Here is a 120,016-nt window from a genome sequence, read left to right as displayed (position 1 = left end):
CATTTCTCATAATTATGACTTTATTAATACTTTGACTTCATTCTAGTAGCATAACGTTTAGTGCAACCTAATTTTCCAAAAATTACAACTTTAAAATTTCACGCTTAAAAATATAACTCTTTTTATTTTTAATCTTTCAACTTTATGCCACTAAAATGATGTTATTTTATACATCTGGGAGTCTACACAATACGTGTGGAGTACCACAGGGGTCCATACTGGGACCAAAACTGTTTAACTTGTACATTAACGACATTTGCAAAGTAACTAACAACTTAAAATTGGTCTTATTCGCCGATGATACCACTGCTTTCTGTTCTGGTGAAAGCACACAAGAACTCATTAAAAAGGTCAAGGATGAAATGGTCATATTAAAGTCATGGTTTGACAAGAATAGATTATCTCTGAATTTAAGTAAAACTAAAATAATGCTATTTGGTAATAGTAGAAAGGACACGTACGACCAAATACAAATTAATGGAACGGATATTGAAAAAGTGGAAGAATATAAATTCCTTGGGGTTATAATAGATGAAAAAATGAGTTGGAAATCTCATATTAAATATATACAGCAAAAGGTGGCGAGAAATATCTCTATATTGAATAAAGCAAAATATCTTCTTGATCAAAAATCACTCCACACTCTGTACTGTTCCTTAGTATTTCCATATCTAACGTATTGTGTGGAGATATGGGGAAATAATTACAAAAGCAATCTTCACTCACTCACTGTACTGCAAAAAAGATCTGTGAGGATAATTCATAATGCCAAGTATAGACAACATACAAACCCTTTATTTTTAAAATCACAGATATTAAAATTCGCAGATTTAGTACACTTTCAAACCGCTAGAATAATGTATAAAGTTAATAATAACTCGTTACCCAAAAATCTAATCAAGTATTTCTCAATCAGAGAGGAGAAATATGATCTTAGAGGAAAATTAAACCTAAAACATTTATATGCGAGAACAACGCTGAAAACCCATAGCATTTCCGTGTGTGGAATTAAATTATGGAACGGATTGAGTAAAGAACTCAAACAATGTACAGAGATGAGCAAATTCAAAAAACAATACAAGCAGTTGATGTTTGCCAAATACAAGGCAGAAGAGTCCTGACTGTTCTGTCAGGTTTGTTATTTTATTTTATTTATTTATTTATTTATTTTCTATTTTATTTTATTTTATTTTATTTTTTATTTATTTAATTAAATTTTATTTGTTATTTATTTATTTCTATTTATTTATTTATTTATTTTTTTATATAATTTTCTTTGTTGTGTTTAAAAAAAAAAAAAAAAAAAAGCTTTGTTCTTATTTATTTATTTATTTATTTAGTATTGTCATCATATTATCATTATTATGAATGTTCTCTCTTTTTTTGGGGGGACGGTTATCTCACCGTTATCTATTATGTGTTATCCTGACTATCACTGAAAACATGACATGGAATCCAGGAAGTGAACTACATGTACTGTACTAGATGTAGAATGGATGGGGGGTAGGATTAAATAAGCTTTGCTTCTTCCTACTCCTTTTGGACATGTGGAACTGTCAAAAAATGATTCACGAGATGTATTCCATTGTAACCTTCATGTTCAAATAAACTAAACCAAACCAAACCAAACCAAACCAATTTTTCCTCACAACGATTACAACATTTTCTCTTAATATTTTGACTTTATTCTTGTAAAATTACTGCTGATTTTTCCATTATTGCTGTTGTTGGGTTTTGTTTTTTTTTTAGTTTTCTTGTTGAATTATATTTTTAGAATGTTCCGCGGGCCAATTAAAAAACAACCATGGGGCACAAATGGCCCCCGGGGCTGCACAGGATTAAAACGTGCACAACATGACTTGCTGTTCAGTGCAAACTACGCTTCAAAACAAAAAGCAAGGCGGTGTTAACCTGGATTCTACCACAGCAACTAACAAAGCGCGCAGATTCATTTTGTATTTTTTAGATTGTTAGCCACCATAAAAAATATTTGCACGTCCAACAGCTTTTTTTTTCCATTGCCGTCAAGACATACAACGAAATAACCGCAGCAGCTCTGTCACATAAGAGTATGAAATATCATATGGAGCCCTGCGATTGGCTGGCGACCAGTCCAGGGTTTACCCCGCCTGTCGCCTGAAGTCAGCTGGGATAGGCTTCAGCATGCCCCCGCGACCCTAATGAGGAAGAAGCGGTATAGAAAATGGATGGATGGATGGATATCATATGGAAATTAGGGCTGTCAAATGATTAGAAATTTTTATCCGATTAATCACTGTTTCAAAATGAATTAATCATGATTAATCACCATTAGCAACTGTGTCTGGATTATGCCCTTTCTTACTGTATTTAATTAACAGCAAGATAAATGACAGGACAGGATTGTATACGATATATTTGTATGTATTAACTGCTCCAAATGAACTGAACATGTCAATCAAGCTAAAAGATGCCACACAAGTGTAAAAATCTGAACACCGGTCTCTTGAATAGTAGCAGAACATTTGAATCACAGTTTAAAGCGCGTTATTATGTGCAATGAGGAGTTGCGTTCAAAGACATCACGTAATTTAAGGTAAATGTACTTGTTTTCTGTGTATTTTCCAGCAGATTTTACATCCGAATTGAGAGTTATGATGCGAGTGATAAGAATATCCACTTCATGTTTTTCTTTATCGTCCTGTTTATTTACACACACACAAACGCACATACAGGCATTATAAAGCTGTTTTTGTGATGTTCGGAGTGTCCCTGAACGCATCTCTTCTTGTAATGACAATGAGGAAGGTCATAACAAGACGGGCGTGCTTGCTCTGGTGCGCATGTGTCAAAAAATTGTACGTAATTAATTAAAGAAAGGAGTTACCGCCATTAACACGTTATTTTTGACAGCCCTAATGAAAACAGAAGACTCCATATAAAAATCTGTACAAATGGAGGAAAACCATGCAACAAACTGCCATCGGTTTAAAAATATTCACCCATTCTCCTTGTATATGCAAGCAATGGCTAGTTTTGGTTTTGATTTCATGACACGTAGACGTCAGTCAGCCAGTCCGAGGCCGTCAACATAAATGGGTTGGTTCCACTTTAACAAGTAATGGCTCCAGGATAGAGCCTTGAGGGACACCATCATGAATGAGAACACAGACCATGGTGAGTTGTCTACTGTTTGCACAGCAGCAATTTCAAGCCCAGCTAAACTAAAAACTAAACTTAAAACACTCGCATGCGAGAACGACACTAAAAACCCACGGCATTTCAGTATGTGGAATCAAATTACCGAACGGATTGAGGAAGGAACTCAAGCCAGGCACCAAGATGAGCGATTTCAAGAAACAATACAAACAGTTGTTTGCAAAATGTTGTCAGCACTAAGTTCAGTTAGGTCTATTTTAACTCATTATTAGTTATTTATTATTATACTAATTATGTGATTGTTATTATGATTGAGGAAAAACTTTGACAATTTTGTTCCCTTGTCATTTTCCATCGTATCATTTTCCCATGTGTCATCTGGTAAAGACTACATCGGAATACAGGAAGTGAAGAAATGCATTGCAAGCGATGTGAAATGGACGAGGGGTAGGATTTCTTCCTACTCCTTTTGGACATGCGGAACTGCGAATCGAACGATGTGATGTGTTCCGCTGTAACGCGTATGCGTGTTCAAATAAAATGAAACCGTTAGCATATATTATTATTTCCCACACCAAATCCAAACATAATAAACCACAACATTCGGTCCTGTTAAAGCATAATCCTGTTTATTTTTCATTGTGGTCACGTAATCATCTTTTTGCACCACAGAAATCAAGCATTCATTTTTCAGTGCGACAGCCACTCTTGTTCAATAAGACTCCTACAGAATGTGAAGTGAGCTACAAATAAAACAGACACTAAGACATTTTTGAGTGGCATCAGTAAGACAGTATGACGAAAAAAAGTGCGAGAGAAATGTATCAATTTATGGAACATATCATTCAAAAAGGACCAAACTCTGGAAAAGACAGTTTTCTCAGTAAAATGCTGCAGCTCGAGCCTTCAACAACTGAGAAGAAATGCCTATTCATGCTGCGCCGCTCATTGCTATTTGCCAAGCAGCTATAAAGCCATCCTAATCAGCCAGCTGTCCTTTTGAACCAGCCTGCAGCCACGCATTTTTCAACAAGTTGCGTCGTTATCAGCAGTTCCCCCCCCAAAAAAACCACCCAACAACTAAAAATATTTAAAAAAAGAGAAAAATAAGCATTTTTAAAAGCAAAACGTCTTCATCATCCAGAGTCTCCTTTGGAAAGCGTTAATTGTTCTCCTTTGTTGCTCCTCTGGTCTAAAATGAAAAGACACAACAGTTAAGACTCATTCATGAAAATAAGTATTTTAAATGATATTTGCATAATAACTCATCTTTTAAAATAAGACTTTCAAAAAGCGAGGGGCGTGGTGTGGTTCACCGTGTACTGCCTTGTTCTCCCGCTATCTTATCTCGTCTATTTGGTGTTGCAATCTAAAGCACTAACTCTACAATGTTGTGGTCACATATACTTGTATACTTTAACAGCTTGTGGATTTAAGATAGAGCTGTTGCTGCCATGTGTCTCACATTAAAGATTGATTGAGCATGTTTTGTTTTCAAATAAAGCCTCTGAGCACATGCCTGACCGTAAATTAGCTACATTTCTGGCCTTCAAGCAGCGTAAAATGTAAATGGCTTTGATGTGTAGGGTGCAGTTTTGATGGTGGTGGTGTAAAGCTGTGTTATATACAAAAGCACCCCTTAAAAATGGGCTTGAACCTTGAGAAAACAGTTTAAGTAGAGCAGGCGGTGTTGGTAGTATGCAAGCATACTAATACTTATTGCAATAACTTCAAAAATGATGCAGTTCTACTGCATCAAAGTGAGTCATCCAAAGTATGTTTCGTACATTTTTAGATTAATATTATAACAACGTATCAAAGCAACACAACTCTTTTTGCAGTGTGTTTTTATTATTTGTGTTTTCCTTTGGTTATCGGCTGGGTGACATGAAATAAAGAGTTGTGTAGTGTCCGTTTTGTACTTTTTGAGATTATTATTATTATTATCATCATTATCAGTATTTTGACAGTATATCAATACAATATAATTATTTTTGAAAATCTATTTTTATTATTTGTTTTATTATTAGCATGCTATCATTGCATTATTGATTTTTTTTAATTATATTATTATATATTATATTATTTATTATTAGATATAGTTTTATTTTATAAGGATCCATAATGGTATTAATGACGGGAGAAACGGTGTGGTTCTACTGCATCACAGGGAGGAGTTTTTACTATTTTATTTGATTATAATCTATCATTCCACTGTCGTTATTTTTTTAATATATCTTTACTTTATTATTATTATTGCTCTATTGTTTTCCTTTGCTTATAGCTGGAGAAAATGATGCAGTTCTAATGTGTCATAGGGCGTCTCATTCGTTTTATTTGATTATTGTTATTTCTAAAAATATATATCTGAATTTATTATGGCTGGGAGAGATAATGTGGTTCTACTGCCACTCTCAGTAACCAAATATGTGCCACTCGTATTATTTTTACCTATCACGGGATTAGCGTAAGTGAATTGCACAAGTGCACAATGATATAAAGTGACTTACGAGTGGAGTCCTCTCTCCATATTTGCTCCAGAAGGTCATTTGGGCTGTGCTTTTGTGGCTGGTGCGCTGGTCAAAGACCTGACAGGTCTGGAAGGGGGGGCTGTACAGGTGCAAACTGACTGAGCCCTCGGTGTGGCTGACATTCTCCACACGGTGCAGTCCGATGGAGTCTAAAACACACGCACAGTGTAAACAGAATGTTGTGAAATGAGGTCTGTGGCATGGGACCAGCCACTAATGCATCACTACCAAGGAGGAGTGAAGTCACAGTTGACATAACTGCAAAAAGTGGTGGACAATCGTTTTTTTCCAGTTTGTTTTGTCCACGCCCTGTAGAAGAATGCACACACCTCGCCAAAACCGATGTCTTCTTACCATTTATGTAAGCGACTTTGTTTTCCTCCAGGATGCTGTGTGACCTCTCGGTCATCTGGCCTCCTTCTTCTTTGGGCCAGTCGAAGAGCGTCTCCTTGAGCTCGCCTTGCAGCATCTTCATGAAGCAGTGGGAGTTGGAGTGGTCGTGGATACTACTGCAAAGCGGTCACAGCACACAGGCATGCAGGGTGTGTCGGTGGGCCGAAATTGGTTGTACAGTTGGTGCACATGTAATCATGGTATCATAAAGCTACCGGCATTAAGGTGGATTGTGCTCATCTGGATGAAGAAGATGGCAAACATTAACACCGGTGGTGGTAACTACATCTGTAGTCACAGCTGCCCCGGGTTAGTCTGACGGAAACGTGGCTGCCAATTCGTGCCTACAGCCTCTCCGACCGTCACCAAACATTCATTGGCATTCATACACCAGTGTGGGCAGCACTGGAGGAAAGGTAGGTGAAGCGTCTTGCCCTGTGACTGGAGGGAACGAGGATCATCTACTGTACCTCCTGAGCCACGTCACTATTAATCGTGTTTGTAGCAGTTATTCTTGTAGTTAGGAGATTAGGAATCTTCTTATTTCACATAAAAACAATCAATTGTATTTGTCTAGCACATTTCAGTCTCTCAGTCTGGCATTTACAGTATTATTTTATTATTATTATCATGAGTTATAGTATTTCCCTCATTAACTAGCCAGACAATTCGAGATTTTATTTTAATATTTCAATATATTTTTACTAATGATTTTAGATGGTGAAACATTTTTTTTCAATCATCTCTATTATTACTAGTATAATTGTTATTATTATTTTATACTTATACTCATTTTAGACACATAAATACAAATTGTGTTCATCTGTTTATTTTTTCATTTCAAGGCTAACATTTCTTAAATTGAATTAAAGAAAAAAAAAGCTGCCATGTCGGTCTTTGTGCTGCAGACTAGTTTAGACTGAATCAACAGCGCCTCTGCTGGTTGCTGCGAGCAGTGCACTTCATCGTCCCTGTATTGCTAATGATCCATTCATCGATCGATTATTTCACGCATCGCTAGGATGCCTCTGCCAACCTTATCATCACAAATAAATAGCTAAATAACCGTTGTTATTGTTTACATTTCAGCTAGATAATTATTATGTCCAAATATATCAGTCATAAATAATGACGGTTATATAAATGTATTTACCGAAAGCACTGAACCATCAAAAGCAACACTACTAACTTTTACTGGAGCAACATTAATAGAATATACTGTACTTTTCTTTTAATGTGATTAACTCTAATATTATTATTATCAACTACATTGAGTGTATGGTTAGCCAATATGTTGTTTGTGGGCCCTACAGGGTTTCGTCTTACCTGCCATGGCCTTCTCCCCAGCACAAGATGATCAGGTTGAACTTCCCGTTGCCTTCATCAACCAAGTTCCTTGTGTATCTGCAAAACAACCACGAAATCAAGCGTAAGAACACAGCGTCTCAACTCTGTATTATATATATATATATATATATATATGTGTGTGTATATACTGTAAATAGCTCAAATGTAAAGCTGCATTTCCAGTGTTGTGACTGTTAAACTGCACACCGGGAGCAACGTTGTAATGACAGCCGTCCCTAAAATATTTTCCAGACTTGGAGCGAGGGTGGGCAACGAGTTTGGTGTGCAAATACTGCAGATTTGTTTTTTTTCACCCCCCCCCCCCCCTTGCCCTGGCATTCCGTCAGTCTTCAAATATTTTGGAGGCAGCTGCTGCGACTCCCTAGTGATCTTCACACCACCAGAGGAACAACCTCTGCACATACAGTATGAGCGGGTGTGTATTCTTTCCTTGGTGTTGATTGGTTAACTAGACAAACACCCCCCCCCCCCCCCCCCCCCCTTCCACCCACACCAGACCAACCTCCCCTGCTTCACCCTCCCTCCGCTGACCATCAAAACACGGGCATTTGCTGTAGAACACGTGTAGGTTGGGATATAGGTCATTGCAGTCAATAATATTAAACATATGTTGACTTGTACTTAAAAAGCCATTGTGCAAATAAGTGGACTTTATTTATTAAAACATCATATTCAGATGAGCTGTGATGAAAGCTGATGCTTGGTACGGAAACAGTTCTGAAGTTATTTTTCTTTTTTTTATGAATACAGGGGGGAAAAAATAAGACTTTGACAATAAAGTTTCACACAATTGAAATTTTGCTACTGTAAAAAAAAAAACTACCAATACAATTTTGTTTAATAACTTGTAATAAAAAAAAACAATGTATTAAATTATTAACTTTGGAAAAATATACATTTTAAAAGGCTGTATGTATGTGTGTATATGAAAGTTTGTTTCCATGCCAACCATCAGCTTTCACGCCAAGGACATCATAGCCAGCGTGCAAAGTGTATCATTCCTCTAGAAATGTGCATTATCTACTCATAACGTATTGATAATATCAGGAGGATGCGTGTTACCTGAGTTTGTCAAACTTGGCAAATTTCTCCCAGTCCTGACGGGTGCTCTTGTACGACTCCATGACCTCCTTCACCTCCTCCACATTGATGTCGTTACTCTCGAATATTTCATGCAGCCTTCTGGTGAGCTCCTCCAGAGATTGTGGCTTGCCTCTATCCATCGTTCCTTGTTGCAGAAGCAGCAGCGGCAGTGTGGAGACGTTATTAAGATGATATTAAGAGTGTATGCGCACCTCTCCCAACTTCAATGCAATGCGCTTTTATAGCAGTAGACCGTACCATTATGTGGAGGAGGGAGGGCGCACACAGCATTCATTTCAATGAAGTGTGCTGGGGTCTCGAAAATGATTGCTTTCACTTTCATTATAACTACCCCACGGGTCGTGTTTATGGTGTGTACTTTTAGTTATTGACGTGGGGATCAAACCCTAAATTGATCTGACACAGAAAGTGGACCGATCCTTTTCTACCACGTTGTCACAAACACAAGCTCCCCTGTCTCCCCTTTCTCCCCGTCTCTCTCATTCATCCATTCTTCTCACAAAAGCTCCGCTGCATGTTTGTGGCCCCCACTCAACTACACCTAACCCCCTCTTCGCTGCAACAACAACTGAAGTACACGAGGAATCGCGTGATTCATAACATCTACGGGACCCTGTGTTTAATAGATCAGCTCACATTCAATCGGATTGTAAATGATTATTCCTTGTACACACAATAATCATTTTATCATTCGTTAAAAGCACTCTACTAATATGATTAGGGTGTTAGACTTGGGAAGCAGATGTGAAAGAAAGAGATCGTGATGCCGCCTGACTCGCCCTCCTGTGAAGGTCTTTAATGATGGCAGCCTTTGTGGGCAGCAAGTACGCGTGTCGTTTTTGTATCATGTATGACTGTATATTTTTTTAATTGTTGCCAATGTTCATTATTTATTATTTATAACAATATGTATTATATGTATTTGTTATTTAAATCATTATAATTGGTTCTGTATCACCAGGTATTTTTTATATATACTTTTAAAGACTCTATTTATTAATGGAATGTGTACTATTATTTATTACACATATTTTATGTATTTATTATTTTTATTTTAAATGTAACTGACAATGTTTGCAGAAAAAAAATTGTCATTATTTATAGAAATATTTATTATAGTTAAAACATTTTTTTTAATGTAATAGGTAAACACACTCAGATCATGCCAATACAATCAATAATTAGCCATGAGTCACTGGGTGTTTTTACATTATTTTTTCCAATTATTCTTATTCATGAATTTTATTTATTGCGTGTATTTTTTCTATGTAACTGACAACATTTGTGGAAAATGCACCCAGACGATTGTAATATAATTTTGAATTTGATCATGTATGACTGGATTTTTTTTTTTTACATTATTTGTAAAAAATGCTGGATTATTTTTTCTTTTGCAGTATGATTCTTATTGTTCATTATTTATACTATTATTATTTGTTTCATTTATTAAATTACTTTTTCCTCTGGTTACTTGTGGCAAAAAATACCCAGATAAGGTTTATATAATCTATGATTTCATCATGTATCATTGGATATTTTAAATTACTATATATATATATATATTTTTTTTTTTACAAGTTTTGTTAATTATTTAAAGCATTGTTTATTTTATTTACATTTTATGACAACATTTGTGGAAGTATCCAGGTAATACAAATATAATGTATATTTATCTGGTTATTTGCATTATTTATTAGTTATGTAATGACTTATTACAGTTATTCTTAATTTTATTTACTTATTTTTTTAATTATATTTTTGTAATAGAATGAAGTTCCTCCTTTTTTAACATAAAACCCACCTATCCCATTTATTGGTAAATGAATTCTATTAAACAATGCAAAAAAAATATTTACTTCCTATCACATAATTTTGAGAAAATTATGAGCTTCATCACTTTCGTTATTGCACAGCATAGGAAGGAAATGCATTGCGACTCACAGATATGAATGGCCGCAGGGTTAACGCCACCCTTTTGTGGTCTGATGTGTGCATGTGGCTTTTAGTTTATAACTCTTTATAATTGTGAATTGAATGAATTGACTTTACCATTTAAATTCTTTATCAGTTTTATTTATTTTCAGTATATATGTTTTTGTGGGGAAACTGAGTCATACTCCCCTTCTGTGCATCCTCAGAAAGTAAAAGCAAAACCAGTTTCAGTTTCTTTCTGACTGGTGAATGCAAGCAGGCGACCTTTCAGTAAGTTACAGCTTTACGGGAATGCCTTTTCCCATCAGACCTGCAAGTATGATGTTCCAAGTCCTAAAGTGGACAATCGTGGCATGCTAAAAAGAGAATATCTTAGATATCATGGCATGCTAAAATAGAAAATATCTTAGATATCATGGCATGCTAAAAAGAGAATATCTTAGATATCAGATCCAATTCTCTTACTTGCTGTACTCTGCATTTTAACATGATGTTCTCAGGAGTTGTGTATGACAGAGACCACAGCTATCACACACAATTTAATCTTTATAACTGGGGGGAATTCATCATTGCATTGACTGTTTCTCCACAAACATACTGGTTTCTGTTATTTTGTTTAAATGTGATGCAGTGTATTCTCTGAAACACAACATCATTAATGCAGCATAGTTGAGGCCCAGCTTTTATTGTGTAAAGTGTTATCAAACATGAGCACATCTGCAAAACTTCACTATTCAGAATTTGTGCTCACTGCATCAACCATGTTTTTCCCCACATTGACCCTCTGAGGCGCCACATCATCAACCATCTACTGTACTTTTACTCCACCTTGTGGTTGACTACACTCAGTTCACACTCATAGGCCTTAATGCAGGCTCTAGTGATATTTTACAGACAAATTTGGCCAAAAAGTGCTGTAGGAATTTTTATATAATGTATGTTTTTCTGCATACCTGTAGTGTATCATCACACTGGCAGGACACTTTTAGGTGCACTTGCACAATATCATCTCAAACAAGCCACACATTGCAAACTGGTCTCCCCACAGCCTGGCCTACACCAATAACATTACAGTACACGCTTGTGCAGTGCCAAACGTGAGCCGAGGCTAGTTTTCAAATGCGTCTTCGCTGGCTCCTACACGGTGTTGTCACTCTATTAAGGATGAAAACACTTACAACAAAAAAGTGGCTACATATTTTCTATAGTGATTCACCGAAGCCTTGTATAGAGGTTACACTACGCTTTTAAGCGCCCTAAAGCACGAAAGCCAATTATCGCTGGTGTGAGCCGCCATTATTGTTTTGATTGTATTTGTGCGTGCTCAGACTCAACACTTAACACGCATGCGTAGTCAGACGTCAGTCGAGGCTCCTTCTGAAACGTATGACGTTTCACTCCTAAGCGCCATTGTCAGTAACATAACACGAAACAACGCCATATTAACAAAAACATTTTTGCTATACATGGGCCTTCACCAATATCCTGTGTGCATATGTGTGCTTTAAAAGCCCTGTGCTGTGTTGACGCTACAGAGTGGCGGATGGCAGAAGTTTACCCCATCTCGGCCGCCGTATTGAGCAAGTAGGGGCGGTAGGGAGCGCGGTTCCTTGACGTGGACGATCATTTCCGTAAGAGACGATGGAGCGTTAGCGGCGTGTCATCCACTCCAAGCTATCCCGCATTAACCTTAAATCGAGACGGGATCTGGCCGTGAATCCCCGGCGGGGTTTTGGGTTCACGGTAGTCTCACACCTACTAATCCCTTTCTGCTTCCCCTCCTTCCCCCCTCCCCCCTCTACACAATTCATCATGATAAAAGCTATTTTAATATTCAACAACCACGGCAAGCCGAGGCTGTCTAAATTCTACGAGCATTATGTGAGTAACATTTGAATTATATACACGTATTTTTACACATCCCCTACATATGCTCATCGATAGTATGCTAGGCTATTTTCATTTGATGGCACCTGAGTGAAGAAAAAAAGAAGAGTTAGGTTCAATACATAATTGTCATTGGTTTGTTCCTGATGTCCCTTCTTGGCAACGTGAATTATTGAACATGTGCAAGCCGAAACTAGGCTATCTTGTTGCTGATGAACACACAATTGACTTCACTGTGTTTGTGTCACATGACATGGATGACGCCCTTGTGAGGGACTCATGCCTTCAGCATGCAAACATCCTGTTCCCCCTTTTTGTAGCTTTACGTGAGTATGACTGGACAGGAAAGGGAAAGTGCTTGTTGCAGCTGATTGTCAGTGAAATGTCAGACATATCTGAATTTATATCTGAATGTTGCAAGGTGACCTGTGCTGTAAAACGGTGTTTTCTTTTGTGTATCCATCCCGCCATCGTCTTGCATCACATATTACAAAGTAGGGCTCTTTCCCCTACAGAGATGCATTTACTGCATTGAAAGTTTGGAGAAGACTGGAAGAAAATTCCCGCTGGTATAAAAATGGCAAGAACAAATGTGCACTTATTTGACTTCACTGCCCTATTGGGTTCTTAACATTCAAAATGAATAAAGTTTTTGCAAGATGAATTATCTGCAATCAAGGTCAAGGTCAATACTTTCTAGTGGTTGTTATCCAGATTTAATTCATTTATTATGATTTAATAATTGCAATTGTAATTTTCAATTAATTGAATTCATTAGTTTTGATTTTATGTATTCATTTTTGTCTATATCCTGAATTTATTTTTATATCATACAATGTTTCTGTCACTTTTTACTCCTGTATTTATTTTTTTGTTTATATTTATGTTTTCAATTTTATTTGAAATTTATTTGATTTTTTTTTTACACGTCCTTTTTCTTTTCAACTTTTTTCCCCCCTTTTCTTTCATCACTATAGTAAGCTATCTATTATTACATACACATCTTAAGTCTTTTCGCTTCCTATTAAAAAATCTTATGTTTAAATTTGACCATTTTACACACAGGAAGTAATTTCCGCTTTTTCGTCATGTGCTCAGACATACTGTATGATAATTATAAGGGGTGCCACAAGACACCCCACTCACGAGACGGTACATGAGATTGGGTCCACTAGACGAGATTTTAACATTCATTTTAAGAAAAGTACAATGAAAAATATGACTGGCCAAACAGATTTTTTTATTTAACAGAGTCACAGAACAATGCAGGTGCATTTTGAAATGTTTATTGTCCTATGAATTAATGCTCAAAGATATTATTGTCAACACTTTTTGAGACCATATAAACCACTGTTATAATTATATACTGTTTAATAATAATCATAATAATAATAATAATAGTAATACAGCTCACTGGTTTTCTCATATCTACTTGTCTTATCTACTTGCCTTGTCTATCCATGTCCTTTGATTTTTATAATGAAAAGAAAACTATTTATAAGAAAAAAAACAACATATACATACATATACATTTAAAGACAAATCGTTGTGTTTTTATTATTAGTATCAACATTTTTGCTTTTTCTAGTTGCATTATGCCTTTTTGCTGTATTTTCCATTGTTATTGGGTTTATTTTATTTCTGCAGTGAGCCACGTTCCAAAAATGGCCCCTGCGCCACACTTTGGACACTCATGTGTGTTTTTCTAGGAAGGTGTGGTGCAGCGAGGTGACGGACGATTGTGTCCAAGCTCTGCCTTCTTGGCTATGTTGGTCAAGGGCTGGGTTGCATTGTGGAGGGATTTTTACAGCTTTCAGACGTATATTGCACGGCGTTACGGGGATGTAGCTCACTACCGCTTGCCTGCTCGCTGGCTTCTTCGCCTTTGTTGATAGCTTGTATTACCGAATAAATTCATGACGCAAGAAACACTTATATGTGCACCCTTACTTGCTAAATATAGTGACAGTGTCGCTACATTGTCAGATAGGATCTCTGCTACAGTACGTATAAGGTATGTAATGAAACGAAATCGTTGATCGCCGGTACTTGAGCCAAATGCAGTGAGCGTCAATAAAATGAAGGGTGCAGACAAATCCGAACTTCTACGTGGGTTAATCTGGCAAATCTTTAGGTAAAGTTGATCAAATGTAGAATTACTACATGTTCTGCTTGGGTATCTACAAGTAGCAAGCAGCTGATTTCGATGGAAAAAAGCAGCCACACATCATTTGCTAATGCTGACGCTATGAACATCAAGGTAGGCTGGATTGCAAGATGTGCCTTAACTACTTAATGTGCGCTTCCAGTAATCATCGCTCAATTTTTGCTGGAAGATCTGTTGAAAATGGCGAGTGTCCACAAGGAAGTTACACCTACCAACCTTTTTTGTTTACTCAGCTGCAGAGAGTATCAGGAGTTCACTCGAAACAAGGCGTCTGTCTGTTTGAGAGGAGCCCTTGCTTGCGTATGGGTGGAGCGGGACATGTTGTTGTTCCTATAATTGGTTGACGGAGAGTTATTACGTCTGTGTTACAATGTGAACGGAATGTGTAACTGCCTGATTGTGTTCTTTCAGTAGTTGTAGGAGTTCCTACCAGTAATGCAGTGCAATCAGAGGCAAAACACTGTTACCCACTTATAAATGTCATATATAGACATCATCTGTTAGAACAAGCGTTAAGGTTCAGTTTGCATTTGCCTCACGGTTGTAAGTCCATGTAGATCTGACCACTCTCGGACACTATGAGGATTTTGTTCCCTGCGTGACTTGTGATATATGATTAAAAGGCGTATAAAGCGTATAAAGACATCGTCAAGTGAAGATAACAGAGTGGTATCTGTGGTGTAGCTTCTACAGGAAGATTAAATCCTAGCGTATGTAGCCTTGGGGCAGCAGTGTTTGGTTCAATATGACAAAGCAAACAGTGACTCGCCCGCTTTGTTTTAAGTGCCTTAAGAAGACAAATGAAATCACATGCTAGTTGTCTTAAAACTCCTGACTGGGAGAAGACAAGTAATGTGTAAAATGGACTGTTCTTTATTCCTCCATCAGAGTGAAGACACAGAGCAACAGATCATCAGGGAAACCTTCCACTTGGTGTCCAAAAGAGATGAGAATGTCTGCAATTTTCTAGAAGGCGGAATGTAAGTGTCATGCTTATCCTGCCAGGTTATAACGGGTCACTGATGTCTCCATGCGTACTGTGTGTCAGGTTGATCGGGGGGTCCGACTACAAGCTAATCTACAGACACTACGCCACGTTGTACTTTGTGTTTTGTGTAGACTCCTCGGAGAGCGAACTAGGAATTTTAGACTTAATCCAGGTAAGAAAAATAATACATTGCTATCTTGTCATTGGTTTTCCTGTTGTGATCAAACACTTTTCCATTCTCTTTCAGGTATTTGTGGAAACGCTGGACAAATGCTTTGAAAATGTCTGTGAACTTGATCTCATTTTCCATGTAGATAAGGTATGGAAATGTCATCCATTTGTTTGTGTTTGTGTTGTATTCATGCATCATTTCAACACATTTCATTTCAACATGTGTGGAATTGATCACATTGCAGTTGAGGCTAAATGGAGTTCAGTACTTGGTAGTAACCATTGTTGATTCAGTCTTAACTAGTTTGTGGTCACACCTCTCAGACCTTGAAGAGTTGAGTGGATGAGGAACTTTGAATCACCGTGAGGCATATGGGTCTCGAGGGCGGGACCTCGGCCGGGCAGTACGTCCAACGCCTCACCGCCTTGAGTCGTTTGCTCGCTCATTCATTCATTCCTCGGAGACAGAGCGGAGTCAGCGGCTTCACGGCTTCTCCTCTGCCCAGCTGAGTGGTTGGTTCACCGTGATTAGTTTGTTCAGCCGAGATCCCGCCCTCGAGAGCCATATACCTCACCGTGATTGGTTCGTTCAGCTCCACACACGACAAGTGTCATTCATATCAAACTTGCGGGCCACACGAATAATAACCTTTCATATTAAGACGGGGGCTGCAAACTATCGTCCCGGGGGCCGCGAGTCTGAGAGTCTGGTATAGGCTGCATACGCTACCACTCATGGATTTGTGACTCGCTAAGGCATTAATAAAGTTGATAGAAAATCAAAAAAAGTTGGTTCCATTCCCAGTGTCGCAGTGCCCTCTACTGGTCAAGCTGCAAACATACCTGCAAATGCAAACATGACAGCCTCCATCTCCTCTCCCCTCGCCAAGAAGACAGTTCTGTCTCAAGGTATGTTGACGTATTACGACTTGTACGTAACTTACAAATAACGTGTGTGAACGGGCGTCAACGATCGCATAACCTATTGCCTGCGGATGTGGGACGTATGAATCATACGTTGACACATGTGGAAGAGTTTTATGCATGCACAAAATTTTTGGACGACTTAGACGTACTACGACGTACGCCAGCGTATTGGCCAAATTTTTCATACGTTGGCGTAAGCTGGCTAAATCGTCAAGGTGTGACGGGCGTTGGGCATAAATTGTGAACACCGGCAACACGCTACGCATTCGTTGATATAAGTTGTCTATAAGTCAGAGAAACGTTCTATATAAGTTACATGTTTACGTCGAACTCGTTACGAATACGCTATGTATACGCCCAAATTGAAAAAAAAAAACGTTGGCAGTTCAACGTATGCCTTAAAAATGATCACGTCAGGCATGCGCTTCCTAAATTGTCAAGGTGTGACAGGGCCCTAAGGTCAGTGTTCATGACTCCACCATAAGAAAGACACTAGAGAAGATGAAAGAAGAAGAAGATGAAAACCACTGCTGAACAAAAAGAACATTAAGGCTCATCTCAATTTTGCCAGAAAACATCTTGATACCCCCAAGTCCTTTGGGAAAATACTCTGTGGTCTGAAGAGACAGAAGCTGTACTTTGTGGAAGATGCGTGTCCCGTGATGCGTAAAAGTAACGCCGCATTTCAGAAAAAGAACATCATACCAACATTAAAATATCGTGGTGGTAGTGTGATGGTCTGGGGATGTTTTGCTGCTTCAAGACCTGGAAGACTTGCTTCCATAAATCAAACCATGAATTCTGCTGTCTTACCAAAAAATCCTGAAGGATAATTGTCCGGCCATGTGTTCGTGACCTGAAGCTGAAGCGAACTTGGGTTCTGCAGCAGGACAATGATGTAAAACACTTCTGAATGGCTGAAGAAAACAAAATGAAGCCTTTGGAGTGGCCCAGTCAACGTCCTGAACTGAATCCTATGATCTTAAAAAGGGAGTTCATGCTCGAAAACCCTCCAATGTGGCTGAATTGAAGATGAGTAGGCCAAAATTCCTCCACAGCACTGTAAGAGACTCATTGAAAGTTATCGCAAATGCTTGATTGCAGTTGTCGCTGCTAAGGGTGACCCAAGCAGTTATTACATTTACGTGGCTTTTTCACACCACTGTATACAACGAATATGGCATCCATTTGAAGTACATTTGTAGGATGAAATAATGCCAGAACAGGCTGCTGCAAAAGAGAAATAAGGAACAAATAAGGAAATTCAAGTGTACATAATTAACAAACTAAATGGTAAACAATAAAGTAGGGGTTTTCTACACGATTCAGATGGTTAATTGTATGAGATAGTTCCATGGCTTGCTTTTTCTCACATTGACAATAAAGAAAGCTACATTGTGAAATACATCTTGCCGTGTGTTTGAACCCACACATACCTTGTATACAAAATACCACAGAATGGAAGTTGGTCTACCTCACTTCTCAGGTTTTCAAGTGCAATACTACAGTGTGCACATCTGATGGTGCTCACAGAGGTCCAAGGAATGCTCACGTCGTTTGTGTGTATGCTCAGGCACTTGAAAAACGAGGGAGAACATTTGAACCAGGAGCAAGTTTCCCTTTGAAAAGGAGGCATTTACTTGAGGTCAGGTGTTTATTTAATCGGGTTATGGTGTCTATTATAGCTGACACCACTATTTGAGGAAATACAGTAGCTTCCTTTTGTACTGAATAGGGAGGCGTTCAAATGGACAACACACCTAGCACCTATTTGAGGCATGGCGTCCATAAGAGCAGAGTTTAATTGAGATGAGATGTTTATTTGTTGCTTTAAGTGTGTGACCCGCACTACTTGAAGCATGGGATTTCTTACAGCGGACTATTTGAGGAATATGCTGATGTTAAGTCTCCCATTCAGGTTCACAACATTCTGGCGGAGATGGTGATGGGGGGGATGGTGCTGGAGACCAACATGAACGAAATCATCACACAGGTGGATGCCCAGAACAAGATGGAGAAATCTGAGGTAAGTGCTGTCCTGCCCATCTTACTCTTTAAAAGGGGATGGTCCAGAGTATGCAGGCATGTGTGTATGCTGCACCCTGCATGCGACTCTCCAGTGACCTTGTGATGCCTTTGACATGATTCTGAGTGTTTGCTCTCTCTCTCTCTCTCTCTCTCTCGCTCTCTCTCAGCCAACCTTTTCTTTCGCTGCCGCACTGCTTTGAACACAGATCAACACGCTGCCATTTAAATGGAGAATTAAATGTTCCATCTTTCCAGATGATCACTGATTGTGTAAATCATCCTGTTTTATTTTGAAGGAGCACACAAATTAAATAGGGTGTTTAGTGCTGTCAGTCCTGGATTTGATCATGCCTGGTGGGTGGGGTGTCTTTGTGTGGGTTCTGTTCCACAGACAGGACAGGTGATATAGCAGCTGGATGGATGGACAATTAAACATGGCGTCCATGTTGCAGTTAATGGTCTTTAAAGGTCCCATATTATAGTATTTTTCAACCACTTTAAATCAGTCCTAGAGATTCCACAATAGTGTATTTGGAGTGTGTTGGCCAAAATTTAGCTTTGGTGCTTTTAGTAAGTCCTAGTGGGAACACGCAATTTTGTGTGCCTGTAGCTTTTAATGCTAATGAGCTGTGTTTGTCCACACCTGTCTCCGAAACTCGCTTCCATAACGTCACTGTTGCTGACGTTACCGGTAATGCGAAAAGAAAAAAAGCTATCAGTGCCTCATTTTGGTGCTAAATTACTGGACCACGATAAGTGAATTTCCGCGAAGTAGGATTCAATATTAATAACCTGAGCCAGTACAGAAAACAGAAAACCTGTTTGACTTTCTAAATACGGTTTATACCATTATTAGAGCCCTGTACACGTGAAATAACACCCCTATAGTCACCTTTACACTCCTATTATTCTTTGTTTACATCACATTGCCTAACACCAATTAGCAGGCTACAGGATCACTGCAGGGACATAAGAGACGGCCGGAATTCATGGCATACAGCAAGCTACCGAGCAACTAGTTAGCCTCCAATTTATTTGTGCTAAACTTACGAAAGTGTTTCAAACGGAGTGGGGAAGAAGGACAAAGTAAGAAGCCAAAAACTTACCACTTCCACACGGAATGGGAGGAGAACTTTATTTTATTATGTCATGTTGAAATTTTGCATTTCTTATGCAATGTAGCAAGCGACACTGACTGACTGTTCGGACTATTGCTCCTTTCCACCTCCGTTTTAGGTGTGGATACAAGTTGGTCCTATTCCCCCGCTTCCTCGTCACTATTTTCCAACAAATGCGACATCTCAGTACGTCAGTGTTCATGTGCTCGCCTTGTTCATTCTGTTCAAAACCAAAATATTCCCACACTGAGGATGTGGCATTCACCTTAGAAACTATCGCTTTTGTGCCATAATTCATGTTAGCGTATGCTGGTTCACGAGGCTAATTTGCTGCGAGCCAAGGTAGCTGCGCGACTCAGGCTCTATGAGTGTGTTTACACTACAAATGTTTTACAATGCCCGCTGACTTTCTGAGTGAAGTAAGGATGAGAGGCAAGTTTATTCTTGCTTCCAGCTCATCTTGACCATTAACAGACATTCTCAACAGGCACAACACACTTCTGGCCTTCAAAATAAGAACGCTTTTCGCCACATACTGTCTAATTTTGTGAACAAAATAAGGGTGTCATAAAAACCCCCATCTCATATTAACTAATTCAATCCCAGCCATTTTTCAAAAGACAAACCCCTTCAGTACCGGCCATTTTAGATGATTTTTACTGATTTTCCAAGGCACACAGAATATACTGTAGTGTTCTATGGGTATATAAACTTGGAACCTACAAAAAGGAAGATTAGACTCTCGTCCTCTCATCAGAAAAATAAGTTTGTTTTCTATCCGTTTTCCGTTCCTTAGCCATCAGCAGTAGAACATATGTACGTTTCAGGAAAATATCAGTTCCCAAGAAGAAAAGTGAGGAAACAGCTTTTTGAGAAAAGATACATTTCAAGCATAACTTTCACTTTGGCACAAATTTTTTGCTTTTGTGACCGCTCAAATATCTAAACAATACCACAACATAAACAACACACAAAGGGGTTGTTTTACATCAAAATATCAATTTCTTTACAAATATAACACCATGAACTATTTACAATTTTTACATTTGGAACTAAACTGTGTGTGTGTGCGCACACGGGCCCGCTTGTGCATGTGTTCAAATATCCCTATAATGCGTAACCACCCGCAAGCTACACTCCTCCATGCTCTTCCACTTCCTCCTTGCTGTCGAGTGTGTTTTTGACATGCAAAAGACCCGTTCCGAGCACTTATCAAATTTTCTTTTCATTGATATTTGAGAGCACTATGTCATGTGCAGTTAAAACAGCAAGTTTATATTGTTTCACGGGTATTGTTTAGTATTTTTTTCAACAAAATAAGATTGAAAAATTGAAGATGTATGCTGGCAATTATTTTTAAAAAATTGGTATCGGCCAAATTTGGAATCGGCAGGTCAGGCTTTTAAAAGATCGTTTGGAACCGGTGCACCCCGAGATGTTCTCATGATTGGTGCTCATAAACACTTATTGCTGTTGTAACACTATTAAAAGTCAATTTTGCATAATAGGGGACCTTTAAATATGTTTTGTAAGTAAAGTATCTGCTGCTTTGCATTTCATGCAATGTTACATAATGGAGAAGTGAGCTCAGACAGCCAGAGGCAATTTTATGAACTCATTTTTTTCTCAGGCCTTTCCGATGCAGGCAACAACTTTAACTATACTTGTAGGACATTTTATTGAAATGCCAGCAGTTAGCATTAACGTAGCCCCCTTTTTCTAATTGGCTGACGTCTGGTGTGTGCTCCAACTTGTAGCAATAATAATCAAACTTGTATTTGTTTTATTTTTTTATTTTAATCCAACAGGTTCTTCTGTTTTCACGATTGCTGTTCTGTAAGCAGAGTCTCATCAGAGCTGCTCTCGTCTCTCTTTCTCTCTCTCTCTCTCTCTCCCCCTCCCCTCATGGACCTACCCTCGACCACACTGTGCCTCTCACTCGCACGCTAATTTAAAATGACACGCTCCATTTATAGGCAGGTATCAGGAGAATAAGGAATGAGCTGCTCTCCATTTAGCCTGACAAAGACTGGTAGCTTCACACGACTGCTCAATAAGGAAATACGTGTTTGATCTGTCGTATCAAACTTGTGGTCGATGATAGGTCCTATCACCTTTTTCCGGTGGAGATAAAGTGTTAATTACTTTAACCTGCTTTAACATTCCTCATTCCTCTTTTTCCCTGACCCTGTCCAGTTCTTTCCATTCTTCTCTCTCTCTTTACAGACGTTTATCTTTCAGTCTACCAGGCAGGACAGGTAGACGCAGGTACTGCTAAAATCTACAACCAAGTACTGTACAACCCTAACTGAAGTTTACTACTCCCCCTGTCCTTCCCTATCCCTCCCGAGTCTCTCCATACGGACCCCCAACCCCATGAAAAAAGTCAAATGACTTCACTAACATGCACCAGGAATCTTTCATGACAGACCCAAATAATGTCGCAAGTCTACCGTAACTGTTTTCTCTCCCCCGGAAATAATGGAAATAGAAATAATCTGTTCCAGACACACAAAAACTGTCATCATATTAAAACCTTTATTACAATACAGGCAATTTTTAAGTAGCATTTGCACCATAGTGAGCTGTCATACAAGTGGCAAAAAAATCAGCTGTTGTTAATGTCATGTATTATTACTTGAAAACCAAAAAATCCCCTGTCTTCACAGACAGATGTAATGCAAAGTTGCGTTGTGATGCCGACGTCCCTCACACATCTCACTTTTTATCATTCTTCCGTCTCACAAAAGTGTAAAAATAAGTATATTCTTCCTCTTTACTTAAAAGAACTGAGTGCAACTACTGTAGCTCCCAAATTACAGCTTTTGAAACCAAAAAATATAACACCACCACCACCACCACCGCCAAGCATGTTACCAAGAGTGGTTTAAAAGAATAGATTATACAAAATATGCCTATTTTTCACAATTATGACGCAAACTGCCGAGGAGTTGTCGCAAATTGTTGTTCAGCCCGAATAAAATAACGGCCGTTCATAGCTGTCACTCACCGGTGTCTCGTCTTCACGTACATGTTCGTAGCGCAAACACACAACACACAAAAGAAAGTAAAACATTTGTTTTTTTCCCCAAATAGTTCAACTTTCTTCTCGTACCTTTTATTTTGCAGTATTATGACTTTATTCTCAACCTAATTTTCCTAAAGTTGCAGTTTTTTTAAATGACATTTTAGGCTGTAATTTCAACTTTATGCTATTTTTTTTCTAATATTATGACTTTATGCTGCTAATATTTTGTCTTTATTCACATAAAAATTACTGCTTTTTCCCCATTTTGCTGTTTTTTTCTTGTTTAACTGTGTTTTACAATGTGCTGGGGGCGGATAAAAAATAATAATAAAAAAAAACAAAACAGCTGTAAATGCTGCAAAGGTGGCTCCAGACACTTTTTATCCAAGTGCTAAAAGTGAAGGTTACATTGACAGTTATAGTTGATGCCATTTTTTTGTCAAACCTATTAAAGCACAAGAAAGTACACTCTTCAATCACGTGTTGATGGTTTTATTTCCATTGAGGTGGTGTGTAGAAAGACAAAATCATTAAAACTAACAGTGTCCAAATGCTTCTTGCCCCAAATATTGAGGCTGTTTGCCCCGTGGTCAGCATTCCGCGGTCAGCCCTGTGTTTAACGCTGAGTTACAGTGTACACATGATAAGTGAACCATGGGAAACGTCAGCTTGAGTTGAGCATTCCTAACCATGCCATGAATGTACAGCTTTGTTCACTAGACCAGTGGCCCTCGACTGGTTTGGTTGCGGGACCCAAATGGCGGAATTTTTTTCAACTCAAACTCAAATATCTCATGTTAAATGGATTGTTAGCCGTGAGATGCCGTCCTCTCTTTATGACGTGCTGTTCTCTAGCAGATATCTGTAGCTGTGTGTCGCACAGACAGCACGTTAAATCCACACCCAATTTCCTTCCCCTCCCGCTCAAGCTAGACAAAGTCGGCCATAAACATGGCACGGACCCCGTGGCGGCGTAGCAAACGAATAGCACAGGCAAGAACGCGAGGTGCATTCACAGACATCGGTTCGTTATACAATCGTCCCTCGCTATATCGCTGTTTTTCAAACATTAATTAATAAATGGTTGGTGTTTTGTGGTTGACTATGGCTTATTCTTCTGTGTGGAAGTGGTACGTTTTCGCCTTTTTATTTTGTCCTTTTTAAGTTTAGTATAAATAAATTGGAGGCTGTCTAGTTAGCTCGGTACACAGTATTGCTATATTTGAAGCGGCGGGCGTCCCTTGTGTCACTTCAGAGATGCCGTAGCCTGCGCACAGGTGGTGTGCAATGTGCTGTAAACAAAGCTAGCAGTACTGTCGGAGTGTACGTCTGTGTATGGCAGATGCATGGAAGACTGACATGGATGGATGATGGACGATGGATGATGATGGCGAGGTTTTTTTTTTTTTTGCCATGCACGATCGACCCACATTACATTTGAGATACTTATTGATATTTATGTCTTATTATTGCCTATCATGTTTATTATCTAAGGTAATACAAGTATAAAGTATGGGGTGTTATTTCATGTTTACAGGGCTTGAATAATGTAAAAAAAAGCGTTTTTAGAAGGTCATAAACAGGTTTTCTATGCCGTAACTAAGAAAATATTCTGTTTATTAATATTGAATCTTGCTTTGCGTAAATTCATTTTTGGCGGTCGCGTTTGGAACACATTAACCGCGACATATGGGATGACTGTATGTACAGTATATATTTTTTGATAGACCCGCGACCATTGAAAACGGCTCCGCTACCTACTTTTGGGTCCCGATCTACCAGCACTAGACCACTGGTCATTTTTGGGTCTGCCTGCTTCAAAGATTCACATGTTGGGGGAGTGGGGGATCTCTAACAACAGTGACTCTCAAATGTCACCTGGAACTATTTACAAAAGCATTCTAAGAGATGAATTCATTGTTGCATTGAGACATTTAACTTCCACTTGAGACTCATTGTGTTAGAGTGAATTGCCTCCTCTGTCCAGAGAGCAGATCTCCCAGTCTAGTTGAGTACTAGCTTTACAACCCCTTCCCATGTCACCAGTAGTTACCCCCCCACTGACCTGCTAACAGTATTTTTGTTCCCCCATTCACAAAACTGCAGTTAGCCCAGACAAATAAACACCTATTTTTAGCAAGAGGTGCAGTATGACCTCCAATGTAGTCCTGTATAATGTTTTTCTTCCATTCAAAAACACACCTCCCATCATCATCGTATCCAAATCCATTTGTATTCTGATTTATGCAATTCTCTTCTTGCATTTTTATTTCATTGTGTTTTTTAAAGCCCACTGGGGTCACTCTCAGCAATGCTGCCTCTGCCCTCTCGATGAATGCCCCAGTACATCCAAACATAGTGACTGACCTAGCACAGTATGTCTTCACTGTGGATTCATAATTGGCTCTGGTTGTGCCCACATATTGCATGTTGCATCTGACAGCATCTGAATGTACACAATGCACACACGTGTGTCATAGTAGCTGTCAGTGCTTTTGCATCGTGTCAGCAGTTGATGTCGAGTCCCGTGTAGTGGATGTGTCTGTCCACTGTTTACTATGTCCTGATGATGATTGCTTTATGATGTGTGTCTTATAATCATATTGTGTGTGTGTGTGTGTGTGTGTGTGTGTAGGCTGGTATTGCAGGAGCGCCCGCTCGTGCCGTATCAGCTGTGAAGAACATGAACCTCCCGGAAATGCCCAGAAACATCAACATTGGCGACATCAGCATAAAAGTGCCAAATCTGCCGTCCTTCAAATAGCGGCACGGAGATCCGCTTGCCAGATGTCAGCCGAGTGTTTAACATGATGCAATCTGTTTACCAAAACCTCTACTAACTCTTTTTGTTTTATCAAAGGATGGAAGTACTGTGTGATTTAAAACTTCTCTGCTTTTTGGCTCTTTTGTTTGATTTATAGAAAAAAAAGTTTTTATTATGTGTTCTGTTTGAAAAATGAAGTATTTATTTGTCTACGGTACATTCCTACGCTCCCCTCATGATGTACAGCTGCTACTGTTCACAACCATCTGAGTCTTAACGAAGTCATTTCACCAACTGAAGTGTTTACTTAATTTCAAAGAAGACGAGTTGGCATATTGTGGGGAAGACCAACGTGACCAATCACTTGCAGAACAGCCAACATATGGGACCAGTTGGAATGAATACAGTATTGGAGTACAGTATGTTTAAAACCAAATAAATCATTGAAGAATAGAATTAGATTGTTGCTATGCTGTGTGACAGAATTATGATTCTATTTCCTGAAATTATATTTTGTATCTGTTCAAAACATTATGTTTCTATTCATTTTATTCTGTGCATGACTATAACCCCTTCCTGACCCCTTTTACTACATAATAAACAGTTGAAGATTACATTTCTGAATTTTTTTTTAGGACTTATGCTATACTCTATGGGCTACACAGGTTTGAACAGTACATTGATTGCTAAATAATTTCATTAGAAGATGCGACTGATCAGCCCTGCGATTGCCTGGCAACCAGTCCAGTGTGCACCCCGCCTCTCGCCCAAAAATGTCAGCTGGGATAGGCTCCAGCATAGCCCCGCAACCCTACTGAGTACAAGTTTACATTTCATTCAATTGAAACATTAAACATGCTTAATTGGTTAATTAATTTTATAGTAAGTAATTCTGGGTGAAAAATTTGTATTTGGTCAAATTTTGATAAACTCTCTCATCCTGACCCGCACATCCCTCACAGTGCAGAGATCGGAACAACAATAAAAGTTAAACCTCCAAGATTAAGCACTCTTAATACACAACATAATCATCAAACTTACTCACTTATTCATATAACTCACGCAGAGAAATGGAGAACTTCATGCATTCAGGTGCGCTCGTAATTGTGAGGGTTAGCCGCTAATTGTTTTTCTTTTTTATTCACGTACCCCCAATGACAATTGTATCCCTATGGGTATACGCGTAATCCACTTTGGGAACTAGGCAGTAGTCCATTACTTAAAAGGTTAAAACCAGCTACTGTCATATTGTTATTATTATGCAGTTGTTGCAAAGTTTTTGTAATGTATATATTTTATAATACATATTTTAGTAAACACCACAGTACAGTATGTGATTTGTCACCGGCTCTGTCCATAGCCCTTTCCGTAGTTAACGTTTCCCTTCTTTTAGAGCGTCATACTGCGTACATTTACGCCAGCTGTTTTTTTATTCCGCAAGTCCAACTATGTCTACAAAGAATGCTTTTTTTTAGTTATGATCAGGGATGTGCATCATCAAATTACAATCTTTGTTTTTAAGTACTTTAAGTACAAAAATGTAGGAATTTATTACTGTCGTAGTTAGTGTGGGTACCGACCTGCGGGTCCTGTGCGCATTTTTACGCAGCTTTGACTATTTCAATAGACGTCTTGTGACAGCAGGAAGAGACAACTTGAGGATGCTGGGACTACTCTCACTCTTTATTTTTCTTTAATTGCAACATTTCTCGATCCGCAATGGCTTCAGTTATCAAAGAAACACAGAGGTATATTGTTGTTTTTCTTAAGAATCCATGACTTTAAAGCAATGCTAGTTGGCGCTAGTGTCAAGCTAACTGTAGCCTGACGTTAAATAGCTTGAAAGTTATCAGTAGGAAGACGCAATAATGACATAGTGACTTGTGATTATTCATATCTTGATGTGCAAATGACAGAAACCTTTGCAGTTAACCTTTCGCAGTGCTGTTAGCCGTTGCGTGATAAAGTCAGTGTGCAATTACAGCATTGCTCATTTGAACGTTGTACACATTTGCGACAATGTATTAAACATGTGCAATGCCTTTCTAATCACGTACACTCACCAGCCTCAACATAAGCCACACATCTGCAACAATGAGATCCGATGCAAGAGCTGAATGGAGCATTTTTTTTTAATCTTCCATCTTTTCACATTTAACGCCTTTTGTGCACCAGTGCCTCTAATATTAATGCTTCATCCCCTTGTGACAGTATAAAGGAAGCAGTGACTCTCATCAATGGCGTAGACGTGAACAAGTTCTCCAGATTGATCTCCCGCATCATACAAAAGCTTCATCTCAAGGTATGAACACTGTAGTCAGGGCCAATCCATCCAGCTATTACATTACAGGGTGGGCCAAAAGGAGTTACCCATCGCATATCTCTATCGTGTTCGCTTAGGTTTTGTCCTAGAAGCTTAAAATTTTGGATAGTTTCTCTCAAAAGGTATAGCTTTTGATGTACCAAAGTTCAGTTGTTTACTCCTAATGAGTGTCGAGTATGGCATCGAAGGGTAAGCGTGACCAGATTGTGGCCTTGAAGGAGGCTGGACTGACAACAAAGGAAATCATGAAAAAGGTGAATGTTTGTCGTAAGACTGGCTACAATGTCATGAAACGATACAAGGAGACTGGCGAGACCACCAGCAAGCCAATCCCTGGAAGAAAACGTTCAGTCCGAAGCAAAAGGGTTGTTGAGATGGTGAGGAAGAGAGTCCAAAGGAATCCTCGCAGGAGCATGAGGGCAACAGCAAAGGAAGTGAACCTCTCAAGAACTTCATTGAGAAGAATTGTCAAACAGGATCTTAGACTGAAAGCACTAAAAATGCAACACAGACAACTAATTTCAGCCGCTTCAAAGAAAAAACGGCTTCACAGGGGGAAAATGATGCTGCAGGAGATCCAGAGTGCCGCAAACAAAGTCCTGGTTTGGTCTGACGAGAAGATCTTCACCGTTCAGGCAGTGGTCAATTCCCAGAATGACAGGGTTTATGCACATAGTACACAGCACCTACCAGAAGGCTGCAGAACTCATTTCCGTCGTCAGAAGCCAGCTGGAGTCATGGTGTGGGCTGCTGTTGCATCTGATGGCTCAAAATCTCCTTTGGTCTTCATTCAGGAGGGTGTGAAAGTGAACAGCCAGGTCTACATTCAAATGCTTGAAGAAAACGTGTTGCCATGGTGTACCAATGCGTTTGGAAACCAGTATATTTTCACACAAGATGGTGCACCCGCTCACACATCCAATGTCACACAAACCTGGTGCAAGGAGCACTTTCCTGGCTTCTGGGACAAGAACATGTGGCCTCCATCAAGTCCGGACATCAACCCAATGGACTTTGCGATCTGGTCTATCCTGGAGAGGGAGGTCTCAAGAGTATATCACAGCAGTGTCACCGCTTTGAAGAAAGCTTTGATGACATCATGGTCAAAACTTGATGCAGAGATAGTGCGGCGCTCATGCCAGGCAGTGCCAGGTCGTCTCCAGGCTATGATAAAGGCAAAGGGTGGCCATATTGAGATGTAAATCTTTTTGGTGGTTGACAATAAAGTATGGAAACTGTGTTCAATGTGTGTCATGTTTGTCTGCAAGCATTTTTGAATAGTGCAGAAAAAACGATGGGTAACTCCTTTTGGCCCACCCTGTACTATGATTTTAATTCAATGTCATCAAATCTTATTGTCTGATTATTATCTGATTTTGCCATTTGTGTATTTTAAAGGATTTTGTATGTTGTCTTTTAAAAAAAACTTGACCAGACTTAGATTGAATGTAGTCGTCATTATATTTAACTAAAATTAAACATTATTTATTGTGATAATGTATTAAAATGTATGTTTGTTGCAGTAAAATAATTTCTGTTGCATTATCACTATTTTATAGGTTGATTGTTTGTAAATGTTATGATATTTTTGATGTATTTATTGATGTATATAGTTTTCTCTCATGGTGAATGGACATTTGGTGTATTTTTTTTAAACTCTTATTGGGCATTTAAATTAATATCTTAAAATTAATTATATTTCCTTGGAATGATATATTTACTGTGTCATCATTTTTGGATTCATGGTAGTTTATATGTCAAATTTATATGTAAACATGTTATTTATTGACATATATTGGGTTGTCTTTGCAGGGTGAAAAGACATTCAGTAAAGAGGAGGAGCAAAAGCTTCAGACTGCTCTTTCACTGGACAAACCGTCCCTTAACTTAGTCCTGGAAACGTCTGCTTTCATTCTTGAGCAGGTGAGATGATGGGTGTGTCATGCGTCATTTGAATAAATTAGTCATTGTAGCATGATGCATGAATAAATTGTTGGTTGTCGTAGAATACTGATTTAAGAACGTATGACTTTGTCAGCGCAAGGTATGTGACAGATAGGAGGATTGTAAATAGATAAAATACCTTGTTTGATTATTTTCTTGTATGGATGAATAAAAAAAAGGAACAAATAGCCATTTTATGTATGGTAGTTTAAAAAAGAGGACATTTTAGTGTGTGTGGAGTGTATTAATCATGATGATATAGTGTATTTAGAGATACTGATGGCAGATTGTTTTTTTTTTTACTTCAAGCCCACGTGAGCCTATGTAATGCGCACATGTCTCCAGCCGGTGTCACTGTTGCACTATGAGTGTCACTCCAGTCACACTCGTCTCCATCCCATTCAGGCGGTGTATCATAATATAAAACCAGCATCTCTGCAGCAGCAGCTTCAGGCAATTCATGTGAATCCAGACAAGGCTGATGTATTTTCTCAAACGTGGTCCACCGCTGGCCCTGAGCTGGTGGATCGACTAAAGCGAAATATCTTTGCCCCCAAGAAGGTAAGACTTGATAGCAACTCAGATTTTTGGGGGGGATTTGGAACATCAGAGTTTATAAATGTATCACGCATTTTAGCCACATTTTCAAAGGACTACCTACAAATGCCAATAGAAGAACTCTCCTAGCATAGTGGTTTCAGGTTGTTTATTTACTCAACTCGAGAGGCATTTATTAGGGGTAAGGAATGTATTGAGAGGACGCCTTAATTTTTGTAATAATATTAAATCTTAGGAGTCTTTGACCTTGCAGTTGTGGAAAATGCACTCGCAGCATAATAGGCTCGCAGCTGTTCGGCTGTTGCCTTTTTGTATCCTTGTTAAAACATTTTGCTCCTGTTGTCGTCATCCTCCTCGTCCTACTCTTGAACTGAGATTGATTTAGCTGGTTAGCTTCTTCTTCTTAGTCTGTTGTTTATTGGCGGTTAGCAAGCAGCTCACACAGTTGGCTAGTTTGCCAGCGACTATTAACCACAACAGAAAACTGCACATAGGAGATTGATTGACAGTGGTCTACAGCCAATCAGGACGCAGAACACAACAGGCAGGTTCTCACTTAGCCAATAGGAACTGTTGTGGCCCAATATTTAGCCCGCTATTGTCCACTGTGGGTTCCTAATATGCTTGTACAGGCATGTAAACACATCCTGGGGCAAGTGGAGCCTCACACGTCTTCAACGTGAGTATACAACACCCAGTAGTACACTGCTGCCAGGTGCATACAACAGCACCGATAGAACCCAATGCGCGATCATATGCTTTTTAAAAAAATATTCAAAATTGCACTTAAAAAAATCAGCGAAACAGCAAATCCACGAAAGGTGAACCGCGATGTAGCGAGGGAACACTGCATTACTATTGTGCCTATTGCGTGATGATTGAAACGTGCAATAAAAGCCTGTTGTTTCGGTCATCAAGTCTGGTGTTTGTCTCACTGAACAATTACCGACAGCTAGTGACCACTGAAGAATACTGCATTCACGATTTGAATGCGTCTCCTTCATGGCTTGTATTTGTATTTTAGTCCATTTGGACATTTTTATGCTTGAAAATATTGAATTTAGGCAAAAAATACCATCGTATATTCTGGTCAATATGGTATTTATAATTTTTTCAAAAATAATAACATAACACAGTAATATACTGGGCCGCACGGTGGTCTAGTGGTTAGCATGTTGGCCAACACAGTAACAGCCTGGAGATCGGGAAGATCTGGGTTCGATTCTCCCTTGGGGCATTTCTGTGTGGAGTTTGCATGTTCTCCCCGTGTGCGCGTGGGTTTTCTCCGGGTACTCCGGTTTCCTCCCACATTCCAAAAACATGCAGGTGAGGTTAATTGGTGACTCTAAATAGTCCATAGGTATGAATGTGAGAGTGAATGGTTGTTTGTCTATATGTGCCCTGCGATTGGCTGGCGACCAGTCCAGGGTGTACCCCGCCTGTCGCCCGAAGTCAGCTGGGATAGTCAGCAGTATAGAAAATGGATGGATAGTAATATATTACAAAGCATCCATCCATCCTTTTTCTATGCCGCTTATCCTCATTAGGGTCATGGGGGTATGTCGGAGCCTATCCAAGCTGACTTTGGGCGACAGGCGGGGTACACCCTGGACTGGTCGCCAGCCAATCGCAGGGCACATATAGACAAACGTCGCCAGCCAATCTCAGTATTACAAAGCATCCATTTTCCATGTGGTTACTGATCACTTCATATCTATAAAGAATCTTTTGGCCATTTGCCTTTTCCATGAACCTTTTATAAAAAACATACTTCATCAAATATTTTCATAGTTTGCATTAATTTAGGAACCATCCATCCATTTTCTATGCTGCTTATTCTAATTAGGGTCACGGGGGCATGCTGGAGCCTATCCCAGCTGACTTTGGGCGAGAGGCGGGGTACACCCTGGACTGGTCGCCAGCCAATCGCAGGGCAGCATTCACTCTCACATTTAGGAACCAATCGTTCTCTAAGCATGATTCATCATAATCTATTGAATGTTGAATTCACATCTTTGATGAGATGCAATATATATCCTCACATTTTATTCTTTTACAGTATTTGTTTCACTACATTTATCCTATTACACCTTAGTCCCCCGTACCGATACCACCTTTCTTTCTTGCAAATTGTCACATACATATATTTAAAAAAACCCTGCCCCTGTGCTACCCTGACAATTCAAACAGCGTTTTCGTCAAAGTCAACGCGTCGAGATCTGAGTCACAATAAAGAGGCTGCATGTCAGCATCAGTCACGTCACGCTTGGAGTTGTTGTTGCTCTTGCTGTCATGCATTTATCGTGCATTCAGACGTCTCACCTACTTGTTTCTCGCTTGTCATCTTTCAAATGCTTCCCTGCTGGATTTCATTCGCACTGTGAGGACCAGCCAGTCAAGTCACTTCTTACAGATTATGTTCCCTTTACTGCCTAGATCAGTGGTCGGCAACCCGCACTCTGGAGTCGCATACGGCTCTTCAGCCTCTTTGTTGCGGCTCCCACGCTGAGCTCTGTGATTTTTTATTTTTTTTTAACACAGAAGCAGAGGGAATGTGCATTTTCAAAAAGAGTTTGAAATATCTGACTCACCGCTAGTCCGTGAATGCATTTACGCTGCGTTCTGACTGCTGATTGGATGAGCAAGGGACGCGAAAAGGCGTCAGTTTGTCCAGCCAGTGAGACACAAAAACAATGTTGTACCGCTGCGGTAATCTATATATAACCATGAATACGTGCTTGACACACTGCGGTTGTTGACTGAAGTAGTACTACTGTAGATGTCAAATCAGTACGCCCAGGAAAGAAGTTCCGGTAGTGTTTAAAATGATCAAAATAGGGCAAAATACTCCAAGTATTGCATGTTATAATGAATGTACCAGTTACTGCATGATCACAGCATTTATATTACATTTTTTAAAGGGCTTTATAGCCAAATGGTGTTTCCCATGACGTGCATGCTAACTGTTTTTCTCTCTTTAGAACGCACAGAAAAGGGAAAAAGATGTGTGCTCATCTTTCACATAAGGATTGTGGATGATGGGCAAAAAAAAGTGCAGTTTTTCTTTAAGATCCAACAATGCAAAATGTAAATTTGTGCAATTTTTCAACTGGTCTTAACATTTTGCTCAGGAGTGTGTAAGATTCGACTTACACCAAAACTGAACTTACATCACAAATCTAGGAACGAAACTTGCACATAACTCGAGGGCCGCCTCTAATAAATAAATACATTGAATCAGAAATAAAAATAGTTATCTTTATAAAGTCGGAATCTTTGATTCAGCTCTTGTGTTGATTGTGCAGGTGTATGCCACGTTGTGGTTCGTTCACCCCAGAAAGTAGACCACAAAACATTGATGATATATGACTGTGATCTTTATGCATTTGTCAGTAATGTGTTTATTCATGACCCACCGTGTTTAAAATTCAGAAGGGTCTCATTTGAATTATGGTAATTTATTTAGAAATCAATTCACGGATGCATGTACAACATGTAGCCACTGAAGGTAATAAACACATTGTAGAGTTTAGCTGATCAATCATGCTAATGCGGATCCCGTCGTGAATAATGAGCTGACACAGCTCTTTCGCCACCTCACGCCCCCCCGGTCCTGTGACACTGCACAAGCAACCAGAACCAATAAGTCACACGCAGTTTATCATTACGGCCTCTGGCTGCATCATAAACCGCTTAACTGCCGTGCCTTGACTCAGTCCCGTGGCTCTTGCACGCTGTAGCTGCGTGATGAGGAGCGGGACAATGGGAGCGTTAGGAATGGTTTTAGCACACATGTCAAAGCGTCGGGCCAATCATAATATTATTAACCATTCACTTTAGAGCATTCTTGTATATTCATGAGTGTGACTTCATCCTTTGGTAAGCAATGGGAGCTTTTGGCTATGTGAATGTTCAGCATTGCGTTGATTTTGCCCAGGGTTTCCTTGTATAGAAGGCTCATATTGTTATTTGTGTGTTTAATGGTTTAATTCATCCTGAACATGCATACGAGGCCCACTGGAGAACATCACATAGTCCAATTCACAATTCTGCATGTCCAAAAAGGAGTCGTAAGAAGCAAGGCTTACTTAATCCTACCCTTCATCAGTTTCACATCAGCTGCAATACATTTATTCACCTCTTGTTTGCCAGGTGTACTTTGTAAGGCCACATGACAACATAGTGCAATCATAGTTAAGGTTTATACTTACTGAAAGGAAGCTACAGACTTGATGATAATAACTGATAAAATGGTTGACAGAATCGTAGGTTGATAATGAGTGAGTACAGACCATGTACTCACCACAATGAAGAGTTAGTAGTCAGTGTAGTAGTGGTTAGATACTGTATAGTATTGTATGTACAGTACACAGTGGTTCAGGCCTCTTCTTCTTTGAATTTTGTGAACATCAACTGCTTGTACTTTGTGTGTTTGCAGCTGGATTTTGTCGGCTGGCAGTTGAACCTGCAGATGGCCCAGTCCAGCCAGGCCAGGCTCAAGTCCCCCAGTGCTGTGCTCCAACTGGGCCTCCACAATGAAGATTCTGAGGTGAGAAAAAAAACAAAAAGTACTTCACGCGACACACAAGTGTACCAAATCGTACGTCACTTTCCATGATCTCTTTGCCACACCTGCTTTGCTAATTGATGTTAATTCCACCTGTGTTTATTTTGACTCGTAGTAACTGTTGTATAAAGGTCAGAGGTCAAGAGGGGGTTGTCCTCTGAAACTCAGCGGTTGTCACTGTTTTCCCTCTTAAGGCACATGTGTGTTTTATTCAGTCTATAATGGAGGTATATTCGTATCCACTCTTAGATACACTTGCATGTTAATAAGAGTTATTTCTTAGCCTTTTTCTCCTACGTTTGAGTATATTTTTGCATACTATAGCAGCACTTACTCTATTTCCTCATAGTGTTCAGGGCCATGTACTGTATTTACGCAACTGCAGAACGTGCCTGGCTTCTTGGGGTAAGGTAATTATTCAATACAATTATACAGTTGCACTGAGACGTATATTATTATGTACTGTATAATTGTCTTTATTTGTGACGGGACACTGGGTTTGAATAATTTTCACTGCAGCTATATATTTGTAAATTATATATAGTATGATATTTCCACAAACAAATAATTATACAAATTAAAATTATTACGGATAAGACAGAAAACGATGTATTTTATAATGAACAAAAAAGCAATCAGTTATTCCATCCATACATTTTCTATGCTGCTTATCCTCATGAGGCTCGCGGGGAATCAGAGTTATTATTCTATGATTTATTGTCGCATCTGCAACTCAATCACTGTCACTTTCTTGGGCCACTGCTGTGTTTTGTGCTCATTCATCGTGGAATGAAGATCCTTTAACATGCTCAAAGATATTGCAGACACCTGTGTGTGTGTGTGTGTGTGTGTGTGGGAGGATCTGTGCCGACATTACAGTTGAATCTGCTGATATTGTTTTGACGTGCTTGCGGCCTACAGTAGCCTGTTTTGTTTCTGCAATAAAGAGATTGTTGATTGACGTTCTTGTGTTTATGGACCAAAATTAAGTTTTTAGCTAATTTAGCGGAGCACGTTCGTAACCACGGAACGCAGAAACCGGGAGCCACCTGTACAGTAGTTTCCTCTTGCTTGGATACCAATCAGCTCCTTCTAAATCGTAGTCCTAACTGACAGGAGGTGACACCGTCACTTTTTATTTCCACTGAAATATGTAGCAGTGAGTGAGTGAAGGTATTATTAAAACTACCTCTAATTAGTTGAACAAGTTGTTTTGGTTTAATACTAATGCCAAACAACCAAAATAAAAACAGCAGCACACACGCTGCTTTGTAACTGTGGTTAGCTGTCATGGATACTATTTTTTTCTTTATTTATCCATCCCCTGAGGCATTTTATGCCATTTTTCTTAATCAGTTTTGTTCCCCTGGACTCTCCTGATTCACCCTTATCTTCCTATAGAGAACACCAGAGCTCAGATTAAGCACGGAATTAAGAATGATGTATTTCATCTTCTGCCATCGTCAAGTATGAGCCTATAGGCGCATGGTAGGAAAAAAAATATAGGTTTTTCAATGTCTTTGTCTATGAGAACGATTTCGTATGGGACTCCCCCCCCCCCCCCCCCTTGTGTTTTCCTCAGGCTAGCAAAAGAAGCATTAATTTATTTAAATCCATTTACACAAGTCCCCTTTGTGGAGGGAGATAGCTGGGGGCTCAAACGTAGCTTGTTAAAATAAAAGTGAAGCGGGATCACCAGCGCACCAATATCACAGAGTGGGATGTCCTCCATGCCTCTGCAGAGGGCGCTGTTGTCTCACAGTTGACAAAGCATCCCTCTAACACTGATGGCGCCTTATTGAGCTTTTAAGATTGCACCATTAAAAACAACCGCTATGTTTTGTGTATACACTGAATGAAACATGGATTTTTATTGTACATCCTGCTAACTGCAAGAAAAAAAAAAGAAAGTTTAATTAGAGCTTTAACCCTGGCAGAGATAGAGAAAGCCAAGGGAAGACAAATAGGACAAGAGGGAGTATAATAATGTCTGACTGTATGATATTGATTGGACGGAGTGGAGAAAGTTTGCAGGCTCTGTCATCTGACCAGTCTTTTGCTTCATTAGCGCTCTCCCTTGGGAGGAGGACGACTACCAGGTGCTTTACTTCTCCTTCAGCAAGCAGTACGGGACATCCAGTACAGCTGCACTTTAGCACAGATGTCAGACAGGCTATTGGAGGAATTCTAACGACTGACTCCTATTGGATTGGATTGTTTTTCACCCGAGGAAATAATAGAAACATAAACAGTCTCTTCTCGGGTCAAATAGTAGCCATCATAAATCCTTTAGTTCAACTTTACTGGCATTTTTTATGTGACATTTCAATGAAAGTTAGTATACAAGTGTGTCACAGAACCATTGTCACTGTTGATATTGATACGTATTGATACGTTAAAGTGTGATAATGACGTGATCAGTTGTAGTAATTACAGCCATGTACAGAAAGCACCATCATCACCATTATTTCCACCGCTTAGACCAGTGGCCTTTTTTGACCCACGGACCGACTTGTGTTCCCACAAGTCTCCTGCAGACCGTGGGGTGGGGGGAGTTGGGGGGATTTCATTATATTTATCTTGTTTATTTATTATGTATTGTGTAAAACTAAGACATGAATAACATCAAATTAAAAGCACAAAATCAATGCCGACCTACCATCCACCAGTTCAAGTTCCAGCCAAGTGTTTCCAGAGAGATTATTACATCCCTGTTTGACGTGTGTGGTAAAAGGCAGTGTGCTAGCATGAATTAACTTGAGACAAATGTGCACATTAGCACTCAATAAGTCATCAAAACTTACCTTCTTTATGCATTCCCACATAGTATCAGCATTTGACACCAAATATGAGGTGAAAGAAAAATGATAAAAATACAGCAGTAGTTTATCTGTGCGGCAAGAGATAAAGTTAGCACACGCACAATGGACATGCGTCAAGTGAGACGGATGTAACAGAGAGAATCCGGACACTTTTCAAAATAAAACATCATGGAATTGATTTTTTCTTTCTGTGCGGCCCAGTACCAAATGACCAGCGGCCCGGGGGTTGGGGATCACTGGCTTAGACCACTGCTTGTCACTCTGCAATTCTTTTTGAATAAATCTGGCAAAAAAAGACACAAAAACAACAGTCATTCCTTTGAGTTGAGGTCACACGTGACGCCAAGCAGTATTTTTGTGTGACTTTAGAGCCACATATTTCGATAAAACTCCTTAAAAATTATGTACTTTATGACCTTAGGGGCATTTGAATTTAAATGTTGCCCCATTCCCAACTATCCAAGCAGTACAAGAAATAATTTTTGACACCAAAAAAATATTCAGAGCCACTGGATTAAGAATAATGTTGCCCCACATGAGAGGTGAGCTGCGATTATGGGTGTCCCTTTTTAGCTTCTGATATTATACCGATATTGCAGCCGATATCAGCAAAAATCGTGCTTTCTTTTATTATTTTGTAGTATGGAAAGTTAGAAAAGGCTTTATCAAGTGTATTGCTCAAAAAGAAAACGTCTTTATGATCTGTGTATTAGGGTTGGGAGATAATTTTTATATACCGGTATAAATTCCTGCAATGATAAGAAAATCACTTATACCAGTATAAATGATAGTTCAAAACGGAGAAAAGCAGAGTTGATGACGTGTTTTCCCTGCGACTGCATGCCTCGGCGCACTGTATTGATGCACTGGCGCCTCACATGTACCACAGCATGGTCCATATCACCAGAGAAAAGCAGAACTGAGACAACAAAAGAGAGAAAATGAGCATGGCTGAAGGCAGTGGAGAAGCGGAGACTATAGACAAAGAAATTGTTACTAAACAGGGAGGTACCTCTGTAATATGGAAGTGTTTTGGTTTCAGTAGAGCAGAAGTGGAGCAAGAGACCATAATATGCAAAGTTTACAAAGCAACGGTGACGGCAATCACAACAAATTTGTTCTACCATCTCAAGCGCAAACACAGACGTGAGTACGAAGAGTGTGTCGTGAAGTGTGAGACAGAGTCAGCGAGCACGTTTACACTTACCCAGTCAAAAATACAAAACGCTTTTGCTCATGGCCTCCATATGACAATAAAAGTAAACGATGGCATGAACTGACTGATGCTGTGTCATATTATGTAGCCAAAGACACGATGCCTTTATACTTAGTGGAAAAGGACAATATTTAACTGTCTTGCTGTTTTGCAATTTGCAGTTGCTACTAAACTGTATGCTTGAATTCTGAATACTTTGCACTGATCTAGTTTGGTAGACACTAAATTCATTTGCAGTGTTGCACAGTTTGTTGCCAACAAATCAATAAATGTGCCTTACAATTTGAAACAAGTGTATTTAATTCTATGGGTTAAGGTTTGTAGCTTTTTATACAAGGCTCCGCTGAATTTAATTATATCGTCTTATAGTGATACATCCCAAAGATATCATGATACATGCTAAAGTCCATATCGCCCAACCCCACTGTGTATGCATCGACATAGTGGCGCCTCGCATAATGTAGCGAGGTTCGAGGTGCTCAATTAACCGTTTAAACCCCACATTACTCACCACCGACAGGGACTGGACACCAAGCACAATAAATGGCTCCTCTTTTCTGTTGTAGCTAATGACTTTTTGCCATCTCAGGCGTTTGTTTCTTCGCCTCTGTGGTCTTGCAAAAATCCTTGTGCTCTTTGTTACGATGCTGCTTCAAATGTGAGATGAGGTTGGTGGTATTAAACTTCCCCGGCTCTGTGCCACCATGGGAAACTTGTGCATGAAAAGTTCTGCACTCAGCTGCAACGTCTTTTTAACAAAATATACCGTAATTTCCGGTTTAGAAGCCGCTGTTTTTTTCTCACACTTATACAGTGATACAGCTAATTTATGGTCAAGTTCTAATGTCGCCACATCCCGTACAGTTCAGAAAAGACTAAGACTGCAATGAATGACTTTTCTGGTAGGCTACTGTTCAACTAGCCGTTTTACACACACTGTTCGGCACTGTTTGGAAAAAACATGTATTTAATTAAAAGTTTAAAAAAACTTTCTGTGTAACATCTTTCTGTGACAGATGTGGCTTACAGGTATATGTGTACAAATCTTTTTTTCTCTTTAAATTTAGTGAATGCGGCTTATATTCAGGTGCACTCAGTGGGGAAATTACGGTACTGCCACAGGGGCGACATCACTCCTACTCCTTGCTACTTTGATCACAGCAACAGTGTGTTGTTGTGATGACGTGGGCTCTGTCCGCATGCTGCTAGATAGAAGTGCTGGCTTGAATTCTGGAATGGACTACGTGGAGATTTTACATGCATGTCGATATCCGGCATCGATATCGGATCGGGCCATCCCTAGCTGCTACTCCTGTGCTGTTTCAATGTAAAATGCAAATGCACAGTTTTGCAATACAAATGCACGCAGATAAGCGTCCTTGCATTTATTAATCCTGTAATGTGAAGTGTCTCATGGCAGAGAAGCTCAGTTGTTTGCTACTTTGTTTGAAAAGCAGCTTTTGCAAAAAAGATCCTAAGTTGAAGGAGACCACATGAAGATACAGGGAAAGAAAAAGGGGGAAAATGGAAACCGAATTGAAATATGGTGGAGGTTTGGTGTGTGCCTCATTTGCTTTTCCCTGCGGGACATCCGATGTAGTAAGTAAAGGCAGCAGTGAATTTCAATATGAACCATGGCTGTGAGGGACTTTTTCCATTTGTCAAAACAAATCCATCAAACATCTGTGCTTTTTATGTGCCTTGAAACAGAAATACGCAATCTCGATGCACTGCCTGAAGTGGTTTAAGTCTTTCTGCGATGACATCTTTGTGTTAGAAGAAGACACACAGGTGGCTTTTGCCCACTACCTGGCTTGCTGGGGTGTGTGGCACTTGCTGGGGTGTGTGGCACAGCTGTGTAGTTTTCTCCTTCATTGCTTTTCAGTGTGTGCTGCATGCATTCTGGCTTAGGAAAAACACACAACAACAATACAATGGAAGGATTTAGTGAGAGGAAAAAAACCCTGAAAAGATGAACACAATGTTTTCTTAGTGTAGGTGCGGGCTTTGTGCTACACTGTGGTTCCCAAAATGATTTGATGCTTTTATTTGAACCAGCATCAATTATTTTTTGGCACAGTGTTAGGTAAAAGAAAAGGTCTTTGTGATGAGCAGTATGGCCAAAAGTAAGTGTCTGTCTTGGTTAGGTACTGCACGGGGTGCGCTAACTTTCAAATGTGCTGCAAACCCATCCTCTTCCTGGTCAGTCATTGCAAGCCACGCCCCACGTGAAACACTCACACTTGTACTAGTTATGTTTGTTGTCAGCTAATAATAGCAATTTGGAAAGTTTAGCTTCAAACGTTAGCTATTATTGAATGCAAAGTCGGCCCTCACTACGTCCCGGTTTGAACATCGCGCACTCACTCTATCGCTTAAAAAAAATAAATCATAATAATGATTAAATGATCGCTGTTTAGTGGTTGAATACGGCCTATTATTATTATTATTATTATTATTATTATTATTATTATATAGAAAAGTATGCATATTTAAGAAAATTGTAGTTATTCTTGGCCTAAATGAAGCATTTTCAAGCATAACAATGAACTCAAATACAAATTAGAGATACTCCAATCGATCGGCCACAGATCAGTATTGGCCGATTTTCATGAAAAAGCAAGTGATCAGCTTATGCCGATAAATGCCTTTCATCATCAATCACAAAAGCGTGGTGTTATATAGTTTGGTTTAAAAAAAGTGTAATTTGGAGCCGAAGAGGGACATCATGTCACTTTGTGGCAATCAGTAAAAGCAATAAAACTTTCAGCGTCACAAACAGGAGTCTTTGTCCATTTAAATAGGTGCCCTCCCGTTCCTTTTTGTCTCTTTTCACTCTTTATCGTCATCACTTACATCAGCATGAGTCACTACTTGGACCAAGGGTAGGGTGACATTTATAATGCAGCCACCGAGATTTCAATATTTATTATGGGCACGCCATGCAAAGGCGAGGGTTAAAGTTACTGAGCTCATGTGGTTTAGTGATTTAATAGAGGATTTTTGACTAAAGATTAAAAAAAAAGCCACTTCTTCAGATTGTGGCCTGTGCTCTCATAGACACTGTGCCACAATGAATTGTGCCGTGCAACAATAACTGGTGCCTGTGTAGTTAACATGGCCATGACTGATACTTTGACCAACACACACTCTCCAGAGCAGACGTGGCATCTGTAAAGCTCAAGATTACTTTGGAGTCTAGAAAGAAAGTGCTGCTGTTCGCACCGCAGAGAATACCAGAGCAAAAGCTACTAAACAAAGAAGAGCTTTGGGAGAAAAGAGAAAGAGTTCTACCCTTCACTTAGGAACTGAATTGATAGTAACATATAGAACAGTAAATACAAAAATAAAAAAAATCATTTCAACATCTTTGAGTACCTAAATGCAATGCTATGTGAACGCAGTATAGTATTATTAATGTATACGGGTAACTGGTTCCTGATGCAGCCGCGATGAAAGAAATTCCGCAAAGTAGGATTCCTGATTTATAAATGAAATATTTTTGGAGTTAGAGCATAGAAAACCTGTTTACAACCTTCAACATATGGTTTTTAATATTATTAGAGCCCTCCAGAGATAGAATAACACCCCTATAATGCCATAACACCCCTCTAGTCACCTTTACACTCATATTACACGTCTGGGATTCAGAGTTGAGTTTCAGCTAGAGTACGGCCACAACAGTACCCCTTCTTAATATTATGATGATGAGGATGATGATTATTGCTGTTGTGCCTGTTGTGAGATAATTAAAACGTGCAATAATTATTGTTGACAGCCATTAAGTCTGGTATGTGTGTTGCTAGTGACACCTAGTGACCAGTGTAGACTACAGTTCATCGGCATGCTTTAATCCCTTAAACTGTATTTGTAGTTTAGTTCATTTAGTCATTTTTATGATTGAAAATGCTTAATTTAGGCCAAGAATATGTAAAATGTGCTTAATATGCATATTTTTTGACTAATAATAGTCTTTAGTCAACCACAAAACTGTGGTCATTTATTCATTAATTAAAAGTCCCTTGCTTGTCCTATTCCAGTCCCGGAAGAAGTGACGAAAATTGTAATATTTCAACATTAGAACACACGTCTAACAGTAACTATGCCTTTCAATGTTATTTTTCATAGTGAAAATCTCTTGGAGGTAGATAAAGCATCTGTCTATGTATTTTGGTGTCATGAGCGCTTTAATGGTGAGGGGTCAGCACCAGTCCCCCAGAGATGCTAGGAATCACGAATCAAAGACAGTTGCTCAAGTAGTATATTTTTAAACGTCAGTTTCCCTGTACTGTACATGAAAGGAAGATCACATTAGTGTACAGACTTGACTGTATGTTAAAATGATGCTATTTAAAAAAACACTAGTGGTTTTAAATGGTTGTGCTTGAATAATAGCTCCAGCTGGAGCTGAAGCGTCATTGCGGCCCTGCAGTTAATTGTGCTCATTCACACAGTACATTCAACACGTCTGAATGGATTCTATTGCTCGCAGATCAGACTGAAGTGGTCTCTTTTGATTCTTGCATTGTGCATTATTCCACCCTTCAACTTGTTTTTCATTCAGCCCAAAAATAAAATGTCATAATGCAATATTTCCTTTCTTCTTGTGTTTCTGACTTATTCATGAGTGACTATTCCCTTTAATCATTTTATTTTATTTCTTGTTTCAAAGTTTTATGTCAAGTTGTCCCTAGCTAATGTCTGAATTATGAGCCGGATAATTAGACTTTGTGGAAACCTGCTTGTGTGTTTTTTTGTGTGGTTTTTTTTGCTATCAAAGCAGTCAGGCTGATGAAAGACTTTCTTGTCTCTATGTGATTCTAATTTATGTGTTCTGTTCAGGCTTACTGCAATCACAGAGGAATGGATGCTTTTGGTTTGAAATCCCTCAAAAACTCACTTGCATAAAAACACGCGCACACTTATCGAGATGTCACATTAACGGGAGCGACTTTATTAATTTGTACTTTTTTGTGAGCAGTGCAATTAAACATCGCATTTATACTTCTGTATCAGGGGCGAGCCTCCCTGGGCTTCCTCACGTGTCTTGTCACCAAATAAGCAGCATTCTGAACTTTGAACACAACCCAAAAGCTTTACGTGTAGCCGGCCTCCTGCCTCCCACACGCTCTCGTCATGCCGTCTCAATAAACTTCCAGAGGAGATCCAGGCTTCTCATTTGTGGGATTACACGGCCCGATCAATATATATCGCAGAGCTCTGATGTAAACGTTACCACGTTGAAATCCTTCACGCCGGGCCGCCCACCAACCGCGAGGGACAAAGACTGCTTTGTTTCAGCCTCTACTTGCCTTGCTCTACATGTCCCAAGATGCTTTGTTACTTTGTGCGCCCATCATTTTTTTTTTTTTTTTTTAAGAATCTCTCCCCTCTCTGGTCTCTTTCTCCATCTCTCCCTCCTGGTTTCCCACTGGTGATTTGTTTTTACCTCCGGTGGGATTTGGGATCCCATTCATCGGGAGCTCATTGTCGGGCTCTTATCCTCTTGCCGCGCTCCTCGTCACCCAAGTGCTCGCTCTTTGCCATGCAATGATGTCATGGCTTTTATTTGCATGGGCGAGGGGGGCACCCATTGATTTTCTCTCCCTATTACATCCCCTCTATATCTCTCCCCTTTCCCTCCATTCAGACCCCCCTAACCTCTTTTTTTTCTCTTCAGCCAGTTCCCTGAGCAGATTCTTTTGCCCCTCAAAAGGTGCCTTGGGGATTTGGGCATGTTTGGATGTTGTTTAGCACACCCACCGCACAACACTTGACACCCACGTAGGAACACCATCAAGCTCCAACGGTGACTTGATGTAAATCTCATTGATTTAACATCTTTCTTAATTCTCCTTTCAAGTGGTTTCATATCTCTCCTAATAGTCAGCCTTTATTAGGTTCACACACAGAAGTAATCATTAATGCCATGAAAACAGGGTGTCATTAAAGCGATGATAAGAGAGTGCTTAAGACTCACTTTTTCTCAAGTTTTTTTCTACGCTCTCTCTTCTTTTAGAGAGGCAGCTCTGCCTCTTGGCTGAACTATACCGGGGTGAGAAATCTAGTTCGGCTGAAACAAGCCACACTGATTGCAGAAGCATAGAGCCAAATCACAAATCAAATCCTTTCATTCCACTGAAAGACTGATAGAGATACGCTTTACGGGAATAACGGCTGCCTTTCCCACCTCCAAATTCCTCATATTTGAAATAGTAACGGCAACAGAAAGATACATCGTAAACAGAAGTTATTTGTCCAGTTCAGTAGCCTCGGTCATACAGAGTGAAGTCAACAAACATGCAATTTCGGGTGAGGAGAACCTCCTCTCCCCGAATCAACTAATTGTCTCCAGTGCCTTCTTCAAGCCTTGTTGGTGGTACTCGGATATTTGGATGTTAACAGGGCTGGTTTGGTTAAAATCAACTCTGGTACATCTTGGTCTGCTTGCAGGTGAACTCTGATGCACTTTATCTTAGCCCAACACTGTCAACACTGCACAGACCAGTGTTAAAATGACACACAAAAAAATCCCAACTATATAACTGTCACTTGTTTGCGGCTTGTGAAATCCATTTCACATTTTTTTCTCATCTCAGCTGGTTAATATAGCAATGTATTGGTTTAGTTTATTTGAACATGAAGGTTACAATGGAATACATCTCATGAATCATTTTTCACAGTTCCACATGTCCAAAAGGAGACATATAAGTATGTAACGCAGCAGACATCTTCGAAAAATATAAATCACATAAGTGGTATTTAATAAAATATTGTTTTGTGCGCTGTTCCATGGAACGGTGGTGAACAGCCGTTCCATGTTTTTTTCCATTTGTGGATAATGGCTCTCACTGTGTTTCCCTGGAGTCCCCAAACTTTAGAAATGGCTTTATAACCTTTTCCACACTCGTAGATCTCAATTAATCTCTGTTATGTTTTAACGGGGGGGGGGGGTCAATCACTTTTTCCATGCAGGGCCATGTAGGTTTGGATTTTTTTCTCCCTGAATAATAAAAAGATTCATTTAAAAACTGCATTTTGTGTTCAGTTTTTGTTGACATTGGCTAATACAGTATTTGAATTTGTTTGATCTGAAACATTTAAGTGTGACAAGCATACAAAAAAACAAGAAATCACACCACTGTACAGTATAAGGTAAAAGAAAAAACATTAAATGTTCACTTATCCCATTCATTCGTCATTTATACACTATGTATTTATATTTTTCCACATGTAAAGCAATAATTGAACACTGAAAATGTGTTTTGTGTTAATATTTTTGGCTTTCCGGAACGGATTCATTGGATTTACATTACAGTGTTCCTCGATCTGTCGCGGTACGCCTTTCGCAGATTTGCTGTTTTGTGGATTGTAGACCAGTGTCAATCAATCTCCTTTGTGTCAAAGTAAATAGGTCTATTTTAGCATCCAGTTTCATGTCAAGAAAGTTGGGGTTTAGTATGATTTTATCTGATGAAAATACAAGAAGAGAGGGGATAAAGAGGGAGAAAAAGAGATCTCCAGTATTGTTTTGAACACAAAAACATATAAACATGCTCCAAATAAAACGGTGACCTCCTTGTCAAATGCAATATCGTGTCTTTTCTCTATCGGCCCTTCCGGTATTTTGTCCTATTAAGAAAAAGTCATCATGTTGTCAAAGGGCAATCAAGTTCTGTGTCGAGGTCTATCTCAAGGATATTTCTAAAGCAATATGGGAAGAAAATGCGATAAAATCCTGCTGTGTCTCTAAGGACGACTCCTCCTCCTACACATACTCACTTAAATTCTCCCTGTTCTGTCCTTGTGTGTGAGAGCGCCAGTGTCTACATACCACAAGGGCACAGGCCGGCTGCCTTGGCGATACTCTAGCTCTGCCACAAAGTGGAAACCATGGGCCTTACAGTTGTGAATAGCAGCCGTTACTTGTGTGGCGCAGCCATAATGTCTTCACATGCACTCACATCTCCGTTGCCAATGGCCATCTCCCCCAAACCCGGCCTACCCCAACCGTGTTCCCAACCCAATACATTAAAATGCATACTATTTCAGGGTGCAAGCTTGGGCTGCAGGGCTCAAGTGCCACTTTTGTGAGAAGCTGGCGCACTGGTGGTTAGTTAAGGCTCGCCCTACAAGATGTTGGCGAGCTGTTGCTTTCTTTCAAGCCACCCGACTCACATTAAGAAGATTAATGCTTGACACTTCTTTTTCAGACAGCCTCTAAGTCACATTGTGGAAAACAGATTCAGAGGTCAACAAGGAGGTTTTTTTTAGGATTTTCTAGGAAGTTTGGGCAATCAAAGTTGTTCATCTGTTACTGCTGTTACTTTTTCTGTGCTGAAAACATGTTCACGTTTTGTGTGCAGTGGGAGTCACACACTATTAGTTCAATGAAGCTTCCAACTCCCAAATTGTTCCAATATCAACATATTTTCTGGAAATAATGTAAAGAAAATGAATTTGTAGCACGTACGAACTGTCGGCATCATAAAACCATTACACTAGGTCCCCCAACTTACGAACACCCGACTAGCGAACACTCGCTGATACGAACACAAGCCGACTGGTCTATATTTTATTTTATTTTGCCTTGTAGTCGCTCAATCAGTATTTATACTGCTACTGTACATGCTTGACCAGTAGAGGGCACTGTGACACTGCTAATGGGACCAACAGACGCTGGGCAGAGAAAGCTAAGTTTTAGCTTTATGATACAACCCGGACAGAGCGTGTGATTAAAGTTTATGAAGAGTTAATTGGCCTGCTTAATTCTACACCACCCACAGAACACTACCTCTTTTAGAAGAGTCTAACGACGACGACGATTTGTCCTTTTTTTCAATAACTTCTCCTCCTCCACCACAACGACGTATGCTCGACCACTCCTCTTCAAAGGTAAATAACATTTATCATTACGTATTATTATATCATTTTTGTTATTGTTTTTTTCATTAATTATCCTTGTTTAATATTTCTACTGCTTCCAAACTCATATTTACATACATACACATATACTGTATATGTATACACGTACATGTAGTACCTATATCATTGGTAATATTACCTTTTCCCCTACTTAAGAACAATTCAACATAAGAACGGCCATCTGGAATTGTTTTCGTAAGTTGGGGACCTAGTGTATATTAACTGTTCAGGCAATGCTTTGAATAACGTTCGAACTGTCACACAAGTTAAAAGAGAAGTTAACCACAGCACGATTAAACCAAAATAAAACTGAGTAACTACTCACCCGAACATCAGAAGACATTTTTTTCTTTCAACATAAAGGGTTGTTTCATGTTCGTGGTCTAGAGATTTATACATTCAAGCCAACCACTTCTCCCCAAGTGAGTCAGAGCTTTCCTGACACTCGCACACACCAGTGACCTGGAGAGATGCAGCCATGACACAGAGACCAACTGGCTGGAAAAAAAGTGTCTCAAAGGATGTTAATAAGTTAGCAAACCGCAGAGGAGGAGTTATGATGCTAATTTTAAGCTAAACTACTAAACAACTGCCAAGCAGCTATGTAATATGATGTGCTTTTTACACATTATTTCAATTAGGGATGCTCCAATCAGTTTTATACTGCTGATTCCGATTCCGATCACCCAGGTGTGAAATCAGCCGATACCAGTACCGATCACATAGATATGTACTAACTATACTACTACTACTACTATACTACTACTATGTACCAACTGTACATTTTTCAGTTTATTGATCCCTTACATGGCCAGTTGTGCCGTATAAGGGAGAAAAGTTAGGTAAATTCCAAGAAAACAATACCGGTATGTAATTGTTAAAAAAATGAAAAGGGAGGGACCCACCATGATTTCTTTTTTCTTGGGGCCCAGGATTCCAGGTTGCACCTGTGCTACTGGCTATATAATATGAAAAATGTAACCATAAAATCACCTTCATTTAGACAAAAACATATTTGACTTAGTTTTTCAAGAGAGCATACAGTATATCACTCGTGAAACGTACAGAGGATGAGACACCGAAGGAGAATTTGGATGTGACTACATTATCTGATGGCGCTCTAGCAGGACTTCCTGATAACACGGCTTGACTCGGGTGGTAGAGTGGTCGTGTCCCAACCTGAATGGTGCGGGTTCTATCCTCAGTCCTCCTGTGATCATGTCGAAGTATCCTTGGGCAAGATACTGAACCTCCAGCTGCTCCTGATGCGTCATCAGTAGGTAAATATGCCAGTGCTATGCTAGTGCTATGCTAGTGCTTTGAGTGCGTTGGAGGTGGAAAAGAGCTATACAAGTGAAAGACCATTTACCACGCAGTGGGGCTCTAAGTGAGAGAACAGTCGTATCTTCTTCTGGTATCGTCCACCGTTGAGAAAGGCTGGTCATCCGATGAATTCAATTATTTTGGGGGTTATTTGCTTTAGACTTGTGACTGCCAAGCACATACAGTTGAGCGTTGTCCAGCGTTTTGGCTACATTAGCTGCCGTTTGACTGATGATGACATCATGAGCCTTGAAAACTCACCATCATGTGTTTGTTCTTCAAATGCCGCATTAAGTTAAAGGTTTTTAACGTGCTGCCCCGGCCAGATATTTTTCGTGGCATGTGTTGCAGGTTGCTAAATTTATATCACTCTCACATGTTTGTTTTAGGTTTGGCATGCCTGCGCAGTGTGAAGGAAAGCGGGCAGGGGACGATCGCCTCAGGCTGCAATAGTACAATAGTACAACTCTTTTATTGATGTATGTCTTATATTTAGGTCAATATCGCAATAAGTATCGTATATAGGCAGCATACAATTTTTGGTCAAAGTGGTAAGTGTTGATAGAAGGTATGACATCTACATTTTAAGTGTGCTTTCATCCACTTGTATATTGAATACATTTGAGAAGCCATGCCCGGAAGGCTACAATGTGGTCATGTACGACAACCAGCATTTGATTGGGCACATGGTATATCAGAGATTTAAAGGATCCACTTTTTTTCATCTTCTCATACAGAGCCACACCGTTCTTGTTATTCCAATCAACAAGTTTGTCAGTTTTTTGGTGCTTAACGCGATTTGTCTCCCCGTCAGTGTTGGCACCATCCCCTCCGGTCTGTGTGGGAGGTGTGAACAAACAACGTGCGGGCTATTCTAAGACATTTATCAGACCTTACATCAACTGCGCATGTCATTCAGTTATTGACTTGTTATCTCTGTAATTGTTTTCTGATCACAACTGCGGCTTGCCTTGTTCTATCCTTCATACTGTCAGCATTGGTGGCAAAATCAGGATATAACTTGATTTTTGACAGCGATACCTTCCTGCTCACCGGATTTAGGATTGTGACAGTATAAAGCACTGTATAGCTTACAGTCTTCTCTGAGACTCTGTTAACCAGAGGTGCGAGAAAGTCAGTGTTTTGCAAGTCTCAGGTCTTTCATCTCATGTCTCGAGTCAAGTTTCAAGTAAAGACGTGCAAGTCCAAGTCAAGGGTGAAGTCATAGGCTTGAAATTTTCCAGTGTTTACTAGTCATAAATACTATTTGGTGTCCCCCAAGTAAAATGCCATTTTAACAATGTAACAATCTATTACATTTGACAAATGCAATGAATGCATTTTGAATTGTTTTCTTTTTAAAATAAAGTAAGACCAGTGTGACAACACAGAAAAAGAGTGCTCACATCGCATTCAGGATTTAGTCAGTGCACAGAAATGCAATCCACACCCTCGTTGTTCGTTCATAAACCTGAATGGACGTTAATAGATACATTCAATGAGTCAGACGATGACGTTCGTTGAATACTTTGAACGGGGACACATTTTACTCATCACTGAAAATCTCAAGTATTTTCAAGTCATCAGACTAAAGTCTGAGTCAAGTCCCGAGTCATTGATGTCAAAGTCCAAGTCGAGTTGCAAGTCTTTGAAGATATTGTCAAGTCAAATCCAAAGTCTTGAAAATTGTGACTCGAGTCTGACTCGAGTCCAAGTCACGTGACTCCACACCTCTGCTATTTACATCTCAGAAATCTCCGGGGATATCTAAAGCATGTTGTCATTGTGGGAACACTGAAAAGTTTAACTGTACATTTGAATGAATTATCTCTCATTTCTGCACGTACAGTTATGGAAAAAATGATTAGACCACCCTTGTTGCTTCAGTTTCTTCTTCATTTTAATGCCTGATACAACTAAAGGTACCTTTGTTTGGACAAACAATGACAACAAAAATAGCTCATGTTTTGGCAGTATAGCTATTCATGTAAGAACTTAAGTGATTTTGGTTGGAGATGGTAGATATCAGCTCTTAAATTCAACTCTTATGAGTTATATTTGCTATCATCATTATATGTGTCCAAACAAATGTACCTGTAGATGTACCAGGCATTATCCATTGATCATTAGTCAATGACAACACAACTGAACACAAAATGCAGTTTTTAAATGAAACATTTTATTATTAAGGGAAAAAAAAAATCCGAACCTACATGGCCCTGTGTGAAAAAGAGATTGCGTGCGCCCATCTGCGGTTGGATACTTTTCAGAAAAAGCTGAGTGCTTGTTTTGAAAATGTTTTTCAACCTTACATACATAGCACATGGGTAAGCCAGCGTCATTGGCAGTGAGGCCAAAGGAATGCAGTATGTCCATTTAGCATTCAACTTAGAGATTTTTTTGTGTCTCACTGCACACACTAAACCCCCCCGCACTTCCCTTGCTCATCCAATCAGCAGTCAGAACGCACTCTAGATGTATTCACGGACTTGCGATAAGTTCGATATTTTAAAAAACTTCTTTTAAAAACTTTCGGTGTTCACAGCGCTCGGGCAAAGGTAGACACAACAAGGAGCTGCAGGTTGGCGACACCATAGATAATTGTTTGTGTATATGATATATAAGGACAATTTCCCTGATTGACTGTAGGAGGGATTTCCCAACTTTTTCCGCTGAGGATTCAAAGGCTACTCTGCTACATTAAGGATACAAAAACCAATCCAATGCTAAGCTATGAAAACATCAATATCTTAGCTTTGTGTTATAGGTGACAAAGCAAATTAGTGTATTATCTAATAATATATCTCATTAACAATACATTAATTCTGTTTTTACAATATGCCAAGCTGTTGGGCCATAAATGCACTTTGGACACCCTGTGACTGTCAGGAAAAATCAAAGAGCAGTTATTTCATTACTTTTTTTCATGTTCTGAACGCCTGTTTTGGTGTGGGTTTTGCACGAGAATGAATAATTCCAAGCAATCCATGAATCAATTCTAATGCCCATATGTATTTTAATGATTGAAAACTGGATGAAAGTCAACAGTTTTCCTTTCATGGCAAACACTCAACCTCGTTTTGTGTGTCATAATTGGAGCAGGCATCACGCTGATGTATTGATAGTGCCCCTGACGATTGTTGTTTGGGGACCATCGCATATGTCAGATTCCTTTAACAATAAATGGTATTTTAATTAAAGCGCATTAATTAAGAAGTGAAGTGTTCAAACAGAGGCCCCCCTGAGGAGCTTATTAAACGTACAGAGTGCCCTAAGAAACAATCATAATGTCTCAATAGCAGACAGCACGTCCCCACTGAAATACAATATCCTGGAAAAATATGTTTGGGCATTATGATGGATGAGGAGTATTTTCATTTGGTTCTACTTATGTCTCCAATAAGACAAAATTCAACAGACAAAAGATATATAATTTGGCATCTTGCCGCTATAGCCTAAATGTTCCATGGGTGGCATGTCCTCCCATTCTGTGTGGAAGTGGTAGGTTTTGACTTCATACTTTGTGATTCTTCCCCACTCCGTTTGAAACACTTAAGTTTAGAATAAGTAAATTGGAGAGGCTAACTAGTTCACTTGGTAGCTTGCTATGCTTGTGGCGGGCGTCTCTTATTGCCCCGCAGTGATCCCGTAGCCTGCAGAATGTGGTGTAAACAAAGACTAATAGCAGTGTAAAGGTGACTTTAATGGTTTTATTTCAGGTCTACAGGGCCCTAACAATGGTAAAAAGTGTATTTAGAAAGTCATAAACAGGTTTTCTATGCTTTAATATGAAATGTTCTGTTTAATATTGAATCGTACTTTGCGGAAATTCACTAATTGCGGTCGCGTCTGGAACCAATTAACCGCAAGGGACGACTATGTTGTGTAAAGTACATATTGCGAGACTTGGTGTTGGGTGTGTGATCCAAGATGGGTGACTAAAAATGCAATGCTGGGAGTGGTCTGTCCACAGCTTCATTAATACCACAAGATTCAGCGTGCCAAAAGGTTAAATACAAGTTTTGTACACGCAACTTTGCGTGTACAACCGGAACAGCGTATGAGAACCGAGGCTAAATTTATGCAAAAATTACATGTCTCGCTGTCTGTTTCCTGATAATGTGGGTCAGAGACAATTCATCAATGCAAGAGAAGAAAAACGCTCTTGTTCCACATGTAGCTGTCAGCCCGCCTGTCAGTTTGTTTTTCTTTTGTATCATCAAAGTACATAATAAGTCTTTATTAGCTTGTGCTACATTTTGTCTGCAGCTTTAGTAACCGTGTCAGGTCCCATGTAGCTTGTCTGATGGGAGACAAACACTCTCTTCTATGTCTTTGCAGCCAATTATAGATACAGGAATCTGCTCCAGTGTGACAATTTCACCTGGCAGGGCACCCACACCAGATGATGCATGCTAGTCACAACAATGCACAATTGGGGCATACACACACTAAGTAATTTGTACTCCACTTTAGCTTCCTCAGTTACCATCTTGGAGGTGTGTTTGGGCTCGTTATCATGTCGTTATCATATACAGTTTTTTGGACGAAGGGGATCATGTTCTAAATGCTCATAATGTCACAGGAGAATTCATCCATCCATCCATCCATCCATCCATCTTCTACTGCTTATCTGAAGTCGGGTCGCGGGGACAGCAGCCTAAGCAGGGAAGCCCAGGCTTCCCTCTCCTCGGCTATTTTGTACAGTAGAATTCACGTTTCCTTCAATGAACCAGAGCTCCTCATTGCCGGCAGCACTCATGCAGCCCCAGACCATAGTGCTACCTCCACCAGACTTGCCTGTAGGCAAGACACAATTATTTTGGTACTCATCTATGTTGTCAGGTATATTTAGGCAATAATGGCTGTTTTTAGTGGATAGTAAATCTATACTTCACTGACTACTCTAAAGTATTGCAAGTTTCATGGTGTTATTCCTTAGGAAGATATACACTACCAGTCAAAAGTTGTTCAATTCCAACAAATAGCTTGGAATGGTACAAAGGTAAGTGGTGAAGTGCCAGAGGTTAAAAAAGGTAAGGTTACCCAAAGCTAAAAAAATAAGTTGTTCTGCAGAAATGGGGGTTGATCAAGCCTCGGCAGTTGGTGCAACTAATTCCTACAGGTGATCCACGTTCTGGAGTAATTACTACCTCCTCCATCTGCATAAAAACAGTCTTTGGAACACACTGTTGTACTACTATACCTTGGTGAACATCAGTTGAACAGCACTGTACTGGAGAAAGTCATTTGTTGCTGGAAAAATGGCAAGGAAAAATGGAATTAACAATGGAAGAGAAACAGACCATTTTAACACTTAAAAATGTCGGTTTTTCCTTCAGAGAAATTGGAGTGTTCTAAGACTTTTGACCGGTAGTGTACCGTAATAAAAATTGTTGCTGAAATGTGAAGGGTGTAAACTATAGTGAGATACTGTAACAATACAAAACACTGAATCAAGCCAATGGCTCTCCATGCTCCCATGTGTGAGATCTGAAAAGCCTCTTCTCTTAATGGTTAGGAGGCGATGATAAGCCGGGCAGGAAAACCCATCCCAGTTGCGTTATCTGATAGCACACGTCATATGTTGTGCTTTGGACCTTCCCAAACCGTTACAGAAGTGACAAAAACGGAGCAGCTGCGAGTCTATAACAGATGGCTTAATCTCGGAGCGACTCTTTGAGCTGCTCCATCATAGATACTTTCTTAAATGTAATGATGCTCCTCTTAATGTCTGTGCAAATTGAGTAATGGTGGGTGCTGCTCACTGTGGCAGAAGTAATATTCTGAGGCCATTAGCCGAACCACAATATACGGCTTGCATGCCGACTGGTGATAAAGGCGAACGGAGGAGTAAGCACTTGCGTTATCATTGCCATTGTCACATCCCCCGTAACCATGGCCCTCTATTACAGTGCTAATAATAGACCTAGTCCTTATCGCTTGCATCAATGTCGTGGTAGAGTGTGAAAGGAAGCCAGGTGGCTGCACAGTACTGACAAAACTCTGAATATAAACGTTTTTTCCTGGAATATTGGAATGAAGAAACAGAAAGTCAAGATCGAGGAAAAGGCTTCTTGTGACGTCATCTGTACTTCTGTGAAGAAGGTGTCGGACGTTTCGCTCCTCATCCGAAGAGCTTCGTCAGCGAACTAATAAGTGCTGGTAGCCTAGGCCTTAAATAGAAAGTCAAGATGATTTTTGGGTCATTTAGGAGACTAGCATCTCTCCATGAAGTTGTTACAAAGTCATTTTTTGTCCTGAGACTGAGCTACTGCCACTGCAAGCACAAGGAGTTCCTGCTAAAGATAAGAGTTCCAGAAAACAAGAAAAAGGTTGCTGCATCAAGGCTCCTAGTTTCAAAGCCTTGATCAATCCTGCAGTCCTTATGGGGAGGGAGGCCAGTTGGAGAATATCTGGGTGTTGATGTGTTTTTGGTCAAAACAACACACAGAGTCTGAATGCATGGGCGGAAGGAAAGGCTCCATCTTTGTTGTAGCTTTTTCAGGCTTTAGCTGACATCTTGTCAAGAAAGATTGTTTGACTATGTGAGAATTTGGCCCATTTGTAGAGCCCTGATTTTGAGAGCTCAGATTTGCGCTATTTAATTTCAGCATTAAGGACTCAGCGGTGCGTGATGTGTGTTAACAACTGAAAGGATGTCTTATTTCATTGGGTTATTCCGCTGCTTTGATCACCTGCACATCACCAGCTGTTTCAGAGAACTTGTGTCAGTGTCTGTACTTCTTCACTGTCAGATGCCTTTGAACGCACACACGCACAGACACACACACACACACACACACACACACACACACACACACACACACACACACACACACACGTCTTCTTGACTTTTTGAAACATGGAAGCTTGCAAACTCACACTGGCCTCCCCACATCCACAAGTACACACAGCTCTTTGGTCATATATTCCCTTTGCAGCCTGACTTACCATCTCTGTGGAAGCACCGTGTGTGTGTGTGTGTGTGTGTGTGTGTGTGTCTGCAAACTCAACCACTTGCTGTAATAGAACATACTAATTATCCTTAACATAATTCAAATAATAATTCAACTATATTTTAATACATCTTATATTGTTATGCTGTTAGATTAGTATATCATGTTTGCATTCCATAAACACGTTTGTGTTATTTTTGCAGGTTTTTCTTCTTCCATAAGCTGTTTTTGTCAGATTGCACTGTTTACAACTCCTTACCATTTTGTGGTTTGAGTTCAAGTTTAAACCTCAAAATTCAAGCCTGAACCTGCTGTGGCATTGGGGTCTTAAGTATCGAATACAGTCCTTTCCAAAATGCTGGTCAATTTACCTGTTTTTGAACACAATTTTAATAATGTTTCACTGTCAAACTGCTGCCATCCTAAAACCCTTGTAACTTTACAGTGTTTTATGTAACTTAACATTTTTAATGTGTACAAAGTGTGTCAGTAATGTTACATTGATGAGACATTACCTAGGAATACATTACCTTAACACTGCATGGACTCAGCCATGGCATGTCCAACATGATAATGTGAAAAAAAAGTTCTCCTCCCATTCTGTGTGGAAGTGGTTAATTTTTGGCTTCTTACTTTGTCCTTCTTCCCCACTCCGTTTTAAACACTTTCTTAAGTTTAGAACAAATAATTTGGACGCTAACTGTTTCGAGTTCAAGTTGAAACTTCAAAATTCAAGCATCAACCTCAGAAAATGCGCACTAGACAACTAGGAATGTTAGAAATTATGCAAACATAGAACGTTTACATACACATGCTATCAGAAGTATAGTCTAGCCTCAAAAAGCGTACTTTTATTGCAACAAACTCAGTAGAATCCACAGTCACGTAAAGACATGATTAATTCCCTTGACATATGCCACTGGAGTCAGCAAATAGTAGTCAGGAAACTACCTTTTTGTGCCTATAATCTTGTCAAAAAGATTTCCTTGTCTGCTATAAATAATAGACGGCGCTAAACCACAAGGTGAAAGCTTGTCAAAAGTGACAGTCATTTCGTTCATTTGGCTTTTTTTTTATGCACCGTAACACTGAGTAGGAGGTGGGTCATGGTCTGGGGGGCTTGACAGAGTTGGGGGAAACAGTGTCACTGTTCTGTCATAAGCAGCTTCAATCAGCACGCAGGGATGACTGACACACACTTGAGATGCTTGTATGCATATACAGTACATACTGTATAGTGCGTTGCTCTATGTTTCTATATTCTTATATGATCTCAGTGCCCTCACCTCCCAGAGAGCGACCAACGGGCACACATTTTGTCCACTGAACACGCCCGTACGCCTCGCTGCTATCCAGGCAGCAACCTGCAAGCCCCAGCAAGGAGCCCAGTCCCCAAAACCCGGCCAGAGGTACACTACGACACCGGCTCACGTCTTACACTGACTGGCCCCCCCGCGCAAATAAAAAGGTCGAGCGAGAGAGGGAGGGACTGACAGAGCACATGCAGCGATGTGCCTGCGCACACAACAGTAATTATTGCACGTTAATAATGCTCCAAATCTGCCTTTGCTGTCTCAAAGTTAAGGCACAAATATAACGCCATAGACGTGAACCTTTCAAAAAAAAAATCTCTGAGCCGCGACGTCGTCTGTTGTATTGCATTGACCAGCCTCTCTCTCCTCAGTCTGCATTGCTCGCCTACTACACTGAGCCAACAAGCCAAGTTACAGTTGTGGTTTGCTCACTAAGCCAACGCCACAAGCCCAACCTCGACCAAGAGCCGTGAGGTTTGTGACCACTGCTTTAGAGTATTCAGTGTACACATCTTGTATAGCAGTATAGATTTACTAGCTCCTTAAAATGATTCAATACAGTCATTATTGTCGAGGGAAACGTAGCAAGATGGTGTCTTGTGTGGTAGTGGTAGTGGTAGCGTCATGGTCTGGTGCTGCGTGAGATTTGCGGGCACTGGAGAGCTGCGGTCCATTGAGGGGAAACATGAATTTCAATATGTACAGTGACATTCTGAAGCAGATTATGCGTAGCATAGCAGTCGCAGTGCTTCTGTTGCATAAGTGTCTTTGCATGACGAGTGACCCAGCTTCTGTAGAGAGCCTTGGAATCAGCTGTCGTCTGAGTTGCTGAGATAGTGCTGCCCTTAACCCTCACAGCCTCCACCCCAGTACATCCCCTCCTTTCCTTGGGCTGTGCCATTTCAGCCATTCAACCAGCCAAATCTGCCAGCCTCATCAAGGTGCTCAGGCTTGCCCTTTTCAATAATTCATCGCCAGATTTGCAGGGTGGAGTAGAGAGTTTTTGTCTGTAGCAGCTTCCCTCTACAAAGGCATGCTTTTTCTAATTGGAGTGACACGCAGGTCCCTATTGGTGAAGCCTAAATGTCATTAGTGGAGAGGGCAAATGTCACGTGCTGTTTGAGGTTCAGTCAATGATTGGAAATGGCAGTAGAAAATGTGCCTCATCTGACATGAGTGAAGGGTTTCAACAGGCACACACAATGAAAACCCGAGGCTCATTCATACTCATGCAGTGTGTGCATGCATTTTATTTATTCTTCTTGATATGTTCTAAGGGCGTAAGGATTCGTTTTAATAACGATTCGATTTGTATCACGATTTGTGGTTGCCGATACGATTCAAGGATGATATTGGTTCATTTAGAACGATCCGATCCGAAACGATTCAGTAACTTTAAATCGATTCAGTAACTTTTTAGCCAAAAGTTGTGAAATACTCGTGAAATAAATACCTGGATACTGGCAAGTGCAGATGAAGTTTCCGAGAGTCCCGTTGTTGTTTTTGTAAGGGAATCAGGTATAAATGATTAATAATGCTGACATACTTAAGAATAAATGATCAACAAGTACAAAAAATGTGTGAAAAATGCAATACAAAATCAGGATGAACGGAGGGTGGTACAGCTGTCATGATGAATTATTTACTTTAAATAGTGCATTCCAAACCTGCACTTGGCACCAAAAAGTGAAGGACATTATTAATTCTCCAGCAAATGAGTATCGTATGCTATCTTCAATTAGGTGTTGAAACTTTCTCACCTGTACGGGCCGATGGAAGCACGGGCCGATGTTCATTTTTAATGCCTGATGCAACTGAAGGTTCCTTTGGTTGGACAAATATAACAATGACAACAAAAATAAAAAAATAAAAAAAAAATTTTGGCAGTTCAATGCTATAGCTATTCATGTAAGAACAAAATATATCATAACTTAGGCTGTGACACTTGTTTTAAAAGTCAACAGAGTAGCCATTTACATTTTTTTGATAATCAAAAAGTCAGTGAATAAAATCAAGTGCCATAAATGCTGAAGCAGCACACTATTGGTTTTCACGCCACACTACTAATTGCATGTACACAGGAATTCCGGGGCAAAATTAACATATTTTGCACCATCAGATTTTAATGAAATTTCATCTGCAGATAGATATTAAAGTGAATTCATACCCTAGATACCGCTTATCTTGCCCTGAAGTTCCGATCCATGAGTTTTCTGTATACGAATGAAAATGCATCCGATATCATATGAAGAAATAGCATTTTTAAGGACGTCCCCACAGACTCTCCTAATCGAGCGTGAACGCACAGTGTTAGATTTTTGCATTGCTAAAATAAGGTGATTGTATTTCTAACATTCTTACTTATGTTTTGACCTGGACATGCCGCGCTGGATGATGGATGATGACGCCACTGCTACTGGACCGTACCATCCAGAGGTGCACAAAACGTCCTTACTTTGCATATTGTCCCAATAACTGACACTTAAAATGAGTTTCAAAGAAGGCCAGACGAGTTAAATGTGAATACTGAATGAAGAGAATGAACTGGCAAAAAGAAGAAGAAGCGAATCAACTGTATTTCACAGGTCAACTACCACTGCCAGGACCACCACATACTCGGGAGACGATGACGTCACCGACAGGCGCACTGAATCGAGTAACGTTTAACGACTTTATCATTAAAAGTTCTAAAATAAAACACACATCCATATAAAACCTGCCATGCTGAAATCCAATGCTTCATTTCCTAGTATCGATCAATCGTGGTGCACCTTTTAAACGATGTTAGATCGATATATATGTCGTCCTGAATGGAAGCTTGAGAACCCAGATCGATGTAGTTGAATCGTAGGAATATAAATCGATGCATCGATGTAGTGAATGACACCCCTAATATTTTCCCTTCATTTTTGTGTCTTGAGCCTCTCTGGTCCACACATCCAAATGAACCCAGGCAGGTTGAGCCCTGTACTGCCATCTGCATCCCCAGCTCTGCATAATGCAAAGCTGTAGTAGCCGTGCGGTTTATTCTCTGGGAGCTAATTAAACATTATACAAATGCTCACGCTTGTAGGCACACAAGTGCATGATGCACACAGGTACAAACATGCAAATATACTTGCGGCGCCACGTAGTGATTTAATTTCAAAGTCTAATTCCTGTGTAGTTTTAAATTATTTATGAAGTCGTGTTGATAAAGTCACACTGACCTTCCTTTAATAATGCTCCACAGGCATACGGTCTTCTAAATTGCCCCCAGCTGTGACGTAGGACTGTCTTGACTCCTTGAAGGTTGCATTTATTTTCAGTTTGAGTAGTTGTTGTTGCGAAGGATTACATTTGAGACTTCAGCCAACAGCCAGGCTATTGCTTTAGCTGATTTTGTATTATGCATTTGGCATGAAAAGAGGACTGTTGAATATTCTGGGAGTGAATAACTCAGTTTAGCATTTTTTCATCCACTGCAATGCAATGTTGAAATGATAGCCACTGGCAGAGATTAGGTCCTCCAGCCTGACATTCATCATAGATCTTTGTTATTCTCCTACACAAACACATTGTGTTCTCCCCCGTTTTGGAAATAGTACACGTGGTACAATGGCGGAAGATGACAGCTTGTCGGATTGGACAGAACACAGCAGTGGTGGGTGTGGAGAAATAATCCTTATTGTTCTGTGGTAGAAGCGTCACATCCCACTTGTTCACGTAGGCGTTGCTTGCCTTCATGTTTCTGAGGCTTTAGCTCCGTGTAATATGCTGTAATTGTCTAAAATATGACCTACTTGACACAAAAGTCCTCACTGAGTATGTAGTAACATGGATTCTTGCAGGTGATTTGATCCTTTTTAGAGTGAGGGCTTAGCTTTAGTGGAGACCCTATCAGGTACTGTAAATGTCACATTGCTTCATTATGGCCGGGGTGTTTATTTAACTATACCGCAAAGAGAACAGGACATTAATTGAAAGCAGGTGATAATTGGACAGACAAAACTTAGTTTTTAAACATCTATAGTGATTTTGAGTGCATCAGAAAGTGGAAAAAAAACTCTCTGTGCTCTCTTTGACCACATGGTCATTTATTGACACGCGTACTGCACAACACAGCAGCATCAGAACCAATGTTGTAATGACAGATAGAGCAAACTGCTGATGAGTGCATTACAAACAGTACAACGGCAACACCAAAGTGCATGATACTGCAAATGCGCCTTCTGCCATCTTGTAGAGTTCATAAAAAATCTGTCAGGCACAGCTGTACACGTTCACGTAGTTTTCTGACCCAGCGATCATTGGAGACTCTCACTTGCTTTTGTGGAACAAGCATCCGCCGACTAAACGAGACACAGCAGCAAACTGAATAGCGGCATTACATGTACGATTCATCTTTAGTAATCTAAGATGCATATTCTTCTTTAGCTTTGCACAACGAATCTTGTCCCCATTTTCTACTCTGCAATTCCGAAATAATTTGTGAGTACTGTTTTTACGCGTGTGTTTGCTCCCTCTGTGACCTGATGTAAAATGATACTGGTGGCCCAGACATCTGTCTTGGTCATCACGTCAAAGGAGTCTGAAGAAGACAGCCGACATGTCCGTGCGTGTTGTGTCTACTTTGCTTCGTCTCTCTCTCCCTCTCAGGGTGTCTGACGTGTATTTCGCTTTTGTCGTCTGTCTTGTGACTCATTGCACATTCTGGATTCTAAACTTCCCTAAAGTGATAAGGACAATCCCATTTTTGTCAGGGATCCTTTGTCTGAGGCGCTAAATGGCACAGTGCAGAAACAACAGGAGACATGCTTCACATTGTCATTTTCCCTTTGAATCACTTACCCGCAATAAAACATTCAGCATGCGCTGCCATTCTGCGAATTAGATATGGAAATGGAAAGGGTTTTGTTTATTTTGAACTTGCCTAACATTAAAGTACATCACATTTGGAATTCAACATGTCTGAAAAGGAGTAAATCTTATTTGTGTGCACCTCTTTATTCAAATAAGCTGCCAGGTAGAGTAACTCACACCTGACTCTCCCTGACAGTCTTCAGAAAGTATTCTACAGTGATGTCCGTTAGCACAATTTATATTTGGCCAAAATGACTCAACTCTAAAGCGTAGGGCTTATAACCTAAAGTGTATGCCGGCGTTTGATTCTGTAGGCTTGGATATGCACGTCGGCCTCGTTGTGACTGCCACAGGCCTGATAGCAGGGAGTGGGGTTTACGGTGTCTCCTCAGCCTCGCCGTAGACCTGGGAAGTCTTGATAAGACACCCGGGCTCTGAAGTTGCTAAAAAGACACATGGAGAGCGGAACAAAGAGATAGGCTAGCGAGGAGGAAGGTGGCTGATGAGGAGGTTATAAATAAAACTCATCCGCCGTTGGGTGTTGGTGCAAATCAGGCGTTTTTTTTTTTCTTTTCTGCCATTACATTAAAAATCCATAGAATCCTTTTAGTCACAGCTGGGGTGCGGGAGTCCCAATAGGGAACACAGTTAAGCACATGCACAAGCAGGTTTTAAGGGTTAATCTTTGTCCGTGGGTTTGAGTTAAATCTTGTCTGAAGGCATGTTTCAGTCTTGCCATTGGCTGTTTTTCTCACTATAAAGTATCACCATATAAAGAGATATTTGGTTCATAAACATGTCACACTGGATATCATTTACTGTATGTTTTAGGAGCTATCCACACAGAAACGTCAAAACAGCAAAGTATTTTATCGTTTCAGCCTCTCATCCACACGGGAACAGCGTTCTGGGTGCCTTGAAACAATATTTTTTGAAAACGGCTTCCAGAGTGGGAAAATCTGAAAACGGTGGCTTGTGGACGCACGGCCGTCACGTGACCTTTGACGACAAACCAACATCCATCCATCCATGTTCTAGGTCGCGGATATGCTGTAGCCTATCCCAGCTGACTTTGGGTGAGAGGTGGGGTACACCCTGGACTGGTCGCCAGCCAATCGCAGGGCACATATAGACAAACAACCATTCACACGCTCATTCATACATATGGACAATTTAGAGTCACCAATTAACCTAACATGCATGTTTTTGGAATGTGGGAGGAAACCGGAGTACCCACACACGCACGGGAACATGCAAACTCCACACAGAGATTTGAATACAGATCTTCCCGATCTCCCGACTGTGCGGCCAACATGCTAACCACTCGGCCACCGTGCGGCCCCGACAACATAATATCTGAATATTTTGAGTGTCACCGCAGTCGACCTTCTCCTAATATTTTCTTGTCTTATACTCCCAAAATGACGCACATGTAATTCCACTTTGTCGTAAGCCTAGACGAGCCTTGGAAAGCGGGAGACGACGGACTTGTGTGCATGCGTTCTTTCTTCTTCTATGGTTTGGTGTGTCACGTGGTTCCGTCCGCGTGTCTGTTCACAGCGCCACACGTAGGTGTGCCTTGTGTATTACATCGTTTTCACTCAGTTATCCGTGCCCCTCTGGATGCAACTATTTACTAATCCGGCACAGTGTGGACACAACTTTTTTTTTCAACTTGCTAAAAAAAAAAATCCCAAGAACATTCCGGTTTCCTCCCACATTCCAAAAACATGCATGTTAGGTTAATTGGTGACTCTAAATTGTCCATAGGTATGAATGTGAGTGTGAATGATTGTTTGTCTACATGTGCCCTGCAATTGGCTGGCGACCAGTCCAGGGTGTACCCCACCTGTCGCCTGAAGTCAGCTGGGATAGGCTCCAGCATACCCCCGCGACCCTAGTGAAGAGAAGCGGCATAGAAAATGTATGGATTCCCGTGTGGACCAGGGCCTTAGCTGTGCAACACTGTGTATCTGCAAGTGATGGTGCCGCACTTAATTTCTCAGTTTGACGTCGCAGTTGAACAGTAGCATCTCCAGCGAGGCACTTACGTTGACAGGAGTCATACATTTTTGAGAGCTCCATTTGAAACATGGGAAAGCCTTTCACACAGATCTTTTACTATTCTGAGAGTTGATAAGCTTACTTCTGCGGAAAGTGTTCTTGACCCAGGATGAAATATGCGTCTACATCTAGGAAGCCATCATGGCGACAAGTGAAGAGAGATGGGCATGTTTAGGTGCATTTTGACCAAATGTACCTGGAATTTTTAGCCTCTTTACAGACTTTTTTTACTGCTTGATTTTTCCCAAGAATCCCTGTATGGAACCGGTTAAAACTTGGCTAGATTTAGTTAGATTTAGATTTAGTTCCTCCTGAATCTCAACTCTTAGGGCCCTGGCATGTGTAGATGCTGTGTAATCAGTGTTTCAGCGCAGATGTGGGTAGTGGTGAGTTTGTGTAAGTGTTGACAAGCGTCTGCAGGTTCTAAAAACAAGGGTTGATGGATGGCTAGAGGACCTAGGTGAGAGGCAGTTTAGCGGCCGACAGAGAAGACATGACACGCCGGGATTGTTTTTGATTCGCTCATGAAAGACTACAGGATAGCAGTGGAATGTGGATGACACCTGAAGCTTCATCTCTGCTGCATTTTCTCTCTCACTTGTACTTGGGCTTTGTTTACTTTTTCACACTTCAAGGATAAAGTACAATCAAAGCTCTCATATCTGTTTTTTTTCCCCGCAGTGAGATGTTGAAAGAGGGAAACGGAATCTAGGCTACTGCACTGGGATGAATTAGATGTGTGATGTTACACCGCATGGATGGATGTTATTTCAGGAATGTATTGCTTTTTAGCATGCAGATTGCAAGCCTGATGCTTTTGCAAAAATCTATTTGCAATGCGAGTTGGTCCGGATGGATCGAATTAACTTGCAGTTCTACACTGGTAATGTAAAATGTTTGCAAACCCGTATTAATATGGACTTTAATATGAATCTCCTTATTGTGGCATCCCGTCAATGCTCTCATTATAGACGTTTATTTACCTAAACCGCAAAGACGACGGGCTCATGGGTTTATTGTAAACAACAGTGTGGAAAGTGTAATATGCATGAGTTTCACAACAACAGCTGAGTAGCGCAACATTTTAAAGCACATGCAGAGGTAGATAAAGCTGCTGCATGCTCAGACACTCATGATACACCAATGATTTTTGAACTAGTGCTAATTAGAGACATTAACGTGTATTTGCTTTTGTAGACCGCACACACCCGTAGACAAGAGGAGACTCTGCGGTTTATTGAATTGAAGTGTTAATTGGAGCATTTAGGGTTCATCAATATTATTACAATTCTTTGTAAAAGCAGCAGTCAATTAAATGGCCTCAAAGCTGAGCACCAATTAGTTGTGTGCGAGAGAATAGCATGAAGCCGGAAAAGGGGTGTCAAGTTTAACCTCCGGCACTCACTTCTACCTTCCTGTTGTGTTAGAAGCAATTGTAGCTGTCCGGCAAGTATTCTATACAGCAGATCTTTCAATTATGCAAATTACCGATTTGCCTCATGTTGGCAGCATCCTGAATCTGTCATTGGTTTTGAAATGCATTCACTTCAAATTGTTGCTTTAGTGATCTAAAATAGAGGTGTATGCCTAAAATTTGAAGTAATTGCACATTTTTGTGACAAATCAGTGTGATTTCTTGCCACTTTCACCTCCTTTGGCATGGCCCTTAAGAGTGTAGGCTAAGTAGAGGTGACGCGTTCACATGTACCAACCTCACAGCACAGTTGGAATTCATTATTCTGCGACTCGTTATTCACTTTTCTCCCCGCAAGCAATGGCCCTTCCTGTGTGGGTCATTTGTTATTGAAGCCCATCTGTGGCTTTACTTCCTGACAGCAATGCAAGTGTTGCTTTAGTTATGTAAAAGTTGCTGTAGTTATTGTGTTGTGCGTTCACTCGTTGTAAACCTGGTGTTTTGTTGGCTGAACTCGAAAGGGAGAAAACTTTGAAATTAGGGCAAACAACCCCTAGATGAGGCTGACGGCTGGTATATTTATATGCATCACCCAAAGTTCATTAATTCCTGAGTCAAGTTTGACCTGGCCTCTTCCTTCAAATCAAATTCTTAAGTACTCCAAGAGGTGAAAATGACTCTCCAGTTAAGGTTAATGTGGCTTCATTAAGCTTCACTTCAAACGTATTTTTTTTTTTAAGTTTCTCATTGCTGTAGAGCACAGAGTTCAGGCTGAGAGATGCACTGTGGAGATAATAACCCAGCCAACCTTTATATAACCATCCCTTACCTTGAGGGGGTGATGCGATACCAGGCTCATACTGTTAGATAAGGGCATCAAGGAGGATTTAATATGGTAAGTTTGAAACAATATGATTTAACAGCAGGAATAGACTGAAGAGATGTTTAATTGCATCCTGTGGATTTTTTTTTATTTTATTTTTTTTTAGTATAATGGGAAGTCATTGTATGAATAATAATACTAAGCTGATTGTTTATTTGCAGTTACAGTAAGTATCGTCATGTCATGTCCATTAAATAACATGAATGGTTTGGTTGTAATTAAAAGCTGGCATTGTTTGAAAAGTACTGAGGAAAAAATCTGAGGTTAGAAGAAGTTCAGCTTTCTTTTATGTGCAAGGTAGATTTACTAATTAGGCACCTTCATGACATTTATATTTATTCCTAACAAGTAGAATTACCAATCAGGGACAATGAATCCAAATTATTAGACAAAAAGGTGAACAACAGTTCTTCAAAAAGGCGTTCTTAGTCAAATCCAAGACACCTGTCAGAAATGATTGCTTCTATTTCCACCAGTTCATGGTTCCGTCTCTATCCTGTTGGGTCTCTGTCTCCCCAGAAGGTGAATTTGGGGTATGGTTATTTCATTTTCCTGTGCGGGTGTAACAAAGAGAACTACCACATGCCAGTTCTTTCTTCTGAATATTGTAACAGTCTATTGTGCCTGCTGGGCCCAATGGGATGATAGAAAGTCAGACACGGCCTAGCGAAGAAAATGACCAAAATAGGGGAAGCAGATAGATTCTGTTCCACACATTCATGATCCGGGACAATCAGAAAGAATTACAAGCCAATTTTACACAGAACGTTTTTTTTTTTAATCTTCCCCAAGAATGAGTCCATCACTCCCCTCACCACTTATCTGTTACTTTTGTCTGTGCCATCCTTTCAGACTATGAAATGGAGAGAGGTTATTCTCCCCCTCTTCTCCCTGTATGTTAATGACACGCTAATCTGTTCCTGAGCGAGTGCCTTAATGAGGGCGGCGCGCTCCTCACTCTGCTGGCTAGCGCCTGTTAAGATACCATTATGGAAATAGCTCGGAATCATGCGTCGTTCTGGGACCCGACTCAAATGTATGCCTTATTTCCACTTTTAAAGTTTTCCTCTGCCTCCTTAACAAGGCCGGTAGTTCCTCAGAGGGATGCAGCGGTAGATAAACAAACATGGTAATGACGAGCACGGGGTGAGGCTTCACACACGTTGAGCTTTGAGTGTAGTTTAGGCTAAATAGGCCACATAGGTTGCTGATACGTTGTTGCCGACAGAGAGCCATCCATCCATCCATTCGTTTTCTATGCCGCTTATCCTCACTAGGGTCGTGGGGGTACACCCTGGACATATAGACAAACAACCATTCACACTCACATTCATACCTATGGACAATTTAGAGTCGCCACCTAACCTAACATGCGTATTTGTGGAATGTGTGAAGAAAGCGCAGTACCCGGAGAAAACCCGCGCACGGGGAGAACACGCAAACTCCACAGATTCGAACCCAGATCTTCCAGATCTCCCGACTGTGTGGCCAACATGCTAACCACTCGGCCACCGTGGTTAGGTTGGGGAAAAAGTTCTATTTTTATGGGAATAAAGTCACAATATTACGAGAAAGGGATTTACAAGAACAAAGTTGAAATGTTTGGAAAATAAAAAACCCCCAGCAAAAACAGAGAAAGACTGAAGTTTCACCAATATCACAAAGCTGAGATGCAGTTTGTTATAAATACACATCATTTCTTAGCATATCTACATGTGTCACATGTAAAATATCAAAATGGCCCTTGCATCCTTTTGTTTTTCCTTTTATTATTTTTTTTAATCAGATTGGACACCTCTGATCTATATTATAGATATCCTCAACCAGTGATTTTGCAGTAGGTCGTATAAAACAGCAGCATGCTCTATCATATGTAGCAAATCTTTGACATGTGTTCTTTGAGCAGGTTCTTCAAAATGATGGCAATACAGTATATGGTGTCTTTGATTAAGTTTGGGTCTCGGGAAGCGGAAAAACTTTGGGAACCCCTTACTTTCTATGATGCTTTCAGAACAAAATAACAATCTGCGGAAACCCAAATTATTAACACACTGATCAGGTTTGAAAATCACAGTTCTTTGAATGTCCCTAAGATAACTCATAGTATGGGTGAGTGCTCATATACTGTACACTCCCTACAGCATTTTTCACTGAAGACTATCAAGATAACTGAATTGAACCAGGATGCCTGGAAATGTTCGTGAAATATGATTGTATCCACTCTGTTGCGGTATAAGACTGTATTTAGACAACACCATCCGAAGATTTGTATGGAAAGACATCATGGCTCTTTTCATTTACATGTACCTCGGACATGCCAGCATCAATACGAAGTGGCGGTTTCGCTCTTGAAACACAGGATTTGTCCACAAATACCACCCGACACTTTGAGATGTACAGCAGATTGCATTGAAACTGGTCTTTAATTAACTTCCCCCCCCCCAAAAGCAACTAATTGATTATTTTGTGCATAGCTGTCAGCACCACAGTCTTGGAACACCAGGGGTGAGGGGGTAAAATGCACTTCTAGAAGACAGTTTTTGGAGTAGGCAAGTGTGAGTGGAGTTTAAAGTGTTGCTAACATGATTCATCAACCTCGCTTAAATATGTTAGATATTGGTTGTAATTATGTTCTACATCGTTCGATTTTTTTTTTCTTTTTTTAAGCGAACGGTAAATTCGCAAAAATTCCATTTATAGTTCATGGCACCACCCATGACGAACTAGCTCTCACAGTTCAGCCACATTTTGGGGAGTGACATCACTCAGCTACACAAACATGGGGGTGCTTGAGAGCGAGGATGTTTACAGTGATTATAGCGAAGATTTGAGCTATGTGTCAATAGTTTTTGAGGAGAAAAGAAGAAAGAAACGATTGGAGATGAACTAGAGAACTTGTAGAACGTAGACATGTAGGCATGTAGATGAACGTCGGTTGCCTTCAAAACACAGAATGGTAAGTGTAAATACTGTAACTCTGGAGTCGCTTATCCTTCAATTATTGTTTTAAATCGGCTTCTTTATGAGAGTCGAGGTCTTTACAGCCTGGTATTGTATATTTCGCCGAGGTGGGCGTCCATCTGTCTCTCGCTAGTGGGGTTGAAATCTCATAATTGCTGTTAAGATGATGGAAACATGCATGAATCTTGTCTGACACTAGTCTTTAAAGGTCTACTAGAATTTGAAGACCATGGGGAGGCTTTCGTTCAGCATTTTCAAGCCCATACGTCAGTGAACCAGTCGTAACACCCAGCAGTTGTCACACTCAGGTGGATGGGGTGCTTATTAAGGTGTAGGCCAAGCTTAATAGCTTTTCACCTGCTTCTGCCTATAGGAGATATAGTGCATTTCTTTTTAATCTATTATCAGTCAAGCATTATTATAGTGCCATAAAATGTGATTTTTCCTGATGCGGCATATACGTGATCAAATGCACATAATGACAACGTTCTTGACCAGAAAGTACAGAAAATGTTTCATATTGGATTTAAATTGTACACTCCTGGTCAAAATTTTAAGACCAGCTGAAAAATAGCAACATTTTGTACATTTGGATCTTCTAAATAGAGCTTCAATATGCAAAAAGAAGAAATGGGAGTGAGACAATTTTTTTTTAGCAATTTATTACAAACAACCACTTTTTTTATCACCACAATTTTCCAAAATCATTGAAAAGCTATTCAACAAATCAACGGGTTGGACAAATTTATTAATAAGAATAAATTACTAGCGGACAGCCCATACGGACACAGAGCTAACATTTCAACTTCCATGGCACTAATTGAAATTACTGAGGACATTACAACGCTATAGACCGCAGGAAGTGCACAGCTGCAGTATTTATGGATTTGACAAAAGCATTCGATACAGTTAATCACAGCATTCTAATTCCAAAATTAGAAAGGCATGTAATCAAACAGGAAGTAATATGTGAAGCTAAATTTTAAATAAAAGTTTAAATATATGTAACGTGCAGAGTACCCCAGAGGTCAGTACTGGGACCAAAACTGTTCAACATATATTAATGACATCTGTAAAGTTACGACTGCCTTTTGTTGTGGAGAGAGAAACAGAAGAAATGACTATACTAAAAAGATGGTTTGATAAAAGTACATTATCTCTGAACCTAAGTAAAACTAAAATAATGCTATTTGGTAATAGCAGAAAGGATATGCACACACAAACACAAATTGACTGTGTGGGCATTGAAAGGGGGAACTAAAATAAATTTATGGGGGTCATAATAGATGAAAATATGAGCTGGAAATCTCACATTAAAAATATACTACATAAAGTGTCAAGAAATACCTCAATATTGAATAAAGCTATTTGTCTTTAACCAAAAATCACTCCATACTCTATTGCTCTCCAGTATTACCACATCTAACTTATTGTATGGCAATATAGGGTAACAACGATAAAAGTACACTCCACTCGCTAAATGTACTGCAAAAAAGATCAGTTGGCATAATCCATAATGCCGCGTATAGAGAACGTACAAACCCTCTATTTGTAAAATCACAATTATTGAAATTTGCTCATGCAGTACACAAACAACCTGTCACCAAAAATGCCATACAATTCTTCTCAACAAGAGAGGCGAAATATTACCTCAGGGAAAAACTAAACGTAAAACACTTATACGTGAGAACAATACTAAAAACCTTCAGCATTTCAGTATGTGGAATCAAATTATGGAACGGATTAAGCAAGGAACTCAATCTATGCTAAGCAGTAAGACAAGTCATTAGAAACTCCTTAAATTATCCTCAGGGTCATGGAACTAAAAAGTAAATTGGTAGACCCAAAAACACGTCACTGGCCCTGAGCCGACAAACCCAATTGGATGTCTGTCAACACACGGGACGATCCTCTGCTCAAATGAAGGTTCTTACTGGTGCTTAGTGCATTCCAATAACAATCAGGCGGCATCTGGAGAGAAGGGTTTTAAGAACAAAAAATCAAAGGCCTCGTCTCCTTCAACAGCACAAAATTGAAAGAAAGTTTTATACTCTGATGAGATGACGGTCCTGATGACTTCCAACGTTACTTGCATGACAAGGAGATCCCACCTGAGATGGTTTCCACACGCCACAGTGGAGGGGGTGCCATCATGATCTGGGGTGTTTTTTCCTTCAATGGGCCAATGCAGCTTGAGGTTGTGCAGGGGCGTCAAACGGAAGCTGGCTATGTGGAGATGTTGCAGGAGGCATCCCTCATGACTGAAGGCCCTCGTCTGTGTAGTGATGACTGGCTTTTTCAACAGGACAACACTGCAGTTCAGAATACCCGCCTGACATAGAACTTCTTCCAGAGGAGTAAACTCACTCTTTTGGATCATCCTGCGTGTCCTCCTGTTCTAGATCAACTGAGAACATTTGGGGATGGATGGCAAGGGAAGTTTTGAAAAATGGACATCAGTTCCAGACAGTGGATGCCCTCCGTGAAGTCATCTTCACCACCTGGAGCAACATTCCCACAGGCCTCCTGGAAACACTGGCATCAATCATGCCCAAACCAATTTTTGAGGTGATTAACAAGCATGACAAAGCCACTCAATACGGAGTCTTTTTTGAAAATGTTATTTCTATTTTAGGTGCGTTTCTGTTTTATTGAGAAAAAGTCTTTAAACTTTTGATCAGCTGATGAACAGCCTATTTCAGTTGGATGGCTGCAATAAATTGCTTTCTCCCAAAATGTTCTGTCTCACCCCCATTTTTTCTCTTTGCATTTTGAAGCTCTACTTTGAATCTCCTTAAAAAGTAAGCAGTGCAAAATGTAAATTCTTGCAGTTTTTCAGCTGGTAAAATTTTGACCAGGAGTGTCTTAGAGTCCTGTAAAATATCAAGAAAGTTCCAACCATTGCATTATTAAACTTTCTACATTGCAATTGCACCATAAAAATCTGTCAAGATGTCAAAGATAATGTTCACATTTTCAGAGTTGCTTTCACATGGTAATTGTGCAAAAGAATAACCCGCAGTGCTTTTCCGAGTATCAGCAAAGGCTTCTTGCCTGCAAAGCCACTTTCACCCGCAGCATTTATCAAATGACGCATTACAGACATGCCGGCTGGAGGTCTGATTAGACCGGGACTTGGTTTCTATTCAACTTTGACCACAGGAAAGAGGAGGAAAGACGTTTGAGGAGCTGTCAGATTTCCCTCGGGTAGGAGGGAAGTTTCCCATGCGGGTGATTGAAGGGCAAAGGGAGGTAGAGCGACTCGTCATCGAGAATGTGTCATAAAAGTTCAGTAGGGTTGCTGGCTTCAGCAAAAACAAACCCGTGTGGCTTTAACCCCATGAATTTAGTCCTGTGTATGTGTGCATGCAAGCCTGTGCTTGTTCCCTCTATGTTTTATGGTGAAATGAAGTGACAGTGATACATGTTGGATGTGGATGGGGAAACATCTATAAAGGATGCGGTTGTGGTATATATGTCTAGTCATTGACGTGGCGTTACCATACTCCTGCCACAAATACAAGATTTGTAGGGTGTCTAAAGTGATTCCCATGAACAACAAATTCAAAGGCATTGAGGCAAAGTGGAAAGTCTTTGGAAGTTTTTACTTTCGGAATCCTTCAGAAACGTTTACCTCATTACTGTTTCTGGTGTACAATGGAAGTGTTTGCACAGAGCTCTAATTATAAGCTCATATGTGTTCCTATAACATTTGACTTGGATTTGGGAATACAGTGGATCCCTGCATATTTGCCCCACCCCTAATGTAGACTATGTTGACTATGTTATGTAGATTATGTTGGAGAAGCGCCTTCTCCGACAGCTAGCTAGCTCACGTCCCAGCAGCCTGCGGAGGTCAATTTAGGTTGACCATTTTCCCAGATTTCGTTCCACTGTAACTAGTTTAATACTGTTCACGCCTAGTCTGACGTTTGCTTGCATGTGCTTTAGTGTTTTTGGAATATTACTGTACCGCCCCAAATGTATGATAATAATTTTACCCTAGAAAAAAAAGTCCTGTTTTATATGGGGTCTGCAGATTTTTAAAAAAACAACAGATGGCACAAAAAGACTTCTTACCAAGTGAGTCAGAGCTCTTCTTCCTGTCATTCACACGCACACGCACACCAGTGAACTGGTTATATGCAATGTGAAATCCTTTTTATTGCAAAGTACCTGTAATAATAAGTCTGTTCATATGAAAACATTTGGTGGCTTTTGGAAATAATTGTTAATAATGGTTAATGAGTAACTTTTCAAAATGTCACACAAATTTGTTGGAGTAGTTTGTCAGTTCATTTAGTTGAATAAATAGTGGCTTTGTCCTGCATTGGGTTTGTTCCGATTTTGGGCCCCAAAATGACAAAGCTTATCTATGGGGCCATTGCTCTACAGGAGGAAAAAACATTTCAATGCTCTTCAGGCATGCCTGGAGGCAGCCTGTGCAGTTCATGTATCTGCATCCTTGGCTTTGTGGCTTTCTACCATTGTTGTTCAGAGTGGCCCACTGGGTGCAGACAATCCCTGGCTTTGTGTGTGTGTGTGTGTGTGTGTGTGTGTGTGTGTGTCTGTGTCCTGCTGTGTACTGTACTGAATGGATTCAGGGGAACGAGGCGTGTGAAAATCCCACCCTTGCCTACCTAGCGACACTCAGCTGTGTGTGCAAGATAGAGTAGTGGGTGAACACCCCACACTGAAACAACCACTCTATTGTTGAGCAATACATACAGATTATTTATTGCCCTTTTACTTCATTAACTGAGAAACCTAATGAGCTGACAAATGACCTCCTAGGACAAGGTTGTTGGCTTCACTGACATGCATCATCACCTCCACTGCCACATCACAAGCACATGCAGGACTTTGTAAAACGACCTATAAATGTAATTGCGTTGCAATGGGCTAATTTTCACTGCGGACAAGGGGATCTCATTGCACGACATGGACAACTATAATAGAAAACACATGACATTAAGTTGAGTCACTCTCCATTGTGATGTAAGAAGACCACTCTGTTAAAATGGACTCTGTGTTCCTTGCTTGTACACAAGATGGACATTATGCATACGGGAATGTAAAAATGGCTGGCTTCCACCCTCCTTCAAAGGGTTTTTCTACAAAGTCTTTGGGAATTTTTGTCCATTCACCCAGGTGTTTGATGGCATTTATGCCAGGGCTCTCGAGTCCCACCTACCATGCCAAACTTATCCAAACATCGCCCTTGCTTTGTACACTGGGGCACAATCATGCTGGAACAGAAAAGGCTCTTCCTCAAGCTTCCTACAAAGTTGGAAGCTTTATATTGTCCAAAATGGTATGGTATGGCTTATTTGTTTCAGACACACAAGTTACATTACGGAACATCAATCCAACATGTCTGAAAAGGAGTTGGAAGAAGCGGAGCCTATTTAATCCTGCCCCTTCTCCATATCAATTAGGAATAATCCATTCACACCATATGTGTTCACACTAGGGCTGTCTTCAACTAGGATTTCATAGTTTCATCTGATTTGGTAGATTTTGCCCATAGTCGACTAATAGTTGACTGTTTTTTTGTTTTGTTTTTTAAGAGCAGAGCTAATGGCGATCTCGACAAATAAATACATCTCATTGGTGACTTTTTCCACCTCAAATAAACAGGCTAAAACGCTCAAATAAATAAGCATGGAAGATGTGCAACAACAACCTTAATTCATTTAGCGACACAGGAAGCAAGACGAATGAAACCGAAACACAGTCGCTGCCAGCGCACATCAGAAAAGTGCACATAGAATAGGAACAAAATGACTTGAAAAACAACTTGCCAAAACCGTCAGTTAGCAGCCTAATTTCTTGCATTGTAATTCACTGTCGGGATACCAAATGAAGTTGGCCTAACAGCTAACAGCATAGGTCTTCTGTCATTCTTAATTCTTTATTAACACAAATTAGGCTGTTTTAGGCTCAAACTAGGCTATTTATAACAAAAACAACAACATTCTTTGTAAAAATGTGTGCTCAGCAGCAGCCGTGGGCATTTCCCATGTAGTCAGAATGGTACAATCCGGATCACATGACATTTTTATATGATCTGATCGTGAGATTGATAGTCGAATCAGACTCCTCCAAATGGATCAGTCGACTATTCTAAGACACCCCTGTTTCACACCATATATTTTTTACAAACACTCATTGATGTAGATGTGATGTGATGTCTTTTGCTTTCAACCTGCTTCTCTGCTTCAGCAATGCCACCTTGTTTTTTTGTTGGTGAACTTTACGATGATAACAGGTGTGGTGATGTTATGCCTGCCAGACACTGAAATGCATGTATCGATGTTGTTGACATCTACATCCACCCCCTTTGATTGCAGAAAGTTGGCCGCCTTTTTCTCTGTTCAAGCAACATCATCTTGTTTTCCTCTTCTGTTATCAGCTGCCCTGGCGTCAGGCTTGCACATAATGTGGCACACAGTCACAGTCACATTGATCATGCGTGTGTACTGCTCCAAATCATCAATCTTACTCACAATTTGAGATATAATGGGACCATTTTCATCATTTTGGTTATTTAAGGCATCCAGCTACCGGTCTACCAGCCCATCAATTTCTTCGTGTCATTGTGCTGTTTGTCTCTTATTTTGTTCAACCTGTCTCTCATGTCCTTCAGCATCATAATTACTTGTCAGAGGCTTCCTAGTTCCCGACAGAAGCCTTTTTTCTGTCCATTCTGTTGGCGGTCTCTGGCGTTGAAGTTTGGACATTAGCGACAGTTAGCTTGTCTTGCTAGAGATTGTCGGCCATTGTAACTTGTTTTTTATTTTTATTTTGACAAGATAGTTCCCCGAGCCAGACGCTATTCAAGCCAGTGGTGTCAACAAACAGATCTGTAATTATGGTTGAGAGCTGTTTTGGGAAAATGTGCCAAAATAGTCTGAAACTTTTGGATCAGCGCAGCTCTCTTTTCAGTGCGCCTGTCCTCACAGAAAGTGACGACAAAAAAAATATATATATATATACAATATGGCTGTCAAAAATAGCACGTTAACGGCTAATATATTTGATTAATTATGTTAATTTTTTAGCGTGATTAACATACACGCTTAATGGCAAGCCACGGCTGTCTATTATGACGACAGACGGCGGCACAGTGTAGCTCCCCACAGAGTCACATAGTGTCGGACACTTTTCTAACTTTATTCTTGCCTGAACACATCAGCAGCAGTGCAATCCAACACCATATATGTACTCCTGCTCCAAACAAACACGTCTCTAGTCCATTCATTGCAACACTTCCTCATTGTCACGAGACAGACCGCGAGATGCGTTCACTGACATGCCGAACATCACAACAACGTCTTTATTATGCGTGTATGGGTGGTCTAAATCAACAGAAATGCATTGAATATCAATAAGTGGATATTCTTATCACTCGCTTTGCAGCTCTTAATGCGGAAGTACAATTTGCTGGATTTAAGTGTGCTCGGAAATCCCAGAAAATTCACTCAAAACATATGATTTCAACTTTGACGTGGTGTCCTTGAACACCACTCCTCATTGCTCATAACAACACAGTTAAAGTCTGATTCAAATATTCCGCTATTAAAGAAACCAGTGTTAGGTAAATAGATTTGCAGACGTGTGGCATCTCTTAACTTGATTTACATTTTAAGTCAGTTTGGCTCTGTTAATACATACAAATATATATAACCCTGCTCTTAAAATACAGTAAAAATGAGCATATTTTGGACATGATAATTGTAATGATAATGGTTTAATTTCTTTTGAACATGCATACAAGTTGCATTGGAATACATCACACAGTACAATTTACGGTTCTGCATGTCCAAAAAGGAGTAGGAAGAAGCAAATCTTATTTAATCCTGCACCCCTGTTTCCTGTTTTCCTGTTTCACATCAATTGCAATACATGTGTTCACTTCCTGTATTCCAAATGTGCTCTTTGCTAGTTTAACATACATAGGAACATGATAAGGTAATATGATAAGGTACAATAAGGTAACAGTGTTCTATAGTGATTAAGCATGATTAATTAATTTGAAAACCGTGATTAATCTGATTACAATTTTTAAATAATTTGACAGCCCTAATACTGTATATACACTGCCAGTCAAAAGTTTTAGAACATCATGATTTTTCCAGCTATTTATTGAAATTCAAGTGGTTCAAGTCCAATGAATAGCTTGGAATGGTACAAAGGTAAGTGGTAAAGTGCCAGAGGTTAAACAAAAAAAAAGTAAGGTTACCCAAAACTGAAAAATAATGTGTATTTTAGAGGCCTGTTGCAGGGACCACAAAACAATTTAAAGCTATTCTGCTGAAATGGAGGTTGATCAAGCCTTGGCAGTTGTTGTAACTAATTCCTACAGGTGTTCCAAGTTCTGGAGGCTTACTACCTCCTCTGTCTGCATAAAAACAGTGTTCGGAACACACTGTGCTACTATACCCTCGTGAACATCAGTTGAACAGCATTCTACTGGAGAAAGTCATTTGTTGCTACAAAAATGGCAAGGAAAATGGGAATTAACAATGGAAGAGAGACAGACCATCTTAACACTTAAAAATGTAGGTTTTAAAAATGTAGGTGTTCTAAAACTTTTGACCGGTGGTGTATACCTTGGTAAGATGAACATCTATTTCAATACCCAGGTGTCTCATTGACTAACTTAGAGGTGCGTCCCAATGCATTTGCCCATATACTGTCTTGTACCCGGGAATTCTGCAAATAGTGTGTCCTAATTAGACACCAGTTGCGTCTGATCTCAAATTGTGCCTCTTTTTTTGCCCTTCAGGAAAATAAACATGGTCATTTTAATTACCTCGATTCATAGACACCATTGTTAATACGTGGCCATGAAAGAACGGCTGAGCACTTCTTGCCGTTTATATGCATTTCTCCAGATGAATCCTTTTTTTTTTTTACTATTGGTTAAACTTTAGTTTTACTTGATAGATAACATTTTAACCAAGCAACATTACTTACTCAAAAATGATAACAAATCTACAGCATGTATAGTATTGTTTATTCTCAAAATCTCACCCCCCCACCATAGATGCATCCTGCCTCTGCAGCTTATGAAGAAATACAATAAATGAAACCTTGTTGGTCATCTGAGACAATGGAGACGGATATGAGAGTGGTAACCTCAGGTGAAAGCAGAGTTGTTGTTTTTTTGTCCCTGACCACAACACAGGATGTGGTGGAATTTAATTTGGGAGGGGGATTGATTGAAGGCACACACAAGCAAATTACCACTGACCACACACACAAGCTCCAACTGGGCAGACCGGGCACAGGTGACCTCTTCCATGGGAAACAAAACCAATAGACAAATAGGAGGATGTGATTTGTTTAGCCTTAGTTGCTACTTCCTATTGCTTGTAAATGCCATATTGTCTGGTCTTGTCATGTGGTCTTGTCATGTGTTGAGTAAAGATGTTTGAGGGTTTTTAATAAGATCCCTTTTTAAAAACATATATTTTTTTATATTGAGAATTTATAGAATTCTTTGCTCCTCTCCTGTCCTCCCTGCTGTCTCCCTTTTTAGATTGTTGTTGTGTTTGTGCTCTTGTCTCCCCCGGCATGTAGACATATGCCCTGTTTTTCCACTAATTGGTCCTCTCTATTAATGCGGGAATCTGCAGTGATGTCATGGGGGACGCAGGCAAAGCCAACTCAACATCGGCCCACAGTGGGGCTAAGGATGGACGGCTCACTGATGGCCTGTTAAAACAAGCTGCCACTTAATGCATGACGTGAGGCCAAGTTGTAGCAGCAAAGGAATATATTAAGTAAGGGAGGTACAGCGAGGCAGAACCACCTTGACGTTAAAGAAAGACCTCCCGTCATGTTAGTGGAGGCTGCAGGCAGTGATTGTGAAACAGCATGCATTGTCGGACAGGAGGGGGGTCACAGGCAGTCAGCAGTGCAGCTGCGTGTCTGTAAGCTTGTGATTTGGGCTTAATTGTGCATATGAACTTGCAATGGTAGTGTCTGCATTGCTTTTGTGCTTTTTATTTAGAGGCATGAACCAAGAAGAAACCCATCAAAAGGTGTGGACCCAGATCCACCCCGCCACTCCCTTTTTGTTCCTTAATTTATCAGAGAATAATGCATGAAGCCTAGTCACTAAATATAAGTTGCTGGGTATCTGTGATGGTGCACAATGTGTTGCTGGTCTAGATTAATCTGAAAAGGATGCAAAGTGTGTTGTTTGACCTTGGCAAAGGTCAGACTTGCTGTATGCTACATGAGGAGATATTAGATCCATGGGTGATTTTGTGTTTGTAGAAGGCATACCCAGTTTTATTTGGATAATTTTGTGTGTCCCACATTATACCTTGTACAATAGTGTCATGTTAAGGGAGTGGGACAGGAGGACACACTAGCCAGCACACTAGCATATCTATGTGAGCTACTGTGCTAACATAATAGTCACATTTGAACGGCAACATCATGCTAGGTTTGCCTGTTTGCTCAAGAAAAACAACATGAAGAAACGTACAGCTGCCACATCTGTAGCTGACTGACAAATTGTACACATTGTAAAGCCTGCTTTTACAAAGCTGAAGTGGTGGGTGTACACATCGTGATCATGCCTCTCTAGTTTTCTATGACTTTACCCAATGCTTGCATTCTTGTGTTCATACGTAAGAGCAGCCCTTCACTTTTTTGTTTTAGTTTGTGTTGTGTGCGTCTGTTGTCAAAAAAAACCTGCCTTGACCCAGCTTGTCCAATCTCTCACACACCACAACCAAAGCAAATGTTTTGTTTTGTCTGCCTTTTTTTTGTGTACAGTATTTTACACTCCCCACTTCTAAGTCTCTCGGCTACATATAGTTTGCTTACTGTTGTTCATTTTAGTTTAACACCGGCATCGAAGGAGCTGTCCAAAAAAAAATAAAAGAAAAACATAAAGAATTGTCAGATTTGGAATGCTCAAAGCTCATGGATTCATTGATGTTTTATTGAATGAGCATCTTTGAAAGAGATATTGCTCTTGTGGGCCGCATGGTGGCCGAGTGGTTAGCATTCTGGCCACACAGTCGGGAGATCGGGAAGACCTGGGTTGGAATCTGTGTGTGGCGTTTGTATGTTCTCCCCGGGCGTGGGATTTCTCCGGGTACTTTCCTCCCAAATTCCAAAAAACATTCATGTTAGGTTAATTGGCGACTCTAAATTGTCAATAGTTAGGAATGCACATGTCAGTGTGAATGATTGTTTGTCTATATGTGCCCTGCGACTGATTGGCTGGCGACCAGTCCAGGGTGTCAGTTGGGATAGGCTCCAGCATACCCTCGCGGCCCTAATTAGGATAAGCGGCATAGAAACTAGATGGATGGATATTGCTCTTGTTGTTGTCATTGCTGCCATTGTCCGACGTTTAGCAAAGTCTTCATATTCATTTCTGATGTCTGAATTCTACTGGAATTTACTTTGCACAGGTCTGCATTTTTTTTGGTTCCGATTTTAAATACAGAGGTTGACTGACACTTTCTAGTGTTTGGCTTTGACAACCCTCATTCGTTACTTTCGACAGGCTTTTAGAGCATGTCTGACGTTTTGAGGTTCCGTGACAGTCACTTTGTGATGGCTCCAACGCACTGCAATGCTGCGGATGAGGACACCGGTGTCCTTTCTCAGCAACGCTTAGATGCTGTTCTTCAGGCTGGCTCAGGCTCAGAAGGTCATGGGAAGACTAAACATTCTGCAAAACAATCCCAAACTGCAGCAGCGACAGTGTTTGCTCAACAAGTCTTAGAAGCCACTGAAAAGGTTGCATATTGGGGATTGCTTTCATTAATTAAGGGAGAAAAAAAAACACATTTTTATATTTGTGATTAGGCCAAAGACTGTAGAGAAACACCAGAAAATGTTGTGATAAAACATTGACTTGTACTGTGAGCTGCAAACAAATATGCGGAGCAATATATGGAACGATGAAAATGTCAAAATGTCTTTTATCTTTCTTTTTTTTTTGGAAAGTTTGTTTTTCTTTCTGTTAGTTTATGCTCTCTAATGTGCTGGGATTCCCTCAGCATGTAACCTACATACACGTGATGTTGCCTGACATTGCGAAGCATTCGGAACACCGGATCCAAGTAAATTAATGATGATCGTCCTGTCTTATTTTGGTGTCTGTCTCAAGCTTTCCAACTCGCACGGATGAGCTGGTCCCCACACAACTTGGATGAGCTGGTCCCCACACAACTTGGATGAGCTGGTCCCCACACAACTTGGATGAGCTGGTCCCCACACAACTTTGGTGGAGGATGATGATGTTGGCACATTGACTTTAATACATAGTGTCACATTTAACGTCATTGTAAAGAGATGCTTCACACTTACAAAACGGGAAACAGGTCGAGCACTATCCAGAGGAAATAAGTGAAATGAAATAACTTCCAGGATCAAACTGTTTCCATCATAAGAAGGAAGGGGTAGGATTAAATTAGATCTGCTTTTTCCCTACTCCTTTTCCGGCATGTTGAATTGTGCAAGTGTTAAGCACATTGGAAATAAACTAAACCATCACCATTACCATAAAACCATGATTCACTTTACAGGTAATGTTTTAAGTCACATTGAAAAAATCTCAACTGTCATGCAAGCGTAAAGGTAAGTTAACCACCTGAAATTGGTAAAGCTTACATGACACAATGACAAACACACAGAGGAGGGGGATTGCTGGTTCAAGGTCAATTTCATTCTGCTCTACGTTTCCTCCTAGCCATCACATGTGCTCTCTACCAGAGGTGGGAGAAAGTCAGTGTTTTGCAAGTCTCAATTATGTCTCAAGTCTTTAATCTCAAGTCTCAGGTTGAGTCTTAAGTAAGGACCTGCAAGTCCAAGTCAAGTCTCAAGTGAAAACAAGACAGATCGAGTCAAGTCTGAAGTCATAGTCTTGAAATTTTTTTTATTCTTTTTAAGTTCTAAGCATTGTTTAGTGTCTCCCAAATAAATTGCCATTTTAACAATCTATTACATTTGACAAATATAATTCATCATTTTCAGTTTGGATTTTTTTGACATGTACAGTATGACATCCCCATCAGCAGTGGACTATTTCAACAGTCACTTACACCCCCACCCCCCCATTTGGTCCCACGAGTCCAGTTCTGGTTGGATTTCTGTGACGAGGAACGTAGTTCTGCTTAGTTGCTGGGTCATTTAAGTAAAAAGTTTCGCTTCTCAAAGCGATATGCGTTCAAAAGAGTAATACATTTGCTTCGTAAAAATGCCTCCTCATAAAAATCAGACCTCACAAATCGCTCGGCGTGATATTTGTCTCCCGCCATGTCCCTGCGCACTGTCGCCTCTCTATTTGTGTGTATGTGATGAAGACGCTCGCATCTTGTTGCATTGTGGAACACATAAACAAGATGGCAATACAATATTTTGAATGGGGACACATTTTAGTCAACACACTCATTGAAAAACTCAAGTATCAGTCGTCAGACTAAAGTCTGAGTCAAGTCCCGAATCATTGATGTCAAAGTTTGAGTCATGATGTCAAAGTTCAAATCGAGTTGCGAGTCGTTGATGATATTGTCAAGTCGATCCAAAGTCATCAAAATTGTGACTCGGGTCCACACCTCTGCCTTCCACTATGGGTTTGCGTGTGATTTAAAGGCGGGATGGGCAAATTTTTGATCTTAAGGACCAAATTTGCTGACAGACAAGGAAGGCCATTTGTAATTGAGGGGAACAATGAGCTAACTGTAATGTGTCTAATATCTATCAACCCAATTAAGAAACCAATTGATGGGGAAAAAAGTAGCAAATTGAGTCCAGCACTTGTCATACTTCACCACTCCTACTTCAGAGGCATATTTTCCCTTTCATTTTGGTCCAAATTTTGTGCAACTTCTCTGGTGTTCGACTTTATAGTCCTATAGTAGCGTGAAGTCTCCAGGAAATAAATGCAAGCCTGTGTTAATGCCATGTGATGTGTGCGTGTGTGTAAGTGGTTGTCGAGGGCTGCGATGATGAAGATGATGTGTCCTATCCCCATTAGTGTTAGCCTAGATCTGTCAGAGCTTTGTTGCGTTCCTCCTTGGCAAAATCCCAGCCCTTGGGAACAAGGGGATGGGCCAAACACACGCTGTCTGTTCTAAAGACGCAACCTGCAATGTCTGGGAAGTCTGTTATTCTCAAATTCAACACCTTTAACAGAAATGGGTGATTAAAAACATAAACAGCAGCGCAGTTCTTCAACAGACACACACACACACACTATGCATGCTATTTTCCGAGTTGATCGACGCAACAAATTAATAAGTAGCATTAACCTCCGTGCTGAGGCAGTCCCAGCAGTGTTCCCTCGGTTAATTCAACCATGTCCTACATTCTCCTTCTGCTGTGGAGACGAGAGCTGGTTGGGGGGGACTTTGATAAAGAGATGCGCTCTCTGTTATGAACTTGAACATTGTCACTAATTAATATCCCTGCCATTAATTTGTTGCGACACGGCATCTGACAGCGCCCGTCCACCTAACCAGCCAGTTAGCTTGAAGCCTGGAAGATGTGTTTAGTCTCCACACTGCACACTCACTGCCTGCTCTGGAACTGACATGTGGGCTCTTTGGGACTTTAAGCACAATTTTTCTGTGATATTTAGTTTTTTGTTCAATCGGTCCAGCTCCGGCTCCAGCAGAGTAAGTCTGCTTTTATTACATTTGATGACAGAGTGCACTTTGGCTAGAATTGGTACGATGCACAGAAGCATTTCACAACTTTTGACAGGAACGAGAACGAGTGTGTCACGTACAGGTCGTTGCCGATGGTAGCTTTTTTGCGCAATCTAATTTTCTGATGACACGGTGAGTACCCCACAGTGATGGCTGACCTCAGTTACCTCATCACAGCTTGTGAGGTTTGTTGACTGCAACTACCAGGAAGTAAGCAGGTGTAGCACACAAGGACCACCAAGTAAAAAATATATACTTTATGTGCACTTTAGTGTGGTTTGCTTAGTGTTTACACAGGTATTTTTACGCTGTAATGACATATACCGTACATAAAGTAAGGACAGCTTTCCTGACATATGACATAACCTCGATATTTCCAACCAAAATGTCATCTAGCGGGTTAAATACGTAGCTTGTGTTTATATTCTGCTGTATTTACACAATATGTATTGTATAACATATTTTCTCTTCCATATTTGTAATTTCTGCATGCTTTTTGTGAGAATCTTTAGCGCCGGTCTGTGTCTTTGCTCCACGCAGTGTTCACATTTGAGCTGAAGTGGACACCGGGGTTTGTGTGAACATAACAAGCAGAGCGAACGCACCAGAGTTTGTGTTTGTGTGAACGCAGCCTTAGCGAACATAGGTTGCAAACCTTATTTTTTTGTTAAGTCCTTGAGCGTGCTGCCTCTCACATTCTAAAACCAAAAGCAGAAAAGATGTGGAAATGCCAGGACCTTGCCTTTGCTTGATGTGTATTTTTGAAGGCGCTGACGGATAAGAGGTTGGAGACATGCACATGTTGACTAGCGTGCAGTAAGAATGAATGAAGACTTTTATGGAAAGCAGAACTCATCAGAAAGCAGCTGAAGAAATCATCACTCTCATCATTTCTTTTCATCATTCGCTCTGCCCGAGTGACCAAACATATGTTTTTGTTGGGTTTCCTCTCTCTCTATCGCTCAAGGTCCAGGAAAACGTCTTTGTTGAGTTTAACCACCAGGAGCTGCTTGAGTTCTACAACAAGGTCAGTTTATATTTCTATATATGTGTGTGCGTGTGTGCTCGCGTGTGTGTCCGTGTCAACTTCCTCTTACTCAAACTTCCTTTTTCTTGCAGCTTGAAATTGTACAAGGCCAATTGGATTCCCTGACTTGAGCTTTGTAGAACACAGACACACACACACAAACACACACTTTGGTTGTGTTTGAATGACAGCTTGGAGGATATTTGGAAGAAAAAAAACACACACAAGCCCTTTTTGAAAGCAACACGTATTTTCTTCTTCAATAAAAGGTTTGTGTGTCATACTTTCATTGACGGGCTGTTGGAGGAATGTAACTTCAGAGGTTGTCAATAAAACAATTCTTAAATAAGTGTTGTCTCTGTTATATTTATTGTGTGTGCTATCATTTTGTCTTCTCAGACAAAAATCAGAAAAAGGAAATCAATATCAAAATACAATTTCAAATAAAAACATGCAATTTTGCAACTAAGAGAGTGGATGTGGATGTGGAGGTGAAAGCCGTTGTTGTTGTTACATATTATTTAGTGAAGGCTCGTTATTCCCATTAAGTTGCTGGCAAAACAGATGGACGTTCCTGAAGTCCTTGTCTGTGTCCCTATCCACAGCTATCCATACTTGTGTGTGTAAGTACCCTCCCTCTTCTAAGTCATGCCAGTAAGAACTGAACAGTATTCTCTTTGTGAAGGCACAATTTGTCATTTGGATCTTGTGCAGACAGGTGAGTGTCTGAATTTCAGCATCTGCATGTCCACACTGCATTTTTTTTGTAATTAAAATGTTCTTTCAGGTCAGATTTGACCATTACTGCCACCAAACACTTGCAGTAGCCAATGCTGGGCCACAGTTCAGCAGTGTGAAGAACCTATGGACAAACAAAGGTACTCACGGAGTCAGAGTGGTGCCAGGTGAGTTCTTCTCAGAGCTTCTCAAGGGTGCCAGCTAGCATTTCAGGGTGAGAGAAAACTTGGATTTGCTCCTGCAGTACATGTGTGGATCAATAGATGCAGATCCACAGCCGAAATTGACTTGCAAAGTAAACATTCACATTTCTTCTCATTTTCATGGTATTACTGATAAATACTATTAACTCCACTGCTGCCCTCTTTTCACACCTTCTATTTCTTTGGTGTTTGTTTCCTTTCTTCCTCTTTAGGAGTTAATGTCGCTTGGCAAACTAGCTCATTTGCGCATTATTGTCAACTACTGGACTGAAGTGTGGAGCACAAGTTTGTCAGCAACAAAAAATATTCAATTCTAATCAAATAAAATGGGCAAATTAACTTGTAGCGTTGCCAACTTCTACAAAAATAAATAACAGACACCTTGTTGGCTGGGCCAACCAACCCGACTGTTTTGGGTTTTTCTTTACCTTTAATTGTGTGGAACAAATTCTGTACTAATTGACACAAACCCGAATTTAATTTGATGCCTGTTTTAGAGTACAGTGTTCCCTCGCTCTATCGTGGTTCACCTTTCATGGATTTGCGGTTTCGCAAATTTTTTTTTGTGCTTCTTTGGGTTTTTTATTACAGCGTATGAACGCTGTTACAGGCCGAGCCTGGCCCTTTAAGAATAATTGCATTGTGGGAAGTTGAGAATCTCTATCTTCCCTCTGTCACACCGCCTATTGTTTTCTGCATCCTGATTGGCTGTAGACCATTGTCAATCAATGCTGCCCTGCCATGTCTCATGTGTCATGCTAGCTTGCTTGCTTGCTAGCTTATAAATGAATATTTGGATCATCTGCAGCAATATGTTTTAACAAGGATACAAAAATGCTACAGTACAGTGAAACGGTGTCAGGATGAAAAGGCACGGTCTCAGGAGTGAAATATGCATGAGTGACTTAATACTTTCTCATGGTGATCATTAAGGTGGATCATTACAATTCAAACAAAGGTTTGGACTTTTTTGAGTGTTTAAACAAGAGAGAAATGTGATAGAGATACAATGGCGAAAAGAAAAACAAACTTAAGATTTTCACCCAACGGTGTTAACCGTGTGTAACTGCTTTAACCAGAGATCACTGGACCTTAATACCTGTATTATTTATTATTTTATTTTCATTTTCTATTTGGAGATTGGTGAAAGAACACAGCAATATTCCCACCTGGTGGTCGAACCTGAAGGTTGCAGTCACCACTTGAGACTACAGTCGTCCCTTGCATTATCCCGGTTCAATTATCGCTCCCTCGCTTATCGCGTTTTTTTTTCAGAAATTAATTAATTAATCAATCAATGTTGCAGCATAACAGTTGCAAAGTGGTGCAAACAATGAATAATAGGCGTGTAAAGGTGACTATAGGGGCCTTATTAGATGGCCACTGGACTCCAATAATGTTAAAAACCGTATTTAGAAAGTCATAAGCACATTTCCTATGCTCCAACATAGAAAATATGCCATTTATCAACAATCCTATATCACGGAAATTCATTTAACGCGGTCGTGTCAGGAACCAATAAACGACGTAACGCGTATCGAATCATCTCTCACAAAGAAGTATACACCACTACTTTTTACAGTATATATTTACAGTACATTACCCCATCCCTATGGTCTAATGGTCATATGTCCCGATATATATTTTTCTCACACCACACAGGAAGTGTCGTGTGTTCCAGCGAAGTGGATACCAATGAAGAAGCCATGTGACTGTGGCCTCCCAATTTTTGACAGAGCGGAGTTGGAGAAAACTGGTTGCCTTCTCCAATTTGAAGTCCCCCCTCTGTTACCATTCAGAAGGCCCAGCTTGTTGAGCACTGCTCCAAGGCAGTCATCGACACGCATTTCCATTTCAAAGTTAGCCACATGGCTCATGTGGTGAATGAGTGAGCACAATTTGGCTCTCTGTGTGGAAGCTGGAGTTTGGTTGATTGAGTTGAAAGAAATTGATTTTGGGTGCTGAAATTTAGCTGTATTAACTACTGCTGCTGCTGTGTCGGCTTTGGAGCTTTTTCAAATTGCTAGAGAGACTGCAGTGTTGCACTGTGGTGTCTGCAAATCGAAGCCATGATGCTGGTGTGGTGTAGGCCGCAACATAAGGTACACTTGCACACTCTAATGCAGTTTTTCGCAATTATTTTCAGTCATGCTGCCCCTAAGGAACAGTTTTTTTTGTGCAACTAGAATAATAAAGAAAAGAATAATCCTCCTCCCAAATTGAAATACTGTTGAGAACCTCAAAATATTTATTTAATTATCTGTACGAACCACTGTATGAGTTGCTGGCAGCAGCTGTCTGATTATCATTGTAATATTTAAACAAGACTACAAGACTACAATGTGTATTTTTTATCGATATTAACACAGTAACATTCAGTATGTTTCAAAACTGGAAACATTGGTCACTTGTTAGCTTTATCAGCTTTTCAAAAAGGTATATGACCTTTTGTATTGTACTTAGTAACAGTATTACTTGTAGTTGTTGGGAAGTAGCTACTGTTGTGGGGATGTTCAATGTGCCATTCGTGTCTTTGCCTGGTGTTGTTCGTTTGTTGTGCTTTGTTATGCATCATCTGTTTAAGTGGGCTGAACATTTAAATGTATAGTTAGTTGTCATATTTGGAGGTGTTCGAAATCGCCATGTAAATGTCATGCTCCGCAAGACTGGGTGACTTCCTGTCTGGTGCTCTTATTTTGTGTGGTGTACTTCCTGTCGGGTGTAGTATGCAGCCGCGTCACCTCAGCGGACCTGTGCGTGGCTGTTTGCAATTGCAATTAGGTGGATTCATAAGCCCAGCGCCGTTCATCGCCTCGGTTTCCCTCGCCTGTACTGTCACCTAAGCTGTTTCGTTACCTGTTACTACTGCCCAAGACTTCCCATTGTGTTTTTTTCACACAGCTTTTCCCTCTGTCGCTTTTGTTTTACTTGTACTTGTAGCTCTACGGTGAGCACCTGCCTGAATTGTGCTAAATAAAAGTACTTTTAATTGCACGCTGCGCCTGTCTTGCATGCTGGGGGTCCAGCATTCGACATGACAGTAAATTGCTTCCGCTAATTGCGTATATGGGATTTCCAGTGTTAATCAGCATAATGTAACCAAAACATGACTTTTGGACATGAAAACTACAATTAGTCAATTAAAACCAAGCATTACGATTATCTTTTCAAAGGCTTTAATTTGTATTGCAGCTCTTGCATTGGATCTGACTGGATTATGCAGGTGTACCTAATGAAGTGGCCAGTGAGTGTTTTGGGAACGTAATTTGGAGGCTCCAACTGGAAAATGCAAACCACACACATAGCGTGACAGCGCTGTAATGCCATTACTTTTATTACTGACTTTATTATTTGGATGGTGGCATATTCTTGCACTGATATTTGTTTCCAGCAGCCACATCATATACTTTTCTGGTTTGTTTTCTAACACACATAAAAATGAAGTGACAACTCAGCTTTTATTCTTTGTGTTTTTTTTCATCTCAAACCAAGACTTTTGACACATGTCCTTGAATCATGGTACTTGTGGTGGTGTGTTTTGCTACAAGGCAAAGAGAGCACAAAAACGTTACATTCAAGTCTTCCCTGTGTGTTTATCTGGCATTTGCTGACGTCAGAAGAGTTGCATTTGATGTAACTGAAATGAACTGATCCACCTGGCTCTCCAGTGGAACTTTCTCCTTCTTCTTTTTCCCTATCTGCTCGTCCCAGCCATGAGCACCGCTTGACCCTGCAGCCTCCGCTTCCTGCACAGATTTAGAAGACACTTTCCCCCCCAGCGCCATAAAGCTTCTTTCCGAGCCTCTCTCTACCTCCGGGATCACAGCCTTCCTCTGGATGTTATAACTTCTCTCCAGTGAGTTTACTTTCAGTTCAGACTGTCCTGAAATATAAATGCCCTCCTATTTCTCTCTGTTAGTTTGCTCTGTCCACCGCATATGTGGCTGGATGAGTAGGAAAATGCAGTTAAGCAAAAGGTTGATTGTAATTCTTCGTGACATTCTGCTTCCTACTGCAGATTGGTCACGGTAATAAAGTAATGACACAAGCAGAGTGACCTTTGAACATCAGGAAGGCGAAGGCCAATGACATTGTTAGCCGTATAAATAGCCACTGCGACATGACATACTGTAAAATTATACATCTGGTACTGTCCAACTGCTCATTTTCCATACAGTAAAAAAAATTGACAGAGTGATCACTTCATCCGGATGAAAGTGTAAGTCTTCATTTCCTAAAACGCGACATCCTTTGGCCACTTGGGTACACCTACCCAAGGTAATCCATTACAAGAACCGAAGCAAAAATTCTGACATGTAAAACTATGGAAAAGACAAACAAAACAAAACAAATGTTTCTGTAAGAAATAACGGAAATAGAAATTTGTTCCAGGTCCAAACTGTGGTTCTAAAATCTTAACTGTAACTAGTAACATTATTAACTGCCATACATTAATACCTCAACAGCGCTTCTCAACTAGTGGGGCGGGTCCTAATGGAAGGGCGTGGGAGGCACTCGAGACGAGACGGCACATGAGATTGGGTCTACGAGACGAGATTTTAACATTACGGTTAAGAAAAGTACAATGAAGAAATCTATAAAATACAGTACAGGCCAAAGGTTTGGATACACACAACACAACTGATGGTCCCAACCCCATTAATGAGACAAGAAATTCCACTAAGTAACGCTGACAAGGCACACCTGTGAAGTGAAAACCATTTCAGGTGACTACCTCATGAAGCTCATTGACAGAACACCAAGGGTTTTCAGCGCTGTCAAAAAAGCAAAGGGTGGCTACTTTGAGGAATCTAAATTATAAGACATATTTAGAGTTACTTCATACTTTTTTGTTAAGTACATAATTCCACATGTGTTCATTCATAGTTCTGAGTATCTACAATGTAAATAGTCATGAAAATAAAGAAAACACCTTGTGTCCAAACTTTTGGCCTGTACTGTATATGACAATACTGTATATTGCAATCTACTGATTTAATTTATTCCATGTTACACTCTTCTGCACTCTGTGTGTATGCTACCGGCCCCGCCTCCACCCACCAGACTGTATGACTGACAAAAGGGCTTTTGGCCTGTACTGTGTATGACAATATACTGATAACATATTGCAATATACTGATTTAATTTCTGCGATGTTACATTCTGTGTATGCTACCGGCCCCGCCTCCACCCACTGAGACAAAGACACTGTATGACTAAAAGGGCTCACTCCGTTCATGCAAACGCTATGGAACAAACGCTGTGCTGAATGCACAGACTGAGTGCCTGTTTAGAGGCGGGAGACAGGGAAAACATATTTAGGCAGGCAAAATTATTGAGTTCACTTTCATTTACTGTGTGATCCCATCCATGCCGCTTGTCCTCACTAGGGTCACGGGGTATGCTGTGGCCTATCCCAGCTGACTTTGGGCAAGAAGCGGGGTACACCCTGGACTGGTCACTAGTCAATCGCAGGGCACATATAGACAAACAACCATTCACACTCACATTCATACCTATGGACAATTTAGAGTCGCCAATTAAACTACAGCATGCATATTTTTGGAATGTGGGAGGAAACCTGAGAAAACCCAAACACGCATGGGGAGAACATGCAAACTCCACACAGAGATGTCCAAACGGAGATTCTAACCGAGATCTTCCAGATCTCCTGACTGTGTGGCCAACATTTTAATCTCGTGAGATCTTGTGACACCCCTACTACTGCACATACTATTCTATAGTTAAATGTACACTACACATGGTACTGATGTTCACTTACATTGTTTTATTATTTAGGTCATATTTAGATTTGGCTTCATTTGGTCCAGCCTGGTTTATGTTGTTAATAAAGTATTGTTTGGTTAACCGTACATCCAGTGTGTCTCCTTTTGTTGTGGCCCTTGAGCCAGGTCGTAACAAACCCATCTTTTAACATGAACTTTACTAAGTGTAAAAAGAAGTTAACCACTTTAAAAAACACTGTCCCGGGACTTTTTAATTGTATATTCCTCTTCTCTTAACTCCCCTTTTTGTTGTTCTTTTATGCAATAAGTGTTTAAAAAAAAGCCACAGATTTAATGCTGGAACACACTGCAGTATTTGTGCATTTAGAGGATTTACAGTACATTTGATTGCACTATGAAACAGTGAAATACATGCAAAGTCCGTCTGCTGCTGCTGCATAGTGACTTGGGAAACATGTTTATGTAGAACTTTGTCCTTGTTTCATTTTGCTGAATTCACACACGCACTAGTTCGTTGAGAGGCCATTGTCTTGCCGTCCCGTTTGATTTATGACTATCCCTTTCAAACGTACTCTTCCACTCCTCCTTTATATTTTTGGCCTGCTCTACTCCAGAACTTTCCAACCATCTCCATGTCCTTAAAGTCTCATTATTTTAGTTGTTGTGCATCCACGCCCTGCCTAGCTGGCTGCTCTGCTGGCATAAACAGTGCACATGGAAAGGCACAGTCAACAAGTGTCTCCCCAGTGGTCCACTGCCCTGCATGGGTGGCAGTGTTGGGCACCCAGCCTGGTCTGCTCTGGTTTTCCACGGCAGAACCTGCCAGACCCAAGGCATGATTCGCATAGTTTGTTTCCTCCGCATCCCCCAACATTTTCTTTGTGAGTCATCTTTTCATCTCGCTGCCAGCCAGCTTGCTCGGCCAATTTGGCTGATTTTCCAATAAACAAGTAGAGTAGTGGTTTTGATCTTGCGTCACAATGGCAGAGGCGACCTTGGTGCAGCTAATGAAATAGATTTGATTCTTCTTGTGCATGCTCTGATGTATTATGCATAATGCAATATTTTGTCAGGGTTGACAGACTGTGATCATTAACACGGAGGCTGCTCTTTGTACTGAGGTTGTTGTTGTATTGTTGTATTGTAATTGTGTTTCTTTTTGACATACATTCAGCAGTAGAGCAGTTTACAGATGACTTGTCATGATCTGTGGAGCTGTCGAGTGCTTGACCCCCAGTATGCAGAGGGACAGCGGTGGAAAAATAAAAGTTTTATATTAAGCAGGGATAAACAGAAAGCGACAGAGGTGTAAAAAGGCTCTGTGACAAAACATACAGTCCAAGGCAGTGTGGACAGGTCGGAGGAACGTTAATGTGACAGCACGGGCGAAGAGAAAAGGTACAATGAACCAGCGCCGTACTTGAGACAATGCTGGGCTTTTAAAAACCACGAATTGCAATTGCTGCCAGCTGCGCAACAAATCACTGCAGGTAGTGCAGCACACCAAAATAAGAGCGCAGGACAGGAAGTGCTCCTGTCCTGCGGAACATGACAACTACCAAAGTTGGTGGATTTTTCACGTAGTCCCGCTAACAAACAAACTTATATGGCAGACACAGTATTTTGAAGCAGACTTTCCCTACCACCAGCAGCAGCAGCATGTAGGCATGTAGGTAAGTCTTTTCTGTGCCGCGTCTAAGTAGTTTGTGTCTGCAGAAGACGTCTCCAGAGTGGAGCTGGCACTGCCAAGACACAACAGCCCTGTCAACCCGCACTAATATCTGTCTCTGCGGTCATTGTCCCAATGGCGCTGTCTCTCTCTCTGGCTCATCATCTTCCCTCCTTCACAAGATGCTGTCTGTGTGTTTGACACCACTTCTTCTGTCAGGCTTTAAACAGCATAGGGTATACACTTGGGGTGCATTCTTGACACTTTAGTGCGTCTCACCCTAAAGTCACTAGCATAGGCTCTAGCTTGCTTCCTGAAAAGGAATGATAGATCATTTAGTTGTATTCACTCTTCTAATTGACTTTCATCGATGCTGTTTTGCCTTCTTCCCTCCTTGTAGATGCTTTTAATGATGTTGCAGAGGATGTAGCAGCCCTGCCCTCTGCAAGGTGGTGGTGTCTGCTGTAGCGCTGTGTTGCGTAAACAGTCTCAACACAGATGGCGCGGCCCAGTGTTCCGCTACTACACACTACACATGCTGGCAGGCTCACAGCCGGCGGAGTTCACCTTCCTCCTCCATCCCTCCATCTGTCCTCTGTGCTTCGCTCTGTCTTCTCTGCATCTTTCTGACTTTGTGTCTTTCCCCATAGCTCCGTAGCTGTATTGTACAGTATTGTATTGTATTAGCTGTTGCGGAGTAGGAGGGGACTTCCTTTATACCTGCAGCATGATGCTCGCAATGAGCCATACTACAGAGTATAGCATAGGAACTGCATTCTAACTTTAAAAATCCTTCAGTAGGATGGAGTATTAGGACCAGACTGCAAAAATATACAAATATGATTTTATAATAATTAGAGCTGTCAATCGATTAAAATATTTAATCGTGATCAATTGGATTTTGTCCATAGTTAACTCATAAATAATCGCACTTAATCGCAGATAGAAATAAGTTTTTATCTATAATAAGTAAGGATGTAAGTCTCTTTGTGGTAAACACTTTGATACACAACTATGATAACTACATCAAATTTTACATAAAGGGATATCAATTTTAGAAATGTGGGCCATTATTTTATTCCAAAATAATATACATTTAGTAATCCCCCAGTTTTTGCATGTTTAATTCAATTAGGGATGTCCGATATTGGCTTTTTTTCCAATTACCGACATGCCGATATTGTCCAACTCGCAATTTCTGATTTCGATATCAACCGATACCGATACAGATATGTGTAACATCACATATCATGTCATGGAATTAACACATTGTGGTGACCCACAAACCAACCAACCGTACTTCCGGGTCATGAGGTTGTTGTAGCGACTTAGCTATTGCTAAAGAATGAATGCTTGTTGTTGAGTTGAGGAAACTGATTGGTGCCCCCGACCTAGACTCCTCTCTTGTTGTGAATCGCATCTCCACATTTGGTGACCCTCGACGTGGGTATGTGTCGACTGACAACACAGACAACGAGACCGTGCCGGCGCTGCTACAGGCTAACGAGTACGCTAACGTTGATGCTATCTGCAGAACACCCACGCCTGTGGTTTCAACATATTAAGCCCAGTTCCGACTGCGAGGAATAACACAGGACGTGATGAAGTATTTCCACGTGTCGTGGTGCTGGATGCCTCGATGACGGCAAATACGGGAGCCCATACGCCTACAGTACATATACAGCAGGTTTTTATTAGCGGTTTTCATCATAGGGATAAACCCGATACCGATATGAACCGATATTACATTTTTATGGCAATGTCGGGCTGATAATATCGGCCATCCCTAATAATAGTAAAATAAGTATAGGATGTCTGGTGGGATACATTGTGATTACCTAGAACCATACAGTACATTTCTAGTTGTATTTGCATCACCAGACTTGACATCAAAAAGACAACATAAAAAATGAGTCAAGACATGCCATATGTTGTCAGATATGACCGAGACAAGTGCAGACTTCATATAGTGTCAGTGTCATTTCAGGTTTATTTCACAGGGACTATTGCTAAAGTTCAGCATTTCCCAAAGGAGCCAGCAGCAGGTGTCGCCCGAAAGCGACTCATCTCGAGCTAATTAGGAAACAGACGGGGCTTGTTATGCGCACCAGCCAGTCGCATACTGACATGGACAAGAGGTACGCACACAGCCCCTGTTATATTTATGCTTTGGTTTGTCTCTCTTGAGTTCATCGCATACTCCACAAGAATTATTCACAAGGTTGTTAACACTGTCACTTATTGTATGAAAAAAAAGTCAGTTGGTATTCAGGGTCATGTCGCTCTTGTAAGATGCAAGCTCTTCACAGTCTGTAGGTTTTGAATAACTGCCAGAAAACCCCCAAAATATAGCGTGTTATGGTTTGTTATTGACTCTGCAAGAAGGCAATGTACCTCCAGTGTGCACTACATTGTGAATTACGGTACCCATTTTTGTGCAGCTATATATACTGTATAAAGTATATTAAAAAACAAAAACGCACAAGCACCCAACTAAAATATTCAGCAAGAAATATGTCCTGCGTTGGCAGAAAGTGGCAAAAAAGGAGCAATCTAAAATATAGAGTCACCAGTTTTATGCCTTTCAGGCATTCTGGGCCTTTATTGATTTTCTGTGCACTTCTCTTTTTGCAGGGGTCTGTAATAACAGAGTAAGTGTAGGAAACGTAAAGTATTTCCATGTGAATATGTCAGTATGAATGGCAATCCATTGTCTTCTTGTTGCAATTTCTGTACTTTATTTTCTCTGAAAGGGATGCTTTCATGTGTATGGGTGACAACTTTAAGCAAGCAGCACTTCTCTTTCCTCTGCAGTGGAAGAGAAGTGTATGTGGTGGATGAGAGCAGGAAGGGAGAAAGTAGGACAGAGGCACTGGATGACTGTTACATGCTTCTGGCTACTTTGTAGCCGCGTGTTGAACATGATAGACAAGCTCGGCTCTCGCTACTCCGTGAGCACCAGTTCTGCCAGTCGAGCACAGGCACACTGCAGATATAGATAGCGAATTCCATTTTTACTGTCAAGTGGTGACAAAAGTGGTGTTTTACACTAAGGTCCATTCCTACACTGGCAGAAATTGCATTAGTCACACTCATTGACCACCAACATGTACTGCATGTAGTGTACACTTTATTAGGCACACTTGCACATCCAGCTAATGGGACCCAATACAAGGGTGCACCGCAACTTACAACCACAATGATAAACATTTTGTCAACCAAAACCGGGTCTTCTGACACAGCACCTGCATTGCATCTCATTAGATGGTCTGTACAGTTCATCGCAAAATTATTCACACACCCTAGCCACATTTTCAATCCAAGTGAATTTGAATTTATGGAACGGGTGTCTCTTAGCTGCGTGACACAATACATTGTCAAAAGACAGAGTTGTGGTAAAGATATTACCGGTACCTATTGACCCGAAATATAAGATTTCTTTTCCCTGAAAAAGACTTGTACAGTCAACCTCGGTTAGAGTACGCCCCGGTTGGCATGCAAATTTTGAGAAACACTCTTGAATTCAAGAAAGAACTCATATGAATACATGATGGTGGTGTCCGGGTTGATCTTGCTGCCTCATATCCGTCTTTGCCAACAATCAAGTCTTCAATCAAGGTAAAAGTGGTGTTAAATATTAATGTATCCCTTTCACTCATCATTTATATGCATTTCAAATTGTTTTCTGAAGCTAAAAAAAATATAATAGTGAAACTATAAAGTGTTTTGTGTTAACATTTTTGGCTGTCTGGAAGGGATTCATTGGGTTTGCAGTCTTTCTTATGGGAAAAATTGATTTGGTTGAAGTACGTTTCAGTTTGGGTTGGACCTTCTAGAACAGTTTAATGATGCTAACAGAGGTTCCACTGTATAATCATCGAATGACTTCTCCCAAGACAAGTCAGAGCTTTTCTGTCTGTCACTCACACACACAAAACCACACACACACAATAGTGGAACCACGTGGAACTTTTTGTTGAAATTTTTAAAAACAAAAGTATATTTTTTATTACAGTCTTTTCCCCCTTTCTTGTGCAATTTCCAGCTGATCAATACTTATGTATCGTTATTTGTGGTGTACAAGCCACAAGTAGCGAATTGGACAAGCGAAGGGGATGTTAAGCGGGAGTTACATCCCGACGTACGTGTTGCCACATGCACAGCCTCCGCAATTCTTGGGAAATTTGTTGGCCGTGGCCAGCACATAGAGGAAGTAGGGTATCATTAGGGGTTGCAATTGTGTCGTACATATGGGGCAAGTGATTCGTGACACCCATGTGCTTGCCGCTCGCTCTGGGTTGGTAGCTTTTAGATCGTGAGTGCGGCGTGCGACTCGTGCATGCAAAGTGTGCTTCATTTAAGGCCGTCGTATGTTTCACTCACGAGACATATCGTGTTTGGGCATCATACGAGGCTTGTGAAGCCCACACGCAAGATGAGGGTACTGGCTTCCTACAACATGTACGGCTATCGTAAGGTTTATAGTGCGTCTTTCTTTATAGTGTGTCAAAAAATCCACTATAACCAACGGGTTATGAAAGGCAGCACGGCGACGATATCTCAAGCTAAAGGGCTAATTTGCCTCGAGACGAAAGTGACACCCACAGCAACAATGAAAGAGAGAGAGAGGGCCTAACAAAATGTGTGAAGAAGGAATTATGATGCTGTTCTATTCTGATGCTGTAGAAGACAATTTGAGCGGTTTTAGTTCCCAGGAGGAGGATGAAGATGGTGATGAATTACTTTTCTGGTAGGCTACTGTTTAACTAGTCGTATTACACGGACTGTTTGGGGAAAAAAGCATTTTTTAAAATCAAAAGTAAAAAAATCTTTCTGTGTAGTAAATATCCCATGTTACGACGTGGACCCCTAAGCCTTACAGACAGGTGTGGCCTATAAACAGTATGTACAAATCTTTTTTTTTCTTTAAATTTAGTGGGTGCGGGTTATATACCGCTGCACTCTATAGTCTGGAAATTATGGTAACTAATACAAACTCACTGAAATAATGGACAGGGTATGAATAATTTATACATAATGTGAAAAACTAATCAGTTCATCCAGTCTGTGGAAAAAGTTGCAGGAGGCTGAATTTTTTAAAAGTTTTTATTTATTGGGGTCCCCTGAAATCATGCTTAAAGTGTACCTAACAAAGTGCCCACTGCAGTTGTTCTAAATCGAAATGACACTAGTTGCTTTTCCTCCACAACGTACAGTACTCGTCAAAAGTTTAGAGACACCTGCTCATGCTATCGAATGAGAAGGTGTGTCTAAACTTTTGACTGGTACTGTGGATCATTGTCATGAAATTATGTTAGCCGACACATGTTTTAAAAAGGATGTAGTTTGAATGAATAATATTTTTTGTTAGAGAGGCAGTTATTATCCCAGTCTTCAACACTCTCAAGTTGCCATTGTGCATCAATAATAGAGCTGCTGCAAAGACCAAGGCTTTCATCTCCACTTCAGCTGTGAATATATCACTTTTAAAAGACTCAATGTGGTTATTCACTGAATGAATACTTTTAAAGTGTCCAATGTTCTTTGAGTGTCTTATCAGCAAAGAACACGAACTTCCTTAATGGCTCTAATTGGCATTAAGAGCACTTATTGTCAAAGAGAAACAGCATATTTTTCATCCAGCAGTATGTGGTGGCTGGCTGGCGTATAGGGTCGAAAATAGCAGCCTTGGAAATCGATTTTTTTGTTCCATTCAATCATATAAAGTACAACTTTCCCAGAGATGAAACCCATTCGGGCAGATGAGAGCTTACTTTTAATGAGGCAAGAGGGCCTCGGCGTCATGTTTTATCACAGCACACTTGCTCTGCTTGGGACTTATTATTGAATTGCAGAAGAAGATGGTGTTTTTTTCCATTGATCATTACCTCCTGCTGAGGAATAATGTACTTGTTGCTTGCTAGGTTTTCGCTGGAGTTCTGATGTATGTATTTATTTTTATAGTTAAATAAAACAACTTCAAACCATAAGCGTTCAAAAGTGTTTTTAAAAAATGGGTGAAACTTTTAGCAATTTAAATGTAACAATTGAATACATGTATTTAACCATCCATGTAATTAGTAATTGTGATCATTCATAACAATATTATTATAATATTAGATTTAACTTTGCTGTTTTGTGATTTTTATTTTAAATCAACACTGATTATTATTGCTGCTGTTGTCTTCATGAGTATTCCACATAAATAAAATTGGAGAGAATCCACTCAATAAAAATGTTATCTTAAAAAATATACATTTTAATATGGAAAATGTTAACTTATCTTGAAAAATGCTGTCAGAGTTGGATCAGGTATGGATTAAATGTCTGCATATACACACTGTACCAAAGTTTTTTTAAGCAAATGCAAAATGAATTACTATATTGATTTATTTGCCTTTGTAAGTGATTTAATTTGTCCACTATTGACTTTTATGTGTTGACGCGCACTAAAACTTAATGAGAATACTTCATCAGAGGTCAATGAAGGAACAAACACAATTTGAACCTTAGTAACTAACAATAATAATAATAATAACATATACCATCCTTCCATCCATTTTCATGCGCTTATCCAGGTCTAGGTTGCGGGGGCTGAAGTCTCAGTAGGGAAATCCAGGCTTCCCGGTCTCCAGCCACCTCTACCAAGGCGTTCCCAGACCAGCTGTGAGACATAATCCCTCCAGCGTGTCCGAGGTCTTCCCCTGGGGCCCTCTCCCAGCTGGGCATGCCCGGAACACCTCACAAGGGAGGCGTCCGGACTAGATGACTAGACTAGATGGGATAATATAGAAAGACATTAGCATGTTGGTCACACTGTCAGGACATCTAGAAGATGTGGGTTCAAATCTCCACTTGGGCATCTCTGTGTGGCGTTTGTATGTTCTCTCCGTGTGTGCGTGGCTTTTCTCTGAGTACTCCAGTTTCCTCCCACATGCCATGGTTGGGTTAATTGGCCACTCCAAATTATCCATGGATATGAATGTGAGCGTGAATGGTTTGTGCCCTGCGACTGGCTGGCAACCACTGTACCTGGTGTACCCTGCCTCTCCCCCGAGGTCACCTCGGATAGGCTCCAGCAACCCTAGTGAGGACAAGTGGCATAGAAAATGGATGGAAGAAAAAAAGTGTGATTTTTGCATTCCTTCTGTGTCCTAATCCTGCTAACAGATGGATGAAGAGGTAGTCAAACAAACCAGCATCAGCCAAAAAAAAAAAAAAAAAACGCCTGGAAAAACTACTTTTTCTTTAAAAAGTTCAACACCTGCTCATTCAAATTTCATGACTGCTAAAATGAGAACCTTCTGCCTGATGTCTTTTTAAAAGAGGGATTTTTTTTTTCTTGGGACTACCTTAATCTCACAGCAGCCATGACATCTTCATCACGACACTGCAGCTAATCCCCCTTCAACACAATCCTGTTTGTGCTGCACATTTCTCCAACATACTGCAGTCTACCTTCATCTGCTTTCTAGCTTAGCTTCCTGGTGACTTCCATGTGTCTGCATATCCTCCATCCCGAGTCAACTGTTTGTCAACTTTGTGGTGTGCATTGTTGTGTGCGATAAACACGAGCACACAAAGGCGTGTGCCTTGCCTGACCTGTGCTTTATTTAGTGCTTTAGTGTTTGCTTATTGATGCACTTTTACTTAACCATTCATGAGCTGTGATACTGGAGTGTTCGTTACCGATGAGACAGCAGGAGGAAATGGGCAGTGCAGTCTCTTCAACTCTGTGCTGACAGTATAGCTGTGTGTGTGTGTGTGTGTGTGTGTGTGTGTGTGTGTGTGTGCACGCTTGTGTGATGGCTGTCCAATGCTTCACTGAATACCGGTTAAGTGTTTTATTCGCATCGAGGGACTTTAGCTACAGAAGTTAAATTCCAATTAACCATTTGTCTTTCATTCTACAATGTGTGTGCGTGTGCGTGTTGTATTTTTGCATTATGTGGTAGTACCCTACCCAGGTTTGTCACTGTATCTGTCTGTATTCATGTTTGATACAGAGGATGCATTTACAGTCGTCCCTCGTTTACCGCTGGACGACCCGACCGCGATAAATTTCCTTGAAGTTGGATTCAGTATTAATAAATGGAATATTTTGCTTGTTAGAGAATGCAAAACCTGATTATGACCTTCTAAAAATATGTTTTAACATTATTAGAGCCCTGTGGACATGAAATAGCACCCCTATAGTCACCTTTATACTCGCATTACCTAATATAGTAGACATGATAAACGATAATTAAGACATACATAAGACTGGGAGACGGGGTGGTTAAGACAAAAAAATGGTTTTGTGTCTGGCTGTTTTGGCGAACAGTGCTCTTGGAACAGTTTGTAGGCGGTTTATCCCAAAATTATTTTTTCTATTTTTTCCGGCTATACGAAAAAAAATAAATGTACCATAATATTTCAATTTCAACTTAATTCTTGTTATATTTTTTTATATAAATACAACAGTTTTCATAATATTTATTATTTTGGAAAATAGTACGTTACCCCCCAAGATGGAGATTTTGTTCCTATAAAATAGTACTTTTTTTTTTTTTGTAAAATTCTGACTTGACCTTTTTTCCATAATATTTAAACTTTATTCTTGCAATATTGTGACTTCTTAATAAATAATAAAATTAACAAAAAAAAAACTAGAAAAATAGAACAAAAAAGCACAACGTAAAGAGAGAAAGCAGAAATGTTGATACTAATAACTAATAATGACACAAAGCTTTGTTTTTATATACAATACATATGTATAACACTTTTCGTAGTGTTTTTACAAAATTAAAAAAAATATGTAACAGGGTTTCTGCTACATATAATTGATCGTGGCGGTGTGTTACTACAAAATAAAAGCCGCTACACGTAAAAAAATGAGCTGTTTTTTTAAACTTGAAAACAATTTTAAGTAATATACAGTATTGTCTGAATGTATATACTGCTCAAAAAAATTAAAGGAACACTTGGAATCTCCTCCATGCGTCCAGGTACCGCAGTGATGCCCTGGTCCAGATCTGGGAGGAGATCCCCCAGGACACCATCCGTAGTCTCATTAGGAGCATGCCCACGTTGTCAGGCATGCGTACAAGCACGTGGGGGCCACACAAACTACTGAGAATCATTTTGAGTTGCTACAATGACATTTTAGCCAAATGGACCAGTCTGCTGCATCATTTTTTCACTTTCATTTTTGGGGTGTCTTTGATTTCCCCCCTCTATAGGGTGATCATTTTCATTTCTATCAAATGATGTGGCATCATTTTGTTACTAGTACATCACCTACTTATTATCAGGAAACATATTCAAGATCATTTTTCCCCCAGTTTAGATCTGATGTGTTTTCCAAGTGTTCCTTTAATTCTTTTGAGCAGTGTATATATGCTATATAAATACACATATAGCTCATTATTTACGCACGCATTTCAATGTTCTACTTGTATTTTTTTCTCATAACCTATTCTCATAATATTTTGACTTTATTATCATAACATTATAGCATTTACCCAACCAAATTTTCCTAAAATTTCAACTTAATTCTTTGTTTGGCTTGTTTCTTATATTACAGCTTTTTTCCTGTAATATTTCAACTTGATGCTATGTTTTCTGTTACTATAATGACTTAACCCCTTTAACGTTTTGTCTTTATTCTTGTAAAACTACTGCTTTTTGAAATTTTATTGTTTAATCGTATTTTTAGAATGTGCAGAGCGCCAATAAAAAAGCAGTCACGGGCTGTAAATGTCCCCCGGGCCAGTGTGTACAGCTTTAGACAGTGATGCTATCACAGGGGTCTCCAACAGGTAGGACGTAAGCTAGAAGTCGCTCACCAGCTGATTTTGAGTAGTTCACCAAAGAATATTTGCTTCACCTATTAGTATTGTGTTGTATTCAAACGTGACACCTGTATTTAATGACAAATGAGCACACTGAGTGGAGACGTGCTCTGTAAATAAAGTGCCATGTAAATGTTGGCAGTGCTCTCAGCAACTTTGCCATTAAATGAACAGTTTTGCAATGTTCTCGCTTCATGTTCGGCTAGTTGTTGAAAAAAGTTAAATAACTAATAAATAAGTCATTCAAAAATTTCTATTTGTCATTTAAAAAAAAAAAAAAGAGTGGCGACAGTCCGCCCTCCCATGCAGCCCACCACCACAGCTTCATAAAATCCTAAGGGAAACCCTGCATAGCCATCAAAATGGCTGCCCGCATCCTACATTCAGTATGTAGCCATCAATGCAAAAAGTTGAGACATCCCACTCTAAATAAATCAGTTTCCCCCCCATAATATTTCAACTGTATTCTTGTAAGACTACAACTTTTTAAAAATATAACTTTTTCATTATATTTTAACTTCTCATGAGGTTACATGCACGCATGAGAAATCAAAGGTATTTTTAAGTGCACAAGCCAAGTCAAAGAAAAAGCAACGATGCTCACTGAACTGAGGTCGTGCTAAATGGACGTCGCATGTGACATCTTTAGAGACAACATGTTCCGAAGTGATGTCATTTTCAAGGTCCGAGTGTAAAAAACGCCATCACACAGCGAGTAACTTGAGTGTTTGGTGGATAACTTTTCCCAAAAGCATCCACACGTCATTGACCTCTGCGTGCTTAATTAACTGCTTAATTAATTGGGAGCCTGCCAGATGCGATAGAGGTTCAAAGTCCTCGCTGATAAACGTTCCTAAATGGAGGAAGATGAATGCTTCCTTTGAAGTACGTCACTTCTTGGCCTCTTCATTATTACTTCAAGGCCACATCTCTAATCGTGTGTGCACGCCCTTTGGCCTCATACAGATGTGTGTGTTTTTTTCTCCCAGTATAGAAAAGATGATTTCTTGGACCTTATCCATCACTGCTACCCTACACACACACACACACACACACACACACACACAGTTGTCACAATATTTAGATGTTTGGCATAAATGAGCTTGTCAGCGGTATGTAAACACAAGTGAGAGTTGCTGTGAACTTGTGCGTCTGTATAAGTGTGCGTGTCGCATCCAATGTCGCAGGCAACAACTTCCTCTGTTCCCTCGGGCCAAGCTGAGCACATGCACGTGTGGCGTGCAATGATACACCAGCATGAAAGTCTCTTTGCTACACGCAAGGTCGCATGACACTAACCCTGAACTTCTGCAAATGTGTGATAGGACACACATACTGGCAACCTTAAAAGGTTTGCTTGTACTTGAAGCTTTACAACGTCCGTGCGACATCGTGTTGTATGCATCGAGGGACGGAGCCTTGAAGAAGAATATTCTACTATGACAAGAAAGTTGTAATCTTTTCAAAATGAAGCTATTTTTTCTGATATACATTTTTGGGACTATTTTCTCTTAGATGAAGGCTCTATTCTTATTTATCATACTTTTTTTTTTACCTTTCATTTTTTTTTAATTGTTTTTTGATAATGGTTAATTGACTTTTTGCTCTTAAAAAATTACAATGTTTGTGTTAAGATTCAGGCTTTTTTTCTTAATTTTTTTTTTTCCTGTAATATTTTAACTTGGCTACAGGGTGGCCTAGTGGTTAGCATGTTGGCCACACAGTCAGCAGAAGGAAGATGTGGGTGTGAATTTCCATTGGGCATTTCTGTGTGGAGTTTGCATGTTCTCCCCGTGTGTGTGTGGGTTTTCTCCGGGTACTCTGGTTTCCTCACACATTCCAAAAACATGCATGTTAGGTTAATTGGCGACTCTAAATTGTCCATAGGTATGAATGTGAGTGTGAATGGTTGTTTGTCTACATGTGCCCTGTGATTGGCTGGCGACCAGTCCAGGGTGTACCCCGCCTGTCGCCTGAAGTCAGCTGGGATAGGCTCCAGCATACCCCCGCGACCCTAATGAGGATAAGCGGTATAGAAGATGGATGGATGGATGGATTTTAACTTTATTCTTGTAAGATTTTAACTTTTAATGACCTTTTTTCCTCCGCTGCTTTTCCTCGTAAAAGATGTTTTCCCTCTCAAAAAAAAGATTTATTAATTTTCAAAAATATCTTTTATAAGGGTATTTTTTAAGGTTTTTTAAGGTTTTTTTTCAACTTTATAAGATAAGATAACCTTTCCCCAAAAAACTACATGTATTTTTTTAATTATGCTTTTTCCTCTAAAAATATATATTTTTTCCACATCATATTTGAACCTTATTGTCATAAGATTACATTTGTCTGAATTTTTTTTCCCCACAATACTTCAACCTTATTATCACAAGATTTTTTTCAGTTTTTGTCTTTTTTCATAATATTTCAACTTTATTCATCATAAGATAACTTTTTTCTAAAAATAAAAAAGGAAACTTTATTTTATCCTTTTCTTTCTGAAGTGGTTTTCTATTCATGTTGTTTATTGATAATTGTTCTGTTGAGTGCAGGAAAACAGCTCTTTTGAAACATTATAATAATAATATTAACATGTACCGAAAGGCATTCATCACGAATGCATGATAGCACAACTGAGGTCCAATTGTTGGTGCATTTATTATGAAACAAGCACACTTTGCAATAACGAAGTATTCCATCCTCAACAATATAAATATACTCTCTTGTGTGCTGCTGCAGGTTTGGCTGTCAAGTCAAAGCAGCAAAAACAGGACTTCTTATCTTCTTGGCTGCACAAGAGAACAGTGCAGCGTGTTAGCTGAATGTAAACCTGCTTGTGTGTAGGCTGTGATTCTTACGTCAACAAAATTGTGTTGCTTTCATGGAAAGAAGAAGGAGAAGAAGAGGGGCCACCATGGAAGAGTCAAGCAGGAGTCACAGCTTCATGTTCTATTCATGCCTGCGATGTTTTTTTTTGTTTTTTTACTTATAGCACACTTGTTTTTTTTTTTGTATATAAGACACCCACACCCCTCGGTCACCATCTGGCGGGGTGGGATCACTGCATCCCCAAGGACCACCCCCCAGTCCTGGCTGCTAGGTACCCTACCCAGACACACATTTCTCTACAAATCCAGTATGTAAGCACCATAATAAATACATGATTACATGAATACCGCTTTGACACGGAATATTACTATCTTTGGAAAGTTTCAATTAGTGCTACGTTTCTTGTATTGGGTTTCACGTGTTCCTAATGTCGTGTCCAGTGATATGGTCACATGACGTGCACAAAGGAACATCAGTATTGGGATCAGTTTAGGCTGAAAAATGAATCCAACTCATGTAAAAATGCTGTATAATGCATACAATGACAGAACTAGTGCATACTGTGATAAATGGAGTTACACTCTAGGTAAGTGCATTGTGTCCCTTCCTGCACTCTGCACTCTATAGTGAAATAGAATCAAGGACTGATATATGAATTTGAGAGGAATAAACCATCTTTTCTTCAGTCACACATTTAAATTGAGTGTGTGTGTGTGTGTGTGTGCTTGTCAACATAGAGGAAGGCTGACTTTATACACAGATAATAGACTGAGAAGTGCACAGGAAAAGGCCAAACATAGAAGGGGCTCCAAATAAAGGGCGTCCTGCATCAGTACTTGAGCAGAGCACAAGCTTAAGTGGACCAGGGCCAGCAGCATGTAAATTTAGAGGATGAGATGAAAGGCAGCGTGGACGAGAAGAACTAGAAGAAAGAAGGTGAGGAGGGAGGAGATGGCCTGGAACAGCTGGGGAAAATAGGAGGGTACCCCCAGGGAGCCTCATCTTCTACATCCATTATGGAGGAGGGGCATGTACAACATATATGTGTGTGCGTGTGAGAGAGCAAGAGAGAAAACCAAGAGAAGGCACATATCTGCATTGCATCTTCTTTTGTCGCCATCATGAAACATTTTCTAATTGTAAAGGCAACATTTGAAGTAACATTTTATCATTATTATCTGTCATACAAGTGTAAAAAAAGTTAAGCGCTGTCTGTCTTAAAGGAAAACTGCACTTTTTTTTTGGAACAGTCCTGATGTGAAACATGAACACATATTTCTTTCCCTTTTCTGTGCATTCTAACGAGAGAAAATGAGTTAGCATGAGCCAGCTAACATTGCACGTCATGAGAGGTAACCATTATGAATATAAAGCCCTAAAAAAAACCCTCCAAAAAACACCAACACTGTTCCATTTACATAACTGACGTGTATTTTAACCAAGCTACAGCGATAATGTTATTGTAGCAGCCGACACTAAAAACTATATTTACCTGGCGGAGTAACATGACGCCTCGCTAGTCTCAGTGTCACTCACAACGCCTCAAGCCAGACTGAAGAGTGGATACTACTGGCTCCCAATTTCGCTACAAAGACTCAACAAGATGCTCGTTTGCTGTCTGCGTTTTTTACCTGAGGAGTGGAGCACACGTCTCGTGCTGGAAGACACAGCCATCCCAATGAGAGCCGACATTGTAAGTGTCCTCACTGTTTCTATGCTGCTGTTGTTGACGCAAGTAGCGTTAGCTCCGATGGGCTGTGTCAGATCAATGCACCTAGAAAAGAAAAAAAAAATCAAAATACGGCAAGATACTCTAAGTATGACATGTTATCATCAATGTACCTGTCAATGCGTGATCACAGCATGTACAGAAAACATTGTTCGAGTTATTTTTAGAGGGCTTTATAGTCGCAATAGGTACCTAAGTACCTCCCATGCAGTGTTAGCTGGCTCATGCTAACTTGAAAAAGGAAAGAGATACAGTACATGTTCATGTTTCACGTAAGGATTGTGGATGATGGGCAAAATTCCAAAAAACGTCCAGTTTTCCTTTAACTTTAATGACAGAGACCATCCATTGTAGAGGCATCTAAGGATAACTGCATTTTTTGTGGAATTTTGCCCATCATCCACAATCCTTATGTGAGACATGACAACATATGTCTTTCTCGTTTCTGTGTGTTCTAAAGATATAAAAACAGATAAAAAAAAACACAGCTAAGAATGCATGTAATGGGAAACACTTATTCAGCCTTCTAAAGCCTTCTGAAAAAACTCCTGAAAGCGCCAACAACGCTACATTTACAAAATGTGATGTGCACATTAACCAAGCTACAGCGACATTGTTATTAGCTACTAGCTGGAAAGGTCCTTAAAAGGAACAAAATATGGCAAAATAAGTATTACATGTTGTCATGAATGTTCCCGTTACTACATGATCACAGCATGTATATAAAACCTTGTTGGAGGTGTTGTAACAGCGGTCTTTGTAGACGGCTGCCGCTAGCATAGCAAGCTACCGAGCTAACTAAGTAGCGGTAGCATCTCCAATTTACTTATTCTCACCTTAAGAAAGTGTTTGAAACTGAGTGGGGAATAAGGACAAAGTTACAACATGACCACTTCCACATGGAATGGGAGGAGAATTATGTCATGTCAGACATGCCACGGCTGACTACATGCAGTGTGAAGGTAATCTAATGTCATGTGACATTACTGGCTCCTAGTGGCCAGAATATGACATATAACTCGTTTTTCCAATATTTTTTGGACTAATAATAGTCCATAGTCAACCATAAAACAGCGGTCATTTATTAATTAATTAATTTTCAAAAAACGCGATAGAGTGAGACAGCGATGTTCTAACCACGATGTAGCGAGGGACAACTGTGTATACTGCTCTTTAACCTGTCCAAGTCCTATCTGGAGGACAGAAAGTACTTTGTTGGAATTGGTAACCGTGTCTCAGACCACACGGCTCTGACCTGTGGGGTTCCCCAGGGGTAAATTCTGGGACCCCTGTTGTTCAATCTGTACACGCATCCTTCAGGCCTGCTAATACACAGCCACAATGTGTCCTATAACAACTATGTAGACGACACTCATCCACATTTCATTACGTTACCTTACAGTTTAGAGGTTTCACTGTTTTTACTCCCACATTTTCTCCTTTGGAAAAAGACAATGAGTGCTCATAAAAGTCTTTTTTTGACTCTAATTTCCCCAGCAGAAATCTTTTCTTGTACAGTATGTGCAGCGTGTTCATTGATAAACCTGACTAGAGGTCAGTAGTGGTTGGTTAGACTGCATTACAAGGCCCGATGACAACTACTGATGATTATTATAGTGTCGTGTTTAAGGCTGCTTTATGCAATAATAGCAAGCCTTGATGGTGCACTTATGACGGCTCATTGGGCGCGCGGTGAACAAGTCTTAATGGACGCCACTTTACAAAGACATTAAGGAGACAATGATAACGGATTGTAATGAAAAGCCTTTTTAAATGTGTGTGTGTATGCGTGTGCTATATTATGCTTCCTGTGTTGTGTTATTGTGTGTTTCCACTCATTGCACCTCCTCGCTTTCACAAGGCAAACACTCCGAGGAAAGTTCAGAGGTCATGCCATGTCAAGTGTGACGGATGCTGTCCTATCACGAGACGTGGGACCCTCCCCTGTGAACCCCCCCCCGTAACAAGGCCAGGTCACGCGCAGGATGGTCACAGTGGAAAAAGTGCTTTATTGTCATTAGAGAACAATTGGTTCTGGTGGCCCAATGATGCCAAAGATTGGAGCCATTCATCATGTCTCTCATGCATATTAAAGACCAATCACGCGCACCGTTCATATTCATGACGCATTTGAATTGAATTTGAAAAAAAAAAACAAGAATTAATATTCCATATAAAGCCTCCCCCTTCGTTTGACACTTCATCCACACCCCACAGAATACATTAAAAATCATCAGTGACCTGTCACTAATCTCTCACCTCTCTATCAGGGAGATACGTGTGTGTGTGTGTGTGCGTGTGTGCGTGTGTGCGTGCGTGTGTGAAGATATGATCCAATCTGGTGTACAGTTTGAATTTCCATCTGGAAGTGACAGCAAATCAATGTGGAAAGAGCGGCCATTTGTGGATGCTGCTGCAGCCCAAGTATAATCTCATGACCTTTGACCTTCATACATGACTCATAACATCCCTCCCAGGCAACGCCCAGCACCTCCCCCACCGCCCCCGTCTCTCTAATGTACACACTATACACTACGTGCAACAACTGGCATGCATAGGGACAAAAAATCTGCACAAATGTGAAATGATGTCCAGTTTCTGGTACCCTTTCAGGCAAAAGTGCCTTTTTAATGGTGTTGTGACAATGATACAGTATGTGTCCCTAAAGTACCAAATGTGACACAAATCAATCGTCTGCCTCACTTGTCTACTCTACTTTTTCGAGAAGTGGCGCTGAAATGGTCACCGATCACATGACTCATATATACAAACAACCACGCACACTCACGTTCACATACAATCCTAATAGAGTGACAAAAACACTTATTGAATCCAATGCAATATTCCTTCGTTTATCGAGGGGGATAGGTTCCCAAAATATCTCGCAATAAGTGAAATTTGCGAAGTAGCCAACTTTATTTGTTTACAGTTCTCATATATGTTTTAAGGCCGTAAAACCCCTCACAATACAATTTATACACTTTTCTCAGACGGGCATTTACATTTCCTCCCATTTGAAACACTCTCAGCGATCTAATTTTGTTTGAATTTTAATGATCAATCTACTAGGTTGGACACAAAAAATTATTAAGTGACTCACGTTTATTCCCTCCTCTGACCGTGCTTCGTCCTGGCGCCATTCGACTGTAGCGTTTTTGTATCCTTATTAAAACGTATTGCTCCTGCTGTCTTCCTCCTCCTCGTCCAACTCCTTGAACCGAAGATTCATTTAGCCGGTTAGCTGCTTCTTTTCTTCTTCTTCCATTGTTAATGGCGGTTAGCAAGCAGCTCACACAGTTAGCTAGCTTGCTAGCAATGGCACGAAGGAGATTGATTGACAGTGGTCTACAGCCAATCAGGAGACAGAATACAATGAGCGGGTTCTCCCTTAGCTAGCAAGGACTGTTGTGGCTCTATATTTAGCCGGCTATTGCCTACTGTGGGCTCCTACTATGCTCGTACAAGCACGTCAACACACTGAGACAGTTGGAGCCCCACACGTCTTCAACATGATTATACAACACCCTCTACCGGTAGCAGTAGTAAATACAGTAACACACACATACAACAGAGCACCGATACATCGCTCTAATGCACCACAAGGACGCACAACACAATGCGCGTTCATACGCTGTTAAAAAATATGCAAAAATGCAGCGAATCCACGAGAGGTGATGTAGCGATGGACCACTGTAATATTTAAATATTTCTTTTCATCTTTATTTCACATATTTTTTGCTTTTACCCAATGTTGCTTAGCCCCACCTGATGATACTGCTTTGTGCATTTTTTCGTCATGCCATATTATTATCTTGAATCATCTGACAGTCAACATTACCTTTAGAACCTGCAGGAAACTGATTTTGTTTTGTTTTTTTCCCAGGTTCCGAAAAGTAAGGAACTTCAACTCAGCAGGTAATCTCCAGCGACCATGCAAAGATGTCTCCACACTTACTTAGTATCGCTTTCTTAGGTGCTCATCGGGTTAGAGCTGCACTAACATTTTGAAATAGGTTTTCCTGTCGGTTCAACGCTATGTTATGTCTTAAATATGCATGAAAAAAGACGAGCCGCTTGGAAGGAAATGGTTTGTTATGTGTAACCTCGTATGTCCACTATGTTCACAGAGAGCTAACAAACAGCCGTGCACCTACACGGGCATCCTCATACAATATGCTGCTTGAAATACACCACCTATCTTTGACAATTTTGAGATGTTGCACACACACACTCTGTCAGCTGAGATCCTTCTGGTTTTTTTGTGCAGTGTGTGTGGCAGCTGTGTCCCCTAGCTGGGAGATCTAAGTGACAGGTTGGTGGCTGAGAGCTGGAGGAGGAGAAAGATGGACAGATTAGATACCAGCATTGGTGGGGGTGGGGTGTGGTGGGGCCTGCTGAGGGATGTGGGTGGGGGTGGTCTAAAAGATGCGGGGTGGGAGTGCGGTTGCAATCGAAGGCCAGGCGGGAGGAAGAGGAAATAACAAGTGAAATATGTGACAGATGCTCACATGCATGTTGTCTTCATACGGGTGCATTATATTCACTGGGACCACACGGGCAATCGAAAGAGATCCAGTTCAAGTGCTGTAATGAATGCAGAGGACACCCCTGGGATATTCCTACAATATTCCCAAGTAGAGTTATTCATATATTGTACGTTGTTTGTGCAATCTTTCACTTAGTTGAAATGTCAATCAAAGTAACATTGAAAAGTAAACAAGTCCAGTAATCATGTGTTTATGTCTCAACAGTCTTATGATTATGATGAACTCTCACTAGTATGGGTGTGAATATTATAATAATAGAAACACTGCATCATGGCAGCACCAGCGGTGTGTGTGTGTGTGTGTGTGTGTGTGTGTGTGTGTTGCCAAGCATGCACGCAGGCAGGCAGGAAGGTGTACACGCATGATGCAAAATAGTTTTGTTTTTGAAACTTTCCATATTGCCGCCACTAAAACTATTTACAGTTAGTGTGGTTGAGTTTTTTAATAGAAAAAAATAACAATTTGTCTGGCAGAGCAATGTTTGACCTCCATCTTTGCCATCATCGAGGTGACAAAGTCTCCACAAAGCGACACAAATTGAATGCACACATCAGTGGAATCACTTATCTTTCATTTATCATTTATCTGATTTTTAGTACCACTATTTCTCTGGCAAAATGGGTCAGGGTCATTTATTTTTTATTTTTGAATTGCATGACCAAATATTGTCCCCAAGTGAAACTTGTGTACTAATCCAAGTAGAAGTATTTTTAAACACACCCATTTTTTTCCTGTTTTCTTATATTTGTATCAATACTAGGGATGTCCGATAATATCGGCCCACCGATATTATTGGCATAAAAATTTGATATTGGTAAATATCGGCATCAGGTTTTTTTTTACAGATAATGAAAACCTGCTGTATAGATGGACATTTTAACTAATTTAATTAGACATTTTAATGTTCACATGGCCAGGATGACAGCACAGTTTGTTCACATACAATGCAAGATCACCTCCTTTGCGCTTTCCACAGGCTCATGTGCTCCTGGCTGCTCTGACTGCCCTGAAGTGGGCTAGCGCCTCACATTAGCATCTGAGACGCTAGCTGTTAGCCATTCAGTGAAGCACAAATTAGCTGCACTCCATGAAGGTCTTGACGTTCTTGACAGCTCGTCAATCTTGCTCTGTAGTGAATTCACTTTTCCCAAGATAATAGAAGCTACCAAAGGCTTGAATCTCCACTTCCTTGCTAGCCGCTTGACTTTCATCTTAGCGCCGGCTCTGCCGCCTCGATATCAACGGGTAGACAGGGAATCACACCGATGCGGGACGTCGCTTTTATGGCACACAAAAATGTGCAGGAATAGCCACTCGTGGTGGCGATGTTAATTCCACGACCGGAGATAAAAAGACATGAGAGATCAGGATAGTAAGAAAAGTATAAATACGTAACAGATCACGTCAAATTTGTAGTGCAATCATAAATAATAATAATACATAGTAATAATAATACATAATAAGATAACACGTCCAGTCCTGTATCGGTATCGGTTGATATCGGAATTGGAAACAGAGTTGGACAATATCATCACATCGGTTATCGGCAACAAAGCCAATATCGTACATCCCCAATCAATACAGATTGATGAGCACTACACTATAGAGTACTAAAACAGATGACCTGTTGTTACCATGGCAACAACAGAGTCGCTTTATACTAAAAGGTGTCAAGCATGTATGAACCACATAATGCTAAACATCAGATTAGATTTGTTATATCAGGACTGGCTGCAACACAAACAAGTTGTGTGTTGTTATGTGTGTGTCTGTGTGTGTGTGTGTGTGTGTGTGTGTGTGTGTGTGTGACCTTGACCAAGCAGCAGGGAGTGAATGGTCGTGTTGGGCTCATGGATTTTCCTCAGGTCCTCATGGATGCACTCTCACTCACTCACACACACACGCATGCTACATAAAACGCTACTTTTAGGTCAAGGGTGTCCAAAGTCTGGCCCAGTGGACATTTTCTGTTCAATACAGGATCTTTGACTAGCATTTTGCAGTTGCTGCTTAACTCATTCAATACCAAAGAGTATTTATATGTTTTTATGAACCTGAACGCCCGATGCCAAAGATTTTATGGAATCACTGGGCAAGAGGCAAAAAGAGGTGATGACGCAAGTGCACACTAATAGATGTCACTGTCACTGCCCTTTTTAGCCATAAAAACGGCCACAAGGTGGCAGAAGTGCATTTGATAAGAGCTCGGCGTGGATCATTGGCATGTATTAACACACTCGACAGCAAGGAGGAAGTGGAAGAGCAAGGAGGAGTGTAGCGTGCCGAAGGCGTGCACACACACAGTTTAGTTCCAAATGTGAAAAATGTAAATAATTCATGATGTTATATTTGTACATAAATTATTTTGATGTAAAACAACCCTTTTTTGAGGTATTTATGTTGTGGTACAGTTGTTCACAAAAGCAAAATATTTGTGTGATAGTGAAAGTTATGCTTGAAATGTATCTTTTCACAAAAAGTTGGTTTCTCCCTTTTCTTGTTGGGAACTGATATTTTCCTGAAACTTACCTACGGTATGTTCTACGGCCGATTACTACAGAACGGAAAAAGGTAGAAAAAAACAACTTCTTTTTCGGATGAAAGAAGAGAGTGTAACCTTTCTTTTGTAGGTTCCATGCGTATATACCCATAGAACACAATATTCTGTGTGCCTTGAAAAATCAGTCAAAATCGTCTAAAATGGCCAGTAGAGTAGTGAAGGGGTTGTCTTTCGAAAAATGGCTGGGATTGAATGAGTTAAATACAGCAGACCGCCACTCCTGTCATATAGAAGATCTTTGACTAGAATTTTTGCTAGAGCTAGACAAAAATTTTTGCTCTTGTCAAATAGAGGAGCTTCCACCAGCGTTTTTGCAGTCGTTGCGCTCCTATCATATACAGAGGATGTTTGACTAGCATTTGGGCAATCGGTCCTTAAAAACAGCAGAGGGCCCCAGGCTTAGGGAAGATCTTTGACTAGCATTTTTGCAGCAGGTTCTTGCATACAGTAAAGCACTTCTGTCATATAGAGGATCTTTGTCCAGCGTTTTTGCAGTAGGTCCTGAAAAACAGAAGCATGCGACTGTCACACACTATATAGAGGATCTTTGAGGTTCTTAAAAACAGCAGAGGGCTCTTGTCAGAAAGAGGAGCTTTGGCCAGCGTTTTGGCAGCAGGTGCTAGTAGGTGAGAATAAAGTAAAAATATTAAGAGAAAAAAGTCGCATTTTAACAAGAAGAAAAGTGACAATTTGACAAGAATAAACCCGTAATATTATTAGGAAAAATAATGCTATGTTAGTAGCATAGAGTTGAAATATATATTGAAAAAAATATATCTTTAAAAGGTCATAATAAATAAACAAAATAAATTAGTAATTTTTGGAAAATCAGGTTAAAAAAGGACAAAGACCTAAGTTGATACGAATGATACGCTTTTTCACCTACATCACAAAGCTGAGATGTTTTTTTTCTTGACAAATATATAACTTGTGAGCACATCTACATGTATTAGGTCCCAAAATATCAAAGTGGCCCTTGCATCCTTTCATTTTTCACGATGTGGCCCTCGGTGGAAAATGTTTGGACACCCCCACTCTGTATTAAAGAGATCTTCGACCGGTCGTATAAAACAGCAGCATGCTCCTTTGACATGTGTTTTTGCAGCAGGTTCTTGAAAACAGCACAGCACTCCCGTCACGTGGAGGATCTTTGACGCGTGTAAAGATAGTTTGGGACTGCGTTTAAGTCTGGATTAGCCTTTTGGTGAGGTCTGCCTGATGGAGGATTAGGCGGTGCCTTTTGAATTGCGGGGAAAGAAATGATTCTATCTGATCTTCGCATAATAGAACGTATTCATCCTTGGCCCTTCCACAACCCCCTACCAGCTTGAAATGGGTTTTGGATTTTTTGCCTAGTCCTACTAAAAACTATACGTGTCCTACTATTTGACTGTTCTACTTTGCTGTCATTCAAAGCACAAAGCCAGGGGTGTCCCAAGACTTTTGCACAATGTATCACTTCTTTTGTGAACAATTGCCACATTGCTGCACGGCTGAGTTGCTGTTTAGTCTTTTAAAATATATATATATATATATATATATATATATATATATATATATATATATATATATATATATATACACAGTATATCTAAAGCACTTTGTGCAACTTACTTGTGGGTAAATCTCTTTTTTTAAATTCACACTATGATGAAAAGCCCAGTAATTTATTGCAAATGAGGCCGCGTAAAACTCCTGCTGCTTTGCCAGCTTCACTTCTTGTTTTTTTTTTTTTTTTAATTGCTGCTGCAGGATTTCCACATTTAAAAAAAAAACAAAAAACGGAAAGATTGCTTGAAAGTGTGCACTCCCTAACCGCAACATGAGGCACACGTCCGGTCCAAGCGCTGTATCTTTCGAAAGACAACAACGCAAACAGCGGTAATCTTTAACAACGCATGCCTGTCGTGTTGCTAAATAAGGTCGCCGAATGGTTCGGAGGAGCCATGATGCAGTGCAATCATACACATGATATCATGTGGTACTTGAACAACACGGCTGGCAGACATGCTGCTTGTCTTGGAGAAACCAGCTCACACGTGATTGTGGTGTGTACTTGATCCCCTGCACTCCGGGCTACCGCTTGCATCCTCGTGCACCGTAGCTTTTTGGGGTGTTTAGGCAAATGAAATGAATCTCCCTCCTGCAGGTCTGCATGCTGTCTATGCATGGTATATACTGTATGTGAGCATGTGGTGATGTCCATGTCAAGTGTGTGAGCTGCCCTCTAACATCACCCAGAGGCCTTGTTTTGATCCCCTTGCCAGGCCTGCTCTCTTGCTAAGCCCCCATGCATACTTCACCCCGTGTAGTCCTGTGTGTGTGTGTGTGTGTGTGGTTTGTAACAAGGACTTGGCTGTGTTCCTCCTTCCGCGTCTCAGAGGTATACTTCTCCTCTTGCCGCTTCTTCACAGCCCAAGGGCTTTTTTCCCTTCTTTTTTTTTTTTTTTTTTTTTACAAGAGAGTTGTTCTCACTGTCTCTTGCTGACAATGTTGTGCTGCTTGAACACCTCTCAGCATTGGAGGAGTTTCAGCCGAATGATGCAAATCCTTTCAGTGGGATTATAAACACTGCTGGGGTTCTGAATCTTTACGGACCATTATAATGTTTTCCGTGGACACGGTTCAACAAACTATCATAAAAGCCTGATCAACAGTACACTCTCTGTTGTAATAACATTTTTACATTCAAAACTCTCAACAAGTGTACAAAGACAATACCATCACTGTTTATCATGACATGCAGTATATCATTATTGGGCTGTGTGGTGGCCTAGCGGTTAGCATGATGGCCACAAAGTCAGGAGGTCTGGGTTTGAATCTCCGTTTGGACATCTCCGTGTGGAGTTTGCATGCGTGCGTGTGTTTTCTCCGGGTACACCGGCGTTTTCAGCACTCCAGGTAGGTAACAAAGGTGGAACATTTCAAAGTAAACAAGTTACAACGCAAAAAAGTCAGCATACTCACCTCTGTTGGTCAGGCTGCTGAAGTTGTGACCCCTTCTTGTAAAATCCAAAGATGTTCCGAACTTTGATTTTGTTTTTTGGGGGAGAGGATGTGTTGAAAATGTTTTGCGGTGATTAGCTTGGCGGTGACTAGTAAATAGCAGTAAGTATTGGTGAGTCGTAAATTGTGGCAGGCGCGCTAGCTAGCTAGCCGTCTGGCGGCTAGCTAGCAAGCGCCTGGCACAATTGGGTTCGAATCTCCGTTGGGCATCTCTGTGTGGAGTTTGCATGTTCTCCTCGTGCGTATGTGGGTTTCTCCAGGTTCTCCGGTTTCCTCCCACATTCCAAAAACATGCATGTTAGCTTATTGGAGACTCTAAATTGTGCATAGTGTGAATGGTGCCCTGCAATTGGCTGGCGACCAGTCCAGGGTGTACCCCGCCTCTCGCCCGAAGGCAGCTGGGATAGGCTCCAGCATACACCAGTGACCCTAGTGAGGATAAGTTGCATAGAAAGTGGATGGATAGTTAATTCTAATATTTGTTGTTATCCTTTTTCCATTTACATTTACTGTACAGAATCCCATAAACAAACAAGCAAAAAAAGGTGTAATCATATACATTCAATGTCATTTACAATTACGCTGCTTTCATACAAAAAATACCCAACATGTAGGATGTCAGGGTCCCTGAACGCCACACAGAGCAGCTTGTAAAACAGACGTCCAATCACGTAGTTGCACACATTAACAACAAAGTAAGCATGAAGCCGAAGGGCCATTAAGAGGCCCATTGACCGCCATTAATGACTCATTGAGAGTGCCATGCTAGTTCACTGCAGAGACATTACTCCCACGTGTCTTTCTGCTTTTGTCTAAACCAGATTCACGTATTTATGCCTTTGCATTGATAATCCGGCATAAAAAACAATGATTATGGGATGTGTGCCATGAGTTGTGTCCAGACAGTATCACTGTGAGGATAATGACACGTGGACGGCAAAGACGGGATTAGCAGGCGGCTTCGCAAAGATGGCTGTGACCACAGATTGCGATGCCAGGCCAAGTGAGCAGTGGATTCTGGTTTGCTGGATGAGTGGATACGCTGGCGGACTGCAGGGATTGCTTCTGGTCGTCTGGCGGGCTGCCCCGTGTGGCTGGTTGTGGCTGCGCAGCTTCGGGTTTGGATTGACGGGTCGTAATGTCAGGTCAAGTTGAACTATTTGATGCATCTTGTTTTTGATCTGGCTGAAGTCTAATTCATAATGTATGAACGGTTCAAATTGTCATCCAATCGCGATGTCCGTGGCCACGGAGACCAGCACCACGATAGCGACAGACAGACCTCGTTAGCAGCACTATCTGATCTCTAAGTGTTGTGTTACCACTGTGACTCACCACCACCTGCCAATGACGACACACTTCCTGTCACGCCGTAGCAGAACAAACGCCACCTTTTTTTCTTTTTTTTTATAGTCACCACTGTTTGTTTCCACATAATAGCGACTGCACTTTATATTCAATAGACAAGAGGAGTTATACCTTCGCAGCGAAGTTGTTAAGCCTATTCCACTTCACTTTACATACTCCATTTCACCTGCTAATATGCAGCCATTAGCCTTGACTAATTTCATTATGCTGAGGCACTAAAGCACACACACGCACACACACACACACACACACACACACACACATTTTCCTTCTGAAATGAACACCAAGGAGAAACGTTGGTCATGGTAACACAATCCCATGCAGACAGACAAGTGACACACACAGGAACAAGGTGAACCACAAAGGCACCTTTAAGTCAACCAGGATCATTTTTAGAATTGGAATACAAATACGGATG

The 120,016-nt window shown here is 40.4% G+C and overlaps 3 protein-coding genes and 1 long non-coding RNA gene across 10 annotated transcripts; 2 read left to right on the top strand and 2 right to left on the bottom strand.

Annotated features, from left to right (window-relative positions):
* Positions 1-3,745: 3,745 nt before the first annotated feature.
* cdo1 (cysteine dioxygenase, type I) lies at positions 3,746-8,746 on the bottom strand. Its single transcript, XM_054773376.1, has 5 exons — positions 8,493-8,746; positions 7,389-7,466; positions 6,024-6,178; positions 5,649-5,818; positions 3,746-4,330 (listed from the first exon to the last, which is right to left on the bottom strand). The coding sequence occupies exons 1-5, from the start codon at positions 8,651-8,653 to the stop codon at positions 4,301-4,303; spliced, it is 594 nt and encodes a 197-aa protein (XP_054629351.1). The 5' UTR covers positions 8,654-8,746; the 3' UTR covers positions 3,746-4,300.
* A 3,248-nt stretch (positions 8,747-11,994) lies between these two features.
* LOC129180170 (AP-3 complex subunit sigma-1) lies at positions 11,995-26,165 on the top strand. 5 transcript variants are annotated; one of them, XM_054774343.1, is made up of 7 exons: positions 12,025-12,347; positions 15,409-15,500; positions 15,569-15,680; positions 15,756-15,827; positions 18,525-18,632; positions 21,949-22,020; positions 25,416-25,564. In XM_054774343.1, exons 1-6 carry the CDS (start codon positions 12,279-12,281, stop codon positions 22,012-22,014), a joined length of 519 nt encoding a protein of 172 aa, XP_054630318.1. In that variant the 5' UTR covers positions 12,025-12,278; the 3' UTR covers positions 22,015-22,020; positions 25,416-25,564. The 5 variants fall into 5 exon arrangements, with proteins under 5 accessions (XP_054630321.1, XP_054630319.1, XP_054630318.1 ...); XM_054774345.1 differs by having other exon boundaries at positions 12,029-12,347; positions 21,979-22,020; XM_054774346.1 differs by lacking the exon at positions 15,756-15,827 and having other exon boundaries at positions 11,995-12,347; positions 21,979-22,020.
* Positions 26,166-27,150: 985 nt separating this feature from the next.
* On the top strand, positions 27,151-85,746 carry commd10 (COMM domain containing 10). Of its 3 annotated transcripts, XM_054773026.1 has the most exons (7): positions 27,151-27,292; positions 27,756-27,846; positions 29,680-29,790; positions 30,217-30,372; positions 34,808-34,918; positions 85,316-85,375; positions 85,468-85,746. In XM_054773026.1, the coding sequence occupies exons 1-7, from the start codon at positions 27,264-27,266 to the stop codon at positions 85,504-85,506; spliced, it is 597 nt and encodes a 198-aa protein (XP_054629001.1). In that variant the 5' UTR covers positions 27,151-27,263; the 3' UTR covers positions 85,507-85,746. The 3 variants fall into 3 exon arrangements, with proteins under 3 accessions (XP_054629001.1, XP_054629002.1, XP_054629003.1); XM_054773027.1 differs by lacking the exons at positions 85,316-85,375; positions 85,468-85,746 and adding an exon at positions 81,807-85,309; XM_054773028.1 differs by lacking the exons at positions 85,316-85,375; positions 85,468-85,746 and adding an exon at positions 72,061-73,483.
* A 20,513-nt stretch (positions 85,747-106,259) lies between these two features.
* LOC129179596 (uncharacterized) lies at positions 106,260-111,354 on the bottom strand. The gene is made up of 3 exons (XR_008570008.1): positions 111,218-111,354; positions 108,020-108,162; positions 106,260-106,348 (listed from the first exon to the last, which is right to left on the bottom strand). It is a non-coding gene; the product is annotated as an uncharacterized LOC129179596 (long non-coding RNA).
* Positions 111,355-120,016: the final 8,662 nt, after the last annotated feature.

Source organism: Dunckerocampus dactyliophorus, chromosome 4 (genome assembly GCF_027744805.1).
Source record: "Dunckerocampus dactyliophorus isolate RoL2022-P2 chromosome 4, RoL_Ddac_1.1, whole genome shotgun sequence".
NCBI lineage: Eukaryota > Metazoa > Chordata > Actinopteri > Syngnathiformes > Syngnathidae > Dunckerocampus > Dunckerocampus dactyliophorus.
This window is presented reverse-complemented; position numbering and strand designations above follow the sequence as displayed.

Coding starts and splice junctions, on each gene's coding strand:
- cdo1 (XM_054773376.1), bottom strand. CDS start 8,653: ATGGATAGAGGCAAGCCACAATCTCTGGAGGAGCTCACCAGAAGGCTG. Junction 6,179..7,388: donor TGGGGAGAAGGCCATGGCAG/GTAAGACGAAAC, acceptor ACCGCTTTGCAG/TAGTATCCACGACCACTCCA. Junction 5,819..6,023: donor CAAAGTCGCTTACATAAATG/GTAAGAAGACAT, acceptor CGTGTGTTTTAG/ACTCCATCGGACTGCACCGT.
- LOC129180170 (XM_054774342.1), top strand. CDS start 12,279: ATGATAAAAGCTATTTTAATATTCAACAACCACGGCAAGCCGAGGCTG. Junction 12,348..15,408: donor CTAAATTCTACGAGCATTAT/GTGAGTAACATT, acceptor TTCCTCCATCAG/AGTGAAGACACAGAGCAACA. Junction 18,633..25,415: donor ACAAGATGGAGAAATCTGAG/GTAAGTGCTGTC, acceptor GTGTGTGTGTAG/GCTGGTATTGCAGGAGCGCC.
- commd10 (XM_054773026.1), top strand. CDS start 27,264: ATGGCTTCAGTTATCAAAGAAACACAGAG. Junction 27,847..29,679: donor TACAAAAGCTTCATCTCAAG/GTATGAACACTG, acceptor TTGTCTTTGCAG/GGTGAAAAGACATTCAGTAA. Junction 34,919..85,315: donor TCCACAATGAAGATTCTGAG/GTGAGAAAAAAA, acceptor CTATCGCTCAAG/GTCCAGGAAAACGTCTTTGT.